Source organism: Amblyomma americanum, chromosome 1 (assembly GCF_052857255.1).
Source record: "Amblyomma americanum isolate KBUSLIRL-KWMA chromosome 1, ASM5285725v1, whole genome shotgun sequence".
In the NCBI taxonomy this organism is placed as follows: domain Eukaryota; kingdom Metazoa; phylum Arthropoda; class Arachnida; order Ixodida; family Ixodidae; genus Amblyomma; species Amblyomma americanum.
Window position 1 is genome coordinate 125,872,020 of NC_135497.1, and position 144,179 is coordinate 126,016,198.

Below are 144,179 nucleotides of genomic sequence, written 5' to 3' on the forward strand. Positions count from 1 at the left end.
TGTCAGTGATTATGGCATATCTTTTGCGTGAGGTAGTGCACACGTTTCTTGTGCTCCGATGAGAGACAGGTCGAACAACGCTGTTTCCATTACAAGGGCTCGACTAGTAGTAGTGGTTTTATTAAAAATAATAGCAAAAAGGAAGCAAAAGATTTTTGCTAGCCCCGATATCTGCCATCGATACTGAAGCACCTGAGCTGGGGCAGCGGAAATAAAGGATAGCAGGCAGAATCGAGAAATGAAATGAAAAAGGTGAGGAGACAGGAAGAGAGGATAGTGAGATATAATCGACACAAACTATTTACACAATAAGAAATGTGTCCAGGCTGTGCGCGTGATTAGTTCAATGCAGGGGCCGAATCCACGAGACGGTTCCCTTTGGAGTCGGCTCGCTTTTACGCAGGCCGCCGCGCGCGATTGGCCGCGCAGCAGCATGTCAAGCGAAACGCCTCGGGGATTCCGCCCCAGACCAGCCGACGCATGGGCACATTAATTCTTCTGTGCCCGTGCCGATCTAGGGGTTAACAAAAATGGCTGGAGATGGGGGTAGTTCAGTCACGAAAATTTTGGTGGGAAAACCGCGCAGTTTAAGTCGAAAATGGGATCGCCTCTGCTTTCCCCCACCCCCCACCCCATACCCCCGAACGCAACCCTTTCAAGCAGGTATTACGTTCCACTATGGAGAAAAATCTAAAAATTCGTGTGTATATATATTTATGATCCCATATTTCACAAAAACAACATGGATAGCACAAAAAATTTAGGAATCCGCGCACGCCGCCGACTGCTACGCCCGCGGATTGTTGGACAATTTTTCTATCGAACACTGTTATGCACAATTAATGCAACGAAGTTTCCTCATTTCCACTGAGTTTCCGCAACTAAAACTCAGTGCCAATGTCTTTTAAAAGATACGGTAGGCACCTAATGTCCTTTCGTGCTGTGAATGCAAAATCATCCTGTGACCAAAGGCCTTCACTCTAAGGGCATTTACCATGAAGGCATTTGACCTAAAGGCTTCTGCCATGAAGCCCTTTAGCTTAGAGGCCTTTATCATTGCCATTGTCGTTAACCAACATTTAGTAGCGTCGGTTATCATACCAAAACTACCACGTTAAATGTCACTACCACTAACTGCTACTGTCTCGTCTGTCTGCTCCACTGCAAAATAATCTGTATCTGAGCTAGTTGGTTCATACTGCACTTAAAACAGCCTCCAACGAGGGTCAGCACACAGCAAGGAGTCAAGACAAGAGGCGTGTCGTGTCTCCTTGCTGTGTGCTGTCCCTCGTTGGCTTATGTTTTATTAGCTTCTTTGCCTGTGATCACTGATTACTGTTTTATGATGTACTCCTGACATCATGCGAGACCATGGTGACGTCATTGGGGTTTTCCGACCAATGGACGACAACGCCGGGTTTCGTTGCTGATGAGCATATAATGCTTTCGCATTAATAACATTTTCCACCACGTCAGATAACAAGCGACAGCACCAGCAGCACTTCCTTGGCGCGCCTTTGAACTTCGCGACGTCATCTTTAATCCTTGATGTGTGAAATCAATGTTTTTTCCTGGACAGGTAACGGTCCCGCCATTCTGCCCAGCAGGTACTCGAAGTGCAGCCGGCATCACTGATCTCGTGAGAAGAGCGCTAGATGCTTCGAAAAAAGAAGTGAAAAGTGGCGTGCAAAGTCGTAGACGCCGTGCTGCAAAGGGCTAAAGCCCCAACTCGATGGACACATCCTACGCGTACCAGCGGAGCGCCTACGCGCACGGGCGTACGCTGGATACTGTCTGCGCATGCGCAAAGCGCGACGCGCGCGCAGGCGCGAGCAGGTACAGATATCTGTCCATGTCAGATATCCGCGCCTGAGCGCGCGCGCTTGCGCGCGCGTCGGAAGCGGGGTCCGGTTTACAACAATAGGAGGACGGCGGGGGCTCTCGGGGACTCTTTTCTTTATGGCTTGAACCTATCCCAGGTTCCTGGAACGTTTCTTCGCGGTTTAAGTTGTCCTTTCAGCGCCCCCCAAATCCCCTTACTTCACGCTTGAAATTCCTTCGGTCGGCTCGAGAGGGAGAACGCCCCAGCACAGGGAGCATGGAGGTGTATGACTTTTTTCGACGCTTGGCACGGCGCGGCGCTGGGCGCGTAGGCGCTCCGCCGTACGCCTAGGATGTGTGCATCGAGTTGGGGCTTAACAGTGGCCCAAAAACCGTCCCTGTGCTGTACGCTCAACGGTTAAGTTCACCCTAATGAAACGGACACGATCTCGAACAAGTGGATTCTCTTTTTTTTTTATATCGGTGTAGGCCTGTGGAGAAAAACACACCAGATTTCATGGCACAAATGGATTGTCCGCAACAAAGTGGCTAGCGCCTTTAATATCGTGCATCTTCCTTTGTATCATACCTTTGTTTGCCGTGTTCGCCTGAAATAGAAACAAAATGTAAAGCACAGCGAGTATATGCATACATTTACAAACACTTTCTTGTGTAAAGCGCATGTCTGCGTCCAGTACTGAGTACCGGTTTGTCATCAGGGTCCGTAGTATTTACAAAGTTCTCGACGAGCGCACGCAAACACGCCGAGAGACGGGGACAGCACACACAAGACGTCCACACAACCATTGAATGCTCCGCTTCTGCAACATGAGAAATCGTTCCAGCGACTGCTCAACCCTGTATCGCGCAGCGAGCGGGCACTTGACTGTCCGTGAAGTTGACTCACTAGGGAACACACCAAACTGACTCGTCTAGTAGATTAGTCTTGCACCCTTGCAGGAACGGGGCCATTTCTTAACCGGGTGGACATGGCTCCGCTAAAGGTGCACCGAGTACGCCCGGTCACACACGGAAGGAGTGCTTTGCGCGGGCGGGGCCACCTCTGCGACCATGCTCTTTATTCCATTCCGGCGGGGTTCCGAACTGTGCGGCTTCCAAGTCGGCGTTAGTGCCGACATGGTCGGAACCGGAGGACGAGACACCGGCAACGACTGAGCAACCGTGTCCTGCACGGTGAGCACGATTTCAGTGTTCCGCGTGTCACCGCCGCCGTTTGTGGGCGGCGACGGCGCAGCGGCCGTGCTAGGCTTCGCCATGCTGTCGGCAGGTGCCGCCACCGGTGCTGCTGCTGGCGCCGCTGGACCTGCTGGCGCGGGCGCAGGAGGTGCGGCTGGCCCTGCATCCTTTTTCTTTTGTGATGCCTTCTTTTTCGTGGCGGATTTGAGCTTTTCTTCTGTGACGCAGCAAGCGTAGATGAACACAAAGACACCGATGACGATGAACACGACAATAATGGCGATGACAAAGGCTGTCTCGCTGTCCACACCTCTCCGTCCTGGAAAGGGCATTGAAAAAGGTTCAGCTGTTAAACCGCTTGCGGGACTCCTCTCGACTATTTCGTTTTGTACGACTACACTGCTACAGATAGTTCCGATTCTAGCAAAATACAATGGCACATTTCGTTCAAGTTAATCGACATTATTAAATGCTTGAAAACTGAGCTCGAGCTGCTCATCCACATCAGTGCGCAGGCACGTGATGAGTGACGCGTCACGTCACGTGAATGCCATTTTTTTTTTCTTGCACAACCTCTTCACAGAAGAAAAGCAGAACACCACAAATGTACACTCATCACTTACTGCGGGTTTGAATATGCCAAGAGTAATACGAAATGAATAATTTCCGAACCGAACGGAATATTCCTCGATTAGCCGTGCCAAACAGGAACACAGTTCAGACTCGTCATTGCGAAGTTAAAGGAAGCGAATATTTTTTAAACTGTTGTTTCGTTTATTTGGGAAAACCAAACACTGAGCATTGTTTTAAGGACATATTGCACTCATTGCCTTGTGAGCGATATTTATTTACAGAGCATTCAGCTTCAGCACTATAACACTATAATCGACAAATTGGATCGCATGAGACTTCCCAAAAAAGCAAGTGTTCACGAATTTTCAAACAACGGCATTCGTGTTATAGCGAGTAGAAAATCAGCACCATGACAATTCTGCACGCTAGGCACTAAAGCTAGTCAGAATAAAGTCAATACAGCATACTGGTCGAACACTTCCCATTCTACTGTATTAACTTTTTAGAAACTATTGAAACCTTCATTATTGGCACCCGTTTTCGAATAGTTTTTTTTTCTTTTTGTTCACTCGCGGCTAAGCAGAACAAACGCTCCGATTGGGCTGGAAGGCGAAAATATGTGAGTCAGCATTTTCTTATACATAAATACAGCAAACGTGCAAGGATTATGGCATTTCTCGGCGGTAATTTAGCTAGATGGTATATTCCTTTGTATGCACATCGTCTTCGAGTGAGATTGTATCGCCCGCTTTATGAACAAGAGCATGCAAGCGTGCGAAGTTAAAGAATATAGTCCGATTCGATTTTCGGAGGAATATTGGGGCAGCTTTGTTGTTTGACAGGTGAAAGGCCTTATGTGCATTTCATGGAAAATAGGTTTGCCCTCGCGGCAGAATCACTGGAAGGCTATTTTTACGATAGCCCTTGCTAATAACAGGGTGAGCCTTTGTTGTGCTGAGGCCTACTATACATCGTAGAAGTCGAGAGGTTTCAGTTGAGGTTGCTCCTGGCTGCTGGCAGGACTAGCCTTGCCTTGATTGACAGTGTCGGCAACTGGCATGCATGCACCTTTGATCATTTTTAAATGGCTCTACAGGCTATGATACTTTTGGCCTATGCTGCTGACCCATCCAAACAGATAACAGCTTGCCTTAAACGAAAATAAAACCTCTTTGCAGCTTCTTCCGTGCAAAATAAACATCTGAGGAAGTCAACGGTACAGACCTGGGAAGTAATAGCCCGCAGGAACGCTGTCGTACTACGCTAAATACGCGACTGTTGCTAAATACATGACAGTATTCAGGAAAAGGAATGCGTTTTCTGATGACGTAATGGGGTACCGCTATGTCAGTAGTTTGCGTAATTTGCAACAAGATTTGCTCTACGATTTGGTGTACCGTAGTCCCCGCACAAATAGGGATGCCTGATTTGTACGGCTCAATAGTCACTCTCAACGCCTTTTTTGTTCTCGTGGCGACAGCCAAGAGGCAACTATTGCTGGCAGTATGGCCAACTCGTGACGCTACAGTAGCTGGACGCAGCCAACAAATATATGCTATAACAGTTTATATCGGTCGTTCCAGTCCCGATAGGTGACGCGGCGGCAGCACATGTACCATCAGCGTCAAATGAAACGCGAACAAGGGAACTGTAATGCCAACACAAAAGCACAAATATATTAGCTACTCGGGAGAAAATTCAGACGCGGTTGATTAACACTTCTAAAGCACAGTGTATTGCCTTCGATGTGACGCAAATTTGCGCTAGTACTGAGCTTTTTGTGAGTAACATATCATTTTGCAGTTCGTGTTTCAAATTTCTTGTTGGCGTTTTATCTGACGCTGACAGTAAGAGCGCAGCGCATCGAGACAGCCTAACGACATGGCGGAAGAGGCGGTGATAACGCCGCTGCTATCGCGTGCGTCTGTAGCATTAAAGCGGGTTCTTGACGCTGCGTCCCCTTTCATGTGAAATTTAGCGTCTAGATTTGCACCAGTACGTCATTATCATAGGTCAATAAGAGACTACGCTTGAGCTTGGATGGAATAGACGAAATTAGCTTCCGAAATGTGCTTTCGACAGGCAGATGAAAAGAGCCGTGATTGGGTGAGTCGACACAAGCTCTCAGGAAACGTTCCACGTGGTTCAGCCACTTGGCTCATTGCATGCGAGAAACGAATACAGCTGTGAAATTCGTGCCATTCATATCGCTGTTCTGCAGTCGCGATGTGGCCTAGACAACTTACTCTCAATGTGAATTGACGGAAGATGGATGACAGCCGCAACGTGCAACTTTTTCGCGGTGGAGTGCTCACTCAAGATAAAAAAAATTCCCTAGAAACGTACCGTCTTTGCCCAAGGTAACCAGGCAGGTGCCAACAGCCCGGGAGTAAGGTCGCGAGGTGTCATTGCGTTCGCCGGCGCTTGCTCCCAGATTACCACTGGTGACGTTTCTTTGCACCCTCACGCTCGCTGCGTGGATGGTGCGTGGCGTTTATCATCCGCGCAGCGATCGTGAGGGCGCAGGGAAACGGCGTCTGCATATGCACCACAGAATATCACCAGTGCACCTCGTATCCGCCTAGTTTTTAAGCACTGCTCTGCTTTCGTGCCGCTGTGGTTGCCTTAAGTTGGGCCCCTTTAGAGCACCGGCCACGCCTATAGACGTGCGTCGCAGAGACGCGTGGGTGTCATGTGCACTTTTCGCGGTTTCCGGGTGGGAGCAGAGAGCGGGCAAAAGAGCACGTGACAGGCATGCCGCCGTGTGACGTCCGCTTGTGGATGTTGCTGGCGCTCTCTTCAGTCGCGGAGATTCGGTTCCGCTCGCGTGCGCCCTAAGTTCCTTGAGATGCAGCGGCGACGAGAATTGCATTTTTGAAGATCTAAAAAACGGATATGAATATTGCTAACGGTAGCCTACAGGCCTCTCTGTAATTGAGGAGCTAACTGTAACAGGTAAAAAAAAAATCTTCAGTATCAATTAACCAGCCTGCTATAGCTAACACATCATTGCATTATTCTGATACACGCTACCGCTGACAATGCTATGCGAAAAAAAACTGATGCTCTAAGTCAGAAAGACTATTTTTATAAATCGCCACCAGTCTTACGTGAAACACCCTGTATGCAACGACGGCGATAAAGTTTTATAGGAATACTGCCGCGTCTGATAAGATTCTGACTGCACAGCCTTTGCCAAAAGTAACCCAGCAACATGGCTTGTTTGAGACAGCATTGAGCTAGCGATGATGAACCCATGTGTTTCGATAAAGCGGGGCTTGGTATTGAAAACTTTTCGCACCCTACGTTGATCAGTTGACTGGTGTAGCCGAATCTAGTTGCCCTATTCTAAATCGCACGTGAACTGGCTGACGAGCCAATCCAAAGCTTTGAACAGGTTCAGAGCGTCTCTTGAACTCTTTCCTACTGCGTGCGTGCGTCTCAGCGCGGAAAGGAGGCGTAGAAATGAATTTTCGCCATCTATGGTTTTCTGCACGGCGTCTTCCCATTTAGAAGTTCGGGAGCAACACATGAAACAACACGTCCCCTAGCTCCCGTCCTTGTTATTATCGTGCAAGGCAGCCCAGTGATCGAGACTCACGAAGTAGACTATAATAGAAAATCGAACGCCAGATAAAATCAACCAATAAAGTTGAAAGAGGAAGGAGGAAATTGAAACCTTCTAATGTAAACAATATAAAAGCGGCATCACGCTGAAAAAAAGTAAAGACAAATAAGCATCGAGGAAAAATGAGACCCTTTAGGTCTCATGTTTCTGATACGAAAGGTCTCGAAAACATGACCCTGTAAACACTTCATAAGGGCAGGGCTTCTTCAGCCCGTTCGACGCTTCCACACATTACCCTCCCTTCTACTCAATCAACCCTCCATCCCATCTAAGGCTTCTTCTCTTTTCTTACCCATTAAATTATCCTCACTCAACAATTAGCTGCGGTGTACTAACATGTTTACGCGTTTCTCGAAGATAATGATCCCCCCCTTTTTTTTTTCTCTACAGTCTTGCATTTCTCTCCGCATCGCACCACGATCCGTATACCGTTGGCATCCGCGCCGTGCGTCATTACCCAGAATAGAACAGTTTAGCCTCGCTGCCAAAGCACCGCCAAACGAGCTCTAACAAAGCTGGTCAGCGACAGAAAGGGCTCCAAGGACGCCAAGGCCGCGGCGCCGCACCTGTTTCCATGGCGACGCCGAACAATCGCGGGAAGGAAGGCGGTGGCGCTCGTCTTTCAGCTGCTGCCGTGGGAACAGCGCCTGCGCGTGAGAACTCGACTCGCCTGCACGCTCGGCTTCGCGCGGCGGAAATACCTGAGCTTGCCCGTCCGGGAACAACACGACCCGCCGCCAGCCGCAAAGAAAACAACGCCGCAAGTGTCGTCGAGGCAAGGCGAGAACAGTGCCGGCGTCTCTTCCGCCGATTCCACAAGCTGGCCGCGCAGTACGAGTACTACTCCTCTCGCACCTACCTCTTCGCAGCCTGCCCTGTGTATTCGTTGCTATATCTGCGGCGCGATGATCGTGCCGCAAGCTTTCGGGCAGTCACGTGGCTTCACAGCAGCCTGAGTTTAAATCAGTTCGAACGCGTCGCGCACCTTTCGTAATCGCTTTGACAGCCTCGATGAGATTAAAATTGGCGCGCGTAAACTAATTATCAGGGATGGCTGCGCGACTTAAGCCACGCATGGAGCGAAGCCCAATGGGCACTGAAACTGCCGCGGACGTCCTGTGGATGTTTAGGACATCCGTGGGACGTCCAAGGGAGTTTAAATGCCCATTGGGAGGATAAGATGAAGAAAAACAGAGCACTTTATACGTATGAATGCGCCTCATGAAACCCGTAAAAACTGCACAGTGAAAAACGGCTTTATTTTCCTCCCATATAACTGAAGCTAACCGAGTAACAGCGTCCATGCACGCCTACACAAGGAACCGACTTCACTCGATAACTCTCTGGCCGATGCCATATCAAGGGGTGTTAACCAACAGCGCTGAGGCTCAGTCCCGAAACGCGCCTTTTCTCGGGCGCTTTCGCCACTCCGGCGCCGCGGACCAAGCTGTGAAAACTAATTTCCTCGAATTACGAGCTACTTTGAGCTTCACGCTTTTGTTGGACGAGACATTCAGGGATCTGGTACTAAGTGTTTTTTTCACTGAATTCCGCAGTATTTAAACTTCACGGTATTCGCCACGGGCGAAACATTTAATTGCGCACTCCCTATACATTCTCGGTCGCAGTCGGCGTGAGAGGGCCCATTCCGCCTGCTCAATTGCTTTTTTGTGTGCGCACGGGCGGCAAAGCCGGTGTAATAGCGACTTGTTTGAATCTAGCCCTACAAAAAAAAAAAAGCAAGAATAAATTGCAAGCGCCATGACATGCATGTTACAAGCGGTAAGGCTCGTAAGCGAACGCAACAGAAAGGATTAGTCCGTGTCCTCACCTTTATGGAGAATTTGCAAGTTTATAAGTGTGTATTGCTAAACTGTATGATCTAGCTACAATTATTTTTTTTATTTATGACAGCTAGGTACAAACATGATATTGTACTCAATGAGGTCGCACGGAATTTGGTCCGTGTAATCTTATTGAACTGATATTAGCGTCGATTTTTCACTGTGAACTATCTACTCGATCCGTAAGGAAGGCGCGGAATGGAGCTGTGATTTTCTCTCCCTTCTTTTTTTGTTCGTGTCTGCAGTACGAGAACCTACGCTAATCTTGAAATATTTGGCACGCAACTTGCTGAACTACACCAGAACATGAGCATCTTGATATGTAAAATGGTGCATTGCGCGTCTGTGCACGCACTATACTAGCGGTGCGCTCAATAGAACGTGTTCAATGCTAATATAATCAGTGCATTTGCACGCCGAACCCAGCTTAAACCAAACTGACCAGCATAAATTAGAAATCACCAAGAGCTGCACATACGGGAACAAGTTATACTTGAATAGTTACGTCACGTTTTATGCCTTTCAGTTATTTTTTTCTCCTTCCTCAAGATTGCCGCTCCAGCTGATTTGCAGTTTGGTTCAGCATTTTCGCGAGACGATATGGCTACTTTTATTCCTGCATTTGAAGTCTGAGGCATAGCGCGCTAAAGGATTGCCTGACGCTAATAACGTTGAGAGTTCAGGCAAAGTTCGTACCCGGTTTCTCAGCCAAAAGAAACTGCTATAGAAACAGTAATGAGTAATTAAACAAATAGATACGATAGGAGATCGAGACAAAAGCGTACCCAGTGATACTGGACAAGCGCCTTTTTCAACAGGAATTTGTTTATAAACGCAATTTTTTCACATATCATAAGATTCCACTACAACAATCAATATACCCGCAGAACTCCTTACCGCGGGGCTCGTAGTTGTTTTTTTTTATGTTTCAGATTGTCAGAAACGTTTCCTGTTCGTTTTCTATCGCAGTCTTAACTACTCGACCTGAGCGAAGGACACTCTGAAAGAAGAATCCGCCCTCCAGGCGCTCAAACGTTGCACACGCGAAGCCAAAGTGTTTACACTGCGCGGCGCGTAAATTAGCGCGCCCCGAGCGAACGCCGGGGCGTCCAGCCCATCCTCGCGTAGCGCACAGCCCCGTTCTTCGTTAGCGCATTGCACGAGGCAAGCGCTTTCAGCTGGCCCGCTCTCTCCTGGCGGATGTTTTCCGCCAGCTGAGAGTCGGGGGGAGGCGCTGGTGCCCGGGCCCCGCCGGACGTACAACTCACTCTCGGAGCCAGCAAGGTGTGTCGCCTGCACTGTCCCCCCCCCCCCATGCTCGCCTCCGCCTGGCGGGCGCGTCACATTTACGCGCGCCCACGAAACGGTGCGGGCTCGGCGGCGCAAATTTCGAAGCCGATTCGGAGCGCGCGTGCTGCGAACGCGGATCGGGGGCTCATGGGAGCTGCATGAATCCCCTGAATTCGATTAGCTGCGCTGTTTGTCGGAGCGCGCCAGCACGGGACTGAGGGCAGACGCGGTGAGACCAGCAGCGCAGCTTGCCGAACGCAGGCAAATAAGAACTATAGCACTGGCGTATAGGCGCCGCCAAGGTTCAACTGCAAGCAGGGTGGAAAATTGCTTGCGGGATCCAGACAGTGCTGGAGGGGGTTTGTAGACACGTGCGCGCACAACATGCTCGTTACGAGCAAAACAATGGTGTTGTTTTTTCTAGCACTATCTAGGATCTTTCTTCGGAGCCTATACTAAACACGGTCTTTGATTGATCACGAGTAAATGCGCCTCTAGCGCTGCACTTCGGAACCACGTTAAGGTTAAGCTTGCACCGAGAAAACGCGGGTGCACCGCTCCAAGGAGTTGACACAAAGTCCCAAGTTTCTCTTGCAAAGCTCGAGCGCTCCAAGTTTCCGTGAAAACGGACATCAGAAGAAAGACGTGCCATTTTCCCGCTCAATCATGCATACTATAGTCTGCAACTACTGCGGGACGCTGCAACCATATATCTGCTATGTGACAGGAACCATGCAGTGTAAACTTCGTGCACCCCAAGCAAACCATCGCTGCTACGCAGGCTGTCGCAAGCCGGTATGTTGACAGCCTGCGACTGCTTACTGGTGGAATTCTATGCAAAAATTAGTCACCCATTACAACAGGAGCCTAGTGTAATTCAGTGGCTACATGGCTGTGCATTTGCACTGTGCCACCTGCTATCTTCGGCATAAAACAGCTTGCAAGATGAATACACGACAGTGAAGATACGCCGCATTTCAGGGCTCAGCCACTTTAATCGCTATGTTTAATTAAGCTAAGGGCGTACGTGCAGTAGTACCAAAGCTGCATCAACTCTGAATGCTTGCACCAACACAGGCTTTAGCATCGAAACTGTCTCGCATTCAGCCCTGGTTTGCATCCTTGCCGCGTGCGGTCGAGGACGGCGGCAGCTCACCTGGGTGCATGGCTGAGTCCGGGGCGGCCACTCGGAGACCAGGCGTGCGGCGCGGCGCGCATGCTGCGTGTGCGACCGCGCCAGCCGAGCTGCACGGCGTCCAGGTATCCCCGGCGTGACGCGTGCACTAGCCTAGGTGTGACGTCAGCGGATACGGGCGGCAACGATCCGTGCCTGGTTTGCTTTCGGCAGCTCCGTTGTCAAAATTCCCGCACGCAGCGTGATGGCTTCCTCAGTCCTTCACCCGCTTTCTCTTCCGGCTCGTCCGCCGCGGTGCACCTCTGGCGGCGGAGACGACGCGAGTAATGCGACGCCTGTCATTGAGCGGCACCTCGAAGTTCGCGGCCGCCGGTGATGGTGCGCGTCTAATGACAGCCCTGGGCCAGACGCTTCGGGGAAACCGCGCTGACGTGGACGGCCACCCGGCGCCCATCGGACGGCGCCGAAAAAGCAGAGCTCCGTGCCCCGGCGTCATTAGCGGGCGCATTCCACGCATTCTCGGCCGCAATCGGCACGGAAGGGTGCATCGACAGCTGGGCTGGTTTCGGCCACTCCCTGCCGCCTAACCTCTGCCGGGGCCACTCTCCGGTCACGCCGCGAAGGTCAGGAGCGGGCCTGGCCACGGCTTCCGCTTATTCCAGTTTGCGTAAGAAATTACGGAGCCCCTTTAGGACGCAATAAGCACTCACTCGGACGCAGACCTGATGCAGAGTTGCCGCCCGTCAGTGCATATAGCCGCTTGGAGCCAGGCCTGATCGATTCTGGAAAGTTTTGGTCGTGTCGATAAGAGTTGTCCACCACCCAGTGTCATCGTTCTGAGACGTTTTCTTCGTTTTCTTTTTTTTTTTCAGGCGTAGTGACATCCTTCCAAAGAGCTCGGCCGGGTATAAGTGGGCTGCGCGCTAAAGTAGAGAACTAGAGAGAACTAGAAAGCAGAGAGGAGATGACTAGCAGAAGCCCATTCTTAATAAGGTAGAACTTTGGGCTTGTTGGTGCATCACTTTTGAAAAAGACATAGCGCATGAAGACAGGACAGTCCTGTCTTCATGCGCTGTCTTTTTCAAAAGAAGCCTATTCGGTGTTGAAAGTCAAACATCCAGATCTGGTGCGACGTCACTCTCTGCCTGTTCGGCCAATGTATTGCCTGTGTAAATACATTCTGTTTGGCTCTGTTTTCTTACAGGCACAAATTATTGCACTCTTTATTAACATGTTAGAAAAATTTACTATAAAGATAACACTGAGTGATTCGATGTTCGCTATTTCAAGAGTGCATTCTTCAGTTTTTCTAACTTATTTTCTGGCTCCAATTGCAGAGTTCTTCACTGTTGATTATTTCTTGTATTCGGGGACAAAAAAAAATCTTTTCATGGCGATATAATCGTATATCGCTAAATCTCTATCAAAAGACAAAACTGTGAGAGTCGTCATGCAAATTGGTGCGTCGGTTTGGAGAAAAAAAAAGGTAGCTGTCATTAACGAAATGAACTTGCGCACACGCAACCTTTGAGGGTGCGTAGCCTCTTCGCGACATAGGATCTTTTGTGCTGGTGCTACTTATAGAAAAAATCGTGTCACAGGTGCAACTTCAAGTCAACATTCGTTTTAAAATGTCCATATTACGGAGGGGAATTGAACCCGAAAAACCGCCTAACGAACGCAGCGTTAAACGCAGGTATTAAATATTCGAGTTTAACAACGCATCGCAGTTCGCTAGGCTGGTTCTAGCTGGAAAAACGCCCAACGGCCTGACGCTAACCTTGTTTGTCGTGTCAGCTCCTTTGAGCAGTTTACAGGAAGGAAATAGAAAGAAAACCCAGAAACTTCATCTTCGAAACTGCCGAAGGTGTCCTCGTGTTCAGAGACAGCTGCAAGGCCCGCGCGCAAAGCCTCCCTCGCCAGAATCTTTCCCCTCAAAAATAACAATAGCGTCGTTATAGAAAGCTCGTGTTTTTCCTTGTGGTCGCTCTTTTAAAGTACCGTTAGCCGCTAGCATTGCTGAATAACCTCCGTCCAGAATGTTCTAACCCAGCCGGTCCATCAGGGGGGTAAGTCGACGCGGGGAGGCCGCCGACAGAACGGTTATCTCGGCCGACCGGAAGGCTCATTGATGGAACAGCCTGCCGTACAACAGGGCCGGGGCATTTTCCCGGAATCTGCCCGCAAGGTGCCATTCCTCCAGACCAGCGCATTCTTGCACTCGTTCCATCCCATTGTTTTGGAGCCTGGCGCCGGCAGACGACCAAAATGGCCTGCTGAAACGGGGAAGGCCCCCGATAATAGCCTCTCTGCGCGACGGCAGAGCCCAATTTGGGCATTGACAAAATGGTTGTAATAACCAAGGGAGCCCACAGAAAGCTGTGGACGAGCCAATTTTTGTCCCTAGCTGCGCCGAACTTACGTCGATAACTAAGTGCGGATAATGAAGCCCCTAACAACTGTCGGCTTTCCTTACGGCTCGTCTAAGTTGGTTTGGGATTTAGCCTCCGGGTTTTTTTTTTCCTTTTGACGAGAAACTGGATCTATCGGTCTCTACATTTATAGATGCTTCGCGATGTAATGTCGTGAAGAAACCTTTACTAGGTAATCACAACGGTTAGGTAAGCAAACTGTCGCTTATTAGTAACTTACTGGACTACTACAATCCGTTCTTAGTATTTACTTGCCTTACAAACATCAAATACTAGCGACATTTTATGGAGAGACTTCGCTGTGCAAGGAAGATTCGCATTCTGTTTGCGTGTTTAACTTCGTAGCGGACACCCGTCATTTCTGCGCTTGATAGTTATTTTATGCTGATTTCTCTTCTTTTTTTTGTGAATTATCACATAGGGCCTCTTGATATCGGCAACCGCTTGGTTAAACACTAATAACAAGCTAGTAGACACTAATTTACTCATGTTATTTGTTCTATGGCAGCCAACGAGTATTACATCCTGCATTTGAAGGAAACAAACATTTCACATAAAGCGGTAGACAAGGTGTCACGATGGAGAGGCCGTAAAATGCGCGCCACAAGAGGCTTTCACTTCCTGTTTCACAAGTTGTTTTCGAGAAATCGCATTATTTTGCAAAATGCCAGTCTACCGCGAAGCAGCTCGCTCCGTCGGCTGAAATACACGCGATAACTCGCAGTGACCCCGTTTATGCTTGCTGTGTAAAACGGCCGGTTTCCGCCGCTAGTGAGACAAAAGCGATTGACAGTGACTTATAACCACCGTATCATCGGGAACGAGAAATCTATAGCGCTCCCGAAACGTCATTATTTTTTCGACCATGCTCTGTGACCAGTGAACTTCATCAAACATTTATCCGCTCTCCAAATAGGGAGAATGTCTGGGACAAAAACAGGAGACCCTGTACCTTAATAAAATTTTTAACAGGAAACTAGGTTTACGCCCACGTGACTCGGATGATCACTCGAGTAGCCAACAGAAGACGAGGTTTTAAGAAGGACAACACGATCAGACCGATGCGAGCTCTAGTTGTCAGTACAGCCACGTACAGCCTACCGTATTAAGTCCTTAAATACCAAGAGGTCGAGCAGGTAGATGTTATGCTTCGGAAGGCATATAAGACGGCGCTGGGTGTACCTCTGAGAGCATCTACGCGTAAGAAAAATGGGCCTCGGAGTCTCCAACACATACCTAGAGCATCAGGAAGCACTTCTCATCGCTCGGAAAGAACGACTTCTACGTACGACCGCGGGCAGGGTCTTACTGAGACGACTAGTCTGCCCTGAGAGCCACAAAAAGATTCAAGGGACGGAGAACGTACCGGACGGCATCAGATCGACCTACACAGTCCTATCCATCCCTAAACACATGCAAATACAACTGCACCGAGGCAGGATGAAAGGAAGGGCTCTGGCAATAGTCCAGCGCATCGCTGGCAAAAAATAATCCGTCTTTGCAGACGCAGCCCCAAGATACAGAGCCATGGTGGCAGCGGTAATCGACTACGCTCACAAGGAGCTAGCCAGCGTCACCATAGGGGGTTGTACCTCCACTGAATCAGAGGAGACTGCAAATGCTCTCGCAGACGCCGAAAGCAACAGAAGAGGCGTATCCCTAGTAATCGTCTCGGCCTCACAGACTACCTGCAAGAATGCTCTCCTCGTTCTAAGGCAAGGTGGCTGAAGCGAAGAAAAACATTCTATCATGCGGCCAGCGGGACACGCCGGCCTGGCCTGGAACCGCGCAGCGCACGCCATCGCTCGAGGACACACTAACCGATCGACGGCTGGTGCGTTGGGACTCGGGCCGAGTTAGCCAGACGTACGGCGACATACCGGAGCACCTTAGAGGACTAAGGAGGATCTATCCCCCACCACATAGCCAAATAACTAAAGAGCAGATTGTAAGTTGGAGACAGCTGCAAACAAACGCATATGCATGCTTAGTTATTCCAAACAAGATACACCCCACTACATACAGGACCGCTTGCACATGGTGCGGAGAGACAGCCACATTATGTCACACCACATGGGAATGCCAGCACAACCCCGCAGTACCAGTCATGCACAATGCTACGCCAGAGCAGTGGGATGTAGCGCTGTCCAGCTCGGAACTCGGTGATCAGTTTTCACGGGTCCAAAGGGCCCAAGCTGTCGCATCCACAACAGGAGTCCTGGACAAGGTACTCCACGCATGATGACTCCCAAGACGCTATGAGCAATGTATAAACGTTTCGTATATCACTGCCTCATTAGGTTTACGCTCACGTGACTTCTAACCTGGACTGAAAGAAATTTGAGGTTTGTTGGAGTTCATTTGCTCCCTGGCCACTTGAAGACCAAAAGTGCTTCACACTTTTTTTTTATTTACCACTGTTCAGCACAATAAAATCTAGACGCCTATGCTTGGACAAAACGTGCGTTGTGCACTGCTCACTGCGTGTTACATATATATGACATCTAGCAGAGATTCCTGGCCGTCAGAATTTAGTCAGGCATGTCGCCATGGTAACCTTACCGTTCTCACGAAATCAACCTAAGGTATATAGCTGTGAACGTCACTCGCATGACGTCATCCTAGAGTTTTGAGCGTATTTTGTGTCCTTCTCGGAATCAGTGATTGGGCGAATTTCCTTAGTTGCGCTTTAACATCTGTCACTGTTGAGCTGGGTATGGTCCTTGTCTAAAAGTTAATTTTCAAGTGCCCTATCTTGAAGTAAGGCAGCAGTGCAGCATTATGAGAACGTCATATTTAGATATTTATAATTTGCTTCGTAATTTTCGAAGTGAGACGCTGGTATTTGTTTAATTTCTGCACATTTCATGCAACATCAATACATAGATACCTAAACTTATTGTAACTCTCAAGTTTCACTGAAAAGCGATGTCTTATACAAAAGTTACAACTTGGTAAAAGAAGGAATATATGAATTATTGCATTCCTTCTAATGGATCTCTTCTCGTGTACAGTGTGAAAATGTGAAAGCGTTGAGCCCGTGGTAAATGTGGCTGCCGTCAATTTAGGCCATGGACATACAGACATCGCGTATAAGCAGTGTGAGTGGCACTGATTTTTTGTTCAAAAGCCGCAGTATACGTTCCTCGCCTTGTTTGCATGAGTGGCAAGCTTCCGGCTCTCCTTGTTTTTCTTACGTGATCATATGCGTTCGATCTCGAAACCGGTTCTTTCGGGATGCGCCAGCGAGGTTTGTAGGCTAGTTGTCAGGTCAGCAGCTTGTCAGTTTACATGGGTTAGTAGGTTAGCGGAGCAGAATAGTAGGTTAGTAGGGAGGCTTAGTAAGTTAGCTTCCTCGGCCGAAGTATAGCGTCGTCACGTTTTGTAATTATTTTCATTGCGTACCCTCAAGTTTCAGAACACCATCGTGACTGAAAAATATGACTAGATCGTTTCACTTTTTTGGGAGCTTCTCAACAGACCTGTATGCTACCCAGTGCACGAGGCTTCTTACATGGCAAATTATAGTTCTTACCGAGAGTGGAATCCGTGGCGTCGATGATGAGTACCATTGGTTGCGAGATGGAAGTTGAATGTTTTTTTTTAAGGCTTTTTTTGCGCTGAAACTGAAGCGCAGTTCAGGGATAGAAAATTGTCACTGCAGATAAAGTTCGTCGGGAAGTTCAACGTCCAGCATGTTCCGCCATACCTCTTCGAAAGAAGAGATAGATAGAAGAAAGGAAATTCAAGGAAGTTAAGCACGACATTGCCCGGTTTGCTACCCTGAAAACGGGGAGGGGTTAAAGGGTCCCGTAACAGCATAAGGCGTCCACTGTGAGCCTACAGTCTCACACTCAAGCCTGTGTCTCTTAAGTATTTTAGGGGCGCCTTGATGGCTTCCTGGCAGAAGAAGGCTGATGCTACGGTCCTATACTCATGGCCTCCGTTAGAGAATCAAGGTCAGTTCAAGTGGCGGAGTGCTGCCTCCGGACACCCTCGCTGACCGTGAAAGCGCGGATATGCAGTGACAAAGTAGGTGCGCACTTGCCTAGTCGCAGCTACAGTGCTTACACACTGGACAGTCTGCCAGTGCAGTTAGATGGGAAAAGTAGTTTTTCAACACCACTCGTAGCCGTAGGCTACACAAAAGATTTGAATCGCAGCGGGAGGGGTGGTTGCTTGAGTTGCAGTAACGAATTGAGGTTTGCGTCGTTCATGAGTAAGCAGCGAGTATACGCACGTGTGTAGGCGACATGCCTCTATGGAGTCGTGACAGCTGCTTGTTGCGCAGTTAAAACTTAGTCGTATTTTCCTGTGCGCCTGTTCTTGTCGAGTATGTACTGTCGGCCGCAAAAGTTAACGGGATGCGTGTGCTCGGAAAAAAAAAATTATTGTATACTGCCTGGTGACTCAGCCGCCTGATAATGTTACCAGCTGACGGAGAATGTTCATTTAAACACACCTTCAGACATTTCAGGCGATTGACATGCGTGACTATGTTGAAATGACTTTTCTTTTTTCGCTCACCTGCATTCCGTAAAGTTTTGTGGCTGGTAGTACATCATGCGACTGCAGAGTGCCGATTTCGATCCAGCTTGCATTTAAAGCAGCTAGTTAAAAAGTAGTGACTGTTAGAAGCAGGCTTTGAATTTAAGGCTTCAATATTGTAAATTCAATAATTGTATCATTACGTGAATCCATAACAGCGCGACAGACGGGACAGAGAAGAGAGGACACACCACGGAGTGCTCCTCTCTTCTCTGTCCCGTCTGTCGCGCTGTTATGGATTATCGTGAGCACCAACTCGCCCCACAAATGGTATTGTCGAACATCATTACGTTGCTCCACATCCTCACTGCGGCTTTTTGTAATGATTCCTCGCCACTGACGTATAATACGTCGTTCCAGCTCCCACCGCTTCGAGACGACGCTGGAAACGTATCGAGCGGTCAGTAATGCGCCGGAGTGTTGTTACCTTGCAAGCGGTAACCCGAAAGACGCGGGTTCGATCCTGGCCGCGGCGGTCGCATTTCGATGCAGGCGAAATGCTAAAGGTCCCTGTACTATGCGATGTCAGCGCACGTTGAAGAACCGCAGGTGGTCGATATTTCCGGAGCCCTTCACTACGGCGTCCCTCATAGCCTGAGTCGCTTTGGGACGTTAAACCCCCATAAACCAAGTTATCAAAGGCTAGAGGATGCTGCCTAAAGGTTTACTTCGATTTTAAAACACTGCACTATTTTGGGAAACAGCATTTGTTTGCTGATCTCAGTTTTAGTCTGTGATACTGTTTTTGAAGCTCCAGAACTAAACGCATAGTAGCGGCGGATATGTACCATTGTGCGCACTTTGGGATGTGTGGGCACGACCATGCACACTCTCGTTTCGTTCTTAAAGCTCCTGTGTGTACATGCCCTTCATTTAGGGAATTCCATGTGCAGAAGTTTCTCGGTGCACGCTTGTTGTATGAATGAAAGCTGGTACAAGTGCAGCCGTCAAAAGGCGACACTGACAATAAAGGCGCGCGCGCATCTGATGCAGCTTGCGGAAGAGCTCACAAACTGGCAATCCGTCGCATTCACCCACGGACGTCCCAAGGACCGTTCGTGACGTGAGCGGGCCGAGTTTGCACTGGCGTCACTACCACCTCGGAAATCAGAAAACCGTCGTCGTCGCTGCCTCCAAGGACCTCCCGTACTCGTCGATTCCGCATTGCCTTCGAATGGTCGGCGTATCTGCCAAAGCCGGCGCATTCATCTGCACTGAAACGTCGGCGACGCCCTTCCGCATAGGCTTGCGCAACCGTCACTGCCGTATAATCGAAGCTGACGAATTTTTGTTGCCTCTGTGTCGTCACTGGTGTCCTTCACTGGGGCGCGTCGTTCTGAACCCGAGCTGAAAATAGTGTTATGGCGGAATACGCAAATTTATTAAAACATCGCGATGACGCATTTTAACACCGAAGCGATCCGCGCAAGCTCCGCTGGAGCTGCTTGCTACTTTTGCAGCGGCCCGCGAACCCTTTAACCGAGCCTGCGCACTGGATAGATCAGAGGAGCTTCCGGCACAAATCGTTGCTAACAGCTGCGGCAATTTTGAGAACGCTTGGCAGTGTATTTTTTTTTCTCTCTACGACAATAAAGATGTCTTGCTATTAGGCATGCCTATAGTTTCAGGCGCCAGATTTTCGCTACAGGTGATCTGGTTACCTGTCGAGTCTCAGCATATACGCACACTAGTCGATTACTCGCTCTATTCGGAATTCGCTGAGACAAACGGCTGCAGGAAGGTGCCGCTGATCAAGGCGTGTACCGAATTTCCCTGGTTACACTGGTATGATGTGACTACAGTGTAATGATGAACCACTGGATTACGTGGCTGCACTGCAGTTCAAGCACGCATCATGTTTGGGATATGGTGTTAGAATTAACGAAAACGATAGATAATAGTAAAACAAAATTTAACAATGGACTTGACTATAAGTTCGCGTTCCTCGTAGCATGAGTCGCTTCGGGACATTAAACCCCACTTAGCTTACCAGGGACTAGAAGTTCCTTCAGAAAATTCCAGAATTAAAGAGTTACTTAGACCACATGAGAAAGCCTAACATAGAGAGGGAAGACAGAGTTTTCACTGCGACCTCTGTGTATTGTATAAATGAATGGTTACCAATGCTGTAAGCACAGTGGAAGATATATAGGTGGGAACACAGCGGGCCCCCACGCTGCTCGCAGTTAAAGTCCGTTTTAGTTGCTCTAATCGTCACGAGATCGTTCTTTGCTCAGGGGCCTGCGACGTAGTGGAAGGCAATGTTCTTCTATAGGGAATACGCGCTTTTTGAAGGACATTTTCCCAGAAACTGTTGCTGACGAGCAGAAGAAAATACTTTTTCCGCACAAATTTTCATCCATCTATTTTTCTTTCAGTGTTTACTTTAAGCTCTTCGGCCAGTATTTCGACAGACATGTCCGATAATCCTCCAATGGTTCCACAGTTGACAGCAGTCCTCTGCGACACTCTGCAATGCAGTGCGATGAAAATTGCTTTGCAGCGTTTAAAATCTTTGTTGCGCCCATCGGCAACCAAATGCCTGCGATGACCGCTTTCAAAATAATCTTGAGCCCCAGGTTCATGACACACGTTCATAGACGCTTGGACGAAAGCGTTGACGTTGTAGAGCTGATTTTTTTCTTCTGCTGACGAGCCGCAGATCATTACGGCGTTGGGTTAACACTCGCGGGTAGCTTCTTCGGTTCGGGCTTTTTAAAACTTGAGTTCGCACAAAAGCTGGCATTTAAATCAATGAAACTGTCTTGTCCGTTCTTTTGAAGAGGTTTGTGAAAATCATTCTCTAAAATGGAGCCCATGAGCTCAAATGACACTGCAAAGATGAAATGACAAGCAATGCAAACACATGGCACACGCTTGAAGGCGCTTAAAGGCGAGCTCCTTTTCTGATAAGCACTGTACTTGGTAAACGGCCCATTCGTTCCTACTCAAGTTTCAGCCCCTGAAACTGTTCCACCGCAAAGCTTTGTCTGCCCCGACGCCCATTATGTCTTCCGATAAAGCTCTGTGCATGTCGAGCATCAACAGCATGCCAGTGCATCTTGACGCAACCAGTGTCCCTAATAGATAATGCTTTGCGAGCCGGCTTTCATCAGGGCCCTCCTGTCTGAGCAAAGAAAGTAATCCAAAGCCATAGAACTAGTCAACAGCCTGCGTCAAATTTACGCGGGAACTGCGCACTCAAGGGTAAACCGTTCTGAAAAACTTTTTCATTTTGAAACAGCGAGTTGGTGAGCTCTCGAAGAGCCCACTGTGCGAGGTTTTACTGCTTGTTTAGGCGCTCAGCTGTTTCGTTCGTGCAAAATAAGTCGCTCTATAGAACATTGAAGAAATAAAGACGTTTGTAATCAATCAATCCTTCTGACAACGCGGTGAAACGTCACGCGGGGATATCCACCAGGATTGCAAACAACTGTTGCTTGCGAGAAGAGAAACATTGGGTTTCAAACACACCCGGTGGATTGCAAAACAGGGCTGAAAGGCAATGCATCTTCCATGCCTCTGGGAAAAGTTCCTCCTTCGCCCACATATCGCTAAGACTGTGACCCCGAAAGTAAGGCTCTTTCTCAGTAGCGCTTATTCTTCCCCGCTTCAAAGCAATGTCAAAATCGCGTGCTCCTTTTTTATGTGTAAGTTTTAAAGGGACGCTGAGAACAAATTGAAGCCTGTATCGATAGACTACAACATTCTAACGACAAAGAGACCACTCTGACCGAAGACAGAGCTTTTATAAGTTAGAAAAGACAAAACAAAAAAAGAAATACAAGTGCCGCAATCACCGGCCGGTTTCGCGAGTATAGGGTTTGCGTCGACACCGGATTTTTGGTGTGGATCCCAGAGGCCATGTTACACCGCTATTCACCTCAAGACGGCAGCAACCACTCCTTCTTTGTGCAGACGTCACGAGTTTCTCTGCCATGAATGCGTCTTAGGAATAACGTTGAAATAACCAGAAAGGCCCAGATAACAAAGAACAATATTTCCACGTAGTTTTCCTTACTGTTCCCTTAACTTGCCGCAGCTGCGCGTGGGGCTGTATGGGGAGGTTCTGCTGTAATCTCGACCGCCCGGGATTCTTTAACGTGCACTGCCATGGCGCAGCACACGGACGTTTTTTTTTTTTGCACTTTGTCTCCATCGAATGCGGCCGCCGCGGCCAGGATTCGACCCAGCGACCTTATACATGCCAAAGCCCCTAAGTCACCGCGGCGGATGATGAAATAGTGCGCTGTTCGTCAGAGTACACCACAGCTTTTACACATTACACCCATGCCGTGTGCTGCCGTTCTTCCGCACATACGTGTGCAAATGAAGTATATATCCACGCTGCAGAAAGCGGCTTAGAATGCCAATGTTCGCTCGCATGACGCAGCACTGGCACCGCTAAACACTTCTTAATTGTTTCAGCGTCTACATTCGGCTGGAAAGGCTTTAGATTCTCTAGTGGTTGCCATTATTCACAGTAGATAGGCAAGCACCAGTGTGTACTTTAAGGAAACCTGGCCATGGGATGCCGCCCTTGGCCTCCTTGTACGCGGCTACTGTAGCAGCTGAGTCAGCAGCTGAGGCTGCAGAAATTTTAACTCGACCGACATAAGGGCACTTTTCGTGGTTCTGCGGCGCTGGCGTTGGCGTAACACGCCACGCTGATTGGTCAGCATGTCAGTGGAGCTCGCAATGGCAGCGCGGCACGCTGAGTGGTCCGAACTCAGTGTCGTCACGAGTGAAGGGGCAGTAACGTTATGCTCACGCTACGGAATAACAACACGAATAATAATGAATAATATGCACCACCGCAAGCAGCTGTCGCTGAATCTCGCGTTACGCAGTGGTAGCCATCCTGTGAGTGTTTTCTCTCTTTTATTGAATTTTTAAGCTTTTAATATCTCTGCACGCCGAACCGCAAGCTGAAGACCTTAAAATTTGCTTCACAGTGCTAGCCATACGGAGACAGTAGCCGGTTTCAGGACGTTCGGCGCGCGCACAGGTGCCGACCCTTTCAAAAACTTATTTATACAGTCTGTAGACTGTTCATAAACTTCTGCCTATAAAGTCTATAGACTTCTGTCTAAAAGTCTATAGACAGTCTATGGACAAACCCCAGAGAAGGGTCTATATGCAATACAAATCCCAAACACAGTCTATAGACAATATATAGATTTATGACCATACACTTTTAGTAGACTTTTTCCATAGACAGTCTTTAGACTACCGATAGACAAAAATAAATATCTATAGAAAGGCAATAGAGTCCATATGAATTCTATAGACTGTCTATAGACCATTTTTATAAGGGGAGCAAGGGTGGAATGCCCTCTGAGCACCCCCCACAGCTCACGCGCTCTCCTGAGCCGCTCGTGAGCCGATCGCACGAAGGCCCGCTAGCATGTGCTTGCATACCTGCCTCGTTACTTTGCCTTTAATTTTGTGCAGTGAAGATGGGTGGCAAGAAGCGAGTTTCAGCCCCAAAACTCGCAGCACCTTTGGTGGTCGTCCGGTAATTTCTAGCTTCTTTCAGGGCGTTTTACAGGTATTCGCTGAAAAATGAAGTTAAAAGGCCGGTGTAAGCTTGAAGACCTTTCAACAGTACTGCGAAAACAAACAATTAGTGAATAAGGGTGAAAGTATTGCACTGAGCTTACATTCAGCGGTTTTTCAAGAGCTGTTTCTCTTCACGCTAAGCTAATCATGTGCAAGAAATGATATGAAACTAACGCTCAAAGAGACCTATGCACCTTACTACGCCGAAATGAGTACCCTCTTGAGCCTGTACGAACCAATGAATGGCTTTCATGTGCTACGCAAAGAAACCAGGAATCATAACAATAAACTGCATACATTCCTCGCCTGATATGCATTCCAGAGCTCTAGCGTAAGTGATGTTCAAAGATGTGCATCCACAGAGCTACACCCCATATCCTACTGGAACACTTTGCTGGGAGAGTTGACGCATTGCTGTATGAAGTCTTGAGTCGCTAAAAGACGGCGCACTTGAGACGGCGGGACATGCGCTTCCCGTCCCATGTCCGCGTGTACCGCGCATGCCCCGTCTTCTCTCTTCGGTGTGCTGCCTTTTAGGGCTTTAGAATAAATGCCCCTTTGGCTGCCTTACGAGCATCGACATACGCACAAAGAACCATAGAATCAATTTTCACTCAGAGCAAAAATTGAAGCAATCCGTCCTGCGTTCCCCTTTAAACGCGTACCTACATGGCGGCTCTATTGTACGTCACGTGCCGTAGCCGTGTCGTGCTGCGCACTACGCTCTCCCGTTTGGTGGCACTTTGTTCTCCTCTGCGAAAAGGGGTGGTCAACGCCACTGCCGTGCGCCAACCTCTCCTTGCAGGTTCGCGTAAATAATGAAATACATTTTTTTTCGCGGATTTTCAAGTGCTATTTTTATTTCTTCACAGACACTTTTATCAATTAGAGTGAACTGATCAATTTCTTAATCACTTGCGGCACGGCATAAACCAGAAATGAAATCCCGAACAGCGTCCTTATTGTGACGGCAGCTGTATCATTAACACCACGCTACAAATAAAAGGCGCGCGGAAATCGAAATCTCTACGGCGTGAGTGTGTGCTGTGAAAATACCGAACCTGCTGGCGCACCTTTAGTGAGCGCTGCCGTGGCTCACAGCCATGTTGATTGGCGCAGCTACGGTCGCCATCTGCGCACACTAGCGGCCACACTCTGAGCCCTCCTTTTAAGTGCGATAAAAACGATTTCGAAAAACTGCACCGGCCAAAGCGACCTCTCGGCAACGTAGCTATACATGGTATTTCAATAACCGCTTGATAAATTTATATTGAAGTAATAAAACGTAAGCATAAATCTCACAGAATGGAACTATGCGCATCTATTTTGTTATTTTGCAAGCCATTCTGCAAAGAAGGTGCAGGTTCATACGGCGGAGGGGAACTGGAGCTGAAGGCATCGGCATCTTATTGTATTGGCCGGGTACGTATAGACGACGCGAATGTCGTACTGTTTTAGGCGGAGAGCGCAGCGCGCTAGGCGACCGAATGAATCTTTTAAAGACAGCCAACAGAGTGTGTGGTGATTGGTGACGACGTTGAATGGGCAGTCGCACAAGTAGAGGGGAATTTTTCCGATCTTCGAAAACATGGAAAAAAAACACTCATTCAAGACGGCGTAGTAGCCAGCTTCAGTTTTTGGCAGTGTCCGGTTCGCATAAGCAACAACGTACTCCCCCAAGGTACACTTGCGTCGGGCGAGAATAGAAGCGTACAGCTTACCGGAGATGTGTTAGCGGAGAAGTATACCGGTTTACCAGACACCGGCTGCGCACGCGCAGTAGACTCGCAAGGCTCACTCATGCCACTGCGCGTGCACAGGAGATGTGCAGTAAACCGTTATACGTCAACGCTAATACGTCTCCGGTGTGCTGAAAGCCTATAATAGCATCGAGGCCGACAGGATCTAGTATACTGAATAATTCAATGCGGGGGCTATCAAACCGATTCAGTGTAGATGAGGATGCGTAAAGCGGCGTAGCGTCGTAAACGCTTCATCACAGGCCGAAAGTTGTGGCTGCTTGAGTTCTTTAAATGGGGTGTAGAGGTAGTGGCAAAATGACGAAGTGGCGAAAGTGCAAGCAAAGTCCCATGAGTCCGCGGGGTTTTTTTTTTGTTTCACAGAAGTCGATTCAGGAAATTCCTCAACGGCGCGAAGTTTCGCAGGATCCACGAGAGCACCACCTACAGAGACGACGTAGCCGAGGATGGCGAACTGCCGGAGTCCACAGCAGCACGTCTTAAAAGGGAACAGAAGACCAGCGTCGGTCAGGCATCGAGGAGCAGTTCCAAGACGCTGAAGATGAGATGGAAGGTATGGAGAAAGGATTGCAACGTCGTCGGGGTACCAAAGACACGTCTGCCACTTAAGCCCCCTGGGGACGTTGTCCACCATGCGTTCGGAAGGGGCAAAAGCATTGCAGAAGTCCAACGGCATGCCATTAAAATCATACTGCCTGTAAGGTCCGACGCGTCGTGTTCTTTTTTTATGTGTGTTATTGTTTATTGTGGGATTGCCCGTGAGTTCGACAGAAACCCACACCTTATTTTTCGCTCTACGACTATGTACAGCGTCTCTTCTAGCACGTTTACGGTGAGCGGCACGGGCACCATAGGAACTGAACGACCGCATGGGCCGTGGAACGCGGCCGAGGTGTCAGGTGCTCTTGTGTTGGGGGCTGGCATCCGGCCTGTTTGGAATCCCGAAGGTTCGTGTTCACCCCGTCGGTCTTTGTGCAAAGTTGCGTGTGTGGTAAGCGATGTTGCGCAATCCGCGGGTAAATGTACGGAGGAGAGTGAGAAACCCTGACATCACTTTTGGCGCATTGGAAAACACCAAACTGGTGTTAGGGAGAGCTCTAGTTTATCACTTTTACTTCTTATGTGCGAAGATGGTGGGGGATGTTTTCTGATATTCAATCGCCACCGCAATGCTTTTCAGAGGCCCAGTTTCCTGGAGCTAGGTGGCAGGCCCCACGCTTAAAGTAACCGCGGAGGCGGTCGGCGGGGCGGCCAGAAAGTTTGTCCATTACAACTAGCTGTTAATACTCTGTACATATTTCCTGCTTATACAAAATTCGTCTTTGATCTCTCTCCAGTTTCCGTGAAAACCTGTAAGTCTGAAAAAAGAATAAGACAACATGGAAAGAACCTATCTTCACTCTCCCCATGCACCCTGGTCAATCCCCCGCCGTGGGAATGTGCCATTAAGCCTTAGGACATCATCATCAACATCATCGTCAAGGGTGACGAAGGCTATCTGCGGCTAGCGGTCTCTGCCATCGGCGCCTGCCGCTAGCCAGAGCGCAGGTGCAGTGAAGATCGCAACTTTCTCTCTGCAGGTAGTCGAGGACCTAGTTGATACGAGCGAGAGGCTAAACATTCTTGCGCGCGTAATCTTCTGCCGTCTGCGTCTAGTTCACGCAGAATCGGATGGAGCCGTCTTTTTACAGCGGCAGCTTCCAAACGCCCGTTCCGTAGGTTTCTCGTCGTATAGTTGTGCTTAACCAGAGGGCGGTTACCGTGGCAGGAGGAGAGTAAGGCGAGAGCGGAGGGATCCACAACCGGAGGCTGGCTACCAGGAGAACCACCCGAATAGTGGTTACATTTGAAGGAGGGAAGGGAGCAAGGCGAGAGCGGACGAATATGGCACGCGCCATCTTCGGCGGCTGCTGCGAAACGCGCCGACCGAGAAATGAAACAGCGGAGGTGGCGACGCGCGCCTGGAACGGCGGACTAGAGAGGAGTGCTAGTCGAAGAACGAGTATTTCTGGAAAACTAAAAATAGTGTTCTATAGCGACGCATATGTACACGCCGCTGTAAGACACTGCCTGGATATGTCGCGAAATGAAAATACGTCCCCAGTTGTCGCCGAATCACGCGTTACACAGTGGTAACCGTCCTGGGTTTTTTTTTTTTTTAGAGCCCAACGCCCGTTCATGGATTCCGAGTCTTAGCCGTCGTCATCGTCGTAGTTAGGGTGCCTCGATGCGCGCACACCCTCCCCCCCCACTTCCCCGCTCCCTGCCGCCTTGCGAGGGTGCGCGCGCATCGAGGCACCCTAGGCGTAGTCGATGTAAAACGCCACCTGGCAACCGTGGCAGGTGGTAGCAGAGGGAAACACCACCTGCCACGCCGGGAGCGGAGGAATGGACAACCAGCTAGCGGCTAGCGCCCTAACACGCCGTCTGATAGCGGTGGCAGATGGCGTGTGAAAGAGCTGCGCTCATGTTTCGCATTGCCGACTATCGTAATCATCTGTATTTTTTTTTTGCAGCAAATAGTTGTTTTGGGAGCCCACCCACACCGGAAGTTCGGTCTCGTCCCCGGACTGCCAAGTGCGAAAGAGAGGGGGCGGACATTGCAGTAACCGACATTCCGACTGAGGCTTTCGCCATAAATTAGCCGCAGTCCTGCATCTGTGTTTCGAGCAGCCCGTATCCCCCCCCGCCCATGGGAGGCTTGCATGATTTCGTGCCTTCGTTTCGGAGCACCTCCCCTTCCTCCCCTGCGCGGCACCCCCGAAAGGACGAATTCGGGTGGAAGAGGCAGCCTCGGCGAGCAGAAGGAAACACGGCGCGTTGTTCTGCGGCTGCTACTGCAACCGATTTGCGGTCGACCCGCCGACACAGCTGCCGGTCGGCTTCAATGTGTACGCACCTAGAGCCTGCTGCAGAAGGATGTGGAGTGAGACGCAAGGGCGGCTGACTGCGCTTAGTGCGGCTGTTCACATGGGCTACCAAATAGCGCGGTTACCATGTCAACACTGTTCTACATCTACCAATAGCGTTGAGTGTTGCATCCGATCTCCGTCAGTGTAATAAAGACTCCTTATCGTCGTTTAAACCTAACGCATTTAATTTAGTAGGGGTCACTGTCGTTCTTCACTCCTTTGAATTCCGGGCCCGCTCTTAGAAGCCACGGCCGTTATTCAGGCGTCGAACAGCAGCGGGAACGCCACCGCGGGGACAGTTTTTCGCTGAGTTGTTCGTGTTAAGCAAAAGCTTAGCCGATGTAATTTTTCGTTATAAGGACAACCAGAGACGCCCACGGGCAGTGCGACGGCTGGACAACGCCGCTGTGAAACATGTCGCTCGCGTGATCGTCAACCACGCGGATCTCTGCAGCTCAGACTCGTCACGGGCGCTGGAGCAAAGGTACCGACTGTCTTCGTTACAAATGAATCATTACCAGAAATCCGGGGCAGCCCCCAGCCAGTGCCGTTAACCCTAGTGGTCTACAGCTCTTCAATGGCAGCCACTCGGTCATTCCCTTTCTTTCTTACGTCACGGGTGACGTCAGCGCCCTACTATTAAATGATCAAAGCCATGCGCCACGTCGTGGCTGTTATGGGAACAAGAAACTCTTGTTCTGAATTCCTAGTAATGGGAATAGAGCTAGAAGCCTTCGTTCTTGGATGTTTTTTTTTTTTTCGCAGCTGGAGGGGTAAAAATTGTGCGCTATGTTGCATGTTCGAATTCGGGTACAAATCGGGTTATTTGACAGAACTTTAATCTTCGCCTTGTTTTTCTCAGTAAATATAACTGAATATAAGCGCTGTTTATGTGCGGTGCATGAAAAAATTTTTTGTTAATCGTTTTCCCAACCGTATAAAAATGACAGGCTTCATCGAGAAACTCTTTACCAAATCAGGTCGTCATCAGCATCATCAACATCAGCCTAACTATCCCTTCAATTAACCCTGTCTTTTGCCAGCTGCGGCCACCTTATACCCGCAAAATTTCTAATCTCATCCGCCACCTGACTTTCTGCCGCCCCTGCTTCGCTTGCCCTCTGTCGGAATTCACTCCGTTAAGTTAAGGGACTGTCGGTTACCTTGCATTCGCATTGCATTCCCTGCCAATGTCCAATTCTTCTTGATTTTGGCTAGGATATTATAAACTCGTTGTTGTCCCCTGCCCCATTCTGCTCACTTTCTGTCTCTTAATGTTACACCAATATTCTTTCCCCGTAGCTCGCTGCGCTGTCTTCAATTAAGTTCAAAACTTTTCGTTAGCCTCAATTTTTCGGTACCATAGGTTGGTACCAGTAAGATAAAGCTGTAATATACATTTCTCTTGCGGGATGTTGGTAAACTACTTTTCATCACCTGAGAGGACCTGCCAAATGCACTCCAACCCATTCTTATTCGTCTATTTCTTTCACTTTCGTGATCCGAGTCTGCGGTAACTACACGCCCTAAGTATTATATTTGTATTTATTGCCTTTCAGAAAAATAATGGAAGTTCAGGTGAGAGCTGCACACAGCAGCTTGAAAGTCCGCAACCCCAGTACATTGGCAACAGAGCAGAGCATACCTGTACTTACACGCACACCTGTACGTAACAATATAAATAAATAAATCTCAGCTAATAAATACTTGTACTCAAGTTAGTGCATTGGAACATTCCTACGATTTCATACATGTGTGAACATATTGCTCGAGAACTTTGGGTGTGCTCCGAAACCATATGCATGTAGAAGACAACACACAACATTTGGCAGACACTGTTAAAAAAGCACAAAGCAAGGAATACAATTCAGAAAAATGTATGAGTTAGGCGCAAGATCTTAGTAGTTTTTTTTAAGTCAGGAAGTGTAAGACTATAGTAACATTTATGCCTTGTGAGAGATATGAGTTCAATAATATTGGAAGAGTTAATATTACCCAGCATTTGATAACCATAATTAGTTCGCGAATGAGGAACATTATAGATTTCGGGAAAACGAGTGACATACGACGGAACATATTTTAGTAGATGTATTCTCTTACCTCATGGAATTCTTCACTGCCTATTGTAAACGGCTGTACCCTTCATAGAGTGATGAATATTGGTAGAGTTCTTCCTCTTAATTTTTACGCCCACTGTTCTACTTTGCCTGTTTAGGTCCTCGATCGCGGTTTGCAGTTCGGCCCCTGAGTTACTTAGCAAGGCAATGTGATCAGCAAATAGGAGGTTACTGAGGTATTTTTCATTAGCTTTCATCCCCAACTTCTCCTAATGCAGTTCTCTCAATACCTGCTGTAAACACGCGGAGAATTGAGCTGGAGATATCGTGTCTCCTTCTCTGACACTCTTCCTGACTGGTATTTCATCGCTTTCCCTGTGAAGGACTGTGGTTGCTGTACAACCGCTCCCCATATTTTCCACTACTTTTACATAAGCTTCTTCTACACCCTATATGTTAAGGAAGCCAACATTCACCGAAACCAAGGAAAACATGGGAAAATGTTTTAGTTTTTATAATTGTTATTGTTTTTATAGTCTACGGTGTTGATCAAGGAGAATTGTTAATGTAGTCGCTTTATGGCCAAAGGATAACTGACTACAATGTAGAAGGAAAAAGCCCTCTTAACAAAATGCCTGAATGACTGCTGAGGTTTCGACTGTGTCAAATGCTTTCTCGTAATCTATGAAGGCTATATTTTATTTATTTTTATTTATTCGGATACCTACAGCGCCCTGAAATGGGTGGGCATTATTGTAGGGGGGAAAACATAGAAAAATGGAACGGGTAGCACAATTCAGCAACAAAAAATGTAACACTATGTTCATAAGATAACGCAAGATACACAATGTATTCAAACAAGAAAAAAAAATGTTCAAAACAACGTATATACAAGAACTGGATACAAAAACTGCACTTGTGTATACAAAGCACACGAAGAAAATTTTACACACTAAGTAAACAAAAATTCGGCAAGAGCACCGTCAAAGCTAGCGGACGGCGCTGACACAATATGTTCCGGCAAACCATTCCAATCATGAACTGCTTTTTGGGAAAAACGCATATTTGAATATGTTGATTCGACACTTGTATTCACGAACTTTTAATCTGGCGAATCTGTGGGTAGGATCAAGTATATATGTTTCTTTCCTTATACCCGTTGCACCTGAATAAATTTTATGGAATAGCTTTGGGCGAATGTATTTTCTTCTTTCTTGCAGAAGGGGCCAGCCCAAATCGATTATGATGTCAGATGAGCTTTGGGTGGAATTATAATTTGGGGAGACAAATCGCGCTGCACGCTTTTGTATGCGCTCTAATTCGGCAATACATATTTTTGTGGCAGGATCCCACGCGGAGCATCCGTATTCCAATATTGTGCGCATGTTTGAAAAGTAAAGTGTTTCTTTTATTCTAACAGGGGCTTGCTTGAAATTCCGTTTTAAGAAGTTAAGGACACGACCAGCCTTAGCTGCAATGTAGTCTATATGTTCATTCCAGGAGAAGCCATTTTTAAACAAAACACCTGAGTACTTATAACTTGATTCTATCGACAGATTTCCGCCTTCGAGAGAATATGTACTATGCAGAACATGGCGTTTGTTAGTAAACTGGACAACTTTGCATTTTGTAAAATTCAGTGTCACATTCCACGTTTTGCACCACAGTACTACAGAGTCAAGGTAACTTTGTAAATGTACACAATCATGTGAGCCATTAATTTCACGGTAAAGACAACAATCATCAGCGTACAATCTGATACGACACAATACCTGTTCACATATACCATTAATAAATATAAAAAAAGAAGAGGCCCCAGGACAGACCCTTGGGGGCACCTGAGAGGACTGATTTATGCGATGAACTCGTTCCGTTAAGCAATACACACTGTTTTCGGTCAGCTAGATAGGCCTCAATCCAACGTAAAAGATCAGCGGGAAGATTCAGCGCAGACAGTTTTACCATTAACAAATTGTGTGCCAGAGAGTCAAACGCCTTCTGGAAATCTAAAAAGATACAATCAACCTGCTTACCATTATTAATTGATAGAGCTATGTCATGAGACAACTCAATTAATTTAGTGTCGCAGGAAAGTCCCCTTCTGAAACCATGCTGTGTTGGGCTGAAAAAAAATGTTCTCTTGGAGAAGAGCCATCAAGTTGGAGTAAATAATGTGTTCTAGTGCTTTGCATGAGACACTGGTGAATGATATTGGTCTATAGTTTCTGGATTTTGTTTTGTGCCTACTTTTGAAAACAGGAACCATATTTGCAATTTTTCAATCATCTGGTAAGGCACCAAGATGGAATGATTTCTGAAAGAGGGTCACTAGGAATGGGGCAATTGACGCGGCACAGTTTTTTATTATGTAATTTGAAATATTATCTGGACCGGGTGCAGAGTTCTCGTTCACTTTTTGCGATAGTGTTGTTATGCCCTATTCTGAAAAGGATATTTCGTTCATATGTGGAAAATTCTGCAGAGTTTGTATGCCTCTAGCTTGGGGATCGAACTGTAAGTAAACAGATTCGAAATAGCTATTAAACTGTTCAGCTTTTCCTTTCAGGTCTTCGGCATAATTATTGTCATCTATAATATCCGGAATAGCATAATTTGCTCCTTGCTTGCTTCTGACGTACTTCCAGACTTCTTTCGGATTGGTCTTTAATTTTTCGCCCAGAACGCCCAGATACGTACTTTCTGCCTTGCGCATTTCTTTTGCTATCTCTTTATTGAGTTATTTCATCTTGCTTGCAGCTCAGGTTTCGGTGATTTGCAGTACAGGCGGTATAAGCGGTGTCTCCTGTTCATCAATGCCCGAACATTACTGCTTATCGGTACGGCATTTGGAAGAGATAACACGGGACGGAACAATGACTTTGTTAGCGATAAAAGTTTGGTTTTCAGTAGATGCCATGCAGAGTTTACATCGAGGAAAGACGTGCGTTGTCTAAAATCGGGCAGGAATGCGTCTAATTCTCCAGATAGTGAAGCGTAATCTGCTCGGTCATAGTGGAATACTATTCGTGGTGGCGGACTGCGGAGACGGCTTGCAATGCGAAGAAGGCTTGCAACAACAATTTCATGGTCACTTATTCCGGGTATTAAATCGACAGAAGAAGTGAACGTGCGATCGGAGCAAAACAATGAATCTAACAGAGTTGTACCAGTGGAGGTTGTTCTCGTAGGACCTTCTACAAATTGAAACAGGGAATGCACGTTTATCATTTCACGAAAGGCAGAGTAAACAGGCGAACAAGTGTGGATTTTCGGCCGAAGACAGAGCCAATCTATGTTCGGTAAGTTGAAATCTCCTCCGAGAACAATGCACGTTGCATTTAAGGATAATAATATGTCGCTTAACTGGAATGAGGGTTGGGTAGTGTTGGAACCAGGTGGCCTGTAAAACGACCCATATGCCATCGAGGTTCAATTGTTTAGAACAACCTTGCACCAGACTGTCTGACATGACTTGCTTTCGACATTAATATGTATGCTACTCAAACTGCTCTCTACAATGACAAATACACCACCGCCGTGTGCGTTACGGTCCTTTCGATAAACGGCGTAATTAGATGGAAATATCTCGTTGTTGCTTATAGTGCTGTCTAACCAGGATTCAGTACCAATAACTACGTGTGGGTTAACCAAATCTAAGAGTGAAGCAAATTCATCCTTGTTTTTAAGACTACGGCAATTGATGACAATGAGCTTCAAGTCATTTGCTGGCTACAATCTTTTTACTGGAGCATTCCGTGGTGGCTATTGGCCCATACTGGTTACTTTATCATTCGTACTGTCATAGATGAAAACTTCATTTGACATGGTGAGCTTGTTAAAGTTCAATTTAAATGAGCCACCATGGTCGCGTGCGAACTGAAATAACTTTTTTCGAGCAATTGTAACTTTTTGAGTAATCTTGGGTGATAGAAAAATCCCTATTTTTTCGTTTAAAAGCAGCATCAAGCACTCGCTGTTTGTCTTTAAATGACAAAAATTTGACTATCAACGGCCGTATACCTTCTGGTTTCCACTGTCCTAGTCGGTGCGCTCTTTCGATAAACTGCGGACTAACCGGAATGTTTAGCTTTTCAGAAAAAAAAAATGAAACGACTGCTGCCTCTGATTCTGTACATGAACCCCTGCATCCGGGAGGCCATGGATTATCAAACTGTTCCTTCGTGACCGGTTATCCAGGTCATCTTGGCTATCATGCAATGCCACAAGCGAAGAGACTGCTGTTTCAACACGTGATGAAATATTTTCTACTGCGTCCTTTAAAGGCGGCATGGAGAAGGCACAACTTTCTGCGCTTTCGACCTTGGCGGCTAGGTCAGTTACTTTTTGCTCGAGTGCCTGCTGGTCAGACCAAAGTGAACGGATTTCATTAAGAATGTCAGCCTGTGTTTGCACCAACGGCGGTATCTGCATGATAGCCTCAAACATTTTCTGTTATTGCTCAGCTGAAAGAGGCCCAGAATTTTCCTCGATATCACCACAACAAAGTAAACGCGTTTTCATAATTCAACAGAACCTTCGCAACAAAACCAAAGAAAAGTTACTGAGTCAAGAGCAAATGTATACAGACGTAGAGTAAAATATGACGCCAGTTTTTTAACGTTTTGCCGATACCGATACCTTTTTACGATAGGAAACACCAACCTGTAGAAATACAGCGTGTAGGCTCCTGGCGTCCATGGCGGCGCCAGATCCCGAAGTGGCAGACAGGGGCGGGAGCTTAAGTAGTTTTCCGTCTTCCGGTGTATGTGGTTGCCAGCACGTGAGGCAGTCAACAACTGGCAGCGCTGGCTCTGCGTTGATGATAGCCGGGCAGATGCGACCCTCGTAGAAGATGTCGTCGATGAGGGAACACGTTGCGTTGAACAGCGGATGAATAGCAGCAACCACCTGCAGAAGCTGTAGAAATACAGCTTGTAGGCTCCTGTCGTCCATGGCGGCGCCAGGTTGGTTATATTATGCGCATTCCTCTATCACCTGGTTGATGGTGTGAATGTGGTCCATTGTCGACTAGCCTTTTCGAAAGCCAGCCTGCTTCTTTGGTTGACTAAATTCTAAGGTTGAACTAATTCTGTTATCGATTACCTCAGTAGATACCTTGTGAACAATAGGCACTACGCTGACCAGTCTAATTTTTGAAGTCCTTGACGTCCCCTTTCTTATGAATTAAGACGACGTTAGCGTTCTTCCAAGATTCCAGTACTCTCTAGGTCTTGAGGTACTGTGTATACAAGGTGGCAGGTTTTTCCTAGTACATTGTCCCCACCGTCCTTCAACAAATTTTCAGTTACCTTAATCTACCTTGCCGCTTTTCCAATTTGCGTTGCTTGCAAAGCTTCCTTTACTTTTCCTTTCGTTACCTGTGGGATGGCAAACTCCTCCATACCGCTAGCTTCATCGTTAGAATCCTTTCTATACCGGATGCTGTAGAGATCTGTATAGAATTCTTCGGATACTTGAACTATCTTATGCATACTGGCAATGACAATGCCCTCCCTGTCTCTTAGGGCGCACGTCTCATTTTTACCTATGACTACCTCTTGGCCGCTTTTAGGCTACCTCCCTCCTTTAGAGTCGGCACGATCCTCTGTATATTATACTTTCATTACGTCGTTTACCTCACGCTTGCTGATTAGCTTTGACAGTTCTGCCAGCTCTATCCTATCTATTTTTTTAGAGGCTTTCATGCTTTGCCGTTTCTTAATCAGGTCTATCGTCTCCTGAAGGAGCTCGCCAGTATCCTATCTAGCTACCCTACTCTCTACTTCAATTGCGAAACCCGTAATGGCATGGTGTTTTGGTTTTTAGGGTTTAACGTCCCACAGCGACTTAGGCTACGAGGGACGCAGTAGTGAAGGGCTCCGGATAATTCTATCCACCCGGGCTTCTTTATTATTATTATACAGATTATTGTACATATAATGAACACTGAAGTCACCATACTGCGCTAAAGCGGAGTATCTGTTTTGCACAGAGATACTGAATTCCCCTACTTTTCCTCTTACCGTTGATTCGTTGATGTGCTTCCTCCCTGCCAGTTTTCTCAGGTGCCTGTTCAAATATAGGCTAACTCGAGACCTCGCCATCCTACGGTCACTACATCTCACCTCGCCGAGCACGTCCATACCCTGCACTGTGCCAGGATGTAAGCAGAGCATGAAGTCCAATTCATTTTTAGTCTCTCCGTTCGGGCTCTTCCAAGTTTACTTCTGGTTCTCGCGTTTGAGGAAGAAAACATTCATTATTCGTACACCGCTTCGTTCTGTGGGCTCCGTTAATACCCCTCACCTATGCCGTAGTCCCCCACTGCCTGGTTGCCTGCCTGATTCTTGCCTACCTTGGTATTGAAGTCGCTCTTCAGGATCTTGCACTGTGCTGGTACTCTGCTTATTGAAAACTAAACATTTCGACAGATTTGCCTGTCTGGTTGGGTTTGAAGACTTATAATAAACTGCACATCTGCAACCCAAAAACTTTAATTTCAAACCCAACGTTTCGAAGCCGGCTCGGATCCATCAGGGGTGACTGGGGGCAGCAGCTCCTGCCCCCAGTCACCCCTGATGAAGGAGCCGAGCCGGCTTCGAAACGGTGGGTTTGAAATTAAAGTTTTGGGTTGGAGATGTGCAGTTTATCATACTCTGCTTATTGCCGCTTGCTTCCACATCTTCATAGAACCTTTTGGCTGTCACGTTGTCATGACTGTACATAGATGCCTAGGCCTGTACAACCTTCCTTTTCTACCCCTAAAGAAGTTTTATTACAATAGCTGCCACCCTATCCTTAATGCTGCAAAATTCCTCTATGTTGCGAGCTGGACCATTATTGTTCAGGAATCCGACACTACAGCTCTCGCCGGTCAGCTAAACCACCATAGCACGTAGTGCGTGAACACCCTGCACACTCTATACGCTTCATCCGTCCTCCTAGCCTCTTTAAGCCCTGTGACGTCTGATATAATACCCGCTAGTTCCTAGAATGGCACTGCTAGGCTAGCCAAATTTAATATCGCCTGATTTTGTTCGCGCAGAGCGAAGAAACTCATTAAAGGTAGGAGAGGATAAGAAAGGTTCTCGCTTCTCAAACGTGTGGTGGGATTTAACAATCGGCTGCAAAACTGGTGTCGAAGCTTTCTAAGAGGAGCTGCCGAAGTCGCGTACAGAGCGGCGGAGAGCAACGGCACAGCTGCAAAGATGCGCAAAAAACGTGGGAGGTGCGAAAAGAACATATTTGAGACTATGCTTGCTGTAGTGCGGCGCCGATACCTGCCCGCAATCCTCCCTCTTTTCATGAACCTGTAAAGTGAGTGAATGTATTTACGCATATCACGAAAATGTGCTCCTGCGTCAACTTTTCTGACCGTTTTCATCATTCTTGTGCTTCAGCTCATGAAAAAGCTTCGTGCATTCTATAGATGAGAGATTCTCTGCCCGCGAGTCTGTGGGAACGTTGCCAGTAAGGTAGAGCCTTGGGACAAATAAAAATACAACTGATTGCGTGACCAGAAGCTAACGTCAGGCTCTGGTTTACCGTTCGTGAAGTGTTCGAAAGTTCCCGACAGTGGCCGGAACTGTCTTCTTCGAAACTTGGACTTTGTAACATCTGAAGCTCAGCAGAAGCCAGCAACACGGCCTGGAGCCAGCTGCAACCAGGAATGCGTACAGGGGTTGCTTATGATTAGGGATGTGCATCACTTCAGGAGGGCTTTACAAGAAGCTGATAACATGCACGTCCACAGTGGGGGAGCTTTGGCAAAGTTGGGATATGATGACGAATTCCACTACCTCACGAGGAATAGCTTTCAAAATACATTGCGTACCGCCAGCTAGTCGAGCATATGCACATCCTACTTGAAGCAGACCTGCCCAATCTGATCGGTCACACATTTGAAACTGGAATAATCGAGACCTGTGTACGACGTGCAGGACATCACCAGCTGGAATGCACAGGGCAAACATCGTCTTCATTTTTCTTTATTTCATTCATGAAGGGAACAAAAATGGCCGGGTAACCATGCTCATCGGCTCAATACACACAGGTACGAAAAGTACAAAAATATCGCACAAGAATTTTGACGCAGTAGAATCAGGCGTCTGGAAGATCAAGGCATCACGCTGTACAAGAGCCCTTCTCTGACATGTCATTGAGTACATAGCGTCCTGGAGTGGCACGAAGAAAGGGCCCGGTAACTGTCTCCCAAACGGCACTCGTACAAGAATCCACTTGCAGACTGAGATGCACATGACAAGATCGATACAAAAAGAAGTACACCTTATTCACCTCTTGCGACGCAGCTCTCGCATACACACTGCATGCTTATTATTATACATGGATATGCAGATAGCATACAACGCATGATACCTCCAGAACGCTCACACACATTGAATAAATCACACACAGATGCACTTCACCAGACACGACGCCAGCTGCCAGACTACGCTCGATGCAACTCCGCTGAGCGTCGCCATTTGCCACGGTCTCCGACGACCGCCTCAAAGCGCCACAATCCTTTGCGCGCGGACAGCATTGGTTGGAGCACTAAGCCAAGCCAGCTCGCGAGTGCGCATAGTCCATCATGCCTCCGCTAAGTGTACACGTAGGACACGGTACCTGTTGCTAAAAGAATTGCGCAATAATACCACACAAAACGAACAAAAATAAACAAAAACACCAAATCGTGTAATCAGAAACAATGCGGATGCGCGTTGAAGTCTGCATGCGCGTCGAACAAAGCACGAACTTCGCTTTGCAACGCAAAGCGTTGTTGTGGACTATACGCTACGCATTACAGCGCCGAGCACCGAGCATTGTGGGCCGCACTTGGCGATGCGCATCAAGATTTCGTCGCGCGCGTATGCTCTGGCCACTGCGCTGGATAAAAAGTTACAAATGGCACCCTGAGTAAATATACATGTAGTAGTTATACATTCAGCCGAGGAAGCAGCGTAAGGCGTAGCTGCTCTCGACACTTTCGAATTTTCAGCGAACATATTACGTTTGAAAAAAAAAACGCACACAACACGCGTTTACTTAAACGCGTGGTGCGATATTTGCAATACACAATAAATTTTCTTTGTACTTCAACCTTGGCTGCAGTATCCCGACGCCTAATACCTTCTTTCGTGTTTCTCTGATTGGATTTCGAATCCGGGAAAATGACTATGACTTACACGTAGCATGACTGCAGTGGTCGATATGTGTGAGAGGTATCCTTCGGCAATCACGAAATGACGTGATAAGACGAAAATAGCGAGACTTTCACAGTGCAGCCCTGCACATAGCGCCATTGTCTTTAAGCATGGATTAAAGCTGCACCATTGTAGCAAGGAAGGATTACTCAGTTTCGGTTCACCGCACCTTGCTCATTTCCTGTTTTGCTTTAGTGTTGCGTTTCAGCTTTAAGTGCGGTGTTAGTTGCCCAAGTTTAGGCAATGTTCAGCTGCGCAAAGCATTCAAAGCCAGTGTTGTTCCTTTACTGCATAACCTGCAACGACGCCGCCTATGGCCCTTCAGCAGGAATGGCTATCCGTAGCCTCAGTTGATGACGCCAATCGGACAAGAAAGAATCGAATTCTCGTTTAGAGCGAGACGCATAATTTTCACAGCAGTCGCAGCCAATAGGCGTCGCGGAGTTGATCAGATGGTAAACTCTACGACGGTGAGATGGTTAGCTCCAGACGGTCAACTATCACAGCGTGAGGACGAATATTTTCAAACACTTAGAGATTCGCAAAAAACCTTTTTGTTTGATCGCTGGCTTTTACCAGATGTCCTGTTGACTGTTAATCGCTATGCACCTTGCATCTCAACAGTGGTAGCACATATATAAATTTCGATGATGCGGATCGTTCCTTGCGTTCGTTTCTGAGACAGCTGAGTGAAAACCGCAGTCGGCAGAATGTATCTGTTCAGCTCACACACTTACGCGCGAGGGATCCAGCAGCGAGGGCTTGCGATTCTCAACGCAGCATTAAGGCAACACAGCGACGGTAACAGCCTTGCCACGCAACTCGTATTCGACATGCAACTCTCTAATCGGCCTGTCGAGGAAACGGCTGAAAGGCAAAAGTAAGCGCTTTTCCGACAGTATGCATGAGTCTGGGTCGGTTGGTATACATCACGGCGAACTTTTACAGCATCATGGAAGCACAGAGCGACTTACAGACACAGATGATGTGGAAGACGAAAGAGCACCTTTCATACCGCCATTGTCTTTAAGTCGCCCGCTGTGGATCCACGGTGTTTACGTACCAAATCGCCAAACTTTCGATGATGTTTTGCTTAACTTTACAGTGCAGAATAGATTGTACAGATACAAACACGACAGTGGTACGAGCGCTCACCTGTGACCAAATGTTATTTGCTAGTGATATCAGCCAAGGATATCGTTTTCTTTTTTCTTTTTTGGCTTTTCTGAACGCGCCATTGTCATCAGCGTCGCCGTCAGTATCCATACGCATATAGTATGCGCGCATGTAACATTTCGTTGGAAGTCGGCACTCGCGCATCTGTGAGGTTAATACTTTTTCCGTCTCTCCCCGCAAACAGCCGGTCGATCAGAGGATCCTGCCCCGGCGACACGCACCCGCATGGGGCAGTTTTCGACTGTCCCGCGGTGCAGTGGACTGCTCCGATAGGAAATCACGAGTCCTTCCGGACGGATCTGTGAGCTTGGCTCATCGGCGGCTTGACCATTCGCTAGACAACTTCGACGCCTCCGGTCTGCTGCTTGCCGTTTCCGGGCTCGGTGAGCACGTCCCCCCAGTAGAAGCCCGCGGGACCCTTGCCGCAGTGGATGAGGTATCGCCAGCGGCCCGCCTCCCGGTCGTAGTACCAGTAGACGTTGCTCACGAGGCAGGTGGCGCTGAGCACGATCGTGGACAGCGGGATGCATATCCACAGCGCCACTTCGAAGTGCTTGCTGTACGGATTCTCGAAGGAGTAGGAAAACAGCACCAATGGCACGATCAGCACCCAGGCGATGAGCACGGGTATGAAGATGAAGATGGTGGCCAGCTCGGTGTTGCGCTGCCGCCGGCGCCGCTCCATCTCCACTTGGGCCGAGCCGGCCGCGCCCTCGTCAGGCGGCGACTCGGCCGTCGTGGCAGCGCTGAGGAATGGGAACAGGCATCGCGGAGGAGTAAGTCTTCGCGCTTGACGTGACTGCTGCGCATTATTTGTTTACAGGTTAACAGATGCGTCGAATATCTTAACAGGTGGTTTTGCGAAAGATGGAAACAAGAAAGAAATGGCTCAGAACTCAATGGAAGATTTACAGCGCAATTTTGTCGTTTCCAACTCGCTTAATTCGACCTTCCGTTTGTTCTAATTGACGCTTTGGCACCGGAATTAAATGGAGCCCCGATTGGGCTTTATTTAATTAAACCTCCAAAAAATTCGAACAAATTTTCGGCCCCCTTCGCATTATCGTGATTCAATGTTATGCGAACGATTCGCCGCTCTGGGGCCCTCACAAACACATGCTTTCTCTAAACGCGCAAGGGATATATTTGCTGACGCTGCATTTATAGTCTAATGTGCAAAGTGTAGTACGCATACTCTCAGTGTTCACTGACCCACTGCAGGGTGTATTATGGCCAGTATCACTATTGAGCGATGAAGTGTATTGCTGGTGAATGCATCCACACTGTCCAAGTTCAAGATAGGGTGAACCTTCACAAGCAACACTACGAGTTCTGCGTCGATAATAACAACTTATGTTCACTGCTGACACTAATAGAACGTAGTTTAGAATCACGGGTGCATCCGCTGACTTTCTAAACTCTAAATACATCTAAAAATGCTTAATTTTCTTAGCATTTGCTCTCATAGCTGTAGCAATATATTTTGTTCCGCGCGCAAAAAAAAAGAAAAAGTGAGATGCCAGATTGAAAAAGCAAATAAATAAGAAGACGAAGTGCTGTGAAGATTTTGCACACTATCACCCAGAAAATTTGCTAGAGGCAAAAAGAAAGTGGCATGACCTTTTGCACTTCACCTTGTGAAAGGCACACACGCATGCACATGCACATACACATGCATTTATACACATACCTTTATATGCTGCTCCCATAACTTTCAAGTTAAGACCCCGTCAATACCACAAGTTTAAGCGATGTCTAGCTTGACCGCCATGCTTAATGTGTGAAGCACCTTCACCATCCACGCAAGACTCAAGCTGCGTGCATGATGCAGTTGCAGTTTTTATTGACTGCTTGTCCTACGTTTCTCCTACGTCGTCTCACCGGGCTTCACCAATTAGGCCCAGCTGCGGCACCAATAATAAAGAAGTAGTTGTGACTTGGGGACTTTGATATAAACTCGTTGTAGCTATAGTCATAGCTGTCAAACTTCAATGGACGTGATCAGCCACTTTGAGCACTACAGCTAAGAGGGAAGAATTTTTAAATGAGCCATCTTATTTCTCCGCATATTGCGAAGTTCATGAAAGCTGCGCAGCCACCTATTTCTCTCAGAGATTTCATGCCAGTTCCATTTTAAAGAGCGCTCCTCACTCTTGGTATATTGCCAATAGCCTCATACCTTTTTCCTGGAGTTATTTCTTGCCTTTTTTCGCGATCTGTGCCCATGATGTAGCTGCATAAATCACTGCGGAGGTACTTACGCACCCAGACAGTCGGTGGAGTAAGACCAAGCATTGGCGGCAGAAACACTGCACGGATTCCTGTGATCACATCGTCATCATTTTTTTTTTTTTTGCTACGCTTCATAAGGCGTGTTTTCGACTTCGCACGAAGGACATGCTGGTCAGTCGCGCGGAAAAGAGTGATGACATCTTCGCGTGAGTCATGCGTCAAAGATGGCGTCCTCATCAATAGCAGAATGTGTGTGTGTGTGTGGGGGGGGGGGGGGGGGGGGGGGGGCGGCCCGTTTAATGCGTACTATTTGGTGGCGGGGTGAACTACGAAGGAAGGCGTTCAAGGGGAAAACGCAACGCATGGACACTGCGGCCAAAGTTTTCCTGCAAACTGTTCTTCCTTTGCGTTCTAGTGGTTGTGCCGCTACCGACAGCTGCTACGTGCATACAAAGACACCACCAGGGGCTCACAAGAAACCAAAGCACCCGCCATGTATCTTACAAGAGCCTTGTATGACACTCAGGATTTTCAAGCATGAAATAATTTCAGCTCCCATTGTTGGCAGTTTCAGCCGAACATATTGCCTGAAACCGAGGCCAACTTGACACCGAAATTGAAGTCGAAACCGAGGGTGCAATTCCAACTATGAATAAGACAAGATTTTCCGCTCGAAGTGCTTTCATTTGACCCCCCCCCCCCCCCCCCACACACACACACACCTTCTAAAGAAAGCTTTGTACTGAGCAGGATTCGAACTCATGCCCACGGGGAAAGTTAGCAGCGTGGTTGACTGTAGCTTTTGAACACATCGCCCGCACTGGCACTACCTTTTTTTCATACATGGTATTTACTTAACGTTTTTATGCACAGTAATTAGACTTTGTGTAATTAGACCGGTGGCACTGTCTCAACGGCACTCTGAGTCGCTGCGCGGATCAACAGGTAGCGGCGCCAACTGCACTGACATAAAAGGAGAAGCGGATAAATCATTTTCATTTTCATAGGTGACCTTTCATCTCGTTCCACGTTATACGCGTTCCATGATCGACCGTGTACGCAAAGGCAAGAAACGGCTGCACGCGTCTGAAGTGACTGAATAAGAAAAGTGGGCGAACGCCGTCCTGAACACTTGGCCAAGGCTTATTCGAAGAGAGCAGCTAGCAACATCATGGCCTCTTCAAGAATGCGGACGCTGGTCCTGAAAAGTACTTCATGCCGGCACTTACTCTATAGGCGCGGAAGTTAACAGCATTGTTGTTTTATTTTTTATAGATATATGAAAAAAGGTAACAACGTTGCAAACCAACAGGGCAAGAGTAGGGCGCGTCGCTTTACTCACGGAGTGGTCACTGTTGCCAGCGAGCTTTCGGCCACCTCCGGCTCCGGGGTCGGCATGTTGCGGCCGGCGGGAGTCGCGGAGTCCTGGGGCAGGTTGTAGCTGCGGATCTCCTTGCCGAAGCTCGTGTAGATGCCGGAGTCGGCCGAGTCCGAGGGCACGCGGCGCACCTCGAACACCTCGGAGCCCTTCTTTCGGCCGGCCTTCTTGGGGCCCGAGAGCACCAGGCGGCCCTTGCGGCTCCTGGGCACCCGCAGGAAGTCCCTCGGCAGCGACGCGTACGGGGAGCCGCGGCCGATGGCGCAGCCGCTGCCGTTCTGCGAAGGAGTTTTTTTTTTTTTGCTTGTTTGCCCAGGGATCGGCCGGAGGAAGGAAGTTGGCGTTGGGCGGCGATTAAGCCGGCATCGTAAAGTGCGGGCCACCCATTGCTCGCGTGGGCGCTGGTGATGGACTGAGAGCCGCAGCCACCGCTGCTCCGGACGGCTCCCACAGAAATTGCGCGCGAAGCACGGGGGCATATTGCGTAACCACACCTCCTCCCCTTCTCTTCCTCACTCTCCGCGGCGTCCAAGCCAAGGCCGACGGAAGGCTCGGACAAGGAAAAAGAAAGCTGTGCTGCATCTTCGGAATGGTATTGGTCGCCTTTCTTTCTTTTTTTTCGTCATTCTCTCACGTGGTCATCATCCTTTTCTTGACATGCGCTCGCCAAATCGAAATCGTTCTGCAACATGAATGGGTCCTTTCCAGTGGGGAAAGTAGGCGCGGACTCTCTGGCTTCTCTGTGTCCCCTGTTACTGGCTGACAGCGGCTCTCAAGCTCTTTGCAATCTGCGTCGGGATATCGCGGTACGATCGCAACAGAGGCGAAGGATTCGCTGACAACCATTAACGCATTAACTCAACGATTCCCGCAGTGAATAACAAAAAGAGAAAAAAAAGCAATATAACAGGGAAAAAGCCTGCATACTGACGTGGCTACAATTAAGTAAATTATTTTCCTTGTACATTAGATTCGGCATGCGGCGCATCTGGTAGTCAGGCAGTTAAGGTGTTGCAATGCTGAGCAATCGACGGCTCCAGCCTTGCAGCAAGAATAAGCGAACGCATCTTCCAAGCGTGGACACGGAGCGCGCTCATCTTTGCCACGATTTACAAGGTAAACGTCTCAGTGGCGTCCCTGTAGAACTCATCGATATTCATCTGAGCTCTCAAAGTGTGGCATCTACAGACAAGCTTCAGTTAACTGACACTGAGTGGTTCATGTGATAAATTTCAGGCAGCCGTGATGTTCTTTTGCAGACGTGCACGCACTCCGACATGTTCAATGAAGAGAGCGCGCAGCAGAGGACCCACGTGATGCCGGCGATAAATAACTCTGGTGCGCGATTGATGTGAAACCGGCAGAACGGGGAAGCCTGTTTCCAAACTTGCAATTATTGTTATATACATTTTATACGCATTCCTGAAGTCGGCGTACAGTTTCTAGCCCGACAGAAATTGGTTGTTCGCTCTCTTTGATAAGCCTTGCACGCAAAATCACTTTTCTATAAAACGCTAGACACAAAACAATACACATCTAAAGTTATACGTGTATAAACGTCCGCAAAAGAAAAAAAGAGATCTCGGGCAGAAATCCCACCGACTCGCCGCGCTGCACAAATTACACCATGCGAGTCGTCCGCCAGATAAATGGCTGTAGTCTCTAAGCCATTTCTACACAGAGCGATAAAGAGCACTTTTCAATTATGTTGCAGTTCAGCTAAACTCTACTACAGCCTAAATATTTAACAGCTTGGATTCTCGGTGTTTTAATTCGGAAAATATCAGAGGTACGGCAGCTGAAAGCCTCGAACTCAAATTTAACTACGTTGGCTCCCTCCATGCGTAACCAACTTTGAACGCAGTGGCGTAGATATCTCGGCGCTGAAATCACGAAACCAATTACGCTGCCTAGCTCAGGAACAGCCGAATGACGCAGAATACGCGGTGCTGCCAGTTCTGATCAGGGCTCTTCCTGTGCGACACAGACTTGAAGCAATGCAAGCACAACTTTGTGCACGTGTTGTTAAGCGGTTTACGGCGGCAAAGAAAGAAAGAAAAAGAAAACCTATGTTAGCTACACAGGCATACGTTGCGCTTACAGTAGTAAAAAAAATGAGAACTGGGTACTGGCACATTTTAGCGACACTAAGGGCCTTGTGGCTGAAATAACGCTGGAGGTGGATTCACGCAAGGCAGTTAGTGCGCATGTTAGTGCGCCCCTTACAACTCATGGGTAGAAGAACCAGAGTCGAGATCAGGCTCGAAGCGCTCACGCAGTCGACCTAATGAATGCGAAGCGAGCTCCAATAGCGAAATGTGCTGTCAAGGCGGCTGACGATGAACCCCTGCCCGCCACTGCAAGCAGTACACCGAGCAGCAACGCAGAGCGCTGCGACTGGCCCTCACCTCGTCGTCGGAGCACCGGCTCACGTCTGCGGTGACGAGGATCTCGGGCGGCTCTTCTTCGCCGGCGTCGGTCACCCTGGGCACGAAGCCCGTGGAGCGGACCGAGCCGTCCCGGTTCATGCACAGGCGCGTGATCTGGCAGCCGCCGTCGGTGCGATCGTCGGCCCTGGACTTGAACGAGTAACGGCCCGCGAAGGCGTCCTTGGAGCGCGGCTCCTTGGCGCCGCCCTCGGAGCCGTTGTCGAAGCTCGAGAGGCTGGTCGAGTCGCACGACTCGTAGCAGGACGGCACGGCTGACTTGTCGTCCGCGGCGGCCGCCTTGAAGACGTCCCTGACAGCGCCCAGCTGCCCGCACGGGATCACGTCCAGCCACTCCGGCGCGCCCCCGGCCAGCGTCAACAGCGGGCCCTCGGCCGGCGGCCGCTTCTTCTCGCGGCGCGACGGCGGCAGCGACCGGTGGCCCGCGTCCATGCTCGCTGGTCGGCTCACGCCCGCCCACTCACCGCGCGCCAGTGCTGCTGGGAATCCCAAGCGCAACGACCGCGTCAGCCACAGCCACAGTTGCGCGGCCACGAACAGAATCTTTATGCTCGTCGCAAATGCGTTCATGCCTTGCCCTCTGCCGCCTGATACGAACGAGTGCAGCGAGCGTGCAGCTATTTGAGCTAGCATCGCAGTAAGCGCGCAGTTTGCGGGACGGTGGCTTATGAACTCTCGGCACGCGATCGCCACCGCGACCGTCAAGAACAAAGTTTTTTTCAGAAGGCTCATCCCACTTTGTGCTGAAAGATTGCTTAAAAGTCCGCGTCGCTCAAGTTCCAAAATCTCGTAACCGGATTATATATGCGCTGTGTAGGTACCTAAAGGTAATTTTTAACTTTAAATGCTTACCAACCTTTACGCAATTGCAGCAACATTAATTTGTAGCGGGTACAGAGTTTTAATGTTACTCATGCTTTCAAACGGAAGATATTATGTAATACTCCGATCACTGAACTCCACCGGCTTTTCATAATCCTGTAATGACCAGGCAAAAAAAAAGCTTCGTGTGAAAGCTATGAACTTATAGTATTTTGTCACGCTAGTTGTCTCTACATCGCGGAAATATAAGACACTGGTAGATATATTGAGGAAACTAGAATTATGTGCAACTTAAGTTAGCGAAGTATGATAAGTTTTGAGCGTCAAACTATAATAAAACTGCGCACAAATACTAGAGCGCATGCAACCCATCCATAGCAGAATTGAAGACTGTTCTATCACCTGCCAGCGCAGCAGTTGAAGCACAGAAATTTTAGGTTGTTCTGGTTTTAGGGTTAGCTTTCGCAGTGAGTTATCTTCCCGCAGGACTCCTGCATCTCGGACGGCTGGCACTTTAACCTTGCTTTCATAAATAGCTTGGGAAAGGCCGTTTCTGCATTGAAGCGAGGAGTACATACAAATTTGAGAGCCTAGGTGAAATCTATTCGTCTGTGTCGTGCGTGATGTGCCGAGCACTGCAGGGTTCGAAACCGCTAAAGTATGGCAATAAAGGCAATCTTGTATTCAACTCTGCATAAATGCGAGTGCCGAAATCGAGAATCGAAAGCCCGGCATCGTACTGAGCATACGAACACATTCGCTTCATGACGAAAGCTGACTGTTTAAGTGTGCCGCCCGCAGTAATGTCATGCTGCCGAATCTGCCACGATTAATTCTACTTCTTTAGGGAGAAAATACGGTGACTGAATGTTACCTCCAGCCGAGAAAGAAGAAAACACTTCGAACGTCCTAATCACCTATTGGCAACTCGCAGCGTGTATCCTCAACCAAAAAAAATAATAGAAGAATAACGCAGCATAACTAACAAAAGCTCTTGCGTTATGCTTAAAATCGTTCTTCGCCTCGAGGCAAAACTAACTATATTCTTTCACTTTTCGTACAGCCATAATACCTATATATCTATACTCAAAGCAAGCACGCAGTCATTCAGGCTGGTACTTCAAGACTGGAGATGACAAAACTGTCCAGATTAAAGCGAACTATATATAGCAGTTCCAGGTATCTCTCGAACAGATTCAAAAAGGAAAAACAAATGACATTGACTTATTTCTACCTTTCTTTCTTTCTTTCTTTCTTTCTTTCTTTCTTTCTTTCTTTCTTTCTTTCTTTCTGAATTATGCCCAGACATCACTGACTAGACTTACGAGAAATACGCCGTAGCTGTAGGAAAGGAGGAACGCGATCGCAAGGGGCGTCTACATAAGGAGTCCTTGTATGGTCGAACAGTACATAAAGCAAATAAAATGAAGCATTTGACGTTTCGGATGCGAATCCAATAGCCTGCCCAGTTAACACCTGTTCGATTCGTACGTTGCATTTCTGAAACTTTCCAATATTTGACCAGGACGAATTAGTTCGATAAACACTACAATGCGTGGAATAGAAAAAAATCTTAGCCATTCTACCCACGTCATTTCTAAACAAAACAGTGTCTCCTGCACCAGAAGATAATGCTCCTGTGGACAGAAACAGTATCTTTTACAATGCAGTTCTGCAGTAAGAGGGAGCGAGATGTTTGGCAGGAAGAGAAGAAAATAGAAGGTCAAAGCGAAAGCGAAACTAACGATCATGCACACCTGTGGACATCGGGGTTGAACATTTGTTCATCTTACTTGCTTGTTTGCTGTGCGAACGCTTATTTTTCAGTGAACTCGAAGGTTTTGCGCGGTTGTCACAACCGGTCTTTTCATTGCGGGCAAATGCGTTTCAGTATGATTTCGTTTCCTAGATAATCAAATGCAACAGGAAAAAAAGGTGCAGGGCATCCTGCGTAGCATGATAATCCGTAACAAAAAATTGCGGCAAAAAATTAACGCAGGGCTGGAGCAGTAAAAGGCTGTTCAACGAGACATCGCGGCAGCACGCTCCGCCAAACACATCTGCCCGATGCGCGTGAGTCGAAAAACTCGGGGGGAAAAAAAGGCCGCCGTGCAGGAAACCGAAGAGATGCCGACAGAGAGCTCCGAAGTGCTCGGCGTTCAGTGATGCAGGGTGACGCTAGCCCGATCGTTACGAAAGCTGATTCGGTTGCAGGAAGTCGTTTTTAAGCAGTTACTTTGCCAAGCACGTCGCCCATTGATTTCGCTCGCCGGCTGCGAATTACTAGTTACGGGTACATTGCAGCCACGACCGCAGCGTCTCTTTCCATCCTTGGGGCCGTGCTCAGCAAGAAAGCTTTTCTTCCTTTCTCCGTGTCAGTCTTCGCAAGTTGACTCGCTTGCAATGTGCGGCGTGCGCTCTCTACAAGGAGACATCGGCTGAATTTGAGCTTGCTCTTTTGGCCCGGCGCAAAAATGCAGTCACCCACAAGCAGCATTTGATTCCATTCAGCGCAAAAACTGGTTGCCGTAGCCTTTGTCATCTAACATTCACACACACACAAAAAAAAGCAAACATCAAATTTTCCGAAGCTATAGGTGCATAGTTGAACTAACTCATTATTAAAATTTTGCTCATAGGAATGTAGTAAATTTGTTAAAAGCAGGCAGATTAAAAAGAATGGGTGCCAGAGAAAGCGAAACAAAAAGGAAAAAAGGTGCTAAACCGAAATCGCGCTTGGTGTAATCAATCCTGAGCGAGCACAACTGTGAGCCGGAACTGTGTTTGATTTATTCGCAGGAATCAATCGTGTTCTCCTGTTAACCCTGTTTTACATGCAAGCGAAGACGCTCGCGATTTCTGCCGCCGAGACGCAAGAACCTCTTTCCGAGCCCTCACGGCAGCTCGAGCGTCCAGAGCGACGAGGTTCCGAGTTGGAAATTATTCGCCGCGACGCACCGCGCTCAATTGTTCAATTCACTCCGTCGCTTGAACGTGAACCAGCGTTGAGACTCTCGTAGAGTTGCCCTACAGGTACCTAGACTTTCCCGTAGGTCGGCCGAGTTGCCGCAGAAAGCATCCAAGTTATGCGGCAAAGCCGCACTTCGAGTTTGCAGGGAACGCTATGCGGTACAACTCGGACGGGGAAATCATCGAACGATTGCCTTCAGCAATCCTATTTCCCATATTTTACCGTGGACATAGTTGATTTACGTTATTATACCGAGTAAAAGACTCGAAAAGCGTGTTAGCTCTGCGGCTTGTCCACATAACTTGGATGCGTTCTGCGGCAACTCGGCAGACCAACGCGAAAGTTGAGGCACTTGTACATCAACTCTAGTCTCTCGTAGAGTCGCTGGATAATTCTAGAGTACCGAGAACCTTTTCCCCGCCCCGCTGCGCCAGCGATTGGTCAACGTAGGTCACGTGGTTTGCCGCCGCCCGCTGTCACTCACAAGCTTCCAAACAGACGCAGCGTGGACGCCTCTCACGGCAATGGCAGTGTGGGGATTCTTGTATTTCGCGCTAGTCTCTCGGGTTTGAAAGAAAAAAGCGTTTCGAGACAACATGCCAGGCTGCCGCGATTTCTGGTGCAGCAGCCGGACAGAGTCGGGGAATACTTTTTTCTCCATTCCACGGGGGAAAAACAACCAGAAAAGGCGCCTTGCCTTGCCGGGAGCAGTTCGTGCCGACAAGAACGCACGCTTGTGCGAAGTAAGTTCGACAGGTTCATGGCAGAAGTCTTGCGCATAGCGTAAAGTGCACGAAATTAGGCTGTAATAGAACAGCTACGCGTGCGGACAAAAGCAAACGGAGCGCGCTATTGCCGGCTCATTTTTTTCACACGATTGTAATTGGGAGCCCTGGTACGTTAAGGAACGAATATGTTTAAATATTGTCTCCGGCTTCTGTACAATGCAAGAATAAAGTGCCGTCATGCAACTCTTTTTCTGGGCTTGGCTACATTTATACCGTGTTCTTCTTGTGTGTTTCTTCATTAAGCGCTCAAGTTGCAGGATTTTCTGCTGGAAAGTCGAGAAATAAATCTTGAGTATGTATTTCACAACCAGGCTAATTATGACTGCCCGTTACCGGAAATGCCATGCGGGACCTTCACAATATACCTTTCAGACTTCGTTTTCTAGTTCACGTCTAATCCACCAAGCAAGCTCAAAATCTGGGACACTATTCAGCCAGGCACTGGAGCATGCTTGTGTCGCCTGTCTCGCACGGAGGAGAATTATTCTCGGAAGATCTTTTCTGAGCCTTTTCACGCTTTTTTAGACGTGCACCACCATGGAAATATTGATAAGTATCAAGTCAGTTAAAATGCTGGACGAGGGAGCTGTGGATGCTTTATTATCCTCGGTACAGCAAAGCAGTTTTGCATCGATGCTCATGTAACACGGAACTAATTCGCTCCAAAGCAAAAAAGGTCACGGAGCAAAAATAAAAATATCAGCTTCTTGTAACCCAGTTGAATGTGATGGTTTACAGAAAAGCATATATGCTCATGGCAGGGGATCAGAATGCGCACGCGGGTTTTTTTCCGTGTGTGTGTGCGCGCGCGGACATGTGTGGCGAGTTCGTCAGCAGCTGCGCTGCCATCGGGAATTGCTCGATATGCATGTTCTTATTGTAACTGAGGAAGGAAAGAACGCCCGAGAGACTTAAGCACCACCAAAATAACGTACTAATAGCGGGGTGCAGGGTTCATCGATAGAGCTCATTGGCAGTGCTGGAAATTTCCTCACGAAAACTGCCGCTCAACGTTCCATACAAGCTTACCTCGTACATTTAGCAACTTCTACTATTTTCTGAGAAGAAATTCAACCCCTTACGGCAATAGCTTATGCAAATGTCCCTGCTGCATTCAAATTTTCGTCTACTTTCAGCTCGCATGTAACCGCGCTAGACGCGCGCTTCGAGCAGCTTGGAAGCTTCATGGGCGCGCCGATCATTGTTGCCAGCACAAGGTGGGACCTTCGCGGTACTCTAAAATTATCCAGTGACTCTAGTCTCTCGAGGCGTGGGGCGACCCTCGTGGCTGCACGCTGAAACAGCGCGTGTGTGCGATGCGCACACTCTGCTTGCCTCTGTACGAGCGCTTGGAGCGTCGCGCTGAGCGCGAGAACGCAAGGTTGCTCCCGACCATTCAGCTGTCAGACGTCAGAAACGAAGCGTTCTGGCTAAAAGGATATCCTCCCCGTGACGGTCGGCGGGACCTTGGAATAGCTGCCTCTATTCCCACTCCCTCTCTCCCTTTCTCTTTTGAACGCGTCGTCTACGGTTCGCGCCCAATGCTGAAGTAGGCGCTCAATGGAGAAGCGCGCGTATTGTAGTTTTCGCGCAATGAAGCGCGAGCCAAATCTGCCTAGCTCTTTCGAAAACTGGAGGGAAAAAGTGCTATGGGCAACTGCAGACGCCGCGGGGAGCAAAAGGGTAGCCATGGCTTTTAAGATTCGGAAGTCACTAGTGAAAGATATTGCGCGGTGCACCGAGCAACGTGTTTGGCAAATGTGAGGCCTCGTCAGGCATCATTACCGCTTGCTGAATTTTCGAATGACTCTGCTCTTCCCTTCTTGCGGTCTGTACTCCAGCGGAATCAGACCTCAGAGTTCGCTCATACTCGCATTTAACTGTAACAAAAGAACTGTAGCGCAACCAAGACGAACACTTCGTCTTGCTGTTCGTCTTGATTGCGCTACAGTTCTTTTGTTACAACATGCACCATCCAGCCCAACAAAAAGTTCTTCTAATCGCATTTAACTGCCCCAGATGAAAGCTAGAGGCTCATAAAAGGTAACCTGGATTATACATGGACCAAGTATTTCTGGAAGCATTCGCATTTAATTATATCAAAACGTCCTTGAGTTGAACGTTTTCCTTGGCTTCTAGACGGTCAATCTAGCCGATTAGTGTTTTTTCATTATTTTGCTGTCCCGATCTTCGTCCTTATCAATACTGATGCTTCTTTTCCTTATGAAACAGATTTGCACCAGGAAAAATAGTAACCATTAGGGACCATTTCTTCCACTCAGTCGCAGCCGACATGAATCCCAGGAAACGTAGGAGGAGGAAGCGTGTGGAACATTCGGCCGAGCACTACAGTTAGCGTTTCTAGCGGCTTCCTCGTTCGTTCTTTGTTTCAGTCACAGGGTAAGGCTGCTCGCTAGCAACACGGGAGGTATAGGCTGCAGCGCGCGACGCCAGCCCAAGGCGTTCCCAGCTGCACAGCCGGGTGGCCTCCAGCGGCAACGGGCTCGATCGCGCTTTGCAAGTGCGCAGTTATAGGCGCTCCATGACGCTTGGTTGCTTGCTGCGGCAACACGTTCCTCGAATCCATCGCGAACGGCTTCGTGTGTCAACAGCCCGTTCTCGAGGTTGCGCAGCCCCTCCTGTGGCGCCTCTCGCGATGCACAAGTTGCAGGTATAACGATTATCCGAGTATACGACTACGGTATTTTGTCTCTTTGACCCCCCCCCCCCCTCCCCACCCTTGTTTGTTTTTTGTTTTTCTTGACGGCGCCATGAAGCGATTACAACAGCCGAAAGAAGTTAATTCCCCTATGCAAGATGCAACGCACGCTGACCAACGCGAAGACGCATTTGCATTGGCTACTATTGCGGTGTCGTGCAGGATATCTGCGTCATATGCGCTGTTTATACGTTCGCGTTTGAAGAGACCGAAAATGGAATTTTGATGTCGCTGTTCAAGGCAACCTTTCCTCAGACTGGCTGCGCCGGTCGTCGCTGTTTACGTGCGTTCACCCTTATTTTTTTTTATTTTTTTTTTGCTCAGGAGCATCGCCATGGTGTCAGTGAACGTTTCGCTACCTTAAATTTATTCGCATAGCTTCATATTGTACAGTTATCACGAGAAAAAAAATGTTTTTTATTTAACAATATTGCAGGCTCCTGCTGGACTCCAAGCAGCGGTGGCCAAAGAAACAAACCAAAACACAGATACTGAAAGGCAAAGATCGAAAATCATGCATGCACGCTTTTCAAAGAGGAAATAAAATCACAATTGGGCTTCTTAAAGCTATGGAGCGGTTTGCAGCTTGTACCGAAGGCATGCTGTGGCGCGGGTCTACGTGCAGCTGCCATTTTTTACACCTTCGAAAATATGGTTTTTGTAATAGTGCGTTATTCCTCCACTCCTCGCGATACGCAAGCACTGCAGATGAAATCATGTTTAGCGCTCAGCCTATCTAAGCGACGAAGTCGCTTTCGGAAATTAGCCGGTGTTCGGGCCCTACACTTTATCGAGATTCCTGGAATACAGCCTTTTAGCTTCCCTAACGCGCGGCAAGCTGTATACACATCGCCACAGCAGAATAACTCGTCATTAAAGAGCGTAGAATTATCCAGTTAGAGCCTTGGTCGAAAGTCTTCAGGTTACATGGTTTGTTGTTCAGCTGTGTAGTCGGTCACCCCTTACAAAAATGGTCTATAGACACTCTATAGACTTTTTAGCCTCTATTGCCTTTCTATAGATATTTCTTTCTGTCTACTCATAGTCAATAGACAAAAGTTTACAAAAATTGCATGGCCTTAAATCTATATAGATCTATAGACGGTTCTTATCTATTAAAGTCTACCGACTTTATAGACAGAAGTTTACGGACAGTCTATAGACTGTCTAAAAAAAATTTTTGTAAGGGACGTATGCAGCCCTTGAAGCTATACATCTCTGTAAAGTGAGAAGAGCCCCCGGGTCCTGAAGACACCTGACTTGGAGTGTACCATTCCTTATCAGGATGTTTTTATCAGCATGCCGTCGCTGAGCAGGAACAGATTATAAGCTTTTCTCTCCAATAATGGCGCTGTGGGAATCCTCCTCGGCCTCCGTGGACGAGACATGGGCACGATATTGTGCCATTCGTCTACCGCCCGTTCGAGTTGTGTCGAGTTTCCGCGTCGCTGTGATTTACGCACACAGCTGCCGACCACAACGGGCTGTTTGTTTGCCGGCAGCCAAGGCCTTCCTACCAGGAAAACGCTCATGTCCCGATTCTAAGCACGTCCTAAAAGGAAAGGACATCGCGTCTTCGAGGGTCGCCGTGTGCCGGCGACCCTCGCAGACACTACGGAAAGCAATGGGCACGGGTGCTAATGCCCTGCATCCTGTCAGTGGATTACGGAGCTCGGTCGCATTGATGCATGCACGAATTAAGAGTAACGCAGAAGCTTGCGTTGGACACTCGAGTAACCTCGAAGTGTACTTAAGGTAAGGTCACGCGAGATGCCATAGCCGAGGACATTGACATAATTAAGAGCGCAGCCGTCTCCGCAACTTGAGCCCTCCCGCAAGCACAACCAACGTGCTGATTTCTGATCCCCTTGCTTCCTCTAAATGCAAGTACAAGCCTCGGAGGTAGAAACACAACACGAGAAAATGGAAGCAGTAGGAATGGTTTACAACGTTAGACTTTCAGGACTTTTTACAACTAAATAATAAGCAATACGTAAAGCCGTTTTCCGCGTATGTTAAGCGACCGGCCGGACACAAAGTGTAGTGTACCAAAAAGTGTGGTAGTTGTAATTAATCTTTGAATTACATGAAATCAACTGATAAGCTTAAAGTCATTGCAGTTGGGGTGTATGTTCATGTCGGGAGCATACAGTGTTCCTAAGCTACTTCGTCAGGTACAATTCTCGTAGCACGCCTGTGTTCCGAGATATTCCGCTCTAAATTTAAAGCTGAAGCCACGTATTCACCCACGCGAAAAAGTGACGATCGGCGCTAAACTCCTCCGTGGTATGACGCAGCTCCGTCGATTTTCTAGCTTCAGAAATAAGCATCGTACCACAAAGATGTAATTAGCAACAACTAGAGCTAAGAACAAACAAAAATTCGTTTATGGCACAGTCCCCTGGCCTCTTCTATCCGTGAGAAGCCTGCCGTATCGTCTTCATTTTAGGCGGGCCGGAGTGCTTTCTGTTCATTCACGCGAGAGGATAGAACAGCATGCTTCATGGTGCTCTTCTATAACTTATAACCCGTCATTAATCCCGCATTCCTACTGGCAAGCTCGCGCCCTCGAGTTCACCTTGAAAAGTTATCGCGACCCACGAAACCTGCTGATTATCTACACACTCGCAAAACGTAGTGAATATCTTGGCCACCCTTCTCATTGGTGAATGCAAATTGTTCATTTCGGTCTCAAACCCATCGATCTTATGCAACACTCAAGACGTGCGTCATACGCCTTTCGACATTTAGCTCCTCTGTAATACTTCAGGCTTCCTATTTATGAACCCCTTTCGAATCTCCGGAGATTACGAAAGCGTCCTGTTCGCACTCAGAATAACCACGACTGCGAGGAGTGGAACACACTCTGCCGAACAAGCCATGCCCCAATCCGCCCCCCCCTCCCCCTATCACAGACAGACTTCTTTTTGCTGGATAAAAAAAAATGAATTCGTTTTATCCCCAAGACCGCACTTTGCTTCACGCTGATTGAGTTCCCTCAGCCATAATCTCTTTAGCGTCTGAGGGATAGGCTTTCATTTTTCATTCGTGAGCGTACGGCAGAAAAGCAACGCGTGCAGAAAAGCATGTGGGCGGTTGCGTTGTGTAAACACAAGCCCGCAGCAGAAGTAATGAGCGTGTATTCAATGCACGCCGTGTACTGCGGAGCTGTGGCATAGCAGGCATTGTTAACGCAAAAAAAAAAGAAAGAGACGCAGGCTTCTTTCGTAATCAGCCCCTTGGAAGTCTTGTCCCCCTAGTGCAAAACGTCCTGCGACTTCCAGCGTCCACACGCATGGGTGGCTCTGCATAACGGCCTTGGTGGCTCCCCAGGCGTTTCCTATAGCGGGTGGCCAGTTGCGTCATTCTTTTCATTAGTATTGCCGCTTGATGCTGCAGTTTAGCAATCGCGAGACTTGCTGTGTGCGCGCGAGGGAAAGAGTTATTCACGGAAGATCGCTTTAGACGCGCATGCCGTGTATAACAGACGCATTTTTTTATGCCGGCAGCAAAGCAGGAGCAAAAAGTGTGTACTCTTAATCGTTCGCTCTGCGTCATCGACACTTGATTTAGATATGCGGGCTCGTTCCTCTCGCGAAAAGACTCTCCTCGAGGAAGCTGGCATGATGCCTGTATCTAGGAAAGCCGACAAGGTAGACAGATGACAGCGAGAAGAAGGTCAAGGAACGCACGAGAAAAGTGAGGTGAGACGAAATAAAGTTACACTGACATTGTCGATGATTCAAAGACGAATGATCGTCGAAGTATACTGAGAAACAACGTAAGCTTCCCGTCAAGTGCGGTGCCATACTTATGATAGACCTTCAGCAGTCTGCCATTTTCATGGGCGGTGAAGTTCGCAGGTCATCTTCTCGATTTTTTCTATGGACACTTGCCGATTTCCTCATTTGTGCTGTGCAAGGAAGACTTTTGTCGGCTTAGGCTGATTAGATTACTGCGCGCAGCGGACTAACCTCACTTCCTTTTAAGCGTAAAATAACGTCAACTGAAAAAAATAAAAGTAAAAGCGTTTTTATTCACGCTAACGTATCATAGACGCTACACTGTTAGTCTTAAACACGGCGCTAAGCAACAGTAATACTACAGTTTCGAACATTCTCATTCTTCCTTCGCAGAATAATTCGGTTAGAAGAGCGACTGATCCCGCGAGGATGGATGCTATAGTAAAATATAACTTAACAACAAAAATGACGGTAGTTGGTAACAGTGGGCCATGGTCAGCGGCATCCCGTAGTACTCCTCTGACCAATCGCAACAGTAAAAGCGTTCAGCTTTTTTAATATTTGACTATAGATAAAACAAGCCAGAGACATCAATATTCTTGACCCTATAATTTGATCTGGTGGTTAGCTTCTCTGTTAAGGTAACAAAAAAGTTTAAATAGCCGACTATTTTTTGTCACGGTGTAATTCAGTGCGGCGGTCACTGCAGACTTTAGTTGTATCCGACTGTAGAACATCGTCGCCCTGTCCGCTCATCGCGAGCATCTTGCTTGCTCTCGTCACGAGTGAATGCTTCAACTGGCGTATTATATCGCGAGGAAAGGTCATCGAGGCAGCACGCCATCAAGGAAGAGAAGTCATCAGATGGAACTATTCCGGGCCCCAGTTTCTTATATTTTAATTTACCTACTGCGCTCTATAGTTCTCCCCGCTCGTTTACGACAACTGCGCGGTCTGTAATGCGTTCATTTGTTTGCATTCAGGCAGTGTCCCCGCGACATAATGAACTCCGTGACTTCCCGCCCAACGAGCGGAGGCGGTGGGGGGTCTCATTTAGACGCGGCCGCTCGCCCAGTTCCTACGAGGGCCACTCAGCGTCCGGCGTAACGACGAGTGCGATCGTTCCTGCAGCGTCGCACAAGACGGTGGAGTTGTTGCGTGTTGTGGCGCACGCCGTACCTTCCTCTTTCCTCGTACACGAGTTGGCGTAATTTTGTTTTATTCTTCTTGTTCCATCAGCGGGCTGCTCGGAAGAGGGATCCTCCTGCTGCGGAGGATCCCATTTTCCTCGGCGGCGTTTTGTCGTGCACGATCGGCGTCCAAAAGGAGACGTTCGCAGCGCTCCCCATCGACGACGACCCGCAACAAGGCACGACCGCTTAGTGTTCCGCCGGAGGGAGCCCCGGAACACTGCTCCATGTCTTCGCCGCCGGAGCGCTATGCTCTCACGACGCCGAAGAATGGAAAAAGAAAAAGAAGAGCGCCACCCCCGAGCGCCGAGAGAGAAAGCGGGCCAGGAGGCCCCCGAAAATAGCCCATGTCGCTACCGGCGCATCGCGGCATGGCGACGACAGGAAATTGGGAGGAAATGCGCGCGGCTACGGCATCTGGACGGCGCAGGCCCACCGTGTGGTGCGTTTACATGGCGCCCCGGCAGTGCCTTGCGAAGAAAAGCTACGAGGAAACAAAAGGCTGGAAGAGGTTAGGGAGAGGAGGGGGACCGCGCGCGTGCTGTGCGTGCGTGCGCGAGCGCCGCCGCCGAACAGGAAAGGAACGCTCCTGTGACCCAGATCGGCGCCTGGAAGCCCCCATCCGACCGGGCCGCCTCTCGCTTTCGGCCGGGCTGCTGGAGCCGCAAGGAGGACACTGGGACCCAAAGGCTTCGGCCCTGCCCCGCCAAGAATCGGGGCCGCCGCGCGAGGGGCACTCCGTCGCACGGCCGCGGCGTGGGCTCCGGATGGCTCCAGAACTGGAGCGAAACACCCCACGGGGGAAGCTCTCGGCCAAAGAACCGCGGTGTGCTCAGGTGTGTGGCGCGCTTCTCGACCATCGTGCAAGTCGTGAGAGCAAAGTGCCAGTCCCGGAATGGGACGAATACCAAACCACGCCCACCGTGCTGCGCACCTGCCTGTGTTGAAACCATTTCTATGGGTTCAGTTGTGCCCGAAGCTCGCTCCTATCCATCACTGCGGTTCCCTTGCTCGAAATCTTCGGGCTTCTTGGTTTACCTTGGCGCCATGTAGTGGAGAGCTCATGGCACTCCTGAAGCTCTAAACGTCTGCACGGGTGCGGAGGACCCTCGCCGTCACATTCTCTAGAGTTTTAGGGGTACCCACAGAACTTCACCATAGGACTCAAAAGCAAACCCGAAGACTTTTAACCACGGCTGTACAGCCTTGGTTACAAATCACCAGGCGAGCGCCCCTGGAGCTTCAAAGTGCGGAAGGAGCGAGGGACAGAGTCGTTCTCCAAAGGTCTGAAGCACCAGAGCTACAATGCCAGCCGCAGTGCACTGCCCAGCAGCAGCCACGGTGCAGTGGGGTTGAAAGTGACGTAAATGACCAATGACAATCCGCTACAGCACCGGCGATTACCCTTATTTGTTCGCGATATAGCACTCAGAGCAGAAATGAGGCACAGCTGGTGGCAAGTATGGCTACAATAACCTAAAGAAAGCGAGACGTTCGAACTAACCGCGGCATACCCTCCTCATATCACCGCAATCGCAACTTATGCTCAGTCAAGAACAACATATTAGCCTGCTTTGTATCAGTCGCTACAACCAGGCACTCCGTTTCCGCTTCGATGCGAGCATGCCATGTGACACACAGCGCTAGCTTAGCGGGCACCCAGAGAATTCGGCGCTTCTGTGATCCAGTGCCCGAGCCCGGCTGTATACGTGCAAGGCGGCGCGTACGAGCTCGGTGAGAGGACAACGCTCAAGAATCTATAGCGTGCCGCACCAGTTCCCCCTCACTACAAAAGGCCGGCGCGAGAATTAATGGAGTCGAAAATAGCTATCGAGCTATAGCTGCGGGGTGGGACCGGGCTTATTAGAAAGGAAAATAGAGCCTCTGATCTCGGATGAGGATACGACCTGCCGGCAGTCTTCACTGGCAGGAAGACTGCCCGTAATAAGGAACTACCGGCGTCAGACGGGTTCGCTGACCCCCCCCCCCCCCCCCCCCCTGCCGTCGCAAGCAGCGCCACTGGAGCGCTGCTGTCGTCGTCCGAACAGACGGTAAGCAACTCGGCACACATGTCCCGGCTCGACGACAGCTGAATAAACGAACGGACGAGACCGGAGGGCTCGAGAAAGTTTGTAGGGACTAACCCATTGCCAGCACTTTATAAGTGGAAGTGGTATCTCCGCGCAAGCGGGTTCACATTTCTACGAGCTATGTGCTTCGTTAAGAGGTGTTGCATTTCTACGTAACAGCATGTAGCCTGACAGCACCGAAGTCGCAAATACAAATGGTCCGTCATAGTGCAACTGGCACTAAGAAATGCATTCACGCGACCCGTGATCCTTACTTCACAGCGCACATTTTTGTTTTTCGAGAATTTCACAACAATGCGCAACCAGGGCGCAACGTTGCCAGCGAGGTTCCCAGTTGTAGCAATGTGAGCATTCTTTGGTTGTATGCTCCCAGAGAGGCTCCAATCTGGTTCTGGCCAAAATTAGAGCACTCTGCAAAGATACGATGAAGACGACTTCTTTTCAGCCTGCTTGCGGATACACTGCGACTAAGCCCAAAGCAAGCAGTTCAAGCTGCCACTAAGACTTCAGGGACTGACGACGTCTTGTCGCCTGCAAGCGCCGTGCCACGTGAGAATTTTTTCTCCATACCGACTAGTCCTTTTGCTATTTGGACATTTCTCAGATAACAGAATGCTTGCTGGTTATGAAGACTGCCGTGATAAAGAGTGGGGAAAAAAATACTCGTGAAAACACTTGGCTTTCTCATTGCCTACACGCTTCCAGCCATGCGCGCCAAGCCGCGCACGCCGACCGTGTCAGCAGTGTCGCGTCCCAGAAAGCTGTCATCGCTCACCTGAGCAGCAGCTGCTCCGCGACGTCTGCAAACCTCTTCTCCTCAAGCGCGCATGGAAAAAACGGCTGCCTGGTCGGCGGCAACTGCCGAGCCGCGAACGAAGGCGGGGAACGCAGCCCGCTGCTTTGGCGCTCTCATGAACCCGCTCCCTTGAGGCGTCCTCCTCCGTCTGACACACGTCATCGTAGGGCACACAACCACCGCCAGTGAGAAAGAAAGGAGGCGAGTACAGACGAGAAAAAGAAAGCAGAAAAGGTGCGCAGCCGGTGGCAACCGGGACGAGGTCGTCGATAATTCTACTCCGTATTTTCTGCACGCCTGTGTGTCTTTGGGCAATCGGTTCATTATTTAGCGTGCGGAGAGGGCGGCCCCGTATAGACTGCCTCGAATCGCCCCGGGCATGACTCGATCTGGTAACCCGTCCTTGACCGGTGGTGCTCCGACGGAGGCAGCTAGGAGCGTGTCCCCGCGGATTCCACAAACACCCCCCCACCGTACTAGAGGCAGGGGCCCAACTGGCCCCTCTCCGTGCCCAGCCATGGCTTCGCCCAAGAGCGAAGCTGGGTTCTCAAGGGACGGGAGCTTCTGAGAAGGCGCCCACATCCGAGAAAAGGTGCACTGGGGGTGGGGAGGGTGGGAAAATATATTCAGGAAGAAAAAACGACAGCGTCATTCCTGCATCTCTGCTTTCCTGTCGGTGAACCTTGGGCAGCGCAAGTGCGTCATCTCTCTTGCTTTTACCCGCTTACGGCGGGTGGAAACCAAATACACGCAAGAGTTCACAGCTGGCACCGCCAAGTATTACGCTGGCGCAAACGGGGTCCGACCCTTCCGCGGCTGATAGATTCCTCTGGGGGGCATTTATATGTATGCAATGCAGAGTAGGCAGCTCGGAGCCTCCCCCCAACTTTTTTTTTAACACGCAGGTATACCGAAACACGAGGAAGTAAAGCCCGCAAAGCAACGACGTGAAAAGTTACTTCCAAGGCAGTGCTTTTACTTGTATTTTACAAATATCAACACCCGGCACAGCGCATGGCTATCTTTGTTGGTCTTTTTTTTTTCTTGAGGTTAAGAGGGGACGAGGGGCGAGAGTGCGAATAAGCGTAAGGCTACTTGTCTTGAAAGCACGTTTCTGGACTAACTTCTGGGCACTTGCTGCCTCAATGAATAATACACGTCTAGATGCTACCGTTCACATGAAACCGTAGCTTATTCGAGGCTCCTGACTTTGCTTCAAGGTGAGCCTGGCCATGCGCTTTTCTCAGAGCCCATGAGCGCTCAGACTGCGTACTGCGATGGCTTGCAAAGAGGTCCGATTGTATACGTTTAGCCCTGCGGTGCTGCGTACATTATTAATATGGCAAGGTCTCTCATTCTAGTGTCCTCCCCTCTACAGTCGATAAAAGAGACGTTACAGGTCGCAGTGTCCCACGTACAGGATTGGTCTCTCTCGGCTTTACACTGTGCAAAAGAGGAGGCTGCTTAAAAGCGCATCCACGCTGGCGCAAGGTTTCCATGATAATGCACCTCGTAACTGCAGCCTGTTTTTTTTAATGATATATTCAAGCAAGTGAGGATAGCACGAAAGCAGAACTGATAACACTTCTTTCCTCCCACGCTTTCTCTGTCTTGCCGCATTGTGCGAAAGTAACGAATATGTTGACCGTGCAAGAGTAGGTCGTGTGCGTGTTCTGACTGGTAGAAGCGAGGTCCCAGCTAAAGAACTACAGCCAACTCCGATTAAAAAAAAAAAGAATTCACTAATGCTCCTCTTCCTAAAAGTTCCGCTCTGGCACAAATAGGCCGGCCCAGAGAGTTAGTCTTTAGGCATAGAAAGTACGGCGCACTTTCTTGGAATTTCTGCAGCCTCCAGCAGTGCACTGATTACTCAGTGAAACATTAGCAAGTCATTTTTGTCTTTAACAACGGTGAAAAGTTAAAGGGCATCTCGTTTTTTTTTTTTTTTTTGCTATCACAACGCAGCAAAGGTGACACCGGCGACTCCATGAGCTGCTCACATACGGGTGTAAAGTACGTTATAGTATAGCGCAATGTTTTCAGTGTATACTTTGTGCTCACGAAGTGAGTCTTTGCTTAAGATCACTTCATTTATTTGATGTTCTAAACCCCGTAAGTAACTTTTCTGTGTGAATATTCTACATCAGTTACAACGCACGAACGATGTAGTCAAAAGAGGTCTCCGACAAGGAGATTTCTTCGGAGTACAGCTTCTGGAAAAATTCGCGTCGCTTTCCAGCGGGACAGATATCAGTACACCTGGCACAAAACGCGTCAGCGTCACCAGCCACTGTGCGTGCTTTCACGGTAATTTACATTCACAAATCTGCCGCTGCAATGACGTCACGCAATGTGTGCAGGCATCTTTGTGGCAGCTTGTGCGGCGCTTTATTTTTTTTTTTCGGTAATGGTGACTTTAAGTACCGAACAGACTCAACCTTCACGCGTCGGGAGTTCTCACCCTGCTAGCCCAACAAACATGAACGCACGTTTGCATGCCTGTGTGAATTTAGCTTGAAGCTGTCTTGTTCTTTTGTTTGGTTTCGGGAAGGGCGTTCATGGGAGCACAGTGTTTTGACGCCAGCCGCGAACGGCGACGGTGCCACAAACAGAACGCTTCCTTTGCTAGTGGCAAGCGCTCAAGAGCAACTCGAAATGCAGCGCGTCCTCACCTTTTGCCTGTCGTAACGCGCGGAACGAAGCTAGCCTTGTTGACACCTGAAAGGCGCCAAGGGCAAAGCTCAACGTCAACTCGGAAAGCACAAAAGAAAAAGGAAAGAGGGGGCTTTCGAAAGGAGAAAAGACACTTTTGTTGTCAAGATGACGTAACCCTTAAATCTCCTTGAAAGAAGTTAGGACGGCGCTAAAACGACAACGACAAAGAGGCACGAACACAACAGGACGGGTGTTCGTGCCTCTTTGTCGTTGTCGTTTTAGCGCCGTCCTAACTTCTTTCAAGATATGAAACAACTAGCCCAAATCAAAGTACTTCTTAAATCTCCGCAGCGCCCGCACCGGTGATAAGGCCATTGGACAGCCTTCTTCGAGCAGTAAAGCGTCGTGTTCTCAGCTGCTGGACTCTGAATACAGCCCTCTAAATAGCTCCTTTTTTCGCGCCCTTCTTTTTGCACTTTTCTTTCTGCCATCTCGCTCTCATTCCCTTCATATCTCCCCGTACCGGGCTGCCCAGATCAGGTGCGGCCGGCGGCATCCTTCCTATCATTTTTCCTGTAACTACACACTATCAGATTGCGAACAAAATATGACAACACTAATAACACTAATAATATGCGTGCAATGTTTTAAACGCGAAATGCTTGCGGGCGAGATCGGACACGTTTTAAGCAATCATCCACCGATAATCACCCGAGCATTGTCCATTACCAGCCGTCGAACGATACAAAGTTAACTTTGAACAGCTGATTGATCCGGGTTTCGAACTGCCGACCTCTCGAGTCTCGACCCCAAGACCGCTGCGCTAGCGGCTCAGCCTAACAATTGCTCAGCGACCTAACAATTGCGGGGGCCTTGCCTACTAACGTCACCTGCTGCCGCTTAGCGGCGGCCTATGCATAATTCTGTGGGAGCCTGTTCTCGATTATAAGTTCGACTACAAACACCGCTTAAGAACTTTGTGGCCTATCGCAGTGATGCCAGCTTGACTCTGCAAAATCGACTGAACAATACATTGCTCCAGTAGGTCCCAAAAAATGTTGTTATAATGCTGCACTGCGGGGATGCGCAATATTTATGTTCCAGTCATACGGTGTCAATGCTTTGCTCAAGCGTAACGCTATTAGATTCTTCGGAAGAATCCAATTGCCCGATGCTTGGGGATACATCTGATTCCTCTAAGACATGTGCAGCGCCCAAGGAAACAAAAAGCGTGCCACAATGGCTCGTCCAGGATTGCCAGTTGCAAAGAATAAATCTGCGGAAGGAATAAAACATTGCACCGAGGAAGATAACGATGCTTGCATGCAGAGAACACGAAATAAATCTGGAAGGCCGTGAATAGCAATTGGTGCGCTTGCTACGTTAGTTCTGCCTATACGCCATTGGTGTAATCCTTTTTTGCTTAAATTTTAAGAATTAGCTGCTGTGGCAGTCTAAAAGGCGTGGCAATAGTCTGTAAGGTTTAACGTCCAGAGGCTGCACATGATCTATGAGGGATGGCGTAGTGGAAACGTGCGGAATAATTTCCACAACCTGAGGTCCTAGATTAATATGCGCCGGTGCTTTTGAAACATTGTTAACCCAGCCAGAAAGGTACCACCTACAGATAAAGCAGCACCGGATAGCCTCTTGTATGTTGTATTTATTTTCAGCTGGTTGCATTCAAGCAACGTGTACGAACAGCGGCTTCCCGCAAGGGACTTGGAGCCACAGTTAACCGCAAGTCTCAGACCGGCAGCGACGCCAAGCGGAGCTACTCGTCGAGGCACACGCTAACATGTGCGACTCATGAGAACGGAACGCGAGCCGTCCATGAGCGGAAGTTGCTGCGCCGGAAGTGCATAGGCGTGCTAGGTGGGCGTCTGACGTACTGAAGCATGGCACGGTTGCCTGGCACTCGAGCCCTGATAAGTAATCATAGCCCAATCAGGAATTACAATAATGAAGCCGCTAGCCAATCACGGATCGCGCCTTAGAGATGTATTGCGATTCATACCTCGGATGATCGGTGTTGAGGAGAACTCTTCCGATATAGTCACTATGCACTGCCTCAGCGGCGAGGCCTGGGGAATGGTGCACTCGTAGGGACTATACTTCAGAGGTGGAATGAAAACTATTCCCGTCACCCCTCTTCCGAAGTCATCCCTTTTACAGCCAAACTTCCGTGTAGTCACAAACACAAAACGACTTCTGTGTCATTGCCGTGCATGCAAAAATAAGGCCGCCAATGTCTGGAAGACGTTGAAGTAACGAGCGTTAGCTGTTTGGTTTACTAGATGAACAAAGCGAAGAAGAACACGCCGCTCGTTTCGAGAAACGGAATGTAATACCCTATGAAACGGGGTGGATTGCCACCATGCTCGGCTACGCGTGCACGCACGCCGCCTAGCGGAACGATCGGCGCCTAGCGCCATCTATCAGAGAAATTTCGATGCACGTCTACCCATTGTCGAGTTGCGCCCTCTCAAGATAAGTCCCAAACGAAATTTGCTTCGTTTGGGGGGGGGGGGGGGGGGTCAAGGTGGGCCTAGAATTCGGCTTGCGGTGCGATATGGTAACGCTTCGATTACAGTTTACCTATTATTTAATTGCGGTTTTATTTGTATACCACAACTCATAGGGTTTTATTTGCCTACCAAATTCAGTATGCAACTGTCCCCGGATGGGGGGTGCCCGTTGTTGTCGGAGTATATACAGCGGAACGAATGTATAGATGTATAGCGGTCCACTAGCCGGAGAGTTTTCCGACCCGTTTTAGGACATTTTTGATGAGGGGGAGGGGGAAAGAGATGAAAGGGCACAACCAATTTTAATGGCCGCCATCTTGGATTCGAGAAAGCGAAACTATGCCTCCATTTCGTCCCCTGATGTCATACATACTTCCACCTCTATCCACCATATTGGACCGTGCCATCATCAATGGCACGCGGCAGGTGGTTGTTTCTACAACGCTATTGCAGATGGCGCTACAAGTCTCAATGTGAGATGCGCTGTTTTCTAGTAATAGCCACAGATGGCGCTTTGATCTCAGGGTGATAGAAGACGTCACGAAATCTCGAAACGTGAAGAGTAGTTGCTGCCATAGATGGCGCTGTGGTCAAGGGTGGTAGCAGAACCCACGAAATCTCGAAAAGTGATGAGTAAGAACTGACGCTCTTAAAAGAAAAACCTATGATTATTATTGTTGCTATCGATTTTAAATGACTCGGGAACTTCACCTCAAAGTTATATTCATAACTCATAATGAAAATAACTTCATAATGAAAATATTTTGTCTTTCAAAGCATGAAATTAATACGTTTTCGTCATGGCACGTTACAGGACATAGTTTCCATCCGTCTAGCGGAGACACTATTGCTCTATTCTTTAAAATATACAGCTGCGACCCGCACTACTGCCGTTCTTACCTACATTATTTAGTTACATTCTCGCGCAAATGTATCAACGCACTTTCCCCGCTGGTACGCCTCATGTTAGGGTCTGAGCGCAAAACAGAACAGCCGGAAGTCAGCATCGGCCCAAGCCGCTTGTGCTGCTTCTCGGCGCCGTGTCATTCCGCGAAGCGGGCATGAAGCTGGCCCACGGTAACGCTTCGGTACAACAATGGCGGACCACGTGAGGCCCATTTCCACGCCATTCAGCGGCGGACACCGCGGCGTTCCACGACGGCCGAGAAGCCGTGTCCCGGGTCGTGCGCTCGGAAAGGGGACACACGCGCTTTTGACGGGCGACGGGCCGCGGCGCTCCGGGCGAAGAAAGGTGCCGGGCGGCGCCGGCGATGTTCCCCGGCCCGCGGCAGCCCTGACCGGAATAGGCGGAAGGCCGCGGCTCGCGGCAGCCGCGGATCGAAGGCAAACACACTCACGGTCACTCAACCGAGGGGCCCCACCGCGGCCTTGGGAGTCGGACGTCAGCGGCTGAGGGCCGTTCACCTCCACTGCTGCGAGATGAGAGCGCTGACCCAGGCCACCCCTACTTGGGGGTTCTGCAGGCCGGATTACTTTCATCGCTCAGACTGGAGGCAGTTTACGCGCACACATTATTACCTAAGAGGCACGCAGAGCGGGTTTTCTTGTTTTCGTACTAACAGAATCAATTCCTGGCTACATGCAGCTTAACGCCCACATCGTCGCCCCCGTCACTGACGTCACACAGCCGAATGAGGGAGCAAAACTTTTATTTTCATTTAGAGTGAGATACCATCCCAAACAGCGTTAATGAAAGGGTAGTTTCTTCGGGCAAGTAAACATGGCGAAGAAAGCGCTCAGTAATTATAGTCAGCATGGAGTGGAGGCATATGATTACCGCTGCCCTGGCTACTTCGCTGAATAGCAGCCCAGACAGTCCGTAGAAGGTGGTCAGAAAGCGCTCAGTAATTATAGTCAGCATGGAGTGGAGGCATATGATTACCGCTGCCCTGGCTACTTCGCTGAATAGCAGCCCAGACAGTCCGTAGAAGGTGGTCCCCGAGCTTAACTTTGCCGAATGAGTGGCTGCAGACAACATACAGTGTTTCGAGGCTAACTTCAGCCAAGGGTTAAAAAATAAGATATTTGAGTTAGGCCAGGGAAACCACTTACATACAGCTACCAACCGGCTTGGGCATAATAGGCAATTTTTGTTTTGCAATTAATTAATTATCAATTAAGATAATGTTCCAAATGGGTAAATATTGGCTTTAACAGCGATTGTGAGTAGCAAAGTTGGAGAGCACGTTCAGAAGCCCTCATTTAATTATTTGTGATAAAGAAAGCCTTACGCGAATCTTTTTTCCGAGCTCCAAAGAAAGCCCGCGAAATGCGAAAAAAATCACGTGACTACTGCAATCGCGCGCCACCGTTGTGCTGCTTTCAATCCTGGCTTGAGTGAACGAAATCAGCTGCTATCAAGGCACGACGACCTCATTGCTCCGGCAGGCCGATATGTCGACGGTGGTTGCGACGCCCGCGCGAGCCAGTCTGCAAGCGTGACGGTGCAAGCTCCGGCAGGCCGATATGTCGACGGTGGTTGCGACGCCCGCGCGAGCCAGTCTGCAAGCGTGATGGTGCAAGTTGCAGCATAGCGCTTGCAGACTGGCTCGCGCGGGCGTCGCAACCACCGTCGACATATCGGCCTGCCGGAGCAATGGGGTCGTCGCGCCATGCCAGCAGCTGATTTCGTTCACTCAAGCCAGGATTGAGATCAGCACAGTCGTGGCTTGCGAAGCGCTAGTCAAGTGATTTTTTTTTCGTATTTCGCGGGCTTTCTTTGGAGCTCGGAAAAAAGAGACGCGTCAGGCTTTTTTTATCGCAAATAAATAGAATGGCGGTTTCTGAAGGTGCTCTCTAACTTTGCTATTCACATTTGCTGCCTAATGTCAATATTTACGCATTTAGAAAATTTAGCTTAATTGCTAATTAAATAATTGCAAAACAAAAAAATTCCTATGATGAGCTAGCTGGTTGGTAGTTGTAAGTGGTTTCCCTGGCCTACCCCAAATATTTTATCTTTTAACCTTTGGCTAAAGTTATCCTGGACACCCTGTATACGAAACCACTGAAGACGAACAGAGATGCTCTTGAGCTGAGCAAACTGCAGAGACAGCCGAACGCCACATGTGTATCAGTGCATGCTTAAGAGACAAGTGCGCATCCACGAAAACGTGAACAGCCATGAAACCGTGCGTCCGGAGTTCGCGGCAATACTTTTGGGTCCGCACTGCTTGCCTCACCTCGGTATCGATAGCAATAGAGGGCACCCCCATCTTTAAAAGCGCACATACATAGGTACGTGGTTACGTGCAGCGCACTGTATGCATGGCCGCGTAGGTGGTAGTAGACCGAAAAGACAAAAGCCTCGATTGAATACAGGGGCTTCTATTGGCAATCGGAGGGAATTCTTATCGGCAGCAGTTTCACTCAAAATTTCGTGTGCATATCTGCACTTTTTGGGGGGTGCTTTTTGCCGGAAGTAAACTTATTTCGGGGGTCAGGGTGCACCGTGACCGGCCTTCTAGAAGGCGAAGTGGTTCAGTAGTATTTTTCTTTTTCTTTTTTTTTGCAAGGCGCTGTTTTGGTTCCCGTTTTTGTTCTGTGCGGTATGCGAGTTTAACAGAACTAAGGCTACAACATTTTATTCTGCGCATGGCGCGATTTGAAACCCGTCATAAAATGCACGCTCATCTCCTCAAATTCTTATACAGAGTAAGCTGTCATAGTTTTGGTTTAGCGATATAGTTCCGCATTCTACCGTGGAAACTAGTCAGCCGTACGACCTCAATTACTTAGTAAATTAACTTATCGCACCTTAATTTATTATAAGTTAACAGAGTGTAAATCAGTTCAATGACCACCACCTGCCGTGGCAGGTAGCCGCCACCTGGAACGGTTGGCAGGTGACAAAATGAAGAGAGGAAAATCCCCTGCCCGCATCTAGGAGAGAAGGGAGAGAGGGGGAGGAGAGAGGAGAGAGCCGGATTAGTTTTCGCTGATTCGCCTTAACACAACTGGGCTTTCTCTTACAGCTGAAGATGTAGACTCGAGAGCCAAATGCCGACCTAAATGGCTGAACCAAAACTATGGCAGCTTTCGCTGATTAAATCGCTGGGCTCTACAATTTTTTTATATCACAAAACATGCCTAATTTCCCTGCTAGCAAATAAAAAGTATACATTTTGCCCACAATACCACGGCATCCTGCGGCGCATAAGAACATTTCGTGAATTTAAACGAGATTCGGCCAATAAATCAGTGTATACTTAGAACACAAACATGGGCCCTCTAAAACCACATAATTGTCTTGAGTAGTGGCGCCCAGCAAGATGGCCGTCCTAAGTGCACAGTGACAATCTATAGGCGCCTTATGAGCGCAACCGCACTTGACGAGAGGGGGAAAATAGCGCATTAAGATGGAAATCAGCGGGCAAATCCAAGCAGATGAAGCCCCAAGAGCCGGAGCGAATGTTCGGCGCCGGTTTTTGCTGAGAACGTGAACAGGGAGGCAAGCGCAACCGCAGCCAAAGAGAGCGCCGCCAGTTGCATTCCCGCCAGCATGTAGTACGTATATGATCCGCGTTGCTGCGGTTGGGCCGGGTCCTTTATCGTCGAGTGTAATTTAGCACAAACCATTTTCTACCGCCCCAGCACGATGTCCCTGGCGAACGAGAACTTTCGCTCCTTACGCCCGAGGTTATCTTCCCGATCTCAGATAACATCTTTCAGGCGCACGTCGGCGTAATGGTGACGGCGCTGTTACCAGGGCTTACGTTGCCACTGCGACTCATTCCCCTTGCTCGACCTGTGTCAGCCGGGCAGATTCTGTTCGCGATTCACAGGCACGAACAGGGCCCCCCTTCCACTGGCAACGATAAACAAAGAGAGAAAGGCCGGTCGCCTATGCTGCGCGACCGACGCGCGCCGTGGGGAGCCTTGGAGGCCTTCGATCGACGGCAGCGCCACCGAGGCGGTGATCACGCGCGAATGCCCTGCGTTTGTTTTTCGCGCCACATACCGCTTGCCGCTTAAATTCGCTCCCATAATCGGGCCATTGGCGGCACGCGCACACGCTGGGAGACTATACTGGCGACGCGGGAATTTATCTGATAACGCGACGTTTTTTTTTTTTTTCACTAACCCTGGCGAGACTATAGTTTCAGAAGCTGCCTGGCCGTCGGGTCGTAGTTCTTGCGATCGTTCTTTCTATAAACTATACTTCGGGTGCCGGCAAGTCTTGCACTCGAACAGCAAACTGGCAATCAAATGGCAGATGCACAGTCGCTGTTCCGAATGCTGAATCTCTTTCGGGCGCAGACACCTTTCCGTTGTCTGAACCGGCCGAAGCGTGTGATGCGGACACGACATGCTCGCCTGGCGTTGTGAAATTGGTTCGCGTGCAAATCGGCTTCCACCCGCGACTACACAAACCCTATGTCGCCGAGTTATTATTTCTTCCTCAACAGTTCAGAATGAACCCAAGCAGGGAGAACCGTCAAGTGTGCATGCAGTCCTTTCCAAGTATAGGGCACTACTACCGGCGAAACACGAATGTTTTCTTTCCGGCACTGCACTACTCTATGATGATAACAACGTGTATTCCGCCACCCACGTGTTCTGCGTGATTAGAGAGGTACCTGGATGACACTTTCGGCCCCTGTGCATCTTATGCGAACACCTGGACAAAAGCGAAGCCATAATACAGCGCTGCATCTAATAGCAAAGGGGAAGTGGCTGCCAGCACGTGACAGTCGAAAGGACTAGTGGAAAATAATTTCAGAGTGTGGCCTATAAGAACTGGTTCGAAGCAGGTCGAAATGACTTCCTATACCATTTAAAGAGAACGCCTTTTCGGAATGTACTACAAAGCCCTAGAAATGTTTTCGGTCGCTATGTGAGCGCAATCACACTGCGAAAACAACAACAAAAAACACGCTCTTGTAGCAGGTAGCGATTGTCGCCCTGCTAAATGGTCTCGTGATGACTTGAACTTTGCAGTATACTAGTCAAGGTCTCGGATTTGATTACTGGCCACCACCTACCTAAGTTAACGGGGGGTGAGAGTATATTCGCTTCGATTTCAGAACACCAAGAAAGCCTATTTCTCACTTTAAGAGAGAGTTCAAGTACCAAAAAGTTAAGAAGTGGCAGCAAAAAAAGTTGTATTCCTAAATATTCCAGGCGGAATATTTAGCACACTAAATTTAATGAAAATACTGGCATACTTGTGTCCTGGCTATATCGTGATTGTTGCAGCTGTCACATATGTGTTGAGTAGGTGCGGAAAATTGTGTTAAATACCTTAAAGTTTGCGCATTTTCACGAAATTTACTTTGCGAGCAACACATAGTACGTAGCAAGCAGTTCGTGAATCTTGGGCGTACGTATGCGACATAGTCGCGATTGCCAGTGACTTGAGAAAGAATCACAAGGCGGAACGCTGGCTGAGCCGAAACCGATCATACATAAGAGGGCCTTATGACATATGACAATACAGTCGCATGACTGCGGGGCAAAAAGAAATGCGCGAGTTGCAGGATGAGAAGCAACAGCTCAAGCAATTATTAATCTGGAGAATGGTGCCATAACGAAATAGTGGGCGAAGGTGGTGAATACGGGCCAGCCGGGCTGAAGCCTTCCTCTCCACCGTCTTCTGGTCAAACTCCGACAAGCGGCAAAGGTTTTTGCTCGCCCAGTCCCTCTGCAAATGCTGTACGCGTATAAATGCCATCGGCAAAAAAAATAATAAAAAATAAAATATCCCACGCAGCAGAAGCAGGGTGACAAACAGCTAAAATAAACAAGACACGAAAAACAAGGGAATGGAATAAGGAAAATGAGGGGACAATTTAGCGGGGCTCGGTTTCCATGGCCAAGCAGGCTTCACACAAAAATCGGCGAAATCGGTGAGGGGGGTCGTTAGTGCTAGCGCACTAAAACTGGAGGGGATACTTTAGCTCCGCCTTAAGGGTATGACGCGATGATATTAACGGGTTAATGTCCATATATGCGGAATCGGTCATTCTATATTTTCATAGGTCTCATACCTCTCAGTCTCTAGGCGCAGTGGTGCAACGTTTAAGCGATGCGCCACTGCCCTGCGACGGCAGATGCTTCCACCGGGGTAATGTGAGACCCACCAAGCTTGCTGTTGCCGAGCAACCCGAGTCGCCAGACAGACAGTGGCGAAATCGGTGAGTGGCGAGGGGGGGGTTCTTAGTGCTAGCGCACCAAAAAATGCAAAGACAAGGAGGTGCCGGGCTGTGTTTGCGCACTGCGTTTATTAAAGCAATAAACCGCTTACTCGCCCAAGCTTCCACACTTATGCACTATATTTCTAGCACAAAGCTCCCTTCCGCGTCTCCATCTGCGCATTCTTTATATTTAGTAAATTTCGCAGTCTTGTGGCTGCGTTTCTGCCTTCTTCATCATTGTATACCAAACTGTGTTTACTGCGGCCATGAAAATCACCAGCCCGCCCAAGTTTCCGCACACGGTTGTAATGCGGGTTTAAGTACATTTTTCAACCCGCCCAGTGCCCCTCCGGCTAAATCAGCGTCTGTATACCCTCCGCCACATAAAAAAAACTTTCCCCGGAGGACTCCCATACCACCTGAGACACATCCAAACACTCACTATCGCCAATCTCCACAACATACACCGCATTCACCCAACATTATACGCATATACATGTCCCTGGTTTGGTGGTATTCCGACATTCACGCACATTGCATGGATATGCTCAGATAAACCGAACCCCTTAAAGCCGCGCAACGCGACGCTGGAGCAGTGGGAGGTGACACTGGCCAGCGGCACCGTGGAAGACCAGGAGGCGCTGTCGCCATCGCCAAAGCGTCGGCGGAAGCCACTGGAGTCTTGGACTGAGGACCCCACCCACACTCCGCTCCGGTCTTCTTTTTTACAATTAAATGTTTATTCTCTCTCTCTAGCTGGCCATTTGCATAGCACTAGGCTATTGATATGTGCCCCTCGTTACAAAAGGGGCAAAGCAGAAACACTCTGCTTGATGAAAAAAACGTTTCTTGTTGTCTTCATGTGCGGTTGGTACATACCGCCGCTGTTCAGGACCCGAATTCAGTAAGCAAGATTGTTAGACATGACCTCGGTTTGTGACTGCTTGGCACTTCCATTATCACCTCGCGGTTGACCACCCTTGACAGCGCACGGTCTTCAAGCAGACACTAACCAAACTTAAATAAAAGTACTTTGCGCATCCGGCTCTTGTATTTTATGTGCGCAGCATATTATGCATAATGTTAATGCTAAAAACTGGTTTAAAGCAGTCTTTCTGCTTTTGTAATTCAACACAAGGCAGAACCGAGAAGGGGGATTCTTGCGACGAGACATTTGCTCTCGCGCGAGCCAGGGCCATTAAATTGCTTTTCCGTTAAAACTACCGTAATTTCCGATATACAGGCTGCTCCCGGCGCATAGTCCCCTGGACGCAATGTTTGCTACTAAAGTTATTTTACCAGATTGTCCGCACCGTTACACAACATGCAGTTGCCAGGTGTGCAACAAGCGCATCAAAATACACGCGCACACACAGCGCAAGTATCACAAAACCTCGCAGTAGAAAAACTGTAGGGAATTTCTTGCCATATTCGGCGGCATCAAAAATATATTCCGCATATTCCGCACTTAAGTATCTGTTCCGCAAAGTTCAAGGTTTCAACATTTAAGCATGTTTAGTACGTGGACTGCATAGCGAAAATTACGGTGGTCCTTCGATGTTTTTTTTTTTTCATCTTGGGTTGCCAGTCTGACTGACCTGGTTATCCTCTGGAACGTAACTACAAGGAACCATTAATTATGAGGCGGAACAGAGCTAGAAAGCCGTCTAAGCGACAATGACTACCTTTGAATGTGACAACAAATGTCACTTTAAAGAGATCATGCAATCACCGCGTCGTGGTATACACAACCGGAGGATGAGGAAGCGAAAGCGGTGACTTCGTGAGCTCGTACGACGCCAGCGGTTACGTGCGTTGCGCCCGTGGTTTACAGCGGCGGCAGTGATTCACGTCATTGTCTCCCATTCGCCCGTCGCCGCTCATTTGCATGTTGCGTGGGCTGAACAACAGGCTTGTTATGCAGCGCAGGTACCTGCTCGGCACCACGCCTCGCTGAGCGCCAAGCGCGACAACATGTTTTAGGGAACGCGACTATCTGGCGAAAGAATCTTGCCTCTTTTATGTAATTTTTTTTTCTGCCCCTTCATGCCAGGATGGATGTGTCGCTCGGTCTTCCGTCTGCGGCTCATCCGGAGTCGGAAAAATGGAAGAGCGACGACAACCTTGACGTTTTTTCCTCGAGTAGTCCTGCGCGTGCTTCGAGGGGAAGAATGCAGGGGCGCCGAGAGCGTTCATGCGCCGCTGACGGCTGAGAGCGCCATGCGTGGCCGCCGGCACGGGTGAGGTCTTCCCCTGGCGGCGAGGCATGCACCCTCGTCTGCGCATCGCACCACGCGGCGTCATTAAGACCAGCGCGGTGATTAGCCCTTTGTGGCACAAGGTCGGCCGCCGAGGATGATCCGCTTACGGGGGAAGCCGCGTGTTTATAGCCGCCCCTATCCCCCACATTCTTGGGACGCCGTGTGACGGAAAGGGAAAATGAAGAATGGACGGAAATGCGCTCGCGGTGTGAAACTGCTAGTTCGTCAGAATTCTGGTTGCTGCGAGAGGAACCAACAAGTATGTGCCATAAGTGGAGACGCGTGTTAGGCATTCTAGGAAGCGTTATTTTGTTACTTGAACAGAGGAGAATTGCTGCGCGCTCGTAATGAGCGCGGGGCGCTTACGAGGTGAGTGCGCGCAGGAATTTTCATCGCGCGCCTTCCTCGCGAGTAATGATGGACAGCGAGTGTGCATGTTGATGCAAAAATGGCAATTTTCTTCTTTAAATGCTCCCGTGTTTTGAATAAAAGAAGAGGGGTCTTAACTTTTCCTCAGCATTGTTCGCGGAACGAGTGCGTCGTGTAATGTCACGGCTATTTGCTTTCGCTACTCAAGAAAAAAAAAAAACCCTCGTCGTCGTACACCACCCTAATTAGGGTGGACGAACCCGGGTGTTACGTTATCTGCAGACAGTACCAGCGAGAGGAAAGTGCACTTAGTGCTGCCGGCGAGAAAACTTCGCAAGGGCCAAGGTCGTTCCACCCTGCAAGGGCGGTTTCTCCAAGAGCAAAGTTGCATTGTAAACCCGGCACGAATTCGTAATCAAGCTGGAGGCCCTTAAGTGCGTCACCTCCTTCTTTTGTTTTTGCCAGCAGCCATTTCAGAAGCGACTGCCAAACGTTCAAGCGACGCCGTGGTAATAGGGATGACACGTTGAATGTCGCTCATGCCCGTACTTAGCTCCGCAGAAGTTGAAAAGGCAGAAATGGCGGCTTTCGACGGCTAGCTGGCCGCCTGCAACGCATCACACGTCGATGGAAACCTCTGCTGCTGCACACGCATTCGAACTGCCGCAGTGCCCGGCGGACGAGGGCAGTGCAAACGCGTTCCGAGAGGGTTCGCCGCCAGCGGGCGCGCCATGCCGTGTGCTCCTTAGGGGCCTGCGTGTAGCGAGGGAGGACACTGCCTCGAGCGTAATAGATCCGACCATCCGCGGCCCAGGTAGCGAGCACTTCCCCCGCCGGGTGAACGGCCACGTCGACCGTCGCGAAACCGTGACAAGAAAGCGAAAGCACGCTGCTCCGCCGCTAGTTGGCCGCCCGTTGTTTCGATCGCTCTGCGGCTCTTTGTCACACTTAATGCAACAGCGCCCGAGCGCCGAGGTGCGCTCTGCTCCCACAGCGGCCAGGAACGGCCTGCGCCCAGGGCACATCACGGTTGCAAGGAGAACAGTTAGGGATTCCGACCACGGACTCGGACTCCCGAAAGCACGGAGGGGCCAAGGGATGAAATGAGGAAAGAAGATGGAGAAGCGGAACAAAGTGCTTCGCAGCTAACGGCGCTGCCCGCGTATGTGTCTGACAAACGTGCCGTCAGTTGGGAACAACGGATAAAGACTGCTCAGTCCAAGAGACCTTTCAAGACCGTCCGATAGAGACTGACCACATATCAGCTCTGCAAGCTATACATCAAGCTAACGCTATAGTGGGGCTCCACCCTGCACTCGAACCGAGCTCTGTTATTGCTTTTTTTTCAGCCAGTGGATTAACGTCGCTGCTCCTTTCTCTCTCTCTCTCTCGTCTTTAATGCGGAAACGAGTAGCCGGCGCCAATTTCAACGTCGCCTGATTTTGGCGCATAAACAAATTTAAAACAATGCCCCATATATTAACAGAGAGATACCAAGAATGCTAAACTCATTTCCTGAAGTTGCAACACTTTTGTTGATTTCTGAGGTCAATACCCTTTATGCACTCAGAAAAAGTAAACATGTCGAGCATTCGCTGCTCTTAGCACCGTGGGTGTAGTTGCCTCAGAAGCGACAACTTGCGCTCGAGAGGTCACGGCAACTTCGTCTTCGCGTATAAGCGCCTCAATAGAGCGTCATTTCTGTTTTGCGAAGCTGCAGGGCAGTATAAGAGCTGCCTGAACGCGTTCGACGCGAGATGCAAAGCACTGCAAACTATTCTCACAGCAAGTGATGATAACCAAAACGTCAAGCAGGCGTTGCACTTAGGGATGTCCTTTCTCATAGCGTTGTGGACTTCTCATGCACATCGCATTATTTTATTCTTATTATTTCAGCGCCTGTATTCAAACTTAATGTATGTTCGAAACAAACGAACAGTATTTTTCTTTCAACATGCCGGATTTTCTTTTTGTTTACACGAAGTGGCCCGCGAAACAGCAGAAAGCCTGTGACGAGGGATACAGTTTTGACGTCCTCCGTCGTGTATACTTTCCTCACCTCTTTGTACAGTCGAAAAGTCGCGATTGAGGTACGCAACACGTCATTTACCATACGCACACCGCCATTTAGCACGGAACAGAACAGTCGTCACTTTTAGATACTTGGACCCCGTGCCTTGGGCATGATGTTCTTTGTTACTTACGCGCCAATAAACGCAGCATAACTTACTTTCAGATGACGAGCTGATTTTCGCAGTGTGGGCTTTCAAGCTCAGCTTCACCAAAACTGTGAAATTTAAAGGGATACTGACGAGAAATAGAAGCTGGCCCTATTGATATAGGGTACTGAGTTCTAATTACAAAGAGACAACTCTCTTCGGAGGCGGAATTTTTAAAAGCTAGAAAAGACAAAAAAAAAGCCAACGAAATACATGCAGGTGTCGCCATCACCGGTCGTTTCCCCAAGTAAAATGTGTGCGTTGACACCGATTTATTGTGCGGATTCCTGAGCCTACGCTACACAGACATTCACTTCCAAACGGTGGAAACCCGTCCTTGTCGGTGGGGGCGTCCCGATCGACTGGCGGGAAGGTTCTTAAATCCGATTTTCTCACCGATAAATTCATCTTTTGCTGCCAGATAAACGCCAACATGGCCAGAAACAGTCAGAGAATCAGTTTTTACTTGGAAGAATAATTGGATGGAGTTGACCTCAGCGTCTCTCTAAGCAGTGGTGAAACAACAGCAGTGTTTTCAATACACAATGACACGTAAAATAATATCCGTTGCTCATTAGTAAAGCAGAAACAAAAACCTCGTAAGGCCAACCAAGCACGTATCAGCCAAAAATCGAAACCAGAAGATTCCTGAGACAGCGCTTCTGCACCAGTTCAATCTACCAAACGACGTGAAATTGTTAGAGAAAAAAACATCAGATTTCTCCAGCTCTGGCATCATAGCTTCTTTAACGCATTGCTGCGTCTTCGTTGAAATCATTTTTCTTAAGTGTCTATAATTAAAAAACTATTAGTAAATATAAAATAAATTATTACAATAACTATTTTCTTGCCCCTGAATATGCCTCGACAAACGCCCTACAAAAACATGCAAGATTATCCCGTGTCCGAGTGACGTTACTTGAGGCATAACATACACAACTGGCCGACCGACTTTTCTGGGCCAAAGACATGTATCAAACATTGTTCGTTTACAACTGCTGGCATATTCCACGTTGGAAAGAGCACAAAAAGTGTAAATGGAATGACGAAAGTCTTTGTCTTTCTGGAAATAAATGTCTCGACGCTGTTACACTACAGTAATTAAAAGAAAAGGAGATCAGTGACGTGTGTTATGACGCCGTACGTATACATCCTGCCCTGCCAGACAGATCGCTATCGCCAATCTACCTCCATCTTCCATACGCAATCAAGGTGTACGGGTTGCGAGTCGGGTTTCTATCCTTGACCGCGAGCATAGCAGTGGCCTTTCGCGCTCTTTACCTTTTTGTTATCTGGCCATCCGAGATAGACATCATGCCATACGGCGAAAATAGTACATCCTGCGTCGTACTGTACGTCGCGACCTTGCAATGCAAATGGACACTTCCGGACCGTTTGGCGCAGCGAATGACGCATTTCTGGCGCTGTCTGGACCTCTCTTTCTCACTCCCTCCGAAGCAGAGAAATTTGAAAGTATACAAGACGCATTCTGCTCTTCGCTCTGTACTAGGGCATGCAAAATCAACTAAATTAAGAAGAAATGTTAACGTGCATGGCATATACCACACTCTGATAGTGGTCTATGTAGGCACGTCGAGAACTTTTCTGCAACCACATTTTGCGACAGCACACAGCTCACTCATCTCACATCCGTCATTGTAAATGGGTTTTAGTTCTTAGGGAAGCTGACCGCCTTAGTTTCGCAAAGGGAGCTATGGCACGAAGTGCCGAAATTCCTTAATTTTTTTACCGAGTTCTATGCGTACCAAGACGCCGGCGTAATAGTTTACCTTAATTTATGCCAATATAATATTATGTGGCTACACGTACGCAAAGCTCGTGACAGACATGGGCGATGGAACCAGCAGTCTGCACTGCAAACATGCTAAAAAAAAAATTCGCACAGCAACGAAAGACCCCACGTTGTCATTTGTAAGCCGAACAAACCAATAAATGATACTTTTTTACATCAAGTGCATTAGAAAAACACGCATTAATATGGTACTTCAGGGCAAACAGCCCTGTAGAGAAAGATCACGTAACATGCACGACTACCGCTGTACCTTACGTTCAGTTCTCTGTTAATGGCGGCGAAAAAAGTAATGACGCTGCGAATCATAATCTCAATACAGTAGTTCGAGCTCATTCTCGCCGCAACGTTCAAGCTCACTGCAGCTATACTGAAAGAAGAACAAATTGCGCTTTTTCTCCGAGAGCATGAAGGCCCCTTCACGGGTTTGCAGCCGCCGTGTAATAATGCTCCTGTTGTTCCCCTATTGTTCTCACTGCTCTTCCAATTCCTAAGGTAGTGAGTGAACTGGCCATATAAATTACAGCTAATTAAGTATGGACAACGGGACTACTAAATGGTCAGGAGCAAAGGGTAAGCGCCTGTCACTATGTAATTCGACAAATGAACACACTGCGTGCCTACCGCTCTGTATCATTACCTCAGTGCTGTGGAAAGATGCAGGGGTCATATGCACTAAGCTTCGTATGTCCTGGTGAGCAACATCCGTTCTGGAATGGGCAGCACCCATGCGATGGCCAGTGGCAAATGCCAGCCAGACTACATTTAAGACGCCCTCGAGTGCCAAACGAATCGAACATGCACGGACGTTTTTGAATAGCTTTGCGGGTCTGTCCAATGTATCGCTTACCTCGGCTACACGATACCGATCTTTTGTGGAACAGACAACCAAATTCTAGCGGCCGCTTCCTACAATATACAAACACCCAAACCTGGAGACGTTAAACCGACCATAAACTGAATGCAATATAGTCAGTACGAGTTCACAGACATTTCGGAGATACGAAACATGCGCACTGTGCCACCAGATAAAACTTCGAGTGATAAAATAGCGCAACCAATAAGTATATCAATGCCGACTCACCGAACAGCTTTCCTGCACTGCAAGCGGGTACGAATTTTTGACGCGCAAGCCGACTGTCTCAGTGAGCCCCGCACATTGCAATAAATAACAACGCTCACAACATCACAAAGCACGGCACGTCTTGACTTGGTACTGATTTTGCTTTTTAGAGTGTTTCTTGAACAATAGAATGACAGACGAAATATGAAAACGACAAAAAAAAACAGAAAAGCCGCGGCAGCGCCGCCCCGCGTGGCCTGTCCAATCATGACGCACGGCCATAAATCGTCACGTTTGACGTCACGAATTCAACAGCACTGTCATGGCATACTAATCCGTTGTTACCTGGAGGTGCCCCGGTTAAAACAGCAGAGCTTACCGCGCTGAACAAGCGGGTAGGTATTACTGCGAGGGGCCCTATACTATTTCACTTTAGTATAGCACAGAAATGCTTAGGAGGCGAGAGTTTCAAGTGTGCGGTTCAGCTACATCGTCCCCCTTGTGTCACGACAAAGGTATCCACTAGCAATAAAACCTGCAGGTATTTTCATTATGCGCCTTCGCAGCTTTGCGCTCACGATGAAAGAACGCTTCCAGCTACAAAATCCGTGCCCTTCGGGACCATCAGCGACGCACTATAACCGTTTCACGCTTCTGCCTCTGCGTGATCGGCGAAACATCCCCGGTATCATCACTCCGCGTTACGAACTCTCCGCGGAGAAAAAAAAAAATTCGCCGACAGAACGACTCCAGGTCATTTGGAAGGCGGCCCCGGAGGGAAAGCCGGAAAAGCGGTTGGCGACAAGCGATCCGCCGCCGGCTTGACCGACATTTCCCGACAAACGCCGGCGGCCGAGAGCGCGGGCTGTTCGCGGCATTCGGCATTACCATGCCATAAATATCCGCCCGAACGAACCGCAGTGGACACTGGGCGCTCGTCCCGTCAGGGGAGAAAGCTCGCGGCCTCTCGTTTGCTGTGTTCGCTTCTTTTTCTTTTTACTGTTTGCGATTATTATTGCTATTATTTCTGGGTCGCGCGTACTCTCCCTTCTGTTTTGTACCCTCAAGCGAACCCGGAACTCACGTAACTCGTTCACTCGTGACTACGTAAAGCTCTCATGCGTTGGCAGCAGCAGCTGTCCAGCCGGCCAGGGATTGCCGAAAAAGAAAGCAAATAGGGAGAGGGGGATGAGGAGACAAAACGAAACGAAAGCGAATGACAGAAGGCGGCGAGCAGACACGCAAGCCCGTCAGTGGGTGTCGTAAGATGCGCAATCGTTACGCCGGACCGGCCCGTCCGTTTTTGCACATCATCTTTTCTTGGAAGGCACGCATCTGCGCCTTTGAGCGAGGGTGAGGAGAGTGTGGGGATGAGCTTCAGGAGTGCGGCGTCTGTCGATTTAGAACGCTCTTCACGAGGGGCGTTTTCGCCGTCGCTATTCGGGGAGACATCGAGGCCGTTCTGAAGACAAGCTTCGCTCTTTCGCTCTTCGCTGTTTGTCGCGCGCTCGGAAGAGGCACTTAAAAGTCGCGAAAAGAAAGAAAGTTTGGACATCAGTGTTCGCAGCAAGTGAATAACGGGAACCAAAAGACTGTTTATATGTGCACTGAAAGAGCACTTCGAAAACTTCCGTTCCTTTCTTGTTGGCAAGCTCTAAACTGAATTTTGTTCGCACAGACAGAGAGACACGCCCTGCACAACTTTTCCTCCCCCATTTTCACACCAGCTGCCGCGGTGGCTCAGTGGTTATGGTGCTCGGCTGCTGACCCGAAAGACGTGGGTTCGATCCCGGCCAAGGCGGTCGCGTTTCGACGGAGGCGAAATGCTAGAGGCCCCTGTACCGTGCGATGTCAGTGCACATTAAAGAGCCCCAGATGGCCGGAATTTCCAGAGCCCTCCACTACGGCGCCCGTCATAGCCTGAGTCACTTTGGGAAGTTAAACGCCATAAAACCAAAACAATTTCACATCAGAGAATCTCTTCCCCCCGGCTGAAAGCATTATTTGAACTGAAGGTGAACAATAACACTGCACCAGTGTGATAGGTCGAAATTCCCGCCGTTCGTGGCACAAATTTTTCGAGTTCGGTGTAGTAGCCGATTTGGCTCCTTTACGGAAACTGAACCGCAATGAACATTTGGTGACGCGCATTTCGTCAGGAGTGGTCTAAAACTACAATAAAAACACAGGAAAACCGTTCTGTAGTTTCCAGTGCAAATACTTTTTCGCGCTTCCATTCCCCCTCTGGCGTGCTCCCGCACGCAGCGCAAATGAGTACGAAGTCTCATTTGCACTGAGAACGAGAGAACGACCACTAAGGGCTTGGACAGAAATGTTTCACACAGAGAGAAGTCTGCCGCCTGCGCACGTTACGCATACGCCATCTCCAGAGCGATTATAATTATTTGTACCTGTTAAGGAGGGAAATTACGAACAAACAATAGTTAATTTCACCCCTGAGGCGCGAAGAGCACCAGAATGTTGAGGATGAAAATATGGCCACCACTGCCTCACCACATCGGTTCAAAAACACACTTATCACTCTAAAGCACGCGGGTGATGCCAAGCCAGTGACGTTCACTCCGACAGCGAGCGGGCGGGGGGTGCACAGGCAGCGCGGTGGCGGCCCCGTCCGCGCGCAGCACTTTCTCTCTTCGTGGGCTCCGCTTTCTCCGGAAGTGAAGGCGCGATATCTCACTGGGCATGTCCCCATTCGAAGCCGCGCGCAAAGCGCGGTACGGCAAATCACGCACCGCGCGCCTGATTCGTACTGGCCTCCATCCCAGGCAGGCGGGGAAACTTTTTCAGAAAAGTACGTGCTCAACCGAACGGGTCAGCCAAAAATGAAAAGCTGGCCATCACGGCGTACCTGCGGTCCAGTATCGCGTCGGCGGTGAGGACAGCATCGGCTTGGCAAGCATGCTTGCATGAATGAGGAAGTGCCGCTTAAGAGGCGGCTCTATTTTATACTGGTCTAATCGCTCGAAGGCTAGCAGGCAGGCAGGACGTGAATTTTAGTGGTTAGGCGAAGCGAGTGAACTGGAAAGAGCAAGAGAGACGGAAACGGGAGAAACGCGCCGATCATCGATGATGGGTGGCTCAGCAAAAGAGTTGAGGCCATCGGCGCGGCCTCGCCTTCTCACCTGTACTCAGCGCAGGCCGCGTGGCTGGCGCATGTCGTCCCGTGGGCCGGCAGACCCGACGGCGCGCGAGCGCTGATCTCTGACGTCGCGGCTATCCTTGAGGGCGAGCCCGGCGCGCGCGCGCTACCGTCGGCGTACGCGACGTTGGCCGCCAGCGCAGCGCGAATGGGCCGCCCGCCGAAAGCGAGTCGGCGCGAAGGAGGAAGGCCCCTTTCCGGCTACGTCACGGGTCCCCCCTTCCCCTGCTGCTGCTGCTGCTGGCGGGCCGGCTCCTTAAAGAGGCCACTTTTTCCCGGCTGCCGAAGAAAGCCAGTCTGCGAGAACTCCGCCGGAATCCGCGGCCGCCCGCCGGCGGCGTAGCACTTTCGGCCGGCCGGGCTTTCCCCCCGCCCGCCACCGACAGCAGCAGGAAGATGAAGCTTTGTCGCGGGCCCCCGGTCCCGTGGAACAATACCCACTGCAGCTGGGGAGGAGGGTCCGCGCAAACGCCACCTCGGTCAGCAGCAAAACAACAACAACAAAAAAAACTGACAGCAACCGGGCGCCCCATCATTGCTCTTTCTTTGCGACCTCTCGCAAGTGGTCTCTTCGTCGAACGCGGGGACAAACGACTGACTGGCGTCGCGAAGCGGTGACAAGGAAAGTGGCCGGTGGGTTCCCTTAGGATAATGGGAGGGGGAGTTTCCAGCACTCTTGCATTCCAGGGGCCACGACCTCTACTGCGCTCCACGGCGTGTTTGTCACGCACAAGCAGACAGAATGCTGCCCCTGGGGGCAAGTCTTCAAACGCGCGGTACATCGCTTAGCCCTACTGTCCGGAGCAGCGAGCGCAGTTAACTGGTGGCAACGGCCGGACAACCCTCAGCCCGGGGGTAAAGAAGCCCTTACCTCCTGCCCACGGATGGCTTCAGGGCGCGCCGCCCGAGCGAAACACAGCGCCATGTGACTTGGGTGGAGGGTTTGGTGATGTTGAGCAGGTTTTCACTCGAGGCACAAGGGACAAGATGCTGAGCTCTTGATGCACCAAGGGATAGCCTTCGACTGGCTCTTGTTTTCAACCTTGCGCTCAGCGTGTCTCATGATGCAACCTCATGCATGCTCCGGAGCGAGCCTTCTCAGGTGCTCAGGATGTAAGGGGTAGCAGGTCCATTGTTCCTCTTGCAAGTATTTACTTAATACGCAGGAAGTGCGAATGACGGGGCCTTCTTGTACATTTCCTGCCTCCAAGGTCGTGCAGCTGCTACTCGGGTATTGGAGTTATTCCAGAAGTAGCTTCCGTTCCTGTAATCTGTGCAGGTTGAGGCAGCTTCTTAGCCTTGGTTACTATTAAAAAAAGTAGTCTGCAATGACGTAAGAGTAGACGGCGATCATCGTGGGAGATGCAGGAAAAAAATCCCCTGCTTTTCGTTTTCGCACAAAAATAAGATTGCAGGAAAATAGATTTCATTCGCCTCCCCTTGTAGGTTTCCATGACCATGACGTCCCCCGTACGCAACCCTCTTTAGGTCCTTTCTAAATGTATGCAAATTAAGCGGCTTAGTTATTAATGTATTCCCTAAAAAAAATGAAAGCTCAGTGCGTAGACTGTGTGTGGGGAAGCTACCTCCACCCGGAAGTGACTTTATTTACATATGTACACATGCCAATGTTACCGGATACATTGTCATTCACGAGTAGACATGATGCTAAGCATGTAAGGCGAGCGAATTAAAGAGGTCCCTTTATTTGAGTAACTAACAGGAATCGTTCGTGGGCGATGTAAAACGGTATTGCATGCCTATTGACAGAAGAGTGAAGCGGCAATAATTTGACACATAAAAACAAACCTGCGACTCGTTCGCTTTCCCATCTCGACGAATAAAAATAAGCGCACAACAGTATGTTTGCATAGAACAGATGACAACGTAAACATTGCAAGTGCCGAATGTTTGCAGAGCGCGCGCTTGTTTCCTAAAGCTTTCCTAGAATTAGCTGAGCGACTCTGTATTACTGGGAAGACCTTTTTAAAAATTATGCTTTTTGGCTTTAAAATATGGTTTTTTCGGCACAGTAATACCAGTGTTGGGCACCAGAAAACCGGTGAATGTTTTTAAGTATTTAGCTGGTTAACTAGATTTTAATAATTATCTTTTAACGAGTACAACTTAGAGCGTAGTTGTAATTATAAATTTGTAGCCGGTAGTTAGTAATAGCTAAATAAGTTTTTAGAATTTCGAAAACATGGTTACCTTTGGCGCTCTGGCTCGACAAAATTTGGCTTTTTTGGCTGCGTTTTTATGGAGGAAAAACGCTAAGGCGCCCGTGTGCTTTGCGATGTCAGTGCACGTTAAAGATCCCCAGGTGGTCGAAATTATTCCGGAGCCCTCCACTACGGCACCTCTTTTTTCCTTTCTTCTTTCACTCCCTCCTATATCCCTTCCCTTACGGCGTGGTTCAGGTGTCCAACGATATATGACACATACTGCGCCATTTCCTTTCCCCAAAAAACCAATTGTGTTTGACTAGTTACGTGCATTGGAAAGGTTTCCTTGCCTGCATGCTTTCGAAAGCGCGTGTATTTTGGCGCTAACTGGTTCTTGAAAATTGGTTTTTGAGGAAAGGAAATGACGCAGTAACTGTTCCGCCTATCTCGGCGGACACCCAAACCGCGCGGTAAGGGAAGAGATGAAGGAGGGAGAGAAAGAAGAAAGGAACAAAGAGGTGCCGTTGTGGAGGGCTCCAGAATAATTTCGACCAACTAGGGATCTTCAAAGTGCACTGATATTGCACAGCACATGGGGGGTGCGTTTTGCGTTTCGCCTCCATAGAAGCGCAGCCCCTGCGATTTAGTGCCAACCCGGGTACTCCCGCTCAGTAGACAAGCACCTTAACCACTGAGGCTTCGCACGATGTAGCAAAATTTTGTCGAGCCACTGCGATGAGGGAGGGTAATCGCGTTTTCGAAATTCTAAAAACTGATACGGATATTAGTAACCACCAGCTACCTACTTCTAATTGCAACTAGGTGCCTAACTAATAGTTAAAAAGTTAATATCATAATTAGTAAACCAGCTTCCTATCGGTTTACTACCGGTTAACTACTGAGTAACTACCGGTTAACTACAGTTTGCGGACACCGGCTCACCGGAGTCCGCGAACACTGGTATACTATGCCACAAAATCCATATTTTAAAAGCGAAAGCTTTTCCTACTTTCGTCGGAGCGATTTCGCCGTCGCCTCACGTTTGACCTTCAACGTCCTTGCAGCGCCGCTGCCATAGCAACCCATCACGTGACTTCGCTGCGCCGCCAAGTCTTCGCCGTCTCTGCGCAGGGGCTCCTCGCGGCTGCTGCCTGACCACGTGATCTAGCCGAGCCTCAGCTGGATAAAAAAAAATAGCTGTGGTTAAAATACTCCTGAACCGTGTCAGAGAGCGAAAGCTCTGATGTATCGTCCAAGTAGACGCGGCTTAGCGTCTGTAGCGTTGAGTGCGTTCCGCGCACTGGATAGGCAGCGAGCCCACCCTGCCACCCTGGCAGGTGGCAGTTGAATTAATGGTTGATCGCGATAGGTTGGTCAGGCTGCAGCGCCGCGTGTCTGCCACAACGTTGTCAGCGCTAATGCATGCAGACCACATCACTCTCTCTCTCACCACCGCCACGTACCTCAAAGCGCGATTGAGGCCTCCACTGGCCCAGATGGCCAGTTATATGCGCCCTTCCTTTCCACAAAATCACCGGAGTCTAGAACGTTGTCAGCGCCAACACCAATGAACACAATGAACGCCCACAGCTTTCGCTTTGTTAGCTGAGCTAATCCACAGCCCAATTTTTTAACCCAGAAAGCCTATTTTTATAATGACTTAGTCTTTTCTGTAGCACATGGTACGTGTTACTGCTGTTATCTGTATAAGAGAGCCCAGGAAAATGCAAAACTTTTCGTTTTGCATTTGTTTATTCATGTTTGAAAAAATGTTGGTAGCTTGCATATAAATAACCTTCGAGGAATATAAATTTCAAAGGTGTCCTGATCAGGTTTTCTTTAGGTTTTCAGGTTTTCACTGACAAAAATGTGTCACAGAAATTAGCTGTTTGGTAAATTTGGACAGTAGGAGGTCCCAAAGCGCAGCAGTCAGGGAAACCTCCTATAACAAAATGTCTCCGTAACTATTGGTATACCGCCAGTTTTGAACACTCGATTTCCAAACTTAGCGATGATGCCAAAGACAAAGCATTTTTCATAAATATATTTTTTACCACTAAGCGGGCAGCCGGAGTCCAGTAAGGTAGATAACGCGGTCAGGATTTTGAGCACACCCTTCAATCTCCCAGTAACTGAAGTCCTCTAAGGCACTCATTTCGTGACAAATTGATATGTTAACATTTGCATAAATTACCATTCAAGTTTATTGGCTCTTCATTTCGTAGTGACATATCTTTCCTTTGTCTTTTCTTTGGTTCACTTGGGCTTCGCTTTTTCGTTCCTCGGCGTGTGTGAGTTTTCTTGCGCTAAGTGTTTCACCATGCCATCTTTGGCTTCTTTTTTTACAGAGCAAGGGATACCTTCTAAAATGGAAAGGATATTCCAAGTGGCATTGCACCGTTGAACCAAGAAAAAATCTGAACGGCGCCTGTCTCCGGGATTTTAAGCACCCAAGCAAGCAATCACCACAACGACTGGAAGCTCCTGCTGAGGAAGTCATTTACGCTGTGCAAAAGAAACTTTCCAACAGCCGTCGGTTCCAGCGGGCTTGTCAAGGTGAACATCGACCTGGACATCTTTAGATGGGTTTTCAGTACGAAAGGAAGACGGCTCGAAAGGGGTTGGATTGTTTGCAGTGAGGCAGACTTTTCGAAGCTGAATCTTCCCTTCGGGTGGCATACTCGAGAAACGAAACTTGACAGTGTAGTGGCGATTGAGTTTCCAGTGCGGGTGAAGGCTACTGTGACACGACAGAAAGCTTGCAAGCTCTTTCCATACGGCTATCCTGTGGAAAGTCTGCAAATGTTCCTTGTGTCGAAGGTTGTTGCATGCAGAACTTAACCCACATAAATATGTCCTGTTTTATGTTTTCGTGAGTCCTCCGCCTTTCACATATATGTTGCCAGCATACGTTTTGGCACGTATTTTTTTTCCGATATAGTATTGATTCTTTCATTTCAATTTGTGTTGTTTAGAATTTCTTAAAAAGTGAGTTTTTCTGAATGTGCCATTTCATTTACATTGACAAATCAAACAGTTCTGGAAATCTTTAGCAACAAAACGCTTTTGGAGAAATCGTATTTTGAGACGGTAAAATCTTTGATTCCACATGGCATGCCCAAGAGTTTAAAGGTTGCAGTAAAGACAAGAATCAGAAGCCTCTGCTCCTCGGTAGATACTAAGTACAGAAAAATTAAAGGCATAGCAAAAGAGGGGTTCCTTAAAAAAGAGCGCCATGTAAACATTCCCTTCGATAAGTAAAGTTCTCTTCAAAATCCAAATAAAAATATCAAGGACATCATTATTCAAGCTTTACAAGAAGAAGTGAAGCGAATGGAGGGTGTATCAGAACGGTCTCTTTCTGAACTAAGTCCATTAAGTATTTTGAGGAAAAATGCCTTCAGCTGCAAGAAGAAAACAAAAGTCTGTCATCACATGCAAAAAACTGCCGCTTGCTCAACAACTGTGGAAAAAGGGTCGGGGAAGGTTCGAAAAGCACCGATAGAATAATAATAATAATAATAATAATAATAATAATAATAATAATAATAATAATAATAATAATAATTGGTTTTGGGGGAAAGGAAATCGCGCAGTATCTGTATCATATATCGTTGGACGCTAGAAGAAAGCTGCATTCTGCAGGCAGTGTTGTTATAGTTCAAGTGCTAGAAGAAATTTTAGAAAGCTTTGGGTTGAACTTATGCCAGTTGGTTGTAGAAGACCTTCGAGAGCTACTGCACAAAATTACTTTTTTTGACATTGACGGCATCTTTGTGGCACGAGGTATCAAAAAAGAATACCGCAGTAATGGTAAAACTGACTTTCAGGATCTTTCTTCCCCCGAGAAGGAAAGCGTCCGTGCAATCACCGCGCTCTTAAACAACCACTTTGTAAGCAATGGTTTTTGGGAAAAAAATGTCTTCAACTGTCCCTAATTTACCCTCGCTCCGTGTAATCAATTCATACAGGCAAAAACTAGACGAAAGCACTGCTGTGTTTAAAACCCCAGGAGAAGCAGCTCGCGCTCAGGTGTCTTTTGTCCACGAACTAGAAACTGCCGTTGCGGAGTACGCAGTGGATAGAGGTATGACAGGAGAACAGCTCAGGTCGCAGACAATTTTGGTTAAAATAGAAGGAGATGGCTGTGTTGTCAGCAAACGAACAAGCTGGACAACTCTCTCTTTTCTCCTGATTGACAGCAGCCGGAGGCTGCAGAGCCATATATTTCGTCGCCTGCTCGCAGTCGTCGAAGTTTCTGAAAACTAATTTCAGATTAGAGAAAGTCTGAAGGATTTGATTGACGAAGTGAACAGTGTTGTGAAAAGGGGCAGTGCCAGCTTGGAGGGACAGGAAGTTCCCGTCATAGTCTGTCTGGGCTCAGATCTAAAATTCTTGCTCATGGTTCAAGGAATGCAGTCAGCGTCTTCTAGGCACCCATGCCCTTTCTGTCGTACAAATTTAAAGGAACGAAGCAGAGCTGGGGCAAACACAGAGGAGTGTAATAAGCCGCCTCTTCTGCGCACTCTAAAAAACATGAGGGAGGACGGCATTGTTGAAGAATTCGGAATGAAAGTCGTTCCCCTATTCAACATTGAACCGGCATTTGTGGTTCCAGACATTTTACACATGCGCATTAGAGTCGTTAATCGCCTGGTTGATGGATTGATTGTCGAAGCAATGGACAAAGACAACCGCGATAAAGTTACGAACTTAAACACCAAGAGCACTCACGTGGAAGCAATTGTGCAGGCAATTAATAGCTGTGGTGTAAAATTTGAACTGTGGCAGGACGAAAGAAAAGGAAAAAATTTCACCTGTATTCAAGGAGACTCCTGCGAGCGCCTGCTCGAAATGCTGCCAGAGAGGCTCACTGGAAAACTCAGCCCGGAAACAGAAAAAAAAATCATCTCACTTTGGAAAATGCTTAGTCCCATTTTTGATCATTTTGAACATAACACGACCGCCGAAAGCATCGAGCAAGAAACGACCAAATTTCATAAAACTTACTTAGAACTTGGAGAACTAGGGCATAAGGGTTACGGGGCTGAGAGAATGACGTCATATATGCATATTCTTGCCTGTCATGCCTCAAAGAAGCATAAAGAATTCAAGTGTTTGGGGTGCTTTTCAAGCGAAGGCATTGAGAAAAAGAATGATATTCTGGAACATTTGCATCATGCAAAATCCAATAAATGGAATGCTGCCGCCGATGCGCTGGCGCTGGCAAAACACCTTGAGAATAGCGCACACGTAACAACAAGTCGCGCGTACAAAAAAACACGATCGTTCATACTGGGTTGAGGGTATGATTAAAGAGAGTCGCACAAATAGAGCTCGAAGCGCTCCTGAAATGGAGCGCGAGGATACACCTCCCGCTTGCATCGAGGATGTGGACGCGGTTGAACTGCGGACCGAATTGAAAGCTGCTGGCATTTCAACGAATGTAAAATCAGTTCCCAAACTGCGTGAAATGCTTCGCAAAGAAAGAGAAAAACGATGTTTTCAGCAGTCGACTTGATTTCTATTAGCAAAAATTGCCTGCAATTAGCAACTGCCACCTCGCGATGTTCCACAAGTCTGTATGCCTCAGTTTTTATCATTTCTTACTTTTTTAATGAAATATTCATCAAAAATTTTTGTAGTGCAGTATGTGCACACTTGCAGCTTGAACGGTTTACTATGTCTCTTCACTCAATGCTAAAACTCGCATTCTCGCTGGTACGACTAAACGAGAGTGAAATGCTTTGTTTGTGCTTGTGGCGACTTATATGTGCAGTAAATGTTCTTCGTTCTTCGCCATATTTGTGATAATCTTCCTTGATGTGCAATATTTACACGCTGTATCTGTATTCATGTATGATATGTTTATATTTTTTGTATCGCGCCACGCTGTGTTGTTTTGTGTTTTTTGGGTTTCATCAAGATTAGGCCAATTGTGTTTTATAATTACTGCAGTGCACGCTTGAAATGCCTTCGCAGTGCACCTCTGGCTGCCTATGTTTCCTGCTAAACGGCGCGGTTCATGTGGCTGACCTCATTGTAGCTCGGATATTGCACCTCTCCTTTCCTCACAACCAACCTAGTGATGTGTGGCAGTTGCAAGTGGTACACGTTTATGTAAAAAGTGTTAAGTTTTGTCATACTTAATATTTACTACCGACACTTTCACAAGCTGGTTCCGTGCATAAGTGTATTGTGTATTTCTAGCAAACTGTCGAAATGTATCATTTAGACTTTTTCTGCGCCATGACCTGATGCGATAATAAATGTATTCTGTCATGTCAAGTAAAGTGCCGTTTTGAATTTTTGTACTAGTTTTTGTAGCGATTATTACGCTAGCATTTCGAGCCTTCAGCGCGGCGGCACCGTGGTGGTGGCGGCACCGCCACGCTGTGGCTGCGCCGCCACCCTGTCACGTGGTTGGTCACGTGGTGCAGAGCAACTGCCGGCGGCGCGGCGCTACAGTGTATGATCACGTGGTTCGTCACGTGACCAAGCTCCACTCGACCAGCTGTAGCTATCGTGTCACTCCAGTTTTAGCCAAAGCTAAACCACCGCCAATTTTTTTTCTTGCAACTTGCGCAAAAAGGACAGGAACAAAGAATTGAGCAAAACACTCAACAGGTTAGGAAACTTGGTGGGCTGTAGAGCCACGTCTAGGGTGCTGCTGCTTGTGTAGGGAACATGAATAAATGCCATACGCAATGCTACATTTAATTTTCGCTATTTTCAACTTCTCTCCACAACCTAATGTGGCCCCCTTTAATAATAATAATAATTGGTTTTTGGGGGAAAGGAAATGGCGCAGTATCTGTCTCATATATCGTTGGACACCTGAACCGCGCCGTAAGGAAAGGGATAAAGGAGGGAGTGAAAGAAGAAAGGAAGAAGAGGTGCCGTAGTGGAGGGCTCCGGAATAATTTCGACCACCTAGGGATCTTTAATGTGCACTGACATCGCGCAGCACACGGGCGCCTTAGCGTTTTTCCTCCATAAAAACGCAGCCGCCGCGGTCGGGTTCGAACCCGGGAACTCCGGATCAGTAGTCGAGCGCCCTAACCACTGAGCCACCGCGGCGGGGCTGGCCCCCTTTTGGAGATTCTCATTTGCGACCATGTTCTATCTGCGACCGCCTCGGCATTCACAGTTAACCGCAGAGGGCGCCGCATTCCCGGGAGTATTCAGCGTCGGTCGTAATCCAGTCACGTCACCATGCTGGTCAGTAACGCCATGTAGATGCGGGCGTCAGGGTACGTTAGTAAATTTCAACTTTAACATAAGTGATGTGTCTCCACTTGGATCCCAATTTAGATCAGTTACGAAAAACAACAGAAGGAACGAAGAGGACCGGGTGGGACGCATTGCTGCCGTTATATGATCTCTAATCGTCTTTGAAACATTCCTCAGGCCTTGCTTTCAAATACGTGACAAGGTGTGCTTGGCGCATCCTAGCCCCAGCAATCGCTGAGCGAGTTCTTACAACGTGAAAAGGCAATGCTTGCTTTCCGATCCCTCATAGTTATGTCACACCCAAAAATAATTGTGGAATCTCCTTCATCTTGCTTTTCCATGAGCCGTGTAATATTTCCATGCGTTTTGGTTTATGGTTTATCGTTCCAAATCGACTCTGGCTATGCACACACACGCACACGCAGAAAAAGGCAGCGAACTGGGGCGACGGAAAGTCACGTGAATGCAGGTACAATTCCTACACAAGCGCATCCCGAATATGGTTACACGTTTAAATGGTATTATTCAATCATTTGTATGCTGAGCAAGCTATCACCATAATTCTGTATAAGTGCAGGAAACACATGCTGTGTGCAAGCAGTCTGGGTAACAGGATCAGCATTAAAGCGCCGTTCGTAAGTAGAAGGCGGCATATTTTCTTTTATTGCGAAAGCATAGCAGCTCATAAGGCGGAAAATAAGGCGTTGTTGTCCACCCCAGAGGTTTGAAAAACCACGTGACCTAATCAGAAAAAAGAAAAATTAAGTTTCGTAAATAAAATTCCTCCCGAAGTGGGTTCCGAACCCAGGCAGGTAACCCGCCGCATTGGCTCAGTGGTTAGGGCGCGATGTCAGTGCACTGCTGCTGCTGTTGCTGATAGGAAGAAAGGAAAGGAAAGTGCACGGGCCTGCCTACTGGCTCAAGCCGAGCGATGCTCGATGCCGGTGCCGAAAGGAGGAGAGTTAAAGGATAGAGAGGAGAGCAAAAATAGAAAGAAAAGGCGCGCGCGCAAATAGGCCCGTAGGCCCTGTGCCGACCTCGGAGGTGCTGCAATACCAGGCCGACCCGTGCCAGAGTGCTTCACTCTGCCATATTCCAAAAATAAGTTTAATATCTTGGGCCCGAGGACTCGCAGCAGATATTAAAGCATGTATCAGGTAGCAGGTATGGGGTTGTCAGTGCACGTTAAAGATCCCCGGGTGGTCGAAATTATTCCGGAGCCCTCCACTACGGCACCTCTTTCTTCTTTCTTTTTCACTCCCTCCTTTTTCCTTTCTCTTACGACGCGGTTCAGGTGTCAGCCGATATGAGAGACAGATACTGCGCCATTTCCTTTCTCCAACAACCAATTTTCAACTTTCATTTTCAAGATAGTTCTTAAAATTGGTTTTGAAGAAAGGAAATGGCGCAGTAACTGTCTCACATATATCGGTGGACACCCGAACCGCGCCGTAAGAGGTTTGACCTCTGGCTCACTTGAAGGTCGAAACCGCAAGCACAGCTAAATCGTTACGAGGTAGCATAGTGAAGCTTTCGCTTCAAAAGTGAAGGAAAAGAATGTTGCCGGCCGTGGCAATTGCTATCTAATATCTTAACCACCCGAGCTGCAGCCGGCGGAGGTGAAAGGGAAAGTATAGCGAGGAGAAGTACAGAGGGAAGCGATAGCAAGAAAGCACAGGGGCTCGAGCATTTTTGTAACGCTTTTTTGGCCCTAGGGGCCAAAAAAGCGTTACTTGATTATTCATCCGGTCACTCCAAAGTCATTAAGAACGGGATAGTCACTTCCTGTCTAAAAGCGGCCATCACCAAGTCTTGCTCACATGCTATCAAGGAAAGCGTCGAGTCCCAGGTGAAGAGGCTGAAAAAAAGCGGGTACCCTCAGCATATAATTGTGGAAGCTTGTGGAAGATTGGTAAGGTGGGTCAAGGATGGGTCGCGACCTAAACTCCGGGAAAAAGAGCGTCAAAAAAATTTTGCAGTCATACCATATGTGCACAGATTGGCGCATGGACTGAAAAATGTTGCCGGGCGTTATCAAATTCCGATTGTGTTTTCCGCCCCTCGGAAGTTGGGAGCAATCTGTTCACAGGTGCACAAACGGATGGAAGAAGGAGGCGAAAGAACGGTACGAAAAACAAGAAAAACAAGAAATGAATGCAACATCAAACACAAAGCCCCGTTCGTTACCTGTGCCAGGGGGGTTGTGTACAGATTGCCGTTGTCGTGTGGCGCTCTAGACATCGGCCAAACTGGACGATGCGTCAACGAGAGATTAGGAGAGCACCGAAGATTGCTCGGGGGAGATTCTCTTGATAACCTCCCTAAGCATTGCCGCACGTGCATTACAAACGACAAGGAAAAGAAAATCCAGTGTAAACCGATTTTTGAAAAAACGACCATCCTATTCAGGCACAGGGAGCAACTCACGCGGGAGCTCATGGAAGCCTTTCATATGCGCATCAGTGGCGATAAGTGCATTAGTCAGACTTCCGTCCGCTTCTCTGATAGGGAGTATCTGTTCCTAACCAAATCATTGGGATTCACGGGGTAACTTGTGGTGTTCATGACGTTTGTTTGTTTTTGTTCTTGTTGGTTTCACTATTTATTCGAGCATTGTCTGGAATAAACCTTCAGTTGTGAGTAGCGCTCGTCATTGTTTGTCTCGCTTGTCCTCGTTTTTCCGCGCCAACTTCTTCGTATTACATGCCTTGCCCAAGTCTATCTTTTCTTCTTGATTTCGGCTAGGATGTTAACTCGCGTTTATTCCCTGCCCAAATCTGCTCTCTTCCGGTCCCTTAACGTTGCTCCTATAATTTTTCTTTCCATAGCTCACTGCATTGTCCTCAATTTAAATTCAAAACTTTTCGTTAGCCCCCACGTTTTTTTTTCCCACAGGTGAGTGCTTGTAAGCTGCTATCATCACCTCAGAGTGTCTACCAAATGCACTCCATCCCATTCTCATTCTCCTAGTTATTTCCTCTCGTGTTCCGAATCTGCCTACTTGCGCTAAGCATGCATTCCCTTACCACTTCCAACGCTTCGCCGACTATTGTAAACTGCTGTTCCCTTCCGAGGCTGTTAAACATTAGTTTAGTTTTCTGCGTGTTAATTAGTAGACCCACCGTTCTGTGTTGCTTGTCTAGAGTCCTGGAACAAGCTGTGCAATTCGTCCTCTGAATTACTTAGCAATTAAGGCAGTCTCATAAGTGAACCCTAGATTACTACAAGGTATTCCCCATTAACTTTTATCCCCAGTTCTTCCCAAACAAGTTCTCTGAATGCTTCCTGTATGCACGCGGTGTAGTACGGGAGAGATCGTGTCTAATTGCCTGACACCCTTCCTGATCGTTTGTTTACATAAAGAGGTACATAAATGTTATGAAGAGTTTAAAAGATGGGGGGTGTGGGGGAGGGGGTAATTTTGCGGATAGTTTGTCAACAAAAACAATTCCCTTCCGGTGCGATTCCAAGCTTCTAATCGTTATTGAGCCTGCGAGTAAATCGGCAAGTCAATAAAAAAACTGCATCAGTCAGCTAACGCGTGCACCAGCTTATTAGCCTGGTAACTACGGCCCTAATGCGGACAGAGCTACGCTACGCCAGTGCCGCCCCGGAGCCACCAAGGCGGAGTCAGGAATAAAATCTGTACACTTCCGCATTCCGCCTCCATAGGCTGCGGTGGCCACTACATTTTCAGTATGTACAGCCTATTCTGCAGTCGCCGGACCCATACCTGCAAACGCAAAGCTGCCTGCCGGAGGACGGCGCCTTGCTCCTTTTTAAAGACTGAAGACAACTGGCAACCGAGCATATGGCCTTAGCTTATCTCATACAAAAAAAAAAATTAGGGCCGATTTGCGTATAGTTAGGCCAAGTGCGGATAGGTGCGCTAGCGCTGTGTGGCTATTGTTTTGCATTGTTTATAGTGATTATGCTTTGTTATTCATGGTACTGATATGTGATTAAAGTGGACTATCAGGCATATTCTCTGTGATGTGTGTGTTTGCATGGTATGATGCACAGAATAGTTACAGGACAATAGATACAGTCGTTCGGTGCATGCATATCAGTGACTGCTCCTGTTCTGCAGAAGATCCGGTGTCGTCGGCGTGGTCGTGTTTGCCGGCGCGGGGCGGCAGCATTGTGAGCGGAAAAGCAGGTGGCTCACCTGTCACCTAGTCACGTGATCTTGTGACGTTATCACAACCTGCCCACCATGGAAGGTGGCAAACACCGGTTTACCGCGTAGTAACTGTATTCTCGGGTGCAACCAGTAGCAAATTACACATGGCGACCTGTGTATTTGTGTTATGATTTAAGGGGGTTTAATGTCCCAAAGAAAGTCAGGCTATGAGGGACGCTGTAGTGGAGGGCTCCGGAAATTTCGACCAGCTGGGGTTCTTTAACGTGCACTGACATCGCACAGTACACGGGTCTCTAGCATTTGGCCTCCATCGAAATTCAACCGCCGCGCCCGGGATCGAACCCGCGTCTTTCGGGCCAGCAGCCGGGCGCATAGCCACTGAGCCACCGCGGCGGCTAGAGACCTGTGTATGTATGTAGATAAATATACATGTGTACCTGGGCCGGTTGCCACCTGCCCACCGTGAAAGGCGGGCGACCTACCAGACAGGCAAACGGCTTTTTCCGTGAATCTGGGCTCGAGTGCTAGCGCACTAAAAAAAAAAAAAAAACATTCCATGCTTCTCCCCGCAGCAATATTCCAAGACTAGCATGACAGAAACCACTGAAGTAGCATCGCACTAATCCAAACTCTCGTTGCACTCGATCAAACATCCTGCATGACCACAGTAGTTGCTCGTGCACCAACCGGGTGCCCTAAACCAAATCTAAAGCTGACGTCAGCACTCTGCCGCATGCAGAAATAGACTCATTTTTCAGTCTTATGTTCCCTTTGGCCGCTAGTTACTTTCTAGTATCGTTTGCACCGCCACAGTGACGACGGCTCACTTAGCTGCCATGCAGCATTAGCCAGTGCTGCTTAGGGTCCCGTAAGTTTCGGTGTGAAAAATGCAGCGCTCCGGCAAAGAACGGAAACGAATAGGCGAAGTGTAGATGAGGACTCTGCTTCTCTCCTTTTCCTTTTTATACCGCTTCTACAGCAAACGATAGATGCTCTCAGAGGTCAAATGAGGTCGCGGATTCGCTGCGTGTTGTCGCAACAGACCACCACATAACCAGTGACCTGCGCACGCAACACTAACGCCCCCTTTCCTTTGCCGAACACTCCTCTCCTAAAGAGAAAAGAAGCTGGTGCGTCAAGGGCGTTTCCGTGTGAATCCTGCATGGAGTGGAGCTTAAGAATGCGGTAGACGCTGCGGGGCACAGCTCGAAACGGAAGTGTCACACGCTAGCACACGCCAGCGAACGAGTCTGAACTATTAAAGCAGCCTCTCGTTTGCCGCGCATCTTTCACCGAACGCGTCCGACAGAGTACTCCTAATGACTCCGCGATGCAGGTGTCACCATCCCGCAGCGTAATGACTTGTGGGGCTTTTTGCAAGCGCGTATATAGTGTCGCGCGACTCCCGATAGCGGCCTCCTTTCACGTAGACGCGCATTTCGTCTTTTCTTTTTTGTTTGTTTGTTTCTCTATGTTTGTCTTATTTCCTACTCGCGACTTATTTCCTTCTCTAATCATGCACGATAGCTCCGCCACTTTACTCCGGCTCGTCCCGGCGCCCTTTAAAAGCTCCCAGAGAGAGTCTGCATGTTCGCCCCCGCATTTTCTCGACCTATCGGCTTTTCTTTTACTATATTTAGTTGCTCTCCGAACGCTTTCCGCGTCCTATTATCTCCCTAACTTTTCCAACATCACTGGGAAGGGTAGAGGGAAGGCTAATCACGAGATCATACGGCCGGAGAATGTGCTGTTGAGCCGTTCGCTTTGCTGTATATACGGGCTCGAAAAGAGGGTCTCAAAATAGCCGCTGGCGTGCGACATCGCATTAAGAAGCAGGAAGAAGCCGGGACGCAATTTCGGGCGGCGGCGATTATGTGCGCCATGGTGGTGCCCGAGAAAAAAGAACTTCTCCGACCGCTCTCAGCGCGACACGTGCCAGGGTTAGCCCGCCGCTGTCGAGCATTCACGCTCCCCACTAATGCACAGAATCGCGTAACTGGGAACACGACCGTGGCCGGCGCATATATCGGAGGGAGCTGATACGCGAAGGGGGGATGCCACGCGTGTATTCAGGCGAGGTAGCTCTCGCCTCATCCGCTCTCCAGCTCATCTTCATCTCCGCGCCCGACGCATGTTCCTGCCAATCCGCCCTTGCAGAGCCACTCCTGCGTGGTCAGATTGGCTACTATTGATGTCTTCTTCAAACCTGAGCGAAATTTCGGTTTGTTGGCGTTAATCGAAACGTTTTCCTCACGTCTTGGTGTTCCTTTCAAATTAAAGAAAACAATTTGCTGCCCTAAGTACAACAATTATCGCCTTTCTCTCTGATGTGTACTACGGGTCAGTGTGCCTTCAGAAAAGTGCAGCAACGCCTTATGACGCATATTTAGTTAAGTACATGAGCGGACGAGTACGCACTTAGATCAAAAGTGGTAGGGGTTTAATGTAGTTAAACCGAGTACACGGGCGAAAGCCGAGGACACTTAAGCTCCGCCTTAAGTTCTTTAGTGGGTTAACGCCCATATATATGCAGAGTTGGTCGTTCTCTCTACTTAGCATTCGTAGATTGCGGCGAGTCCTCATACACAACCAGCGCAGTGGCGCAGCGGTTAAGCGATGCGCCAACTGCACTGACAGGTGGCTGGGGATTGTGCGACCTATGGCGCTCTTCCCGAGCAACCTCTCGCGAACAATCATTAATTTAACTGCCACATGCCACGGGGGTCAGTTTGATCACACTGCGGTGGGCAGGTTGTGATCACGTCACAAGATTACGTGACCTAGGTGGTGCGGCGCCTTCCTCCCATTGGCTACAGATGGCGCGACGCTCCCCCGAACTAACGCGAGCTTACCCGAGTTACTCGCGTAAGCCCGGGATTAAGTTCGGAGTTTAGCCTGCCCAAGGCTAAATTTGGACGCCAATTAACGATGGCCGCAGCTAACATTAGAATGCACGGTGAGAAAACTACTTGAAGCAGCAATGGGCCAACATGTGCTTAAACTAAAAAAAGAAAAACAACAGGAAAAAAAACAAGATTTGAATAGCAGTAAAAACGCTACCCGTTGGGCAGAATTGGAGGTAGACGGATATGCCGAATAGAACTGCCAGGAATTTTTTGCACAGCTGTGAGAACGACGCTATGCTCGTGTCGGACACGGCACTTTGGTGCGTACCGCTGCGGCGTCATCCAGACCGAAGGGCTGTTAATGCGATTTTCCTGAAATTTTCCATCAACACAGCTTCATCCTAGCAAGAGCAAAAAATTGGAAGGCATGGCCGCGCACACTGCAAAAAGACTCTTCCGAACACCTACTATCGCTACAGCCCTAGACGATAATGTATATTTTTCTTGAAAAGTATTCCAGAGCGGCGCCCGTTTGCGTGAATGCATAGCATTTGGTAGCTTTGCAGTGTGTTCGTAGTCATGCTTGTTTATATCTCCTACTGGCGAATAAATAACAAAAGTTCTTCCGCCTATTTCCCGTAGGGACCACACCCCTTAAAACGTCCACCCAGAAGTGCTTCCGTATTGAAGTTGGGTTTCTTCTATACGTGTGGTAATCACTGGCGCACAGGTTTCGCTCCACTACTTCGTGTTTACAGTACTAACGTGGTTAAAATTATGATTTGAGACTCCCTAGCTATTCTTCTGGGCAAGTATCTAGGACTCCCTAGTTCCTTCCCGTGACTGGCACATTCGTCATTAATAGAAGAGTTAATGAGGCCTCACAACGATGCAAATTATAACAAGTGAAAATGACTATCTGCATAGTCAGGTTAATTAGTAAATCATCGAAGATTCAACCGCCGAGGCACCTTTTAGGTTTGTAAGCGGAGGAAATCTCATAACTGGAAAGGCAGAGGTTCTCCAGGTTTCATTTCCGCGAAAGAAACACGTGATGCAAGGATCGCAAGCACTGGATCCAAGCAAAGGGTATGGAGCACAAGCGAAGGGTTCACGGCGGAGGCCCAACATCTGGAGCATTAACACTCGCGCCACAAAAAGAAAAAGCGAGGAAATAAGCGTTGATACCTCTGTCGGAGAACTCAGAGTTGCGCACCTGAACACAGAAAGGACGGTGCACAAAACGAAAGGGAAGGGAGCATGCACGCGAGGGTCCAAACGAGCGCTCGCTGTAGCGCCTCGTCGTCGCTCCGCCGGTCGCAATCTTGTAATCGACGCTCTGCGGGTTCGGAGGATTAAAAAAAAAAAAGAGCCAAAATGAAGCAATCGGTGGAGGCAGCAGCTAATGCAGGGAAGCGCTTTCCCGTTGCTTCGGAAACCTGCAGCGGGAGCGTGCGCTGCTCAGTCTGGTCACGATCCACGGAAGCGGCATGCGGCAAGCCGCTACACGAACCGATGGGCGGACCGCCCGCCCGCGCAGCCGTTCCGCTTCGTGGAGTGGCGTCCGGGGAACGCTGCGGCTTTCTCCCTTGCACTCGTGCTGCCTGCGCCGCGAGCAGGGCAACTCTTGGGCCTCCTCACCTTGATTGAGGCATCTCGAGAGCGCCACTTGCAAAAGAGTCGTCCTTGTAAAAGTTACCCCCTACGACTACTTATTTCGACTTTTTAACTGCGAGAGTGGTTACATCGCAACTCGCTTGCCCTGACGGGCATCTGGGTAGTCACTAAAGGCTACATCACTCTCTCTCTCTCTTCTCTCTCTCTGCATCTACGGCCTTTGAGTGCGTGTATATCCATGTCGTGCATTCAAGAGGCATAGTAACGCAGCGATCGGGTTTTTGTCGCGATTCAATGCCTACTCCCTGCGAACGCACGCATGATATCAGCCCCCCAAAACATTCACGCAAATCAGAGACTACAGAAATCATGAATGCGCTTAGTTTGCAGCACTTGAACGAAGCAATTTTTCTTCCACATGACTTACTTTATGCAAACTTGTCACCTTGCTTAACGCGACACAAGAAAGTTCAGCAAGACATATCGACACGTGCACTTCAGCTGTACATAAAAGGGCGTTTCTTTTTATTTCATTTTGCTAGCTAATAATGCGCTTACGCCGCCAGGAGTCGTATCCAAGCCCATTTTCAAGCTCGTTAGGTTTATTTCGAGTAAATCTTTTCTTCCCAGCTTTTTCTTTTGCCGCTGAACGTTTCATTATTTATCGCCACTGAACATCTGCATTAAATAGCGCACTTATCGGTGTGTTCGTTTCTAATTTTATTGCCCTACAACGAAGCGCGTTAAATACTTTGCTCCTAAAATGTATTTACATCAGGCTTATCTGGACGAGGCTGCCGTCGCTTGTTCTCTCTCGTTGAGACAACTTACTCAGTGAGAGAATATATGCTCGCGCAACTTCTCTCCGCAGAGCCCACGCTTAAGTATCTACCGTGCATGAAGCTACAAGTGGGAAAGCCGAGTCAGACTTTTCACCCACCTTAACACTCGACTTCCTGAACTGCCATCTGACATCACACAGCTGATCGTGACGTCACGAGGGAACAAGCTGGACAGAGAGGCGCGAATCACGAAGGCGCGCCTCTGGGTACAGAGGAACAGGAAGGCTGCGGCTTGCGGCGCTATGCAGCAGAGGCACAAATTTGCGGGAAAAAAGGAAGGAGGCGCAAAGCGCGTCTAACAGGGTGCGTTTTTATCTGACAAGGTGAAAAAAATATTTGCACCCAAAGCCTTAAGATTCTGCCTGGCTACTTACATCTCAAGCGCGTGTCGGGACCAACCACCGTTTGGACCAACTACACGTGGCATAGTGGGGGCGCCAGTTTAACTGCAAGTTAAAATTTTTTCGTTCTTTATAACGAGGGCGATTTGGTAAATTGAATTTTGTGATAATATTTGTGCAGTGAAATAAATTACCCTGATGCACTAATCTTACTACAACTGCAGCGTCAAAGTTACGCAATACAGCTTTCACACCCCGCCAGCAATTTTGGGACTTTTCGCATTGATTAGATAATTCCCTGAGCTTGCTTGAACGACAAGATAGAATGGTAGGCTGCGCCACAGAACAGACACAAGCGATCAGGAATGGTAGAAAGCCAAAGAGAAAATAAAATTTTTTTTGCCCTTTCAGCCCTGGATTTTTTAAATTTTGATCACAGAATTTTTTCTCTGTTCTATACAACGTCTAAAGCCCCTTAACCACGTAGTAAATTTTAAAACACCTTCTGCAAGTATTAATTGATTCACAGGTATGGATTAAAAATTGGACATCAGGGCTCAGTGGGTGTGAAATGCAAAAGTATTAGCACAATTCACAACAAAAAAGTAAACGAAAAATTTCTTATTTTGCAGTGTAGAGAGCGCTTAAGAAGTTTTTTTTTTTACTTTGTAAGAGATAGATGGATCATGCAGTTGCCGCACAAGATGCCGCTGTCTCCTTTTCACTTTGCGTTTTATATCATTTCTCCTCGTTCTTGTCGCTGACAGGCGCGTGTTCCAGCTGATATTACGTCACGTCAACGACACACATGTTCAAAACTTGCGTAGCCTTCCTGGAAGGCGACTGTCGACAAGATGAAGGCTTTCCCCAAATCTCTAACGCCCTCTTCTACTGAGCATACGAGGGGAGGGAGCAAGGGGTGTCGTTAAGCATACGTATACGAAGACAGTCAACAGTCACATGAACCAAGGAGCTCAGGGCAATGTTGTTATTTTTTTACTTTAATTTTGATCAGTGGTAAATTATTGGTGTAAGTATATTATCGCTGAAATATAATTAAATAGAGAGCAGAAGAAAAAACCACATGCCGCCGGTGGGATACGAACCCACCACCTACCAATGTCGCGTCCGGTGCTTCAGTAACGCTCAGCGCGGCGCCTGCAGCTTATCTACGTTTCTAGCTTGCGTGAAGAACAGTGCGTCTGGCTAGCGCCCGTTTCAAAACCAGCTGTTTTCTATAGAAGAATTCATGAACTTGCAGATAATCAGTTGTGAATGCATCTTGAGTAAATGCTCTTCTCTGCAGACGACAAGAAATTCCCTCTCATCCGTAGGTTTACGCGGCGCGGCTATATCTCGGTCTAGGAGAAAGCAGGAGCTGTTGAGGACGCCGGATACCCGTTCTCAGGAACAAGTAGCCACACGCGCTGCATTTCGCCTACTGTTGAGGTTGTGTCACAAGTGCTGCACGAGCCGCGGTAAGCGAGTTTTAATGTAAGTGTCCCGGTCGCTTCTTGCGGCTCTCTGTGTAAGCTCACAGTAGGGGGAGAGCGGTAGAAAAAACAAATAAGAGCGCAAGGCCAAGCGCGCATTTTACTCCCACTCTTCCTTAGCTCCGGTTGCTGTTCGCTGACATCTGCATTGTTATTTCGATGCTCGACATCAAATTTCAACTTCTACGGCAGCGAAAATTTCTATTTCCAATTAATCAAAAAGCCCATGTTAAGATTTCTTCTATTGGACGCGAGGAATACTCATGTCAGCAGTCCAACAAATTCATCAATGTAAGTGCATCCGTAAAAAGACTAGCAGAAGCTCCTCTACAAAAATAACCTATCTACTCTCAATGATCCATTCTTGTTGACAGCGCGTTAAAGCACAAGGACAGAAGAAACACAGAGGACGACGTCACAGGCGCTGAAATTCAACTTTATTCAAGAATAATCGAAACACTGCATATATACCCATGACAGAGACGCCACCAAGCGGCGAAACTTTTATGCGCTCCTGGAAACAGAGAAGATAAGGCAGGTGGGGCAAAATGACAAAGGCTAAAAAACCGAAAAATTTTGAACAGAGCAGGAAAAAGCAGAGCAAGAAGATGCAAAAAAACTTTACCAAGTCAGTTGAAAGAAACACTCCGACACGTGAAGATAGGCTGAGGGAACACAAGAACGATTTATCTGGTACTTCACTCAGGAATCTGCCCGCCCACTGCCGAAACTGTGACCCACAAAATCCATGCCATCCTTTGTTCGAAAAAGCCACTGTGATAAAAAGCACAGGAACAAGTTGACACGTGAAATAGTGGAAGCAACCGAGATTGCTAGGCACGAGGGTGAATGTGTAAGTGCACCCTCGGTTTCATTGTCGAAAAAAGAGTTAATCTTTCTATCGGGGCCTGTTTGAAGTAGTAATGGTTTTACAAAGGAGTTAAACAAAAAATTTTTTCCCACTATTCTCTCCTTTTCGCTTTTAATGTTTTTATCACCTCATCTTTTAGCTTTAGCCGTGTTTTTTGTTGCCTTCATCTTTCATACTCCTCCCAGTTTTTTATCGTTTTTCTATCCAGTGCATTTTATCTTCTGTGTTTAGCCGCGTTAATTGTAGGCTTCACCTGTATCGTTAAATTTTCGTTTGCCTATCCAATCACCACTGTGCTTTTTCATTGTTGGTTTTTGCTTGTCACTATGCTTTTCTTTTTCGCCACGTTTGATTTTTGTTTTACGCGTACATTTTGGTTCAACGTTTTCGGGAACCGTCTTCAAAATTCTGTATGTCATCTGCGCCACTATCTTCACGTGTCGGAGTGTTTCTTTCAACTGACTTGGTAGTTTTTTTGCATCTTCTTGCTCTGCTTTTTCCTGCTCTGTTCAAAATTTTTCGGTTTTTTAGCCTTTGTCATTTTGCCCCACCTGCCTTATCTTCTCTGTTTCCACGAGCGCATAAAACTTTCGCCGCTTGGTGGCGTCTCTGTCATGGGTATATATGCAGTGCTTCGATGATTCTTGAATAAAGTTGAAGTTCAGCGCCTGTGACGTCGTCCTCTGTGTTTCTTCTGTCCTTGTGCTTTAACGCGCTGTCAACAAGAATGGATCATTAACAACTAGCCCGGCAATCTGTCCTATTCTCTCAATGACCACCGCTCGCAACCGTTGAGCCCTGCTGGTGTCAAAATAGCTCATTTCAAAAACGTGTTGCAGCGCAGCCCCAAAGCGTTCAATAATATTTACAGCGCGGATATAGGCATGCATACGCGTTTCACAAAAAAATATAAAAATCATTTTAGAAAAGGAATTGTTAGTGCGATACGAGTCTACAAATTTGCTGTACTTCGTCTTCTTCACACGTGCCTACCATGCTGCTGCTTCTTCTTCCTTAGAACGCACAGTTCAATGGAAATGGGTGGGCAGTGATGCCGATAGCAGCAGGGATACCAGAGGAACTATCTTGTTAAAAATTAGCAGTATTTTATTCCGTTACTGGTGGCACGAGCGGGATATTTGTGTTCTGGTGTCAATTGCGCCACTGCAGCCAAAGCAGTTCCTCAGTTTTCCTCTTGACTTGCACGTTTGCTTCCACGATTAGCAGGAGTGTCGCTCCGCCACTGTCACGGTGGTATCGTTAGATGTTGTTTTAACGAGCGTAGAGATTAAGAAGCACCGCAAACCAAAAGCACGAAATCAAATACCGCCAGAGTCCGCTGGCAAAGATGCGTTGCAGCATTCCTCACTCCCATCGCACACCACCATCATCGTGATGGACAACCTCGTGTTCCTGGTCCCAGCGCGGATGGCCAAAGATATAATCCTGAAAATGACCACTCCGTGCTCGTGGAACCGGCGTGTCCGTGGCCAGTTCACACCTGGAGCTCACCGCTGTCATTATGAAGGTGACCATTTCGTGCTTTTCGGCCAAGCACGTACGGCAACGTCGCGCCAGTTCCTCGCCACCATGAAAGAGATGACCTCGTGCTTCTGGTGCCAGTGCAACTGTGGCCATATTGCGCCGGTCACTCACCGCCATTGTCTGGAAGGTAATCGCCTCGTGCTCCTGGTTCCTATGAGCACGCGTCCATGCCGGCCTCGGCGCGCACCACCATCATGAAAATGACGGTCTCGTACTCCTGGTCCTGGCGGGTGTGGCTATTGTCTAATTTCTGATAATATTGCGTAAGTTTTCGAAACACGTTGTACGGATTAAAAGATAGTTTCGGCCATTTTTGACTCTTTTTTCGCGCTCTTTTAGGACTGATTGCATCATTTGAATGCTGTCTGTAGCTGTTGGGAGAAACACAGCGCTGGTGTTCAGAAGCTGTGGTGTTTTCCTCTTGAGCACGAGGTGGCGGGTTGGATACTGTCAGTGACGGTCGCCTTTTGATAGAGGCAAAATGTAAAATGGCTAGTGCTGTTCCGGAATTTAAGTCAATAATAATAATGATTGGTTTTGGGGGAAAGGAAATGGCGCATTATCTGTCTCATATATCGTTTGACACCTGAACCGCGCCATAAGAGAAGGGATAATGGAGGGACTGAGAGAAGAAAGGAAGAAGGAGATGCCGTAGTGGAGGGCTCCGGAATAATTTCGACCACCTGGGGATCTTTATTGTGCACTGACATCGCACAGCACACGGGTGCCTTAGCGTTTTGCCTCCATAAAAACGAATCCGCCGCATGCAAAGAATTGCAGCTGGTCAAGGTTAATCCTCCACTACGGCGAAACTTTTTTTTGCCTCCCTTCTCCATCCCTTTCCCCATGGCGCTGTTGGGGTGTTCAACGCGAGGAAGTTACTGTGCCTTTTCTTTGCCCACAGCAGCCCACTTACAACCGCCGCGGATATAGTAAACTCTCGGTTATCACGAACGAGGGCGGCGCTACCGTGAAAATATAGGCATGTATTAGGGTAATGGCAACGCATCTCAAATAGAACGAACAACTATGGCTGCAGAGCTCGTTATAGCGAAGGAGGAGGCGACGTAAACTTGCCCCTGTAGTCGAAAAACTCGCGCCTCCAGCAAGTGCACCCGATCGCGGCGGCTGCGTTTTTATGGAGGAAAAACGCTAAGGCGCCCGTGTGCTGTGCGATGTCAGTGCACGTTAAAGATCCCCAGGTGGTCGAAATTATTCCGGAGCCCTCCACTACGGCACCTCTCTCTTCCGTTCTTTTTTCAATTCCTCCTTTACCCTTCGCTTACGGCGCGGTTCAGGTGTCCAACGATATATGAGACAGATACTGCGCCATTTCCTTTCCATCCAAAACCAATTAATCCAACCAGCTATTGCGAAAACCCAAGAGCGTCTTTCATTCCCCGTTACGCCACCCCGCTGAGAACATAGGGACCATCCCCCCAAAAAAATATAAGAAAAGGCGCAATTGAAACTGTATATCACCGCCGGCCTTGCTGGAACATCTCGTCATGTGGTATGCGACTTCTGCTCAATAGGCTGTCGACTTTTTCTGCTGTTGACGTGAGTACAGAGCCCGCAGACAATAGTGCAGCTTACATATTCTGTGTCGACGCATACACTACGCTGCCTTGGTCGCTGCTGGGCCCAGGAACGACTGATGACGCAGTCGAAAGCCAAGGGGATCAGACTTGTATTTCTTTCAACGCGTCTCCGATGCACAACTAGTCGGATGTCTCATGGAATGACTTCGTTGGTGCGGATGCCAGCATCCCAGACACGAGCTCTAACGAAGCTATGCTATTCTACGGCGTCCCTCTTAGCCTGTGTCGTTCTGGGAGGTTAAACCACCATAAATTTACCCCTAAACTATTCTGCTTTAAGTAAGAGCATTTCCCGACCTGCAGTAATTTGACTAATGTAGCTGAACTGCCGCCAGCTATCGTGAACGCTTCACCTGCGATTAGTTATACATTTTAACGAGCTACTGAAGCTGATTGCTGCCTGAAGACAATCGGACATCGTCTCGCCAAAGAGATTCAACAACACAGATTTTCAAAACTTGCATAGCCTTCCTGGAAGGCGAATGTCGACAAGATGAACGCTTTCCCCTAATCTGTAGCGCCCTCTTCTACTAAGCAGGCGAGGGGACGGAAGTAAGGGGGCTCGTTATGCATACATTCGAAGAAACCCTGTAAACGGTCACTGATACCAAGGAGCACAGGGGAATGTTTCTACTTTTTTTTACATTTAGTGTTGATCAATACTAAATTAATGATGTAAGTATAATATCGCGTAAATTTAATGAGTAAGAAAGCAGAAGAAAAACAACCACTTGTCGCTGGTGGGATACGAACCCACTATCTCCGAATTTTGTGTCCGGTGCTCTTCATGACGCTCTTTTCAGTAACGCTCAGCGCGTCGCCCAGTACATCTAAGTTTCTTGCTTGCGCGAAGCAAAATGCGTCTGGCTATAATTATAATAATAATAATAATTGGTTTTGGGGGAAAGGAAATGGCGCAGTATCTGTCTCATATATCGTTGGACGCCTGAACCGCGCCGTAAGGGAAAGGATAAAGGAGGGAGTGAAAGAAAAAAGGAAGAAAGAGGTGCCGTTGTGAAGGGCTCCGGAATAATTTCGACCACCTGGGGATCTTTAACGTGCGCTCACATCGCACAGCACACGGGCGCCTTAGCGTTTTGCCTCCATAAAAACGCAGCCGCCGTGGTCGGGTTCGAACCCGGAAACTCCGGATCAGTAGCCGAGCGCGCTAACCACTGAGCCACCGCGGCGGGTCGCCTGGCTACCGCCAGACGCATTTTGCCTGTTTTTAAACCAGCTGTTTTCTATAGAAGAATTCATGAACTTGCAGATAATCTGTGGTGAATGCATCTTGAGTAAATGCTCTTCTCGGCAGACGACAAGAAATTCCCTCTCATCCGTAGGTTTACGCGGCGCGGCTATATCTCGGTCTAGGAGAAAGCAGAAGCTGTTGAGGACGCCGGATACCCGTTCTCGGGAAAAAGTAGCCACACGCGCTGCATTTCGCCTACTGTTGAGGTTGTGTCACAAGTGCTGCACGAGCCGCGGTAAGCGAGTTTTAATGTAGGTGTCCCGGTCGCTTCCTGCGGCTCTCTGTGTATGCTCACAGGAGGGGGAGAGCGGTAGAAAAAGTAAATATGACCGCAAGGTGAGGCGTCCATTTACTCTCACTGTTCCTTAGCTCTGGTTGCTGCTCACTAACACCTGCATTGTTATTTCGAGGCTCGATATCAAACTTTAGCTTCTACGGCAGCGAAAACTTCTCTTTCCAATTCATCACAAAGCTGATGTTAAGATTTCGTCTATTGGACGCGAGGAATATTCATGTCAGCAGTATAAGTGCATCCGCAAAGACTAGCAGAAGTTCCTTTAGAAAGACTACCTCTCTTCACTTAATGGCCACCGCTCGCCACCGTTGAGCCTTGCTGGTGTCGAAATGGCTCATATCAAAAACGTGTTGCAGCGCAGCGCCAACGCATTCAATAATATTTGCAACGTGGATATAGGCTTGCATAGGCGTTTCACTGAAATATAAAACTCTTTTTAGAATAGGAATTGTTAGTGCGATACGAATCTACAAATTTGCTGCACTTCGTCTTCTTCACACGTGCCTACCATGCTGTTCATTCTTCTTTTTTAGACCGCACAGTTAAATTCAAACGGGTGAGCAGTGAGGCCGATAGCAGCAGGGATACCAGAGGAACTATCTTGTTCAAAATTAATAGTATTTTTTGTATTACTGGTGGCACGAGCGGGATATTTGTGTTCTGGTGTCAATTGCGCCACCGCAGTCAAAGCAGTTCCTCAGTTTTCCTCTTGAACTGCACGTTTGCTTCCAGGATTAACAGGAGTGTCGCTTCTCCACTGTCACGGCGGTATCGTGAGATGTGGTTTTAACCACCGTAGAGATTAAGAAGCACAGCAAGCCAAAAGCACGAAATAAAATACCGCCAGAGTCTGCTGGCAAAGATCACCGAGGTTCATCAAGCGTACATCCTTTCAGCTGATTCTGACGAAGAGAAGGAAGAAGAAAGCTCGGTCCGCTCTCGTGCAACACGCGGCATACGTGCCTTCAAATTGCGTTCGAAGCACCCAGCGCATGCGCCCTCTCTACTTCAGAACACCAAGGCCTCCATCATTGTTCCTTCGCAGCGAGACGAAAACACCGAACGAAGTTGCTCTATCCTGCTGCGCAGCCAAGCGTAGCGCGATTGCTTCTCAGCTCGCTTCTCAACCGAAACTGACGCCGTCGGGCTTCGGAGAGGGCGACAACCGATCTTGGCGCAGCTGTGCAACCGTTCTGGCTGGAATCCTGCACGGCGTGTCTGCCCAAGGCTGTGACAACTGGCGCAGAGGCCCTGGTCTGCTGGAAGCTGCCCTACTGTTTCCTGCTCTCCGTTCGTTTCCCCGATGGTGGCAGAAGTTTGGAGGCCAGTATGCGCCAGTGGTCGAGCCAGGGATTCGAAGCCGGCCACAGCGTTGTCATCGTCCACGCCGACTGCGTTGCAGCATTCGTCACTCCCATCGCGCACCACCATCATCGTGATGGACGACCTCGTGTTCCTGGTCCCAGCGCGGATGGCCATGCCACACCGATTGGCCAAAGATATAATCCTGAAAATGACCACTCCGTGCTCGTGGTACCGGCGTGTCCGTGGCCAGTTCACACCTGGAGCTCACCGCTGTCATTATGAAGGGGACCATTTCGTGCTCTTCGGCCAAGCACGTACGGCAACGTCGCGCCAGTTGCTCGCCACCATGAAGGAGACGACCTCGTGCTTCCGGTGCCATTGCAACTGTGGCCATATTGCCCCGGTCACTCACCGCCATTGTCTGGAAGGTAATCGCCTCGTGCTCCTGGTTCCAATGAGCACGCGTCCATGCCGGCCTGGGCACGCACCACCATCGTGAAAATGACGGTCTCGTACTCCTGGTCCTGGCGGGCGTGGCCATCTCTTCCTGGACTGGAACCACCGACATCGTGAAGGTGACGGCCGCGTGCTCCTGGACGTCTAATCCACTCTGCTTCGACGTCGGTCGACGGCACGCGCTATCTTGACTGCATCGGTAGGAAGCGTTTGTCTCATTTTCGTTGTTTTTGGAAGACATCAATCGACGGGAGGATGAAGGCGCACATTTTTTAATGTTAAGTGCATTAAAGAGGGCAATCGCTCTCAAGGATCCGCCCTCGATAGGTAGTGGACTTCGGTAGATAAACGTTTTGATATTGTCTAGTTTCCGATGACATTGTGTAAGTTTTCAAAATGCGTTGTACGGATTAAAAGATAGTTTCGGCCATTTTTGACTCTTCTTTCGCGCTCTTTTAAGACTGATCGCTTAGTTTGAATGCTGTCTGTAGCTGTTGAGAGAAACACAGCGCTGGTGTTCAGAATACGTGGTGTTTTTCTTTTGAGCACGAGGTGGCGGGTTGGATACTGTCAGTGACAGCCGCCTTGTAGTGGATGCAAAATGTAAAATGGTTAGTCTTGTTCCAGAATTTAAGTTAATAATAATAATAATTGGTTTTGGGGGAAAGGAAATGGCGCAGTATCTGTCTCATATATCTTTGGACACCTGAACCGCGCCGTAACGGAAGGGATAAGGAGGGAGTGAAAGAAGAAAGGTAGAATAGGTGCCGTAGTGCAGGGCTCCGGAATAATTTCGTCCTCCTGTGGATCTTTAACGTGCACTGACATCGCACAGCACACGGGCGCCTTAGCGTTTTGCCTTCATAAAAACGCAGCCGACGCGTGCAAATAATTGCACCTGGTCGAAGTTAATCCTCCACTACGGCGACACTCTTTTTTTTTGCCTCCCTTCTCCATCGCTTTCCCCATGGCACGGTTGGGGTAATCAACGCGAGGAAGTTACTGCGCCTTTTATTTGCGCGCAGCAGCCGACTTATAACGGCCACGGATGTAGCAAACGCTCGATTATTACGAACGAGGTCGGCGCTACCGTGAAAATATAGGCATGCATTAAGGCAATGGCAACGCATCTCAGATAGAACGAACTGTGGCCGCACAGCTGATTATAACGAACGAGGAGGCGCCGTAAGCTTGCCCCTGTAGTCGAAAAACTCGCGCTTCCAGCAAGTGGGAAGATCCAAGAGCGTCTCTCATTCCCAGTGACACCACCCAGCAGAGAACATGGCGACCATCCTCCCCCACCACCCCACTCATACCAAAAAACGTAAGAAAAGGCGCAATTGAAACTGCATATATCCGCCGGCCAAGCTCGCGCCGATGGCCTGCGAGTCAATCGTCTCATCTGTGCCGGGTGCGCAAGGCATGTAAATTAGAGGGAGAAGCGTGGTGGGCAGAAGACAGGGGAATATGGAAAGCGAAGCTAGTTTGCGCACGGTCGGGATCAGCCAACGCTATGCTGGAACATTTGGTCGCATCGTATGCGACTCCGCCCTTATGAAAATGGTCTATAGATTGTCTCTAGACTTTTTATAGACTCTACAGACGCCTTTTGACATTGATTTTTTTCAATAGATTGTCTATAGAGAATCTATAGACTAGAGTCTATAACCGCCCTAATTTCCTTTTGTCTATAGATGGTCCATAGACTACCTATAGACTGAAGTCTATAACCGCATCAATTTCCTTTTGTCTATAGATGGTCCATAGACTAATATCTATAGACTAAAATCTATAACAGACATTATTTTCCTTTGTCTATATTCAGTCAATAGATGATATGTCTCTATTCAGTCAATAGATTATCTACAGACTAAAGTCTAAAGCAGCCTTAATTTCTTTCCGTCTATAGGTGGTCCATAGACTATCTATATACTAAAGTTTGTAGCCGCCTTAGTTTTCTTCTCTCTATAGATGGTCCATTGAATATCTGTAGACTAGTCTGTAACAGACAAACGCTTTCATTGTCTATAGACGATCAATAGATTATCTATAGACTGAAGTCTATAACTGCCTTATTTCCTTTTGCGCATATAAAGTCTATGGACCATCTATGAGACCAAAGTCTATAGTAGACTTAATTTTCTTTTGCCTATAGACCTCCTTCACCCCGCGACGTCACGAAGATGCGGTGGTGCTGATGTCAGCAGCGACTTCCGCATGGTAGGCAAAACTGCTACGGCAAGCCGGTGCCTACCGCAGCTGCTGCAGCTACCGGCGGCTGCATATCATGCAGCAGCATGTATTCATCAGCTGCGTCACTGTTCTATCCACGTAGTAGCATAAAAGGAAATTTAAATTAGCCCCGATAGGCTTCTCGCGATAAATACCGCATTAGTAAACTGGCTAACGGGGAATGGGCCGCGGTACTAAAGCGCGAAGCCTGGGAGTCGATCGGCACTGCCACACAATGTACTTAATAGCATGCAAGTTACTGCGTTCATTCACCTGAACATCAGCATAGTACGCTTATAACTGCGCAAGGAAAAAAAGCACGTAATGTAGCTGCGCACGCATTTATCACCTTGAGCCGGTGTGCTCGGGGCTCCCGCCGGCAGGTTCACTCGCCCCCAAGGAATGCGTTGTTTTGTTAATAGCACAGCATGTTTTAATGGAACGTTTTATGGCATTCGATATTTACTATAAAGTGTTTCTTAATATGACAGACGTAATTATTGGATTCGAGTAGAAAGAAGTCTGCTAAGTTCATGCGCGGTCACGTTAGCGTACCTTAAGTGTGCTAAAAGCCACACGCTTTTTCATTGCATCATGCATGTGTAATGTTTCATGATGTAGTCCATGAGCGTGAAGCTAGTTTGGAAAGAAGCAGCCGCAGGCGTGCTACTAAAAGACGTGTCGAGATTGAGAGGGGGCGCGACAATGAAAAGTGTTTTCGTTATTTATGCACGCGATATGAAACTAAATTTGGTGCAAATATGAAATTGCTACGCTAGTTTCAGTTATGCCTTTTATTTTTAGCTATACCTGGTGCAATTCTTGGGTAATTATAATTAACACCCTCGTCAAGTCACCTCAAGGTCTTAACTAATTGAGTAGAAAGTGCGCAAATTTTTTATGCCAGCATGTTCACAAAGCCCTGTTCTGTATATGACGCTATTACTTATTATTTTTAGATGATCATGTATTTATGCATGCATTGTTACGTGAAAACTTTTCTTACAAAAATAACTAACATAATACTGCACGTGTAGGAAAAAAATCTAGAGATAAATTACACTCCTCAACGTCTCAGGAATCGTTTGCGACAAATAGAACCATTTTATTTTCATGCGTTACGAAATTACGAAGGTGTGAGTGATGCCAATAGCAGAAAATGTTAAAGGTCAGAAAACGAACCTCATAATTAACGTTTATTAATTTCCTCGTTTTTGGCCTCTTCGCTTCCGCTTTGGTAAAAGAAATGCGGCCCTGAACTCAAAGAAAGCCTCAAAGGAATTACGTCACAATTTTCGACGACACCGCATCTCGAAAGCGTACTTTATAAGTTTCTAGTGAATATTTTGCTATAATTTTTCGTCACGAAACAGAACACCACAGGGCAAAGAAATGAAATTGCAGAAATCAAAATTTTTCACCAAATCGACCAGTTTAACAAGGGGAGAAGTCGGTCTGGCTGGTGCGTGATCCTGCGGACAAAAACAGCGCTTAAGTGGGACAGCTAGAGGAGAATAAGGACACGACGCTGTCCCAACTTTTCGCACAGCACGACACCTACGTATGTCAACAGACGGTGAGCGCACGTCTGCTCCGCCGAAAAATCGCCAGCACATCCTCTCACTACTGTCCCGAAGCAAAATCATTCTTGCTAGAGCAGAGTGTCAAAAACTTCCTATTTTATTCAATGCCTAGCGTAGAATTCAACGGCAGAAACGCTTTCTGTTTACTACTAACCATATATACAGTACACAGTGGCGAACTATTTCTCTGAATACGCCGCACGTGGCCAACGCGAGCTCGTGTACTTCAAGAAATTACTATGCTGTAAACATCAACCATTGCTGTGATTTGCAGAAACTGAAAACGCGCCTACAAGCCTGAAAACTCGCGCTCAACACCTCTCCGCGGCGACACTCCCTGGCCTTTTGCCTACCACGAGCCCGCTAGCGACTGCAGCGCCACCTTGTTTGTTTACAAACATGCAGGAGGTCTATAGGCGGTCAATAGATTTTCTATAGAATAAAGTCTATACCTGCTGTATCTCCCTTTGTCCATAGACAATCTATAGACCATCTATAGACTAAAGCTTATAACCGCCATAATTTCCTTTTGTCTATACACAATCTATAAACCATCAATAGACTAGTCTATAACCGGCTTAGCAGCCATTTGTCTATAGACGACCTATAGACAATTTATAGACCAAAATCTATAACCGCCTTATTTCCTATCGTCTATAGACAATCTTTAGACTACGTATAGACTATTGTCTATAGACCTATTGCCTATTGTTTATAACAATCCTAATTTTATCTAACAATGTATACACTGCCTTTCGACTATGTCCATAAAATATCCATTTCTTTTCGCACTGCATGCTGAGTAGAACTGCATTGGGCCGCCGCGGTGGTTAAGTGGTTATGGCGCTCGGCTGCTGACCCGAAACACGCGGGTTCGTTGCCAGCCGCGGCGGTCGAATTTCGATGAGGGCGAAATTCTTGAGGCCCGTGTAGTGTGCGATGTCAGTGCACGTTAAAGAACCCCAGGCGGTCGAAATTTCCGGAGCCCTTCACTACGGCGTCCCTCATTCCCTGAGTTGGCTTGGGACGTTATACCCCCCCGAACCAAACTGCATCGGGTGACCGCAACTATTGTCAGAGTCCTCCGCTTCCTTTGCAATTTCAAGAATAAAAAAATATTGTCCAACGGTAATGCAATACCTCCCTGTATATTGTTTTTAGAAGCTTTGAAGAGCTAATTTTCCTTAAACCGCGACGCATATTGAGAATATAATTCAATAATCTTTAATGCTGACAGGTAGAGCGAGGAAAGGCACCCATTTCTGAAATAAGGGTGCTGCAGACTGTACTACATAAAACGAACACGCTCTCCCTTAAAGGAATCGCTCGAGAATATACCATCACATCGTTCTATCGTTACTGTCCAACGCGCTTAATTAAGATGCATTTCATCAGTGACTACATTTATTTCTCCTTAAAACCTCCTGTAAAATAAGGGGGAATAACGGGGCTGAGAATTCAAGGACGTGGCCATCTCTCAGAAACATAATTAGAAGAGTCTCAATGATCATGGTTCTCTGTGGAATTAAGATATGCCATCTATGCCTTTGCAGTTTACATTCACGTGAAAAAGTGCTGCGACTCAACAATCAGAAACCCAGTATATTTTCGTTCTTCGCCGAGCAACTGCTTCATCGGAGGCGATAACACGCTGTAGTCCATACCGGTTTTCCAAACACGAGCACGCGCCAAAAAGACGTTATGCTATGCAGCATTATAATTATTTGAAAAGGGCGCCACATACTATTCGATGGGGGATGCGGCGCCCATGGACAAAGTAGCAAGGTTTCGGTTTTGGTTTTCGCGAAAGTAATAAGGTTTTTAAAGCGCTTGTGTAGTATTTATGCTTTGAACCAATGGCCCTTTGTGTTCTTGGATGCTAGAGCAAGCTACACTTGGCAAGAGTGCAACCAATATAGACATGACCGTGAAATTGGTTTCTGTTTGACTTTTTACCCATTTTCCCCGGAGGCGGCGGAAAATCATCCGGGCAGCAAACGACTGTGTGCGCCTGTGTGTCGGCGTCGGCGGCGTTTTCTCTCGTGGATTATGTTTTGATTGAAATTCAACTTAATCATCCACTTACGGTAAGTCTACACGATTATTTTTATTCATTTGGTCTCCTTAGCCACTCTAAGCAGTGCTGTGTGTGCAGAGCAGATTATGTGCGCAGCGACAAACTTCCTATCCACGTTTGTAAGCACGTTTGTGTGAGCAGCGGCAGCCGCCATCTTCTCGAATAATGCGCTTACGTCTGTGCCGCTGTCTTTCCAAACGCGCGGAAAGGCACTCGGTGCGAAACCCGGGACGGTAAGCACTCCTCGCGAGCTCTCTGCTGGCTTTTCCGTGTTGACAGGTAGGTGCACAGCCAGAAATATCGCTTAGCCCGTGAGTGAAGGCCGAAATGAAACTATGCGTTGGAGCCGTGTGAGCACGATTTATTTGGCATCTGCGGAAACGCACAATCAAACTCTGAGGTGGATTACATTTATTTTTTATTCTTTGTATTATCGCCTGTCGGGACCATGGAGTGCTGTTCATTGAGAGGTGTGCATTAATTGCTTTTTTGTTGTAGCCGCTCACTCGCTGCGCGTCGTGGCCAGCGACATTTCACCAAATATGTTTTGTAACGCTCTTGACTAGAGCTCGAGGCGTTTGTCAAAGTTGTAGTGAAGCGGCGGTGGAGGAATGCTAATAGAGTGATGGTTGAAAAAAAAGTGGTTGCCGGCGCAAATGGCGAGCGTGTACAAACACCGCGAAGAACCTACGAGCTGCATCCCGTCTCCCCTTTCGTTGCACACGTATGGATTCGTCCATCCCTGTTATCCGAGCCGTTGGACGCCACTGCTGGCCTGCGGGCAATTGATTTCGAAAGCTGAGTAAAGGTCGCCTCGACAAGAGATGGCTTACATTTCGTTCCCAGAGGCTCGTTCATGAACCCCGCTTACGCGTGCGCAAATTTCTCCAGTACCAATTGTGCGAGAAGCAGAGTATGCGTTTCTGATCTCAGAGTGCTACATTACAAAAACGCCAATGTAACTTGGCGCTTATTTGCGCCGCGAATACAATTCTGCTCGCGCTATTTTATTATGGCTGCGCCTTTTGATGAACACGTTAATTGTTTCAATGAAATAATTCTTACTTTGAGCGTGTTCGTTGCTTTCGTTGATTTTTCTATCTGCATTAGGTTAGGGTACCTGCATGCAAGTGTCTCCTTTTTACTGCTCTGTCCGGGCTGCACTTGAAGTAAAAACTTAACTGAATTTGAGATGGTATTTCATCCTTGCAATAATGAGCTTGTTGTCTGAAGCTCACGTATGGTTCTGAAATGGCGCTACTGCAGCCACTATGTGCTGTTTGAGTTTTTCTGGATAATGAGCACAGCATGGAAGTGCTGTAACCCGCTTGTTCCAAAGAGTGCACGCTGGTGTATGAGTATGCTGTTTCGTCTTAGTGTTTCAAGTTGTGGGCGCAAAACCGTGGTGAACTGGTTCGCAGTCTGCCTGGTAGGTTTTGCATGGCTTGTGCCCGTGTGATTATTGGCGTACGTACCAGGCTTCATGCAGGGTATTTTGAAGCGCCTCTTCAATATGGGGTATAAGAATAAATGCTTGAATATTCTCCAGTTGGGATCCTTTTGCAAGGAGCACTGAATGTACGTTTTATGGGGTAGCATTCTCAACAGCTCGTAGCGAGTCAATGATGATAAGTCGCACAAGTTTTCTAAGTATTCTATTCAAATTAATATAAAGGGAATGCATACAGAGGTCAGTATTCGCAGTAGGTATTTAGTATAGAGGTTGAGTGCTGCACGGAATGTGGGTATTAGTTACAATGTTTTATGACAGCCACTTAGAATTTGTCATGGATATTTACTGAAATGATGAATCCGGCGCGATGGCTCAGTGGTTATCGTGTTCTTCAGGTGCTCAAGTTATGCCAAGTCGTCAGTTATGTTATGTAAACCTACATCAAGTTATCGTCACCACTGCAAAGTAGAGACGATAACTTCGAGCATCACATAACCGTCTCTGCCTTTGAGTGCTGCACGGAATGTGGGTATTAGTTACAATGTTTTATGACAGCCACTTAGAATTTGTCATGTATATTTACTGAAATGATGAATCCGGCACGATGGCTCAGTGGTTATCGTGTTCTTCAGGTGCTCAAGCTATGCCAAGTCGTCAGTTATGTTATGTAAAGCTACATCAAGTTATCGTCACCACTGAAAAGTAGACACGATAACTGCGAGCATCACATAACCGTCTCTGCCTTTTGTGCAGATTACCGACTGTGCAGCTGTACATCTCACTGGTCATCGCACGTGCCCTGAAGACGGACGGTAGTCTCGAGCAGCGGACCAGGAAGGCGTGGTCGTCGGTGTCACCCGGAAATCCGGCACAGCATCAACGGTTCACTGTGGGCTATAAAAGAAGATTCCTTCCACTGGGACCTCACTTGGCAGTGGTGACCGTAACTGCGAGCATCATGTAACCAGCTCTTCCTTTGTGCAGGTTTGTGCATAATTATGCCTCACTCTATGTGACTTTGTTTTCCTTTTATGTCGTCGCTGCTGCCAAGTGGATGGGGTTTTTGTAAAAGTTCTGAGCGTACTATAGCTCGTTGTTGTGCTTGCCGTCTTCCACTCACTGATAGCATCTTTGCAACAAGCTCAGAGTGCAAATTTAATTTTCATCGTGGTGCATGTGCGGGAATAACAGAAGAATCTTTCAATGCTAAGCGCGAAGCCAAAAAGAAAGCATGGAAATGTGACTCTTGTCGAGGCAACCACAAGGGCACAAGTACCACAAACAATCCGCAGCATGATTCCAACGTGATACTCAGATTACTGCAGACTGAAACGAAGCTCTCTCTTTCCTTTGTCAAAAAAGTTTGATTCATTTGAGTCGCACATGCAGTTGCTCTCTGATAAGTTTGACGACTTTCAGAACCACCTGACTGTTCAAGAAAAAACTACGAAACAACTAACGAAGCGAGTTGAAGGGCTGGGATCTAACAATGTAGGTAGTGATATAACTCAGCTGAAGCAGGACATAGATGATTTGTAGTGGACGTAGTCGCTTTCTTACCCTAGAGCTTCATATATTGACTGAAACCCAGGATGAGGACTTGCTAAGCAAAGTAAATGAGATTGAAGAAAAGCTGCTAGTTAAGTCTATTACACAAGACGACATTACCGCTGTGCATTACCTACACAGGGCTGAACTGATGAAAACATTGCAAACCTTTTCAACATGCACTTTGTAGAAGTTGGTGCCTCAAATGATATTCATGGTGCATTATCGTGTGAACAATACATGAATATTCAATATCCTCAAGCTGTATTTCTCACTCCAGCTTGCGCCGAATAAGTCCTCAACATTATCATGACGCTGAAGGACAACTGTGCATCAGCCTACGATGATGTGAAAATTTCCCCCGTGAAAGCTGTAGCTGCACTGATAGCTCCAGTCCTTACGTGTATATGCAACTGCATACTTCAAGTAGGTATATTTCCAAACCAAATGAAGCTTGCGCGTGTTCCAGCTATTCATAAACGTGGTGCTTTTGAAGACTTGAACAGCCATAGACCAATGTCAGTGCTTTCAGTCTTTTCAAAAGTTGCTGAACACATAATGAACAAAAGAATTGTCGATTTCCTCACTCTGCATAACTTGATAGTAAACAAGCAGTTTGGATTCAGAAAGAATAAGGCAACTGAAACTGCTTTACTTTATATTAAACAGAAAATTGTTGACAACATTAAGAAATGAAAGCTTACTTTGGGTTTATTTCTTGATTTCAGGAAAGCCTTTGATTCTGTCCATCATGATATATTATTTATAAAGCTACCGTTCTATGGAATCCAAGGTACAGCACATGCCCTGATGGAAAACTGTTTAATTTGTAGGGAGCAATACACCACAATAAAGAGCTCCGAATCCGATCAAGGCACTATTAAATACGGAGTTCCATAGGGATCCATTCTAGGCCCCATATTATTCTTGATATATATGAGTGATATTATAAACACCCCAGGCTGCTTTGAAACGGTATTACATACAGATGACACTAATGTATTTTTTTCAGGTTTCAATGAAAGTTTCGTTTACAGGGAATCAAATGAATGGCTTCACTATTTAGACTTTTGGTTAGCCTTTATTAAACTAGATTTAAAGATAAACCAGACAGAATACCTGATTTTCAAGCCTAAAGGTAGCAATAAAGATAGTGAGTTCAAATTGAAGTTCTGGAATAAAATTATCAACCAGTCTAAGAGGATTTGCTTTCTAGGTGTTATCTTTCATGAAATGTTTCTCTAGAATTCGCACACAGAAGCTCTCCGAATTGAACTTTCACGTGTTTTTGGCATATTAAACAGGTTGCCAGTGAAGCAACAAACTTACTATGCTCTCTTTCATTCACGTTACATATTGTTCCCTGGTATCATCAGACACAACACAAAGAAACCTTGATTAGGTTCACCTTCTGGAAACGCGCTCAATATCTGGTATTCGAAAATTCCAAAAGTAGAACATTGCTTGCCATACTTTAAGGTCTATGACATACTAGAGATCAGTAAGCTATTCAAATATGTTATTTCTGGAAATCGTGCACCAGTATATGTTACACCCTTCAAATTAGAAAGGTTCAATACAAAAAGAAACACGCTCCACATCTCCTTAGGGAAGATAAAATACAGGTGCCCCGACCTCGCACAAACTATGGTGATGTGAGATTATGTATGCAAATAGCAAATTTATTGAATCAATATCCAGCCATCTTTGAATTATTACCAATCTACCCATCACTACCTAAAGAAAACACTAAGACATATGTACCTAATGGAATAATGAGTCAAATAATTTCTTTTGTGTCATGGATGATATTTCGGTGTGTTGTCCGTGTAAATAGTATTCGGGAATCTGTAAACCTTTTTTTTTTCATATGCAGAAGCATGCACACATTCCTCAGGGTTGTCCATTTGTTTTGTTTTGTGTGCTTGCATACATATTGGTTGTTGTACAATGTACTGTACTGCAAATGTGTTCGAATATGCCTATAGTGATTGCCACTGCTGACAGGGGTGGGATGGCCTCATCAGGAAAAATGCCATGCTTTAAGGTCTATGACATACTAGAGATCAGTAAGCTATTCAAATATGTTATTTCTGGAAATCGTGCACCAGTATATGTTACAGCGTTCAAATTAAAAAGGTTCAATACAAAAAGAAACACGCTCCACATCTCCTTAGGGAAGATAAAATACAGGTGCCCCGACCTCGCACAAACTATGGTGATGTGAGATTATGTATGCAAATAGCAAATTTATTGAATCAATATCCAGCCATCTTTGAATTATTACCAATCTACCCATCACTACCTAAAGAAAACACTAAGACATAAGTACCTAATGGAATAATGAGTCAAAGAATTTCTTTTGTGTCATGGATGATATTTCGGTGTGTTGTCTGTGTAAATAGTATTCGGGAATCTGTAAACCTTTTTTTTTTTCATATGCAGAAGCATGCACACATTCCTCAGGGCTGTCCATTTGTTTTGTTTTGTGTGGTTGCATACATATTTGTTGTACAATGTACTGTACTGCAAATGTGTTCGAATATACCTATAGTGATTGCCACTGCTGACAGGGGTGGGATGGCTTTATCAGGAAAAATGCCATTAGCCTTCTCACCCAGGACAAATTTTGTATATTTTTGTCCCAAATAAACTGTATTACTACTACAACCTTAATCATGCAGGTTCGATCCTGGTCTAGCCAGTCGCGTTTCGATACAGGCAAAATGCTAGAGGCCTGTATTCTATGCAATGTCAGTGCACGGTAAGAAACCGCAGGTGGCCGAAATTACTACGCAACCTTTCACTATGGCGCCTCTCATAGCCTGAGTCACCTTGGGTTTTTGGACCACATAAAACCAAACCAAAACATTGACTAGCTTTCTTGAATGGGATAGCCAGGATATATGTACCTTGTGTTGTAAGCACATTTGTAGAGATGGTGTGGGAATTTTTTGTTCAGTTCCTCTTATTTTTTTCCTTCCACTGTACAGGTCAACATGCCCGGATGACTGACTGCAGACAACAGGTCGCAAGATTGCTTCTGAGGAAACTATAGTCGGACCATTACTTTCAACATTTATTTTTATGTGGTGCATTCTTATGGTGCATGTATTGCATATTCCTTGCCTGCATAGCTTGGAAATAAACTAAATTGTAAGTATATTGAGCGTCATGTCATTTGTGAAGACCGTGTGGTGACCTTTTTCAACAGTTGTAGATGACTGTCTATAGGCAGTCTACAGACAATGGTCTATTAAGGTTTTTTAGACAGCTGTATAGGCTGTCTATAGACAAATGTCTACAGCATGGCCAGGCCACATAACTGGAATGTCTATAGACCTATGTCTACTGGACCAGTAGACTTTTGTCTATAGACAGAACCTGGAAGTGTATGGCCTAATTCTATAGATCATCTATAGACTGCCTATAGACCTGTGTCTATTATCAGTAGACATTTGTCTATAGATGGTCTATAGACAGAAGTCTATAGGAAGTCTATGGTCATAAATCTATAAATCTTCTATAGACTGTCTATGGACCTGTGTCTATAGACTGCCTATGGACCTATCTACTTTCAGTAGACTTTTGTCTATGGACTGTCTATAGACAAAACTCTACTAAATGTGTATGGCCATAAGTCTATAGAATGTCTATAGACTGGTCTAAAGGATTTGTCTATAGACTTCTTAGACTAAAGTTCATAGACAGTCTATGGACTGTCTAAAGAAATTTTTGTAAGGGCGGCCCGGTAGACTGTCGTCCTTTTCTGCTGTTACCGTGTGCAGACAGCGCGCAGACAACAAACAGTGCAGCTACATTCTGTGCCAAAGTATGCACTACGCTACCTACGTCGCTGCAGGGACCCAGGAACAGCGGATGACGCTGTCGCATGCCAAGGGGATCAGACTCCTGTGGATTTCGTTCAACGCGTCTCTGATGCATAACTAGTCGGATGTCTCATGGAGCGACTTCGTTGGTGCGGATGCTAGCATCGCAGAGACGAGCTCTAACGAAGCTATGCTATTATACGGCGTTCCTCTTAGCCTGTATCGTTTGGGACGTTAAACCCCCTTAGACCTAAACTACTCTACGCTAAGTAAGAGCATTGCCCGAACTTCAGTAATTTGACTGTGGCTGAACTGCCGCCAGCTATCGTGAACTCATCTGCGATTAGTTATACATATTAACGAGCTACTGAAGCTGATTGTTGCCAGAAGACAATCGGTCATCGTCTCGCCGAAGAGATTCAACAACACACATTTTCAAAACTTGCATAGCCTTCCTGGAAGGCGACTGTCGACAAGATGAACGCTTTCCCCTAATCTGTAACGCCCTCTTCTACTAAGCAGGCGAAGGGACGGAAGTAAGGGGCTCGTTATGCATACATTCGAAGAAAGCCTGTTAACGGTCACTGAAACCAAGGAGCACAGGGGAATGTTTCTACTTTTTTTTACATTTAGTGTTGATCAATACTAAATTAATGGTGTAAGTATAATATTGCGGAAATTTAATGAATAAGAAAGCAGAAGAAAAACAACCACTTGTCGCTGGTGGGATACGAACCCATTATCTCCGAATTTTGTGTCCGGTGCTCTTGATGAAGCTCTTTTCAGTAACGCTCAGCGCGGCGCCCAGTACATCTAAGTTTCTTGCTTGCGCGACGCAAAATGCGTCTGGCTATAATAATAATAATATTAATAAATGGTTTTGGGGGAAAGGAAATGGCGCAGTATCTGTCTCATATATCGTTGGACGCCTGAACCGCGCCGTAAGGGAAGGGATAAAGGATGGAGTGAAAGAAAAAAGGAAGAAAGAGGTGCCGTAGTGGAGGGCTCCGGAATAATTTCGACCACCTGGGTAAAGTGTACTAGAAGAGGGCAGTGGGCTCACTTCCCGTCGTTCCCTGATGCCGTTCATGTCAAGCACGAAAGGTGGCGCCACCAGCAACTTCACTGTAGCTTCGTGCTGGTCGGCGCTGCTCGGTCGCTCACATATATGTACGCGCTGCTTTAATTCCTGAACCTACCTTTATGGGGGAAACGGCTGACGGACGCTCCGTACACGATCTGCAAAGGAATTCATTAGTTAGTGTTTTTATGCCGAAAGGCCGCGGCGCGGCGCTGATGCCAAGCTAGAGGGGAGCGGACTAGGTTTCAACCTATCTTTTTTCAAGCAAGGGGAATTGATTAAACAGACATTACCGGGACTAATATATGCGGACGATATAGTGATAATGGCTGACAACAAGGAAGACCTGCAGAAGTTGTTAGACATATGCAGTACAGAGGGAGATAGATTAGGCTTCAAGTATAGTAAGGAAAAATCTGCAGTCATGACATTTAATGAAGAGGGCGGCGAGCATAGAATACAGGAGTTCGTGCTAAATGTAGTGAATGAGTACAAGTATCTTGGGGTGTGGATAAATAACAGTGTTGAGTATCTGACAGAGCATGAAAAATATGTAATGAATAAAGCTAGTAGGAATGCAGCTGTCATGAAAAATAGGGCACTGTGGAATTACAATAGGTATGAGGTGGTAAGAGGAATCTGGAAAGGGGTGATGGTCCCTAGCCTGACCTTCGGGAATGCGGTCCTGTGTATGAGGCCAGATGTTCAAGCAAGGCTGGAAATTAGGCAACGGGGAGTAGGGAGGTTAGCTTTGGGGGCACATGGCAATACACCAAATCAGGGGGTACAGGGTGATATGGGATGGGCGTCTTTCGAGAGCAGAGAGGCTAGGAGTAAGATAGCATTTGAGGAACGATTGAGAAGGATGGAGGAAAAGCGGTGGGCTAGGAAAGTTTTCAGATACCTGTATATAAAGAATGTTGACACGAAATGGAGAAAGCGAACTAGAAAATTGACAAGCAAATATCTGGACAGCAGTAAGGGGGCAAATCAGCAATTATCGGTTAAGAAAAAGGTTAAAGGAACAAAGAGAGCTTTGTGGAAAACAGGGATGCTGACGAAATCGGCACTAGAAACATACCGGACCTTTAAACAGGAAATTGTCAAAGAAAATATCTATGATAATTGTAGGGGAAGTTCTTTGTTGTTTGAGGCCAGGACTGGAGTTTTGCGGACTAAGACGTATAGAGTCAGGTACCAGGAGATAGACACTTTGTGCATTGCGTGCGGAGAGGAGGAGGAAACAGCTGAACACTTGATACTTTTCTGTAAAGGGCTTCACCCTACAGTGGAAGGCAGCGGGGCTGACTTACCCAAGGCATTGGGGTTTAGGGATAGTGAAGGGAAAGTGGATTTTAAGAGGTTAGAAGTAACCAAGCGAAGGTTATCTGATTGGTGGCTAAAAGCAAGACACGAGTAAAATTTCCCAAGACATGGCTAGGTGGCTTGAGCCACCGCCCGATGTAAAGGGTTCAGCCGTATCCATCCATCCATCCATCCATCCAACCATCCATCCATCCATCCATCCATCCATCCATCCATCTGTAGCGGGCCGTGTCGACCGTGTTCGAGCACGTGCGTGAAGCAAAAATCGTTGACATTTCCGGCGCGCCCGCCAGTGGGAGCTTGGCTGGAGAGTAAGCCCACTGCCCCTTCTAGTACACTTTAACCTGGGGATCTTTAACGTGCGCTGACATCGCACAGCACACGGGCGCCTTAGCGTTTTGCCTCCATAAAAACGCAGCCGCCGCGGTCGGGTTCGAACCTGGAAACTCCGGATCAGTAGCCGAGCGCTCTAACCACTGAGCCACCACGGCGCCCTGCTGAGCCCTGCTGGTGTCAAAATGGCTCATGTCAAAAACGTGTTGCAGCGCAGCCCCAACGCATTCAGTAATATTTACAACGCGGATATAGGCTTGCATGGGCGTTTCACAAAAATATAAAAGTCTTTTTAGAAAAGGAATTGTTAGCACGAGACGAATCTACAAATTTTCTGTACCTCGTCTTCTTCACCCGTGCCTACCATGCTGCTGCCTCTTCTTCCCAAGACCGCACATTTCAATGGAAATGGGTGAGCAGTGATGCCGATAGCAGCAGGAATACCAGAGGAGTGAGTGAAAACATTTATTGATTTCCAAAGGGATTCGCGGATCGAAGGCTCCGTCGTCTTCGTGCTTGTGCCGGCGACTAGAGTCTTCTTTCAGCAAGGGTGGGCCCCTATTCCAAGGCTCCACTGAGTCGTGCTGCACCGGTCGCGTGCTCTATAAAGGCCCTCTGGGCCGTGAGCTCGCTGCTGGTGAGACGGCTCTCCCATTGCTCCGCACTCGGGTGTTTGTGTTTGTGAAATGCCTCGTTACGTTCGCATTCCCATGAGATGTGGTAGAGTGTGGGTATGGCTCCGCACCACGGACAGGTGTCCCTGTATTGCGATGGGTACATTTTGCTTAGTATATATAAATTGGGGAAGGAGTTCGTTTGCAATCTGCGCCAAGCAGTGGCCTCCTCCTTTGTCAGAGCTTTGTGTGGTGGCGGGTATCTAATCCTGACGCCTTTGCATAGGTTTAAAAGTTCTGTGTATCCCCCCTCGCAGGCTTGAAGGTGAAGACCCGGGGCGTGTGACTGCCCGGCTCGGATTGCTTCCCCTCGAGCTAAGCTGTCTGCCCTTTCGTTCCCCTCTATTCCCGCGTGGCCTGGGATCCAAATTAAATTATGTCTGAGTTTTTCCAACCCTGCAGGGGCTACCTCGCCGAGTATCCTAAGGGCCGTTTTGCTGACTCTGCCCTTTGTATAGTTTTTGCACGTTTCTTTCGAATCTGTTAGTATGTTGAGTGGGCGACCGGTTCTGTAGCCTTCTGCTGCCGCCAGCGCGACGGCAATTTCCTCGGCCTCCGCTGCGCCCGCGACTTTTGCTGCGGCGCTCGTTAGCATTCTTCCTTTGCTGTCTACGACTACCAGTGCGGCTGCGTGTTCTGACCCGCACGGGTAGACGGCAGCGTCCGTGTATACTGTGTTTTCTTCCGAGGCTAGCGTTTTCTCTACGTACTCCGCCCTAGCCTTGCGTCGGTTTGCGTGAAGGTTAGGGTCCATATTTCGCGGTATAGGCTTAACGTTAAAGGTTTCTCTAAGGTGGTCCGGCATCTCCGCGTATGCCTGTCAGTCCGCGAGTGTCCCGACCCAGCCTTTTCAGGAGCGCCCGTCCCGCAGGAGTGCCTCTTAGTCTGACTTTTTGTGCTCCCAGCAGCGCTTCCGCGAGTTCGTCGAAAGTGTTGCTGATGCCTAATTGTAGCAGTTTCTCGGTTGACGTGTTTCTGGGTAAGTGGAGAGCTGTCTTGTAAGCCTTAACTATCTTGTAAAAAAATAATAGTATTTTTATTCCGTTACTGGTGGGACGAGCGGGATATTTGTGTTCTGGTGTAAATTGCGCCACCGCAGCCAAAGCAGTTCCTCAGATTTCCTCTTGAACTGCACGTTTGCTTGCAGGATTAACAGGAGTGTCGCTCCGCCACTGTAACGGCGGTATCGTTGGATGTTGTTTTAACCACGACAGAGATTATGAAGCACCGCAAGCTAAAAGCACGAAATAAAATACCGCCACAGTCTGCTGGCAAAGATCACCGAGGTTCATCAAGCGTACATCCTTTCAGCTGATTCTGACGAAGAGAAGGAAGAAGAAAGCTCGGTCCGCTCTCGTGCAACACGCGGCATACGTGCCTTCAAATTGCGTTCGAAGCACCCAGCGCATGCGCCCTCCCTACTTCAGAACACCAAGGCCTCCATCATTGTTCCTTCGCAGCGAGACGAAAACACCGAACGAAGTTGCTCTATCCTGCTGCGCAGCCAAGCGTAGCGCGATTGCTTCTCAGCTCGCTTCTCAACCAAAACTGACGCCGCCGGGCTTCGGAGAGGGCGACAACCGATCTTGGCGCAGCTGTGGAACCGTTCTGGCTGGAATCCTGCACGGTGTGTCTGACTGGCGCAGAGCCCCTGGTCTGCTGGAAGCTGCCCGACTGTTTCCTGCTCTCCGTTCGTTTCCCCGATGGTGGCAGAAGGTTGGAGGCCAGTATGCGCCAGTGGTCGAGCCAGGGATTCGAAGCCGACCACAGCGTTCTCATCGTCCACGCCGACTGCGTTGCAGCATTCGTCACTCCCATCGCGCACCACCGTCATCGTGATGGACAACCTCGTGTTCCTGGTCCCAGCGCGGATGGCCATGCCGCACCGATTGGCCAAAGATATAATCCTGAAAATGACCACTCCGTGCTCATGGTACCGCCGTGTCCGTGGCCAGTTCACACCTGAAGCTCACCGCTGTCATTGTGAAGGTGACCATTTCGTGCTCTTCGGCCATGCACGTACGGAAACGGCGCGCCAGTTGCTGGCCACCATGAAAGAGACGACCTCGTGCTTCTGGTGCCAGTGCAACTGTGGCCATATTGCCCCGGTCACTCACCGCCATCGTCTGGAAGGTAATCGCCTCGTGCTCCTGGTTCCAATGAGCACGCGTCCATACCAGTCTGGGCGCGCACCACCATCGTGAAAATGACGGTCTCGTACTCCTGGTCCTGGCGGGTGTGGCTATTGTCTAATTTCCGATAACGTTGTGTATGTTTTCAAAATACGTTGTACGGATTAAAAACATAGTTTTCGGCAATTTTTTACTCTTCTTTCGCGCTCGTTTAGAGCTGAATCCTTCGTTTGAATGCTGTCTGTAGCTGTTGGGAGAAACACAGCGCTGGTGTTCGGAAGCTGTGGTGTTTTCCTCTTGAGCACGAGGTGGCGGGTTGGATACTGTCAGTGACGGTCGCCTTTTGATAGAGGCAAAATGTAAAATGGCTAGTGCTGTTCCGGAATTTAAGTTAATAATAATAATTGGTTTTGGGGGAAAGGAAATGGCTCATTATCTGTCGCATATATCGTTGCACACCTCAACCGCGCCATAAGGGAAGGCATAATGGAGGGACTGAGAGAAGAAAGGAAGAAGCAGATGCCGTAGTGGAGGGCACCGGAATAATTTCGACCACCTGGGGATCTTTAACGTGCACTGACATCGCACAGCACACGGGCGGCTTAGCATTTTGCCTCCATAAAAAGGAATCCGCCGCATGCAAAGAATTGCAGCTGGTCAAGGTTAATCCTCCACTACGGCGACACTTTTTTTTGCCTCCCTTCTCGATCCCTTTCCCCATGGCGCTGTTGGGGTGTTCAACGCGAGGAAGTTACTGTGCCTTTTCTTTGCCCACAGCAGCCCACTTACAACCGCCGCGGATATAGTAAACTCTCGGTTATCACGAACGAGGGCGGCGCTACAGTGAAAATATAGGCATGTATTAGGGTAATGGCAACGCATCTCAAATAGAACGAACAACTATGGCTGCACAGCTCGTTATAGCGAAGGAGGAGGCGCCGTAAACTTGCCCCTGTAGTCGAAAAACTCGCGCTTTCAGCAAGTGCACCCTACCGCGGCGGCTGCGTTTTTATGGAGTAAAAACGCTAAGGCGCCCGTGTGCTGTGCGATGTCAGTGCACGTTAAAGATCCCCAGGTAGTCAAAATTATTCCGGAGCCCTCCACTACGGCACCTCTCTCTTCCTTTCTTCTTTCACTCCCTCCTTTACCCTTCCCTTACGGCGCTGTTCAGGCGTCCAACGATATATGAGACAGATACTGCGCCATTTCATTTCCCTCCAAAACCAATTAAACCAACCAGCAAACGCGAAGACCCAAGAGCGTCTTTCATTCCCCGTGACGCCACCCCGCAGAGAACATGGCAACCACCCCCCCCCCCCCATAAAAAAAAATGTAAGAAAAGGCGCAATTGAAACTGTATATCACCGCCTACCTTGCTGGAACATCTGGTCATGTGGTATGCGACTTCTGCAATCGGCTGTCGACTTTGTCTGCTGTTGACGTGAGTACAGAGCCCGCAGACAACAGTGGTGGTGGTGGTAGTGGTTTTATTAAAAATAATAGTAAAAAGGAAGGAAAAGATTTTTGCTAGCCCCGGCATCTGCCATCGATACTGAAGCACCTGAGCTGGGGCAGCGGAAATAAAGGACAGCAGGCAGAATGGAGAAATGAAATGAAAGAGATGAGGGGACAGGAATAGAGGACAGGGGGAGAAGTAATATGTACAAACTATTTACACAATAAGTAATGTGTTCAGGTTGTGCGCGTGATTAGTTCATTTAAGAGGAATTAAATCACACACGCGCACAGCACTGTGTAGGTTACAACTGGAGTGCGGCGTCCAGTTATTAATCGTTCAAGGTAGAACTCGCGGAGCGTTCGGTCACTGCGTGTAACTACCTGACGGAGAATCGCAGACAACAGTGCAGCTTACATATTCTGTGTCGACGCATACACTACACTGCCTTGGTCGCTGCTGGGCCCAGGAACGATTGATGACGCAGTCGAAGGGCAAGGGGATCAGACTCGTGTGTATTTCTTTCAACGCGTCTCTAATGCACAACTAGTCGCATGTCTCATGGAATGATTTCGTTGGTGCGGATGCCAGCATCGCAGACACGAGCTCTAACGAAGCTATACTATTCTACGGCGTCCCTCTCAGCCTGTGTCGTTTTGGGACGTTAAACACCCATAAATTTACACCTAAACTATTCTGCTTTAAGTAAGAGCATTTCCCGACCTGCAGTAATTTGGCTAATGTAGCTGAACTGCCGCCAGCTATCGTGAACGCTTCACCTGCGATTAGTTATACATTTTAACGAGCTACTGAAGCTGATTGTTGCCAGAAGACAATCGGTCATCGTGTCGCCGAAGAGATTCAACAACACACATTTTCAAAACTTGCATAGCCTTCCTTGAAGGCGATTGTCGACAAGATGAACGCTTTAACCTAATCTGTAACGCCCTCTACTACTAAGCAGCCGAGGGGACGGAAGTAAGGGGGCTCGTTATGCATACATTCGAAGAAAACCTGTTAACGGTCACTGAAACCAAGGAGCACAGGGGAATGTTTCTACTTTTTTTTTACATTTAGTGTTGATCAATACTAAATTAATGGTGTAAGTATAATATCGCGGAAATTTAATGAATAAGAAAGCAGAAGAAAAACAACCACTTGCCGCTGGTGGGATACGAACCCACAAACTCCGAATTTTGTGTCCGGTGCTCTTCATGAAGCTCTTTTCAGTAACACTCAGCGCGGCGCCCAGTACATCTAAGTTTCTTGCTTGCGCGAAGCAAAATGCGTCTGGCTATAATAATAATAATAATAATTGGATTTGGGGGAAAGGAAATGGCGCAGTATCTCTCTCAAATATCGTTGGACGCCTGAACCGCGCCGTAAGGGAAGGGATAAAGGAGCGAGTGAAAGAAAAAAGGAAGAAAGAGGTGCCGTTGTGGAGGGCGCCGGAATAATTTCGACCACCTGGGGATCTTTAACGTGCGCTCACATCGCACAGCACATGGGCGCCTTAGCGTTTTGCCTCCATAAAAACGCAGCCGCCGCGGTCGGGTTCGAACCTGGAAACACCGGATCAGTAGCCGAGCGCTCTAACCACTGAGCCACCGCGGCGGGTCGCCTGGCTACCGCCAGACGCATTTTGCCGGTTTTTAAACCAGCTGTTTTCTATAGAAGAATTCATGAACTTGCAGATAATCTGTGGTGAATGCATCTTGAGTAAATGCTCTTCTCGGCAGACGACAAGAAATTCCCTCTCATCCGTAGGTTTACGCGGCGCGGCTATATCTCGGTCTAGGAGAAAGCAGGAGCTGTTGAGGACGCCGGATGCCCGTTCTAAGGAAAAAGTAGCCACACGCGCTGCATTTCGCCTACTGTTGAGGTTGTGTCACAGGTGCTGCACGAGCCGCGGTATAAGCGAGTTTTAATGTAGGTGTCCCGGTCGCTTCTTGCGGCTCTCTGTGTATGCTCACAGGAGAAGGAGAGCGGTAGAAAAAATATAAGACCGCAAGGTGAGGCGTCCAAATACTCTCACTGTTCCTCAGCTCTGGTTGCTGTTCACTAACACCTGCATTGTTATTTCGAGGCTCGATATCAAACTTTAGCTTCTACGGCAGCGAAAACTTCTCTTTCCAATTCATCAAAAAGCTGACGTTAAGATTTCGTCTATTGGACGCGAGGAAAATTCATGTCAGCAGTATAAGTGCATCCGCAAAAAGACTAGCAGAAGTTCCTCTAGAAAGACTACCTCTCATCACTCAATGGCCACCGCTCGCAACCGTTCAGCCCTGCTGGTGTCAAAATAGCTCATGTCAAAAACGTGTTGCAGCGCAGCCCCAACGCATTCAATAATATTTACAACGCGGGTATAGGCTTGCATAGGCGTTTCACTGAAATATAAAAATCTTTTTAGAAAAGGAATTGTTAGTGCGATACGAATCTACAAATTTGCTGTACTTCGTCTTCTTCACACGCGCCTACCATGCTGTTCATTCTTCTTCCTTAGACCGCACAGTTAAATGCAAATGGGTGAGCAGTGATGCCGATAACAGCAGGGATACTAGAAGAACTATCATGTTCAAATTAATAGTATTTTTTTGTATTACTGGTGGCACGAGCGGGATATTTGTGTTCTGGTGTCAATTGCGCCACCGCGGCCACAGCGGTTCCTCAGTTTTCCACTTGAACTACACGTTTGCTTCCAGGATTAACAGGAGTGGTCGCTCCGCCACTGTCACGGCGTTATCGTTGGATTTTGTTTTAAACACCGTAGAGATTAAGAAGCACAGCAATCCAAAAGGACGAAATAAAATACCGCCAGATTACACTGCCAAAGATCACCGAGGTCCATCAAGCGTACATCCCTTCAGCTGATTCTGACGAAGAGAAGGAGGAAGAAAGCTCCGTCCGCTCTCGTGCAACACGCGGCATACGTGCCTTCGAATTGCGTTCGAAGCACCCAGCGCATGCGCCCTCCCTACTTCAGAACACCAAGGCCTCCATCATTGTTGCTTCGCAGCGAGACGAGAACACCGACCGAAGTTGCTCTATCCTGCTGCGCAACCAAGCGTAGCGCGATTGCTTCTCAGCTCGCTTCTCAACCGAAACTGATGCCGACGGGCTTCGGCGAGGGCGACAACCCGATCTTGGCGCAGCTGTGGAACCCTTCTGGCTGGAATCCTGCACGGCGTGTCTGCCCAAGGCTGTGAGAACTGGCGCAGAGCCCCTGGTCTGCTGGAAGCTGCCCGACTGTTTCCTGCTCTCCGTTCGTTTCCCCGATGGTGGCAGCAGGTTGGAGGCCAGTATGCGCCAGCGGTCGAGCCAGGGATTCGAAGCCGACCACAGCGTTGTCATCGTCCACGCCGACTGCGTTGCAGCATTCGTCACTCTCATCGCGCACCACCATCATCGGGATGGACAACCTCGTGTTCCTGGTCCCAGCGGGGATGGCCATGCCGCACCGATTAGCCAAAGATATAATCCTGAAAATGACCACTCCGTGCTCGTGGTACCGGCGTGTCCATGGCCAGTTCACTCCTGGAGCTCACCGCTGTCATTGTGAAGGTGACCATTTCGTGCTCTTCGGCCGAGCACGTACGGCAACGTCGCGCCAGTTGCTCGCCACCATGAAAGAGGCGACCTCGTGCTTCTGGTGCCAGTGCAACTGTGGCCATATTGCCCCGGTCACTCACCGCCATCGTCTGGAAGATAATCGCCTCGTGCTCCAGGTTCCAATCAGCACGCGTCCATGCCGGCCTGGGCGCGCACCACCATCATAAAAATGACGGTCTCGTACTCTTGGTCCTGGCGGGTGTGGCTATTGTCTAATTTCCGATAATATTGTGTAAGTTTTTAAAACACTTTGTACGGATTAAAAGATAGTTTCGGCCATGTTTGACTCTTCGCGCTCTTTTAGGACTGATTGCTTCATTTGAATGCTGTCTGTAGCTGTTGGGAGAAACACAGCGCTGGTGTTCAGAATCTGTGGTGTTTTCCTCTTGAGCACGAGGTGGCGGGTTGGATACTGTCAGTGACGGTCGCCTTTTGATACAGGCAAAATGTAAAATGGCTAGTGCTGTTCCGGAATTTAAGTTAATAATAATTGGTTTTGGGGGAAAGGAAATGGCGCATTATCTGTCTCATATATCGTTGGACACCTGAACCGCGCCATAAGGAAAGGGATAATGGAGGGACTGAGAGAAGAAAGGAAGAAGGAGATGCCGTAGTGGAGGGCTCCGGAATAATTTCGAAGCCGGGCGGCTTAGCACACGGGCGGCTTAGCATTTTGCCTCCATAAAAAGGAATCCGCCGCATGCAAAGAATTGCAGCTGGTCAAGGTTAATCCTCCACTACGGCGACACTTTTTTTTGCCTCCCTTCTCGATCCCTTTCCCCATGGCGCGGTTGGGGTGTTCAACGCGAGGAAGTTACTGCGCCTTTTCTTTGCCCACAGCAGCCCACTTACAACCGCCGCGGATATAGTAAACTCTCGGTTATCACGAACGAGGGCGGCGCTACAGTGAAAATATAGGCATGTATTAGGGTAATGGCAACGCATCTCAAATAGAACGAACAACAATGACTGCACAGCTCGTTATAGCGAAGGAGGAGGCGCCGTAAACTTGCCCCTGTAGTCGAAAAACTCGCGCTTCCAGCAAGTGCACCTGACCGCTGCGGCTGCGTTATTATGGACGAAAAACGCTAAGGCGCCCTGTGCTGTGCGATGTCAGTGCACGTTAAAGATCCCCAGGTGGTCGAAATTATTCCAGAGCCCTCCATTACGGCACCTCTCTCTTCCTTTCTTTTTTCACTTCCTCCATTACCCTTCCCTTCCGGCGCGGTTCAGGTGTCCAACGATATATGAGACATACTGCGCCATTTCCTTTCCCTCCAAAACCAATTAAACCAACCAGCAAATGCGAAGACCCAAGAGCGTCTTTCATTCCCCGTGACGCCACCCCGCAGAGAACATGGCGACCATCCCACCCTCCCCCCACCCCCCAAAAAGTAAGAAAAGGCGCAATTGAAACTGTATATCACCGCCGGCCTTGCTGGAACACCTGGTCATGTGGTATGCGACTTCTGCTCAATAGGCTGTCGACTTTTTCTGCTGTTGACGTGGGTACAGAGCCCGCAGACAACAGTGTAGCTTACATATTCTGTGTCTACGCATACACTACGCTGCCTTGGTCGCTGCTGGGCCCAGGAACGACTGATGACGCAGTCGAAAGCCAAGGGGATCAGACTCGTGTGTATTTCTTTCAACGCGTCTCCGATGCAGAACTAGTCGGATGTCTCATGGAATGACTTCGTTGGTGCGGATGCCAGCATCCCAGACACGAGCTCTAACGAAGCTATGCTATTCTACAGCGTCCCTCCTATCCTGTGTCGTTTTGGGACGTTAAACCCCCATAAATTTACACCTAAACTATTCTGCTTTAAGTAAGAGCATTTACCGACCTTCTGTAATTTGACTAATGTAGCTGTACTGCCGCCGGCTATTGTGAACGTTTCACCTACGATTAGTTATACATTTTAACGAGCTACTGAAGCTGATTGTTGCCAGAAGACAATCGGTCATCGTCTCGCCGAAGAGATTCGACAACACACATTTTCAAAACTTGCATAGCCTTCCTGGAAGGCGACTGTCGACAAGATGAACGCTTTCCCCTAATCTGTAACGCCCTCTTCTACTAAGCAGGCGAAGGGACGGAAGTAAGGGGGCTCGTTATGCATACATTCGAAGAAAGCCTGTTAACGGTCACTGAAACCAAGGAGCACAGGGGAATGTTTCTACTTTTTTTTACATTTAGTGTTGATCAATACTAAATTAATGGTGTAAGTATAATATCGCGGAAATTTATTGAATAAGAAAGCAGAAGAAAAACAACCACTTGTCGCTGGTGGGATACGAACCCATTATCTCCGAATTTTGTGTCCGGTGCTCTTGATGAAGCTCTTTTCAGTAACGCTCAGCGCGGCGCCCAGTACATCTAAGTTTCTTGCTTGCGCGACGCAAAATGCGTCTGGCTATAATAATAATAATATTAATAATTGGTTTTGGGGGAAAGGAATTGGCGCAGTATCTGTCTCATATATCGTTGGACGCCTGAGCCGCGCCGTAAGGGAAGGGATAAAGGATGGAGTGAAAGAAAAAAGGAAGAAAGAGGTGCCGTAGTGGAGGGCTCCGGAATAATTTCGACCACCTGGGTAAAGTGTACTAGAAGAGGGCAGTGGGCTCACTTCCCGTCGTTCCCTGATGCCGTTCATGTCAAGCACGAAAGGTGGCGCCACCAGCAACTTCACTGTAGCTTCGTGCTGGTCGGCGCTGCTCGGTCGCTCACATATATGTACGCGCTGCTTTAATTCCTGAACATACCTTTATGGGGGAAACGGCTGACGGACGCTCCGTACATGATCTGCAAAGGAATTCATTAGTTAGTGTTTTTATGCCGAAAGGCCGCGGCGCGGCGCTGATGTCAACTGCACTGTAGCGGGCCGTGTCGACCGTGTTCGAGCACGTGCGTGAAGCAAAAATCGTTGACATTTCCGGCGCGCCCGCCAGTGGGAGCTTGGCTGGAGAGTAAGCCCACTGCCCCTTCTAGTACACTTTAACCTGGGGATCTTTAACGTGCGCTGACATCGCACAGCACACGGGCAACTTAGCGTTTTGCCTTCATAAAAACGCAGCCGCCGCGGTCGGGTTCGAACCTGGAAACTCCGGATCAGCAGCCGAGCGCTCTAACCACTGAGCCACCACGGCGGGTCGTCTGGCTACCGCCAGACGCATTTTGCCGGTTTTTCTATAGAAGAATTCATAAACTTGCAGATAATCTCTTGTGAATGCATCTTGAGTAAATGCTCTTCTGTACAGACGACAAGAAATTCCATCTCATCCGTAGGTTTACGCGACGCGGCTATATCTCGGTCTAGGAGAAAGCAGAAGCTGTTGAGGACGCCGGATACCCGTTCTCAAGAAAAAGTAGCCACACGCGCTGCATTTCGCCTACTGTTGAGGTTGTGTCACAAGTGCTGCGCGAGCCGCGGTCAGCGAGTTTTAATGTAGATGTCCCGGTTGCTCCTTGCGGCTCTCTGTGTATGCTCACAGGAGGGGGAGAGCGGTAGAAAAAATAAATAAGACCGCAAGGCGAGGCGTCCATTTACTCTCACTGTTCCTAAGCTCTGGTTTCTGTTCACTGACATCTGCATTTTTATTTCGAGGCTCGATATCAAACTTTAAGTTCTACGGGAGCGAAAAATTCTCTTTCCAATTCATCAAAACGCTGACGTTAATATTTCGTCTATTGGACGCGAGGAATATTCATGTCAGCAGTATAAGTGCATCCGCAAAAAGACTAGCAGAAGTTCCTCTAGAAAGACAACCTCTCTTCACTCAATGGCCACCGCTCGCAACCGTTCAGCCCTGCTGGTGTCAAAATGGCTCATGTCAAAAACGTGTTGCAGCGCAGCCCCAACGCATTCAATAATATTTACAACGCGGATATAGGCTTGCATAGGCGTTTCACAAAAATATAAAAATCTTTTTAGAAAAGGAATTGTTAGCACGAGACGAATCTACAAATTTTCTGTACCTCGTCTTCTTCACCCGTGCCTACCATGCTGCTGCCTCTTCTTCCCAAGACCGCACATTTCAATGGAAATGGGTGAGCAGTGATGTCGATAGCAGCAGGAATACCAGAGAAACTATCTTGTAAAAAATTAATAGTATTTTTATTCCGTTACTGGTGGCACGAGCGGGATATTTGTGTTCTGGTGTCAATTGCGCCACCGCAGCCAAAGCAGTTCCTCAGATTTCCTCTTGATCTGCACGTTTGCTTCCAGGATTAACAGGAGTGTCGCTCCGCCACTGTAACGGCGGTATCGTTGGATGTTGTTTTAACCACGACAGAGATTATGAAGCACCGCAAGCTAAAAGCACGAAATAAAATACCGCCACAGTCTGCTGGCAAAGATCACCGAGGTCCATCAAGCGTACATCCTTTCAGCTGATTCTGACGAAGAGAAAGAGGAAGAAAGTTCGGTCCGCTCTCGTGCAACACGCGGCATACGTGCCTTCAAATTGCGTTCGAAGCACCCAGCGCATGCGCCCTCCCTACTTCAGAACACCAAGGCCTCCATCATTGTTCCTTCGCAGCGAGACGAAAACACCGAACGAAGTTGCTCTATCCTGCTGCGCAGCCAAGCGTAGCGCGATTGCTTCTCAGCTCGCTTCTCAACCAAAACTGACGCCGCCGGGCTTCGGAGAGGGCGACAACCGATCTTGGCGCAGCTGTGGAACCGTTCTCGCTGGAATCCTGCACGGTGTGTCTGACTGGCGCAGAGCCCCTGGTCTGCTGGAAGCTGCCCGACTGTTTCCTGCTCTCCGTTCGTTTCCCCGATGGTGGCAGAAGGTTGGAGGCCAGTATGCGCCTGTGGTCGAGCCAGGGATTCGAAGCCGACCACAGCGTTCTCATCGTCCACGCCGACTGCGTTGCAGCATTCGTCACTCCCATCGCGCACCACCGTCATCGTGATGGACAACCTCGTGTTCCTGGTCCCAGCGCGGATGGCCATGCCGCACCGATTGGCCAAAGATATAATCCTGAAAATGACCACTCCGTGCTCGTGGTACCGGCGTGTCCGTGGCCAGTTCAGTCCTGGAGCTCACCGCTGGCATTATGAAGGTGACCATTTCGTGCTCTTCGGCCAAATACGTACGGCAACGTCGCGCCAGTTGCTCGCCACCATGAAAGAGGCGACCTCGTGCTTCTGGTGCCAGTGCAACTTTGGCCATATTGCCCCTGTCACTCACCGCCATTGTCTGGAAGGTAATCGCCTCGTGCTCCTGGTTCCAATGAGCACGCGTCCATACCGGCCTGGGCGCGCACCACCATCGTGAAAATGACGGTCTCGTACTCCTGGTCCTGGCGGGTGTGGCTATTGTCTAATTTCCGATAACATTGTGTATGTTTTCAAAATACGTTGTACGGATTAAAAACATAGTTTTCGGCCATTTTTTACTCTTCTTTTGCGCTCGTTTAGGGTTGAATCCTTCGTTTGAATGCTGTCTGTAGCTGTTGGGAGAAACACAGCGCTGGTGTTCGGAAGCTGTGGTGTTTTCCTCTTGAGCACGAGGTGGCGGGTAGGATACTGTCAGTGACGGTAGCCTTTTGATAGAGGCAAAATGTAAAATGGCTAGTGCTGTTCCGGAATTTAAGTTAATAATAATAATTGGTTTTGGGGGAAAGGAAATGGCTCATTATCTGTCTCATATATCGTTGCACACCTGAACCGCGCCATAAGGGAAGGCATAATGGAGGGACTGAGAGAAGAAAGGAAGAAGCAGATGCCGTAGTGGAGGGCACCGGAATAATTTCGACCACCTGGGGATCTTTAACGTGCACTGACATCGCACAGTACACGGGCGGCTTAGCATTTTGCCTCCATAAAAAGGAATCCGCCGCATGCAAAGAATTGCAGCTGGTCAAGGTTAATCCTCCACTACGGCGACACTTTTTTTTCCTCCCTCCCTTTCCCCATGGCGCGGTAGGGGTGTTCAACGCGAGGAAGTTACTGCGCCTTTTCTTTCCCCACAGCAGCCCACTTATAACCGCCGCGGATATAGCAAACTCTCGGTTATCACGAACGAGGACGGCGCTACCGTGACAATATAGACAGGTATTAGGGTAACTGCAACGCATCTCAAATAGAACGAACAACTATGGCTGCACAGCTCGTTATAGCGAAGGAGGAGGCGCCGTAAACTTGCCCCTGTAGTCGAAAAACTCGCGCTTTCAGCAAGTGCACCCTACCGCGGCGGCTGCGTTTTTATGGAGTAAAAACGCTAAGGCGCCCGTGTGCTGTGCGATGTCAGTGCACGTTAAAGATCCCCAGGTAGTCAAAATTATTCCGGAGCCCTCCACTACGGCACCTCTCTCTTCCTTTCTTCTTTCACTCCCTCCTTTACCCTTCCCTTACGGCGCTGTTCAGGCGTCCAACGATATATGAGACAGATACTGCGCCATTTCATTTCCCTCCAAAACCAATTAAACCAACCAGCAAACGCGAAGACCCAAGAGCGTCTTTCATTCCCCGTGACGCCACCCCGCAGAGAACATGGCAACCACCCCCCCCCCCATAAAAAAAAATGTAAGAAAAGGCGCAATTGAAACTGTATATCACCGCCTACCTTGCTGGAACATCTGGTCATGTGGTATGCGACTTCTGCAATAGGCTGTCGACTTTGTCTGCTGTTGACGTGAGTACAGAGCCCGCAGACAACAGTGGTGGTGGTGATAGTGGTTTTATTAAAAATAATAGTAAAAAGGAAGGAAAAGATTTTTGCTAGCCCCGGCATCTGCCATCGATACTGAAGCACCTGAGCTGGGGCAGCGGAAATAAAGGACAGCAGGCAGAATGGAGAAATGAAATGAAAGAGGTGAGGGGACAGGAATAGAGGACAGGGGGAGAAGTAATATGTACAAACTATTTACACAATAAGTAATGTGTTCAGGTTGTGCGCGTGATTAGTTCATTTAAGAGGAATTAAATCACACACGCGCACAGCACTGTGTAGGTTACAACTGGAGTGCGGCGTCCAGTTATTAATCGTTCAAGGTAGAACTCGCGGAGCGTTCGGTCACTGCGTGTAACTACCTGACGGAGAATCGCAGACAACAGTGCAGCTTACATATTCTGTGTCGACGCATACACTACACTGCCTTGGTCGCTGCTGGGCCCAGGAACGATTGATGACGCAGTCGAAGGGCAAGGGGATCAGACTCGTGTGTATTTCTTTCAACGCGTCTCTAATGCACAACTAGTCGCATGTCTCATGGAATGATTTCGTTGGTGCGGATGCCAGCATCGCAGACACGAGCTCTAACGAAGCTATGCTATTCTACGGCGTCCCT

The 144,179-nt window shown here is 48.2% G+C and overlaps 2 protein-coding genes and 1 long non-coding RNA gene across 8 annotated transcripts; 1 reads left to right on the forward strand and 2 right to left on the reverse strand.

Moving 5' to 3' along the window:
* Positions 1 to 2,334: 2,334 nt before the first annotated feature.
* LOC144135777 (uncharacterized) lies at positions 2,335 to 11,764 on the reverse strand. The gene is made up of 2 exons (XM_077668210.1): positions 11,510 to 11,764; positions 2,335 to 3,337 (listed from the first exon to the last, which is right to left on the reverse strand). Exons 1-2 carry the CDS (start codon positions 11,517 to 11,519, stop codon positions 2,820 to 2,822), a joined length of 528 nt encoding a protein of 175 aa, XP_077524336.1. The 5' UTR covers positions 11,520 to 11,764; the 3' UTR covers positions 2,335 to 2,819.
* Positions 11,765 to 38,731: 26,967 nt separating this feature from the next.
* Positions 38,732 to 85,693, reverse strand: LOC144113626 (uncharacterized). Of its 6 annotated transcripts, none has more exons than XM_077646794.1 (4): positions 85,520 to 85,693; positions 47,157 to 47,671; positions 44,713 to 45,026; positions 38,732 to 41,884 (listed from the first exon to the last, which is right to left on the reverse strand). In XM_077646794.1, the coding sequence occupies exons 2-4, from the start codon at positions 47,625 to 47,627 to the stop codon at positions 41,473 to 41,475; spliced, it is 1,197 nt and encodes a 398-aa protein (XP_077502920.1). In that variant the 5' UTR covers positions 47,628 to 47,671; positions 85,520 to 85,693; the 3' UTR covers positions 38,732 to 41,472. The 6 variants fall into 6 exon arrangements, with proteins under 6 accessions (XP_077502920.1, XP_077502917.1, XP_077502916.1 ...); XM_077646791.1 differs by having other exon boundaries at positions 47,157 to 47,674; XM_077646790.1 differs by lacking the exon at positions 85,520 to 85,693 and adding an exon at positions 85,246 to 85,410.
* Positions 85,694 to 121,648: 35,955 nt separating this feature from the next.
* LOC144135794 (uncharacterized) lies at positions 121,649 to 125,598 on the forward strand. The gene is made up of 2 exons (XR_013315554.1): positions 121,649 to 121,847; positions 125,429 to 125,598. It is a non-coding gene; the product is annotated as an uncharacterized LOC144135794 (long non-coding RNA).
* Positions 125,599 to 144,179: the final 18,581 nt, after the last annotated feature.

Bases quoted from the DNA above. Each gene is read 5' to 3' on its own strand.
- LOC144113626 (XM_077646789.1), bottom strand. From the start codon at position 85,297: ATGCTTGCCAAGCCGATGCTGTCCTCACCGCCGACGCGATACTGGACC. The intron at 45,027-47,156 runs GTGAGGGCCAGT...ACTCCTTCGCAG, and splicing joins GCCGGTGCTCCGACGACGAG to AACGGCAGCGGCTGCGCCAT. The intron at 41,885-44,712 runs GTGAGTAAAGCG...CCCATTCCTCAG, and splicing joins CTGGCAACAGTGACCACTCC to CGCTGCCACGACGGCCGAGT.